Here is a 144,179-nt window from a genome sequence, read left to right as displayed (position 1 = left end):
TGCTTTAAGCCCTATTTAAACAAAACGGAATATTGTCTTTTTTATTGGTATAGAGATAATTTGATGAGTTAGATTCTATTATTAATTATTCCGCGCTCTCACTTGTACACTACTGCATTGAGCACTTTATTTTTAGCGGCTACTGCTGCACCGCCAGCAGTTACAGCCGAGTGAAACAGTCTCATCACGGCAAGGGGGGTCTTTTGAAGCAATCGGCCCATTCGTGTCTCTACATCGAGGGGTGCATAGTTGAAAGAGTGAATCAATTTCTGGTTATTATTATTATTTTACATAAGGTGCTACCTTTTATTGTTACAAAAATGATTATAAAAAAGTGGTAATATTTATGTATATCAAAATTTCCTCAATGCATATGAATAGGTCTTTATTTAAAAAGAAAGTCAGATAAAACAATACTTAAAGCGGCAATGGATATTTATAAAGGCCAATTTAAACAAAGTGGCAAAATTGTAACATTTTTAAGGATGTTTTTGTATGGAACAATAAATGACTTTGTTTTACTGATAATTTGGTAGCAACCTATATATTTCTAAAATTAGCAGTGTCCTTCTTATTACTGTGTTTATATTTGTTTAATATATTAAAATATAATTAATTGAATGTTGTTAGTTTCTGACTATTATCTGCAATGTACTTCAAATGTATCCAATTTCAGGTGTCTCTGTAGCGATAAATAAATGTCGTTTTGCATGTATTTGTTGTAGAGTTTAGGTGATTGAATTGTATAAGCTTGGCATATCCGTACGTATATTATAAACATTAAGTATAAAGTACGTTTCGTGGATGTTGTCTTTTATTAAATTAACTTAACTCTAAACAGAAGTTTTTTTATTATTTTACTTCGAATAAATGCTACTATGATGTAGCTAATGGAAATTTAATTTATTTATAAAAACTTTCACTAAATACGTCTATTAATAGGCGGTTCTTTGATTAAGAGTCACATTGGTCTGTCAATGTAGTGTAGTGTATTAATGGTAAACAGGTTCTATGGTAATATGGTAATATTCAGGTAATATATCTGCAGGTAATTTCTGTGCCTCTAGTGGGAAAGGCCACAGTTCCAGTTATAGCCTATTTCTTTTTACGGTTACTTGATTTCTTTAAAACCACAAAGTTAGCAACCACGTAAAATAACGACTCCTCAAAAGTAGGAATTTTAAATGAAGTTCTTTTTCATTAGAGGCACAGATTGTGGGGTGCGGAGCTGGGAAACCTCCACGTTGGCTTTGTCATTGCAGTATTGTAACTCGTCAATCGGGCAATGGCAGGGCTGGTGCACCCTGGGTAGCAGTTAATAAAGAACTCTCACGTGAGCAATTATTAACTGTTAGCGAATTCCCGGACACCAGCAGGACAAGTCAGCGATCTCAGGAGTAGGGATGGTTTGCTCTCTAAACCCCCGACAAAAGTCGACTTCTCTAGGTATCTGAGAGATCGCTGGCTTGCTCGGCTCGCTTGTTTTCCCCTTGTTTTTTTTTTTTTCTTCGTTTATCTTTCATTTTTTGTTCTAATGTTATCTATTCTTTTATCTTTTCTGTCTAATTGTTTCGTTCGGTGTTGTGTTTCCATTTTCGTTTCTTGATGTGAATTAGTATGAGACCTCACCCGTTAAGAAAGGAAGAAAAGCCAGAGTGGTACTTTCTGCAAAGCGGGAGGAGAATTCAAAGAGAAAAGCATTAAGAACAAAATTATAGGAGTTGGTCGTAAAAAAGTAAGTATAGGTAATAAGAAATATTAATTTCATAGTGACTAAAATTATCAATTTACGTGTCAGTTGAGTAAGTGGATATGACATTTACAATTCATTTTTCAGGGCAGCTAACATCTCACATGACCACCCACACTGGCACCGCGCACATCCGTATATTTAGGAGGAGGTATATAGGCTGATAGCAGTGTGACGCGAGATTTATTACAAACACTTCACTGAAGAAACACAAACTAATACAACCGGGAATCGAGTTATACGGCTGTGACACGTGCATACGTGCACACGTGTGACAGAGGTGAGTTCTTATCCTAACTGATTGATATCATTATTGTAACACCACTTTTCCAACAAATCCGAGGCCGATATCTGGTAAAAAGGGAATAAATATATATAAAGAATATAGTTGGTGTTGTGCGAAATTTTTGACAAGAAATCTCATGTGAATGCCAAAATTAATGGGTATTGGATGTGTTTGATCCCTTAAGGAGCCAAGACTTAGTGAAAAGATTTTCATAATAGTGATTGTGTTATATGCAACATTTTTTTTCGGATACATGGCTATTATATTATTATCAATATATACAGAGTTGCTGTCGTTTATACCACCAACGGTGCATTCATGCCAGCAGTAAACCGATAGTGGTCATCCACTCTGAGGACTGGAAGTAAATCAAGGCTGCGGAGGATGCTCATGCGCATCGAACGAACGGGTGAGGTCGCGGGCCGACGGACGCGGCGACGACGGCGGACACAAGAAACAAAGGTGAGCGGACGTCACTCCTCATATAATATAACGTGCTGTCTAGTTACACATATATTGCTATGTAGCTACAAGGTTTACTGTTACTTACATATTATGTTACGATAATAAACGAATTTCATTTCTTACCTACTATACTAAGGCAAAATAAGGTTCAATGATGCTATGTATAACTTACCAAAGTATACTGTCCGACTACCGAAGCCACAACATCTTGCTTTAAGCCCTATTTAAACAAAACGGAATATTGTCTTTTTTATTGGTATAGAGATAATTTGATGAGTTAGATTCTATTATTAATTATTCCGCGCTCTCACTTGTACACTACTGCATTGAGCACTTTATTTTTAGCGGCTACTGCTGCACCGCCAGCAGTTACAGCCGAGTGAAACAGTCTCATCACGGCAAGGGGGGTCTTTTGAAGCAATCGGCCCATTCGTGTCTCTACATCGAGGGGTGCATAGTTGAAAGAGTGAATCAATTTCTGGTTATTATTATTATTTTACATAAGGTGCTACCTTTTATTGTTACAAAAATGATTATAAAAAATGGTAATAATTATGTATATCAAAATTTCCTCAATGCATATGAATAGGTCTTTATTTAAAAAGAAAGTCAGATAAAACAATACTTAAAGCGGCAATGGATATTTATAAAGGCCAATTTAAACAAAGTGGCAAAATTGTAACATTTTTAAGGATGTTTTTGTATGGAACAATAAATGACTTTGTTTTTCTGATAATTTGGTAGCAACCTATATATTTCTAAAATTAGCAGTGTCTTTCTTATTACTGTGTTTATATTTGTTTAACATATTAAAATATAATTAATTGAATGTTGTTAGTTTCTGACTATTATCTGCAATGTACTTCAAATGTATCCAATTTCAGGTGTCTCTGTAGCGATAAATAAATGTCGTTTTGCATGTATTTGTTGTAGAGTTTAGGTTATTGAATTGTATAAGCTTGGCATATCCGTACGTATATTATAAACATTAAGTATAAAGTACGTTTCGTGGATGTTGTCTTTTATTAAATTAACTTAACTCTAAACAGAAGTTTTTTTATTATTTTACTTCGAATAAATGCTACTATGATGTAGCTAATGGAAATTTAATTTATTTATAAAAACTTTCACTAAATACGTCTATTAATAGGCGGTTCTTTGATTAAGAGTCACATTGGTCTGTCAATGTAGTGTAGTGTATTAATGGTAAACAGGTTCTATGGTAATATGGTAATATTCAGGTAATATATCTGCAGGTAATTTCTGTGCCTCTAGTGGGAAAGGCCACAGTTCCAGTTATAGCCTATTTCTTTTTACGGTTACTTGATTTCTTTAAAACCACAAAGTTGGCAACCACGTAAAATAACGACTCCTCAAAAGTAGGAATTTTAAATGAAGTTCTTTTTCATTAGAGGCACAGATTGTGGGGTGCGGAGCTGGGAAACCTCCACGTTGGCTTTGTCATTGCAGTATTGTAACTCGTCAATCGGGCAATGGCAGGGCTGGTGCACCCTGGGTAGCAGTTAATAAAGAACTCTCACGTGAGCAATTATTAACTGTTAGCGAATTCCCGGACACCAGCAGGACAAGTCAGCGATCTCAGGAGTAGGGATGGTTTACTCCCTAAACCCCCGACAAAAGTCGACTTCTCTAGGTATCTGAGAGATCGCTGGCTTGCTCGGCTCGCTTGTTTTCCCCTTGTTTTTTTTTTCTTCGTTTATCTTTCATTTTTTGTTCTAATGTTATCTATTCTGTCTAATTGTTTCGTTCGGTGTTGTGTTTCCATTTTCGTTTCTTGATGTGAATTAGTATGAGACCTCACCCGTTAAGAAAGGAAGAAAAGCCAGAGTGGTACTTTCTGCAAAGCGGGAGGAGAATTCAAAGAGAAAAGCATTAAGAACAAAATTATAGGAGTTGGTCGTAAAAAAGTAAGTATAGGTAATAAGAAATATTAATTTCATAGTGACTAAAATTATCAATTTACGTGTCAGTTGAGTAAGTGGATATGACATTTACAATTCATTTTTCAGGGCAGCTAACATCTCACATGACCACCCACACTGGCACCGCGCACATCCGTATATTTAGGAGGAGGTATATAGGCTGATAGCAGTGTGACGCGAGATTTATTACAAACACTTCACTGAAGAAACACAAACTAATACAACCGGGAATCGAGTTATACGGCTGTGACACGTGCATACGTGCACACGTGTGACAGAGGTGAGTTCTTATCCTAACTGATTGATATCATTATTGTAACACCACTTTTCCAACAAATCCGAGGCCGATATCTGGTAAAAAGGGAATAAATATATATAAAGAATATAGTTGGTGTTGTGCGAAATTTTTGACAAGAAATCTCATGTGAATGCCAAAATTAATGGGTATTGGATGTGTTTGATCCCTTAAGGAGCCAAGACTTAGTGAAAAGATTTTCATAATAGTGATTGTGTTATATGCAACATTTTTTTTCGGATACATGGCTATTATATTATTATCAATATATACAGAGTTGCTGTCGTTTATACCACCAACGGTGCATTCATGCCAGCAGTAAACCGATAGTGGTCATCCACTCTGAGGACTGGAAGTAAATCAAGGCTGCGGAGGATGCTCATGCGCATCGAACGAACGGGTGAGGTCGCGGGCCGACGGACGCGGCGACGACGGCGGACACAAGAAACAAAGGTGAGCGGACGTCACTCCTCATATAATATAACGTGCTGTCTAGTTACACATATATTGCTATGTAGCTACAAGGTTTACTGTTACTTACATATTATGTTACGATAATAAAGGAATTTCATTTCTTACCTACTATACTAAGGCAAAATAAGGTTCAATGATGCTATGTATAACTTACCAAAGTATACTGTCCGACTACCGAAGCCACAACATCTTGCTTTAAGCCCTATTTAAACAAAACGGAATATTGTCTTTTTTATTGGTATAGAGATAATTTGATGAGTTAGATTCTATTATTAATTATTCCGCGCTCTCACTTGTACACTACTGCATTGAGCACTTTATTTTTAGCGGCTACTGCTGCACCGCCAGCAGTTACAGCCGAGTGAAACAGTCTCATCACGGCAAGGGGGGTCTTTTGAAGCAATCGGCCCATTCGTGTCTCTACATCGAGGGGTGCATAGTTGAAAGAGTGAATCAATTTCTGGTTATTATTATTATTTTACATAAGGTGCTACCTTTTATTGTTACAAAAATGATTATAAAAAAGTGGTAATATTTATGTATATCAAAATTTCCTCAATGCATATGAATAGGTCTTTATTTAAAAAGAAAGTCAGATAAAACAATACTTAAAGCGGCAATGGATATTTATAAAGGCCAATTTAAACAAAGTGGCAAAATTGTAACATTTTTAAGGATGTTTTTGTATGGAACAATAAATGACTTTGTTTTACTGATAATTTGGTAGCAACCTATATATTTCTAAAATTAGCAGTGTCCTTCTTATTACTGTGTTTATATTTGTTTAACATATTAAAATATAATTAATTGAATGTTGTTAGTTTCTGACTATTATCTGCAATGTACTTCAAATGTATCCAATTTCAGGTGTCTCTGTAGCGATAAATAAATGTCGTTTTGCATGTATTTGTTGTAGAGTTTAGGTGATTGAATTGTATAAGCTTGGCATATCCGTACGTATATTATAAACATTAAGTATAAAGTACGTTTCGTGGATGTTGTCTTTTATTAAATTAACTTAACTCTAAACAGAAGTTTTTTTATTATTTTACTTCGAATAAATGCTACTATGATGTAGCTAATGGAAATTTAATTTATTTATAAAAACTTTCACTAAATACGTCTATTAATAGGCGGTTCTTTGATTAAGAGTCACATTGGTCTGTCAATGTAGTGTAGTGTATTAATGGTAAACAGGTTCTATGGTAATATGGTAATATTCAGGTAATATATCTGCAGGTAATTTCTGTGCCTCTAGTGGGAAAGGCCACAGTTCCAGTTATAGCTATTTCTTTTTACGGTTACTTGATTTCTTTAAAACCACAAAGTTGGCAACCACGTAAAATAACGACTCCTCAAAAGTAGGAATTTTAAATGAAGTTCTTTTTCATTAGAGGCACAGATTGTGGGGTGCGGAGCTGGGAAACCTCCACGTTGGCTTTGTCATTGCAGTATTGTAACTCTCGTCAATCGGGCAATGGCAGGGCTGGTGCACCCTGGGTAGCAGTTAATAAAGAACTCTCACGTGAGCAATTATTAACTGTTAGCGAATTCCCGGACACCAGCAGGACAAGTCAGCGATCTCAGGAGTAGGGATGGTTTGCTCCTAAACCCCCGACAAAAGTCGACTTCTCTAGGTATCTGAGAGATCGCTGGCTTGCTCGGCTCGCTTGTTTTCCCCTTGTTTTTTTTTTCTTCGTTTATCTTTCATTTTTTGTTCTAATGTTATCTATTCTTTTATCTTTTCTGTCTAATTGTTTCGTTCGGTGTTGTGTTTCCATTTTCGTTTCTTGATGTGAATTAGTATGAGACCTCACCCGTTAAGAAAGGAAGAAAAGCCAGAGTGGTACTTTCTGCAAAGCGGGAGGAGAATTCAAAGAGAAAAGCATTAAGAACAAAATTATAGGAGTTGGTCGTAAAAAAGTAAGTATAGGTAATAAGAAATATTAATTTCATAGTGACTAAAATTATCAATTTACGTGTCAGTTGAGTAAGTGGATATGACATTTACAATTCATTTTTCAGGGCAGCTAACATCTCACATGACCACCCACACTGGCACCGCGCACATCCGTATATTTAGGAGGAGGTATATAGGCTGATAGCAGTGTGACGCGAGATTTATTACAAACACTTCACTGAAGAAACACAAACTAATACAACCGGGAATCGAGTTATACGGCTGTGACACGTGCATACGTGCACACGTGTGACAGAGGTGAGTTCTTATCCTAACTGATTGATATCATTATTGTAACACCACTTTTCCAACAAATCCGAGGCCGATATCTGGTAAAAAGGGAATAAATATATATAAAGAATATAGTTGGTGTTGTGCGAAATTTTTGACAAGAAATCTCATGTGAATGCCAAAATTAATGGGTATTGGATGTGTTTGATCCCTTAAGGAGCCAAGACTTAGTGAAAAGATTTTCATAATAGTGATTGTGTTATATGCAACATTTTTTTTCGGATACATGGCTATTATATTATTATCAATATATACAGAGTTGCTGTCATTTATACCACCAACGGTGCATTCATGCCAGCAGTAAACCGATAGTGGTCATCCACTCTGAGGACTGGAAGTAAATCAAGGCTGCGGAGGATGCTCATGCGCATCGAACGAACGGGTGAGGTCGCGGGCCGACGGACGCGGCGACGACGGCGGACACAAGAAACAAAGGTGAGCGGACGTCACTCCTCATATAATATAACGTGCTGTCTAGTTACACATATATTGCTATGTAGCTACAAGGTTTACTGTTACTTACATATTATGTTACGATAATAAAGGAATTTCATTTCTTACCTACTATACTAAGGCAAAATAAGGTTCAATGATGCTATGTATAACTTACCAAAGTATACTGTCCGACTACCGAAGCCACAACATCTTGCTTTAAGCCCTATTTAAACAAAACGGAATATTGTCTTTTTTATTGGTATAGAGATAATTTGATGAGTTAGATTCTATTATTAATTATTCCGCGCTCTCACTTGTACACTACTGCATTGAGCACTTTATTTTTAGCGGCTACTGCTGCACCGCCAGCAGTTACAGCCGAGTGAAACAGTCTCATCACGGCAAGGGGGGTCTTTTGAAGCAATCGGCCCATTCGTGTCTCTACATCGAGGGGTGCATAGTTGAAAGAGTGAATCAATTTCTGGTTATTATTATTATTTTACATAAGGTGCTACCTTTTATTGTTACAAAAATGATTATAAAAAAGTGGTAATATTTATGTATATCAAAATTTCCTCAATGCATATGAATAGGTCTTTATTTAAAAAGAAAGTCAGATAAAACAATACTTAAAGCGGCAATGGATATTTATAAAGGCCAATTTAAACAAAGTGGCAAAATTGTAACATTTTTAAGGATGTTTTTGTATGGAACAATAAATGACTTTGTTTTACTGATAATTTGGTAGCAACCTATATATTTCTAAAATTAGCAGTGTCCTTCTTATTACTGTGTTTATATTTGTTTAACATATTAAAATATAATTAATTGAATGTTGTTAGTTTCTGACTATTATCTGCAATGTACTTCAAATGTATCCAATTTCAGGTGTCTCTGTAGCGATAAATAAATGTCGTTTTGCATGTATTTGTTGTAGAGTTTAGGTGATTGAATTGTATAAGCTTGGCATATCCGTACGTATATTATAAACATTAAGTATAAAGTACGTTTCGTGGATGTTGTCTTTTATTAAATTAACTTAACTCTAAACAGAAGTTTTTTTATTATTTTACTTCGAATAAATGCTACTATGATGTAGCTAATGGAAATTTAATTTATTTATAAAAACTTTCACTAAATACGTCTATTAATAGGCGGTTCTTTGATTAAGAGTCACATTGGTCTGTCAATGTAGTGTAGTGTATTAATGGTAAACAGGTTCTATGGTAATATGGTAATATTCAGGTAATATATCTGCAGGTAATTTCTGTGCCTCTAGTGGGAAAGGCCACAGTTCCAGTTATAGCTATTTCTTTTTACGGTTACTTGATTTCTTTAAAACCACAAAGTTGGCAACCACGTAAAATAACGACTCCTCAAAAGTAGGAATTTTAAATGAAGTTCTTTTTCATTAGAGGCACAGATTGTGGGGTGCGGAGCTGGGAAACCTCCACGTTGGCTTTGTCATTGCAGTATTGTAACTCGTCAATCGGGCAATGGCAGGGCTGGTGCACCCTGGGTAGCAGTTAATAAAGAACTCTCACGTGAGCAATTATTAACTGTTAGCGAATTCCCGGACACCAGCAGGACAAGTCAGCGATCTCAGGAGTAGGGATGGTTTGCTCCCTAAACCCCCGACAAAAGTCGACTTCTCTAGGTATCTGAGAGATCGCTGGCTTGCTCGGCTCGCTTGTTTTCCCCTTGTTTTTTTTTTCTTCGTTTATCTTTCATTTTTTGTTCTAATGTTATCTATTCTTTTATCTTTTCTGTCTAATTGTTTCGTTCGGTGTTGTGTTTCCATTTTCGTTTCTTGATGTGAATTAGTATGAGACCTCACCCGTTAAGAAAGGAAGAAAAGCCAGAGTGGTACTTTCTGCAAAGCGGGAGGAGAATTCAAAGAGAAAAGCATTAAGAACAAAATTATAGGAGTTGGTCGTAAAAAAGTAAGTATAGGTAATAAGAAATATTAATTTCATAGTGACTAAAATTATCAATTTACGTGTCAGTTGAGTAAGTGGATATGACATTTACAATTCATTTTTCAGGGCAGCTAACATCTCACATGACCACCCACACTGGCACCGCGCACATCCGTATATTTAGGAGGAGGTATATAGGCTGATAGCAGTGTGACGCGAGATTTATTACAAACACTTCACTGAAGAAACACAAACTAATACAACCGGGAATCGAGTTATACGGCTGTGACACGTGCATACGTGCACACGTGTGACAGAGGTGAGTTCTTATCCTAACTGATTGATATCATTATTGTAACACCACTTTTCCAACAAATCCGAGGCCGATATCTGGTAAAAAGGGAATAAATATATATAAAGAATATAGTTGGTGTTGTGCGAATAATAGTGATTGTGTTATATGCAACATTTTTTTTCGGATACATGGCTATTATATTATTATCAATATATACAGAGTTGCTGTCGTTTATACCACCAACGGTGCATTCATGCCAGCAGTAAACCGATAGTGGTCATCCACTCTGAGGACTGGAAGTAAATCAAGGCTGCGGAGGATGCTCATGCGCATCGAACGAACGGGTGAGGTCGCGGGCCGACGGACGCGGCGACGACGGCGGACACAAGAAACAAAGGTGAGCGGACGTCACTCCTCATATAATATAACGTGCTGTCTAGTTACACATATATTGCTATGTAGCTACAAGGTTTACTGTTACTTACATATTATGTTACGATAATAAAGGAATTTCATTTCTTACCTACTATACTAAGGCAAAATAAGGTTCAATGATGCTATGTATAACTTACCAAAGTATACTGTCCGACTACCGAAGCCACAACATCTTGCTTTAAGCCCTATTTAAACAAAACGGAATATTGTCTTTTTTATTGGTATAGAGATAATTTGATGAGTTAGATTCTATTATTAATTATTCCGCGCTCTCACTTGTACACTACTGCATTGAGCACTTTATTTTTAGCGGCTACTGCTGCACCGCCAGCAGTTACAGCCGAGTGAAACAGTCTCATCACGGCAAGGGGGGTCTTTTGAAGCAATCGGCCCATTCGTGTCTCTACATCGAGGGGTGCATAGTTGAAAGAGTGAATCAATTTCTGGTTATTATTATTATTTTACATAAGGTGCTACCTTTTATTGTTACAAAAATGATTATAAAAAAGTGGTAATATTTATGTATATCAAAATTTCCTCAATGCATATGAATAGGTCTTTATTTAAAAAGAAAGTCAGATAAAACAATACTTAAAGCGGCAATGGATATTTATAAAGGCCAATTTAAACAAAGTGGCAAAATTGTAACATTTTTAAGGATGTTTTTGTATGGAACAATAAATGACTTTGTTTTACTGATAATTTGGTAGCAACCTATATATTTCTAAAATTAGCAGTGTCCTTCTTATTACTGTGTTTATATTTGTTTAACATATTAAAATATAATTAATTGAATGTTGTTAGTTTCTGACTATTATCTGCAATGTACTTCAAATGTATCCAATTTCAGGTGTCTCTGTAGCGATAAATAAATGTCGTTTTGCATGTATTTGTTGTAGAGTTTAGGTGATTGAATTGTATAAGCTTGGCATATCCGTACGTATATTATAAACATTAAGTATAAAGTACGTTTCGTGGATGTTGTCTTTTATTAAATTAACTTAACTCTAAACAGAAGTTTTTTTATTATTTTACTTCGAATAAATGCTACTATGATGTAGCTAATGGAAATTTAATTTATTTATAAAAACTTTCACTAAATACGTCTATTAATAGGCGGTTCTTTGATTAAGAGTCACATTGGTCTGTCAATGTAGTGTAGTGTATTAATGGTAAACAGGTTCTATGGTAATATGGTAATATTCAGGTAATATATCTGCAGGTAATTTCTGTGCCTCTAGTGGGAAAGGCCACAGTTCCAGTTATAGCTATTTCTTTTTACGGTTACTTGATTTCTTTAAAACCACAAAGTTGGCAACCACGTAAAATAACGACTCCTCAAAAGTAGGAATTTTAAATGAAGTTCTTTTTCATTAGAGGCACAGATTGTGGGGTGCGGAGCTGGGAAACCTCCACGTTGGCTTTGTCATTGCAGTATTGTAACTCGTCAATCGGGCAATGGCAGGGCTGGTGCACCCTGGGTAGCAGTTAATAAAGAACTCTCACGTGAGCAATTATTAACTGTTAGCGAATTCCCGGACACCAGCAGGACAAGTCAGCGATCTCAGGAGTAGGGATGGTTTGCTCCCTAAACCCCCGACAAAAGTCGACTTCTCTAGGTATCTGAGAGATCGCTGGCTTGCTCGGCTCGCTTGTTTTCCCCTTGTTTTTTTTTTCTTCGTTTATCTTTCATTTTTTGTTCTAATGTTATCTATTCTTTTATCTTTTCTGTCTAATTGTTTCGTTCGGTGTTGTGTTTCCATTTTCGTTTCTTGATGTGAATTAGTATGAGACCTCACCCGTTAAGAAAGGAAGAAAAGCCAGAGTGGTACTTTCTGCAAAGCGGGAGGAGAATTCAAAGAGAAAAGCATTAAGAACAAAATTATAGGAGTTGGTCGTAAAAAAGTAAGTATAGGTAATAAGAAATATTAATTTCATAGTGACTAAAATTATCAATTTACGTGTCAGTTGAGTAAGTGGATATGACATTTACAATTCATTTTTCAGGGCAGCTAACATCTCACATGACCACCCACACTGGCACCGCGCACATCCGTATATTTAGGAGGAGGTATATAGGCTGATAGCAGTGTGACGCGAGATTTATTACAAACACTTCACTGAAGAAACACAAACTAATACAACCGGGAATCGAGTTATACGGCTGTGACACGTGCATACGTGCACACGTGTGACAGAGGTGAGTTCTTATCCTAACTGATTGATATCATTATTGTAACACCACTTTTCCAACAAATCCGAGGCCGATATCTGGTAAAAAGGGAATAAATATATATAAAGAATATAGTTGGTGTTGTGCGAATAATAGTGATTGTGTTATATGCAACATTTTTTTTCGGATACATGGCTATTATATTATTATCAATATATACAGAGTTGCTGTCGTTTATACCACCAACGGTGCATTCATGCCAGCAGTAAACCGATAGTGGTCATCCACTCTGAGGACTGGAAGTAAATCAAGGCTGCGGAGGATGCTCATGCGCATCGAACGAACGGGTGAGGTCGCGGGCCGACGGACGCGGCGACGACGGCGGACACAAGAAACAAAGGTGAGCGGACGTCACTCCTCATATAATATAACGTGCTGTCTAGTTACACATATATTGCTATGTAGCTACAAGGTTTACAACAGTAAACCTTGTACTTACATATTATGTTACGATAATAAACGAATTTCATTTCTTACCTACTATACTAAGGCAAAATAAGGTTCAATGATGCTATGTATAACTTACCAAAGTATACTGTCCGACTACCGAAGCCACAACATCTTGCTTTAAGCCCTATTTAAACAAAACGGAATATTGTCTTTTTTATTGGTATAGAGATAATTTGATGAGTTAGATTCTATTATTAATTATTCCGCGCTCTCACTTGTACACTACTGCATTGAGCACTTTATTTTTAGCGGCTACTGCTGCACCGCCAGCAGTTACAGCCGAGTGAAACAGTCTCATCACGGCAAGGGGGGTCTTTTGAAGCAATCGGCCCATTCGTGTCTCTACATCGAGGGGTGCATAGTTGAAAGAGTGAATCAATTTCTGGTTATTATTATTATTTTACATAAGGTGCTACCTTTTATTGTTACAAAAATGATTATAAAAAAGTGGTAATATTTATGTATATCAAAATTTCCTCAATGCATATGAATAGGTCTTTATTTAAAAAGAAAGTCAGATAAAACAATACTTAAAGCGGCAATGGATATTTATAAAGGCCAATTTAAACAAAGTGGCAAAATTGTAACATTTTTAAGGATGTTTTTGTATGGAACAATAAATGACTTTGTTTTACTGATAATTTGGTAGCAACATATATATTTCTAAAATTAGCAGTGTCCTTCTTATTACTGTGTTTATATTTGTTTAATATATTAAAATATAATTAATTGAATGTTGTTAGTTTCTGACTATTATCTGCAATGTACTTCAAATGTATCCAATTTCAGGTGTCTCTGTAGCGATAAATAAATGTCGTTTTGCATGTATTTGTTGTAGAGTTTAGGTGATTGAATTGTATAAGCTTGGCATATCCGTACGTATATTATAAACATTAAGTATAAAGTACGTTTCGTGGATGTTGTCTTTTATTAAATTAACTTAACTCTAAACAGAAGTTTTTTTATTATTTTACTTCGAATAAATGCTACTATGATGTAGCTAATGGAAATTTAATTTATTTATAAAAACTTTCACTAAATACGTCTATTAATAGGCGGTTCTTTGATTAAGAGTCACATTGGTCTGTCAATGTAGTGTAGTGTATTAATGGTAAACAGGTTCTATGGTAATATGGTAATATTCAGGTAATATATCTGCAGGTAATTTCTGTGCCTCTAGTGGGAAAGGCCACAGTTCCAGTTATAGCCTATTTCTTTTTACGGTTACTTGATTTCTTTAAAACCACAAAGTTGGCAACCACGTAAAATAACGACTCCTCAAAAGTAGGAATTTTAAATGAAGTTCTTTTTCATTAGAGGCACAGATTGTGGGGTGCGGAGCTGGGAAACCTCCACGTTGGCTTTGTCATTGCAGTATTGTAACTCGTCAATCGGGCAATGGCAGGGCTGGTGCACCCTGGGTAGCAGTTAATAAAGAACTCTCACGTGAGCAATTATTAACTGTTAGCGAATTCCCGGACACCAGCAGGACAAGTCAGCGATCTCAGGAGTAGGGATGGTTTGCTCTCTAAACCCCCGACAAAAGTCGACTTCTCTAGGTATCTGAGAGATCGCTGGCTTGCTCGGCTCGCTTGTTTTCCCCTTGTTTTTTTTTCTTCGTTTATCTTTCATTTTTTGTTCTAATGTTATCTATTCTGTCTAATTGTTTCGTTCGGTGTTGTGTTTCCATTTTCGTTTCTTGATGTGAATTAGTATGAGACCTCACCCGTTAAGAAAGGAAGAAAAGCCAGAGTGGTACTTTCTGCAAAGCGAGAGGAGAATTCAAAGAGAAAAGCATTAAGAACAAAATTATAGGAGTTGGTCGTAAAAAAGTAAGTATAGGTAATAAGAAATATTAATTTCATAGTGACTAAAATTATCAATTTACGTGTCAGTTGAGTAAGTGGATATGACATTTACAATTCATTTTTCAGGGCAGCTAACATCTCACATGACCACCCACACTGGCACCGCGCACATCCGTATATTTAGGAGGAGGTATATAGGCTGATAGCAGTGTGACGCGAGATTTATTACAAACACTTCACTGAAGAAACACAAACTAATACAACCGGGAATCGAGTTATACGGCTGTGACACGTGCATACGTGCACACGTGTGACAGAGGTGAGTTCTTATCCTAACTGATTGATATCATTATTGTAACACCACTTTTCCAACAAATCCGAGGCCGATATCTGGTAAAAATATATATAAAGAATAAATATATATAAAGAATATAGTTGGTGTTGTGCGAATAATAGTGATTGTGTTATATGCAACATTTTTTTTCGGATACATGGCTATTATATTATTATCAATATATACAGAGTTGCTGTCGTTTATACCACCAACGGTGCATTCATGCCAGCAGTAAACCGATAGTGGTCATCCACTCTGAGGACTGGAAGTAAATCAAGGCTGCGGAGGATGCTCATGCGCATCGAACGAACGGGTGAGGTCGCGGGCCGACGGACGCGGCGACGACGGCGGACACAAGAAACAAAGGTGAGCGGACGTCACTCCTCATATAATATAACGTGCTGTCTAGTTACACATATATTGCTATGTAGCTACAAGGTTTACTGTTACTTACATATTATGTTACGATAATAAACGAATTTCATTTCTTACCTACTATACTAAGGCAAAATAAGGTTCAATGATGCTATGTATAACTTACCAAAGTATACTGTCCGACTACCGAAGCCACAACATCTTGCTTTAAGCCCTATTTAAACAAAACGGAATATTGTCTTTTTTATTGGTATAGAGATAATTTGATGAGTTAGATTCTATTATTAATTATTCCGCGCTCTCACTTGTACACTACTGCATTGAGCACTTTATTTTTAGCGGCTACTGCTGCACCGCCAGCAGTTACAGCCGAGTGAAACAGTCTCATCACGGCAAGGGGGTCTTTTGAAGCAATCGGCCCATTCGTGTCTCTACATCGAGGGGTGCATAGTTGAAAGAGTGAATCAATTTCTGGTTATTATTATTATTTTACATAAGGTGCTACCTTTTATTGTTACAAAAATGATTATAAAAAAGTGGTAATATTTATGTATATCAAAATTTCCTCAATGCATATGAATAGGTCTTTATTTAAAAAGAAAGTCAGATAAAACAATACTTAAAGCGGCAATGGATATTTATAAAGGCCAATTTAAACAAAGTGGCAAAATTGTAACATTTTTAAGGATGTTTTTGTATGGAACAATAAATGACTTTGTTTTACTGATAATTTGGTAGCAACATATATATTTCTAAAATTAGCAGTGTCCTTCTTATTACTGTGTTTATATTTGTTTAATATATTAAAATATAATTAATTGAATGTTGTTAGTTTCTGACTATTATCTGCAATGTACTTCAAATGTATCCAATTTCAGGTGTCTCTGTAGCGATAAATAAATGTCGTTTTGCATGTATTTGTTGTAGAGTTTAGGTGATTGAATTGTATAAGCTTGGCATATCCGTACGTATATTATAAACATTAAGTATAAAGTACGTTTCGTGGATGTTGTCTTTTATTAAATTAACTTAACTCTAAACAGAAGTTTTTTTATTATTTTACTTCGAATAAATGCTACTATGATGTAGCTAATGGAAATTTAATTTATTTATAAAAACTTTCACTAAATACGTCTATTAATAGGCGGTTCTTTGATTAAGAGTCACATTGGTCTGTCAATGTAGTGTAGTGTATTAATGGTAAACAGGTTCTATGGTAATATGGTAATATTCAGGTAATATATCTGCAGGTAATTTCTGTGCCTCTAGTGGGAAAGGCCACAGTTCCAGTTATAGCCTATTTCTTTTTACGGTTACTTGATTTCTTTAAAACCACAAAGTTGGCAACCACGTAAAATAACGACTCCTCAAAAGTAGGAATTTTAAATGAAGTTCTTTTTCATTAGAGGCACAGATTGTGGGGTGCGGAGCTGGGAAACCTCCACGTTGGCTTTGTCATTGCAGTATTGTAACTCGTCAATCGGGCAATGGCAGGGCTGGTGCACCCTGGGTAGCAGTTAATAAAGAACTCTCACGTGAGCAATTATTAACTGTTAGCGAATTCCCGGACACCAGCAGGACAAGTCAGCGATCTCAGGAGTAGGGATGGTTTGCTCTCTAAACCCCAGACAAAAGTCGACTTCTCTAGGTATCTGAGAGATCGCTGGCTTGCTCGGCTCGCTTGTTTTCCCCTTGTTTTTTTTTTCTTCGTTTATCTTTCATTTTTTGTTCTAATGTTATCTATTCTGTCTAATTGTTTCGTTCGGTGTTGTGTTTCCATTTTCGTTTCTTGATGTGAATTAGTATGAGACCTCACCCGTTAAGAAAGGAAGAAAAACCAGAGTGGTACTTTCTGCAAAGCGGGAGGAGAATTCAAAGAGAAAAGCATTAAGAACAAAATTATAGGAGTTGGTCGTAAAAAAGTAAGTATAGGTAATAAGAAATATTAATTTCATAGTGACTAAAATTATCAATTTACGTGTCAGTTGAGTAAGTGGATATGACATTTACAATTCATTTTTCAGGGCAGCTAACATCTCACATGACCACCCACACTGGCACCGCGCACATCCGTATATTTAGGAGGAGGTATATAGGCTGATAGCAGTGTGACGCGAGATTTATTACAAACACTTCACTGAAGAAACACAAACTAATACAACCGGGAATCGAGTTATACGGCTGTGACACGTGCATACGTGCACACACGTGTGACAGAGGTGAGTTCTTATCCTAACTGATTGATATCATTATTGTAACACCACTTTTCCAACAAATCCGAGGCCGATATCTGGTAAAAAGGGAATAAATATATATAAAGAATATAGTTGGTGTTGTGCGAATAATAGTGATTGTGTTATATGCAACATTTTTTTTCGGATACATGGCTATTATATTATTATCAATATATACAGAGTTGCTGTCGTTTATACCACCAACGGTGCATTCATGCCAGCAGTAAACCGATAGTGGTCATCCACTCTGAGGACTGGAAGTAAATCAAGGCTGCGGAGGATGCTCATGCGCATCGAACGAACGGGTGAGGTCGCGGGCCGACGGACGCGGCGACGACGGCGGACACAAGAAACAAAGGTGAGCGGACGTCACTCCTCATATAATATAACGTGCTGTCTAGTTACACATATATTGCTATGTAGCTACAAGGTTTACTGTTACTTACATATTATGTTACGATAATAAACGAATTTCATTTCTTACCTACTATACTAAGGCAAAATAAGGTTCAATGATGCTATGTATAACTTACCAAAGTATACTGTCCGACTACCGAAGCCACAACATCTTGCTTTAAGCCCTATTTAAACAAAACGGAATATTGTCTTTTTTATTGGTATAGAGATAATTTGATGAGTTAGATTCTATTATTAATTATTCCGCGCTCTCACTTGTACACTACTGCATTGAGCACTTTATTTTTAGCGGCTACTGCTGCACCGCCAGCAGTTACAGCCGAGTGAAACAGTCTCATCACGGCAAGGGGGGTCTTTTGAAGCAATCGGCCCATTCGTGTCTCTACATCGAGGGGTGCATAGTTGAAAGAGTGAATCAATTTCTGGTTATTATTATTATTTTACATAAGGTGCTACCTTTTATTGTTACAAAAATGATTATAAAAAAGTGGTAATATTTATGTATATCAAAATTTCCTCAATGCATATGAATAGGTCTTTATTTAAAAAGAAAGTCAGATAAAACAATACTTAAAGCGGCAATGGATATTTATAAAGGCCAATTTAAACAAAGTGGCAAAATTGTAACATTTTTAAGGATGTTTTTGTATGGAACAATAAATGACTTTGTTTTACTGATAATTTGGTAGCAACATATATATTTCTAAAATTAGCAGTGTCCTTCTTATTACTGTGTTTATATTTGTTTAATATATTAAAATATAATTAATTGAATGTTGTTAGTTTCTGACTATTATCTGCAATGTACTTCAAATGTATCCAATTTCAGGTGTCTCTGTAGCGATAAATAAATGTCGTTTTGCATGTATTTGTTGTAGAGTTTAGGTGATTGAATTGTATAAGCTTGGCATATCCGTACGTATATTATAAACATTAAGTATAAAGTACGTTTCGTGGATGTTGTCTTTTATTAAATTAACTTAACTCTAAACAGAAGTTTTTTTATTATTTTACTTCGAATAAATGCTACTATGATGTAGCTAATGGAAATTTAATTTATTTATAAAAACTTTCACTAAATACGTCTATTAATAGGCGGTTCTTTGATTAAGAGTCACATTGGTCTGTCAATGTAGTGTAGTGTATTAATGGTAAACAGGTTCTATGGTAATATGGTAATATTCAGGTAATATATCTGCAGGTAATTTCTGTGCCTCTAGTGGGAAAGGCCACAGTTCCAGTTATAGCCTATTTCTTTTTACGGTTACTTGATTTCTTTAAAACCACAAAGTTGGCAACCACGTAAAATAACGACTCCTCAAAAGTAGGAATTTTAAATGAAGTTCTTTTTCATTAGAGGCACAGATTGTGGGGTGCGGAGCTGGAAAACCTCCACGTTGGCTTTGTCATTGCAGTATTGTAACTCGTCAATCGGGCAATGGCAGGGCTGGTGCACCCTGGGTAGCAGTTAATAAAGAACTCTCACGTGAGCAATTATTAACTGTTAGCGAATTCCCGGACACCAGCAGGACAAGTCAGCGATCTCAGGAGTAGGGATGGTTTGCTCTCTAAACCCCGACAAAAGTCGACTTCTCTAGGTATCTGAGAGATCGCTGGCTTGCTCGGCTCGCTTGTTTTCCCTTGTTTTTTTTTTCTTCGTTTATCTTTCATTTTTTGTTCTAATGTTATCTATTCTTTGATCTTTTCTGTCTAATTGTTTCGTTCGGTGTTGTGTTTCCATTTTCGTTTCTTGATGTGAATTAGTATGAGACCTCACCCGTTAAGAAAGGAAGAAAAGCCAGAGTGGTACTTTCTGCAAAGCGGGAGGAGAATTCAAAGAGAAAAGCATTAAGAACAAAATTATAGGAGTTGGTCGTAAAAAGTAAGTATAGGTAATAAGAAATATTAATTTCATAGTGACTAAAATTATCAATTTACGTGTCAGTTGAGTAAGTGGATATGACATTTACAATTCATTTTTCAGGGCAGCTAACATCTCACATGACCACCCACACTGGCACCGCGCACATCCGTATATTTAGGAGGAGGTATATAGGCTGATAGCAGTGTGACGCGAGATTTATTACAAACACTTCACTGAAGAAACACAAACTAATACAACCGGGAATCGAGTTATACGGCTGTGACACGTGCATACGTGCACACGTGTGACAGAGGTGAGTTCTTATCCTAACTGATTGATATCATTATTGTAACACCACTTTTCCAACAAATCCGAGGCCGATATCTGGTAAAAAGGGAATAAATATATATAAAGAATATAGTTGGTGTTGTGCGAATAATAGTGATTGTGTTATATGCAACATTTTTTTCGGATACATGGCTATTATATTATTATCAATATATACAGAGTTGCTGTCGTTTATACCACCAACGGTGCATTCATGCCAGCAGTAAACCGATAGTGGTCATCCACTCTGAGGACTGGAAGTAAATCAAGGCTGCGGAGGATGCTCATGCGCATCGAACGAACGGGTGAGGTCGCGGGCCGACGGACGCGGCGACGACGGCGGACACAAGAAACAAAGGTGAGCGGACGTCACTCCTCATATAATATAACGTGCTGTCTAGTTACACATATATTGCTATGTAGCTACAAGGTTTACTGTTACTTACATATTATGTTACGATAATAAACGAATTTCATTTCTTACCTACTATACTAAGGCAAAATAAGGTTCAATGATGCTATGTATAACTTACCAAAGTATACTGTCCGACTACCGAAGCCACAACATCTTGCTTTAAGCCCTATTTAAACAAAACGGAATATTGTCTTTTTTATTGGTATAGAGATAATTTGATGAGTTAGATTCTATTATTAATTATTCCGCGCTCTCACTTGTACACTACTGCATTGAGCACTTTATTTTTAGCGGCTACTGCTGCACCGCCAGCAGTTACAGCCGAGTGAAACAGTCTCATCACGGCAAGGGGGTCTTTTGAAGCAATCGGCCCATTCGTGTCTCTACATCGAGGGGTGCATAGTTGAAAGAGTGAATCAATTTCTGGTTATTATTATTATTTTACATAAGGTGCTACCTTTTATTGTTACAAAAATGATTATAAAAAAGTGGTAATATTTATGTATATCAAAATTTCCTCAATGCATATGAATAGGTCTTTATTTAAAAAGAAAGTCAGATAAAACAATACTTAAAGCGGCAATGGATATTTATAAAGGCCAATTTAAACAAAGTGGCAAAATTGTAACATTTTTAAGGATGTTTTTGTATGGAACAATAAATGACTTTGTTTTACTGATAATTTGGTAGCAACATATATATTTCTAAAATTAGCAGTGTCCTTCTTATTACTGTGTTTATATTTGTTTAATATATTAAAATATAATTAATTGAATGTTGTTAGTTTCTGACTATTATCTGCAATGTACTTCAAATGTATCCAATTTCAGGTGTCTCTGTAGCGATAAATAAATGTCGTTTTGCATGTATTTGTTGTAGAGTTTAGGTGATTGAATTGTATAAGCTTGGCATATCCGTACGTATATTATAAACATTAAGTATAAAGTACGTTTCGTGGATGTTGTCTTTTATTAAATTAACTTAACTCTAAACAGAAGTTTTTTTATTATTTTACTTCGAATAAATGCTACTATGATGTAGCTAATGGAAATTTAATTTATTTATAAAAACTTTCACTAAATACGTCTATTAATAGGCGGTTCTTTGATTAAGAGTCACATTGGTCTGTCAATGTAGTGTAGTGTATTAATGGTAAACAGGTTCTATGGTAATATGGTAATATTCAGGTAATATATCTGCAGGTAATTTCTGTGCCTCTAGTGGGAAAGGCCACAGTTCCAGTTATAGCCTATTTCTTTTTACGGTTACTTGATTTCTTTAAAACCACAAAGTTGGCAACCACGTAAAATAACGACTCCTCAAAAGTAGGAATTTTAAATGAAGTTCTTTTTCATTAGAGGCACAGATTGTGGGGTGCGGAGCTGGGAAACCTCCACGTTGGCTTTGTCATTGCAGTATTGTAACTCGTCAATCGGGCAATGGCAGGGCTGGTGCACCCTGGGTAGCAGTTAATAAAGAACTCTCACGTGAGCAATTATTAACTGTTAGCGAATTCCCGGACACCAGCAGGACAAGTCAGCGATCTCAGGAGTAGGGATGGTTTGCTCTCTAAACCCCCGACAAAAGTCGACTTCTCTAGGTATCTGAGAGATCGCTGGCTTGCTCGGCTCGCTTGTTTTCCCCTTGTTTTTTTTTTTCTTCGTTTATCTTTCATTTTTTGTTCTAATGTTATCTATTCTGTCTAATTGTTTCGTTCGGTGTTGTGTTTCCATTTTCGTTTCTTGATGTGAATTAGTATGAGACCTCACCCGTTAAGAAAGGAAGAAAAGCCAGAGTGGTACTTTCTGCAAAGCGGGAGGAGAATTCAAAGAGAAAAGCATTAAGAACAAAATTATAGGAGTTGGTCGTAAAAAAGTAAGTATAGGTAATAAGAAATATTAATTTCATAGTGACTAAAATTATCAATTTACGTGTCAGTTGAGTAAGTGGATATGACATTTACAATTCATTTTTCAGGGCAGCTAACATCTCACATGACCACCCACACTGGCACCGCGCACATCCGTATATTTAGGAGGAGGTATATAGGCTGATAGCAGTGTGACGCGAGATTTATTACAAACACTTCACTGAAGAAACACAAACTAATACAACCGGGAATCGAGTTATACGGCTGTGACACGTGCATACGTGCACACGTGTGACAGAGGTGAGTTCTTATCCTAACTGATTGATATCATTATTGTAACACCACTTTTCCAACAAATCCGAGGCCGATATCTGGTAAAAAGGGAATAAATATATATAAAGAATATAGTTGGTGTTGTGCGAAATTTTTGAATCTCAGTGATTGTGTTATATGCAAAGATTTTCATTTTTTTTATATGCGGATACATGGCTATTATATTATTATCAATATATACAGAGTTGCTGTCGTTTATACCACCAACGGTGCATTCATGCCAGCAGTAAACCGATAGTGGTCATCCACTCTGAGGACTGGAAGTAAATCAAGGCTGCGGAGGATGCTCATGCGCATCGAACGAACGGGTGAGGTCGCGGGCCGACGGACGCGGCGACGACGGCGGACACAAGAAACAAAGGTGAGCGGACGTCACTCCTCATATAATATAACGTGCTGTCTAGTTACACATATATTGCTATGTAGCTACAAGGTTTACTGTTACTTACATATTATGTTACGATAATAAACGAATTTCATTTCTTACCTACTATACTAAGGCAAAATAAGGTTCAATGATGCTATGTATAACTTACCAAAGTATACTGTCCGACTACCGAAGCCACAACATCTTGCTTTAAGCCCTATTTAAACAAAACGGAATATTGTCTTTTTTATTGGTATAGAGATAATTTGATGAGTTAGATTCTATTATTAATTATTCCGCGCTCTCACTTGTACACTACTGCATTGAGCACTTTATTTTTAGCGGCTACTGCTGCACCGCCAGCAGTTACAGCCGAGTGAAACAGTCTCATCACGGCAAGGGGGGTCTTTTGAAGCAATCGGCCCATTCGTGTCTCTACATCGAGGGGTGCATAGTTGAAAGAGTGAATCAATTTCTGGTTATTATTATTATTTTACATAAGGTGCTACCTTTTATTGTTACAAAAATGATTATAAAAAAGTGGTAATATTTATGTATATCAAAATTTCCTCAATGCATATGAATAGGTCTTTATTTAAAAAGAAAGTCAGATAAAACAATACTTAAAGCGGCAATGGATATTTATAAAGGCCAATTTAAACAAAGTGGCAAAATTGTAACATTTTTAAGGATGTTTTTGTATGGAACAATAAATGACTTTGTTTTACTGATAATTTGGTAGCAACATATATATTTCTAAAATTAGCAGTGTCCTTCTTATTACTGTGTTTATATTTGTTTAATATATTAAAATATAATTAATTGAATGTTGTTAGTTTCTGACTATTATCTGCAATGTACTTCAAATGTATCCAATTTCAGGTGTCTCTGTAGCGATAAATAAATGTCGTTTTGCATGTATTTGTTGTAGAGTTTAGGTGATTGAATTGTATAAGCTTGGCATATCCGTACGTATATTATAAACATTAAGTATAAAGTACGTTTCGTGGATGTTGTCTTTTATTAAATTAACTTAACTCTAAACAGAAGTTTTTTTATTATTTTACTTCGAATAAATGCTACTATGATGTAGCTAATGGAAATTTAATTTATTTATAAAAACTTTCACTAAATACGTCTATTAATAGGCGGTTCTTTGATTAAGAGTCACATTGGTCTGTCAATGTAGTGTAGTGTATTAATGGTAAACAGGTTCTATGGTAATATGGTAATATTCAGGTAATATATCTGCAGGTAATTTCTGTGCCTCTAGTGGGAAAGGCCACAGTTCCAGTTATAGCCTATTTCTTTTTACGGTTACTTGATTTCTTTAAAACCACAAAGTTGGCAACCACGTAAAATAACGACTCCTCAAAAGTAGGAATTTTAAATGAAGTTCTTTTTCATTAGAGGCACAGATTGTGGGGTGCGGAGCTGGGAAACCTCCACGTTGGCTTTGTCATTGCAGTATTGTAACTCGTCAATCGGGCAATGGCAGGGCTGGTGCACCCTGGGTAGCAGTTAATAAAGAACTCTCACGTGAGCAATTATTAACTGTTAGCGAATTCCCGGACACCAGCAGGACAAGTCAGCGATCTCAGGAGTAGGGATGGTTTGCTCTCTAAACCCCCGACAAAAGTCGACTTCTCTAGGTATCTGAGAGATCGCTGGCTTGCTCGGCTCGCTTGTTTTCCCCTTGTTTTTTTTTTCTTCGTTTATCTTTCATTTTTTGTTCTAATGTTATCTATTCTGTCTAATTGTTTCGTTCGGTGTTGTGTTTCCATTTTCGTTTCTTGATGTGAATTAGTATGAGACCTCACCCGTTAAGAAAGGAAGAAAAGCCAGAGTGGTACTTTCTGCAAAGCGGGAGGAGAATTCAAAGAGAAAAGCATTAAGAACAAAATTATAGGAGTTGGTCGTAAAAAAGTAAGTATAGGTAATAAGAAATATTAATTTCATAGTGACTAAAATTATCAATTTACGTGTCAGTTGAGTAAGTGGATATGACATTTACAATTCATTTTTCAGGGCAGCTAACATCTCACATGACCACCCACACTGGCACCGCGCACATCCGTATATTTAGGAGGAGGTATATAGGCTGATAGCAGTGTGACGCGAGATTTATTACAAACACTTCACTGAAGAAACACAAACTAATACAACCGGGAATCGAGTTATACGGCTGTGACACGTGCATACGTGCACACGTGTGACAGAGGTGAGTTCTTATCCTAACTGATTGATATCATTATTGTAACACCACTTTTCCAACAAATCCGAGGCCGATATCTGGTAAAAAGGGAATAAATATATATAAAGAATATAGTTGGTGTTGTGCGAACAAGAAATCTCAATAGTGATTGTGTTATATTTTCAACATTTTTATATGCGGATACATGGCTATTATATTATTATCAATATATACAGAGTTGCTGTCGTTTATACCACCAACGGTGCATTCATGCCAGCAGTAAACCGATAGTGGTCATCCACTCTGAGGACTGGAAGTAAATCAAGGCTGCGGAGGATGCTCATGCGCATCGAACGAACGGGTGAGGTCGCGGGCCGACGGACGCGGCGACGACGGCGGACACAAGAAACAAAGGTGAGCGGACGTCACTCCTCATATAATATAACGTGCTGTCTAGTTACACATATATTGCTATGTAGCTACAAGGTTTACTGTTACTTACATATTATGTTACGATAATAAACGAATTTCATTTCTTACCTACTATACTAAGGCAAAATAAGGTTCAATGATGCTATGTATAACTTACCAAAGTATACTGTCCGACTACCGAAGCCACAACATCTTGCTTTAAGCCCTATTTAAACAAAACGGAATATTGTCTTTTTTATTGGTATAGAGATAATTTGATGAGTTAGATTCTATTATTAATTATTCCGCGCTCTCACTTGTACACTACTGCATTGAGCACTTTATTTTTAGCGGCTACTGCTGCACCGCCAGCAGTTACAGCCGAGTGAAACAGTCTCATCACGGCAAGGGGGGTCTTTTGAAGCAATCGGCCCATTCGTGTCTCTACATCGAGGGGTGCATAGTTGAAAGAGTGAATCAATTTCTGGTTATTATTATTATTTTACATAAGGTGCTACCTTTTATTGTTACAAAAATGATTATAAAAAAGTGGTAATATTTATGTATATCAAAATTTCCTCAATGCATATGAATAGGTCTTTATTTAAAAAGAAAGTCAGATAAAACAATACTTAAAGCGGCAATGGATATTTATAAAGGCCAATTTAAACAAAGTGGCAAAATTGTAACATTTTTAAGGATGTTTTTGTATGGAACAATAAATGACTTTGTTTTACTGATAATTTGGTAGCAACATATATATTTCTAAAATTAGCAGTGTCCTTCTTATTACTGTGTTTATATTTGTTTAATATATTAAAATATAATTAATTGAATGTTGTTAGTTTCTGACTATTATCTGCAATGTACTTCAAATGTATCCAATTTCAGGTGTCTCTGTAGCGATAAATAAATGTCGTTTTGCATGTATTTGTTGTAGAGTTTAGGTGATTGAATTGTATAAGCTTGGCATATCCGTACGTATATTATAAACATTAAGTATAAAGTACGTTTCGTGGATGTTGTCTTTTATTAAATTAACTTAACTCTAAACAGAAGTTTTTTTATTATTTTACTTCGAATAAATGCTACTATGATGTAGCTAATGGAAATTTAATTTATTTATAAAAACTTTCACTAAATACGTCTATTAATAGGCGGTTCTTTGATTAAGAGTCACATTGGTCTGTCAATGTAGTGTAGTGTATTAATGGTAAACAGGTTCTATGGTAATATGGTAATATTCAGGTAATATATCTGCAGGTAATTTCTGTGCCTCTAGTGGGAAAGGCCACAGTTCCAGTTATAGCCTATTTCTTTTTACGGTTACTTGATTTCTTTAAAACCACAAAGTTGGCAACCACGTAAAATAACGACTCCTCAAAAGTAGGAATTTTAAATGAAGTTCTTTTTCATTAGAGGCACAGATTGTGGGGTGCGGAGCTGGGAAACCTCCACGTTGGCTTTGTCATTGCAGTATTGTAACTCGTCAATCGGGCAATGGCAGGGCTGGTGCACCCTGGGTAGCAGTTAATAAAGAACTCTCACGTGAGCAATTATTAACTGTTAGCGAATTCCCGGACACCAGCAGGACAAGTCAGCGATCTCAGGAGTAGGGATGGTTTGCTCTCTAAACCCCCGACAAAAGTCGACTTCTCTAGGTATCTGAGAGATCGCTGGCTTGCTCGGCTCGCTTGTTTTCCCCTTGTTTTTTTTTCTTCGTTTATCTTTCATTTTTTGTTCTAATGTTATCTATTGTTTTATCTATTCTGTCTAATTGTTTCGTTCGGTGTTGTGTTTCCATTTTCGTTTCTTGATGTGAATTAGTATGAGACCTCACCCGTTAAGAAAGGAAGAAAAGCCAGAGTGGTACTTTCTGCAAAGCGGGAGGAGAATTCAAAGAGAAAAGCATTAAGAACAAAATTATAGGAGTTGGTCGTAAAAAAGTAAGTATAGGTAATAAGAAATATTAATTTCATAGTGACTAAAATTATCAATTTACGTGTCAGTTGAGTAAGTGGATATGACATTTACAATTCATTTTTCAGGGCAGCTAACATCTCACATGACCACCCACACTGGCACCGCGCACATCCGTATATTTAGGAGGAGGTATATAGGCTGATAGCAGTGTGACGCGAGATTTATTACAAACACTTCACTGAAGAAACACAAACTAATACAACCGGGAATCGAGTTATACGGCTGTGACACGTGCATACGTGCACACGTGTGACAGAGGTGAGTTCTTATCCTAACTGATTGATATCATTATTGTAACACCACTTTTCCAACAAATCCGAGGCCGATATCTGGTAAAAAGGGAATAAATATATATAAAGAATATAGTTGGTGTTGTGCGAAATTTTTGACAAGAAATAATGCCAAAATTAATGGGTATTGGATGTGTTTGATCCCTTAAGGAGCCAAGACTTAGTGAAAAGATTTTCATAATAGTGATTGTGTTATATGCAACATTTTTTTTCGGATACATGGCTATTATATTATTATCAATATATACAGAGTTGCTGTCGTTTATACCACCAACGGTGCATTCATGCCAGCAGTAAACCGATAGTGGTCATCCACTCTGAGGACTGGAAGTAAATCAAGGCTGCGGAGGATGCTCATGCGCATCGAACGAACGGGTGAGGTCGCGGGCCGACGGACGCGGCGACGACGGCGGACACAAGAAACAAAGGTGAGCGGACGTCACTCCTCATATAATATAACGTGCTGTCTAGTTACACATATATTGCTATGTAGCTACAAGGTTTACTGTTACTTACATATTATGTTACGATAATAAACGAATTTCATTTCTTACCTACTATACTAAGGCAAAATAAGGTTCAATGATGCTATGTATAACTTACCAAAGTATACTGTCCGACTACCGAAGCCACAACATCTTGCTTTAAGCCCTATTTAAACAAAACGGAATATTGTCTTTTTTATTGGTATAGAGATAATTTGATGAGTTAGATTCTATTATTAATTATTCCGCGCTCTCACTTGTACACTACTGCATTGAGCACTTTATTTTTAGCGGCTACTGCTGCACCGCCAGCAGTTACAGCCGAGTGAAACAGTCTCATCACGGCAAGGGGGGTCTTTTGAAGCAATCGGCCCATTCGTGTCTCTACATCGAGGGGTGCATAGTTGAAAGAGTGAATCAATTTCTGGTTATTATTATTATTTTACATAAGGTGCTACCTTTTATTGTTACAAAAATGATTATAAAAAATGGTAATATTTATGTATATCAAAATTTCCTCAATGCATATGAATAGGTCTTTATTTAAAAAGAAAGTCAGATAAAACAATACTTAAAGCGGCAATGGATATTTATAAAGGCCAATTTAAACAAAGTGGCAAAATTGTAACATTTTTAAGGATGTTTTTGTATGGAACAATAAATGACTTTGTTTTACTGATAATTTGGTAGCAACATATATATTTCTAAAATTAGCAGTGTCCTTCTTATTACTGTGTTTATATTTGTTTAATATATTAAAATATAATTAATTGAATGTTGTTAGTTTCTGACTATTATCTGCAATGTACTTCAAATGTATCCAATTTCAGGTGTCTCTGTAGCGATAAATAAATGTCGTTTTGCATGTATTTGTTGTAGAGTTTAGGTGATTGAATTGTATAAGCTTGGCATATCCGTACGTATATTATAAACATTAAGTATAAAGTACGTTTCGTGGATGTTGTCTTTTATTAAATTAACTTAACTCTAAACAGAAGTTTTTTTATTATTTTACTTCGAATAAATGCTACTATGATGTAGCTAATGGAAATTTAATTTATTTATAAAAACTTTCACTAAATACGTCTATTAATAGGCGGTTCTTTGATTAAGAGTCACATTGGTCTGTCAATGTAGTGTAGTGTATTAATGGTAAACAGGTTCTATGGTAATATGGTAATATTCAGGTAATATATCTGCAGGTAATTTCTGTGCCTCTAGTGGGAAAGGCCACAGTTCCAGTTATAGCCTATTTCTTTTTACGGTTACTTGATTTCTTTAAAACCACAAAGTTGGCAACCACGTAAAATAACGACTCCTCAAAAGTAGGAATTTTAAATGAAGTTCTTTTTCATTAGAGGCACAGATTGTGGGGTGCGGAGCTGGGAAACCTCCACGTTGGCTTTGTCATTGCAGTATTGTAACTCGTCAATCGGGCAATGGCAGGGCTGGTGCACCCTGGGTAGCAGTTAATAAAGAACTCTCACGTGAGCAATTATTAACTGTTAGCGAATTCCCGGACACCAGCAGGACAAGTCAGCGATCTCAGGAGTAGGGATGGTTTGCTCTCTAAACCCCCGACAAAAGTCGACTTCTCTAGGTATCTGAGAGATCGCTGGCTTGCTCGGCTCGCTTGTTTTCCCCTTGTTTTTTTTTCTTCGTTTATCTTTCATTTTTTGTTCTAATGTTATCTATTCTTTTATCTTTTCTGTCTAATTGTTTCGTTCGGTGTTGTGTTTCCATTTTCGTTTCTTGATGTGAATTAGTATGAGACCTCACCCGTTAAGAAAGGAAGAAAAGCCAGAGTGGTACTTTCTGCAAAGCGGGAGGAGAATTCAAAGAGAAAAGCATTAAGAACAAAATTATAGGAGTTGGTCGTAAAAAAGTAAGTATAGGTAATAAGAAATATTAATTTCATAGTGACTAAAATTATCAATTTACGTGTCAGTTGAGTAAGTGGATATGACATTTACAATTCATTTTTCAGGGCAGCTAACATCTCACATGACCACCCACACTGGCACCGCGCACATCCGTATATTTAGGAGGAGGTATATAGGCTGATAGCAGTGTGACGCGAGATTTATTACAAACACTTCACTGAAGAAACACAAACTAATACAACCGGGAATCGAGTTATACGGCTGTGACACGTGCATACGTGCACACGTGTGACAGAGGTGAGTTCTTATCCTAACTGATTGATATCATTATTGTAACACCACTTTTCCAACAAATCCGAGGCCGATATCTGGTAAAAAGGGAATAAATATATATAAAGAATATAGTTGGTGTTGTGCGAAATTTTTGACAAGAAATCTCATGTGAATGCCAAAATTAATGGGTATTGGATGTGTTTGATCCCTTAAGGAGCCAAGACTTAGTGAAAAGATTTTCATAATAGTGATTGTGTTATATGCAACATTTTTTTTCGGATACATGGCTATTATATTATTATCAATATATACAGAGTTGCTGTCGTTTATACCACCAACGGTGCATTCATGCCAGCAGTAAACCGATAGTGGTCATCCACTCTGAGGACTGGAAGTAAATCAAGGCTGCGGAGGATGCTCATGCGCATCGAACGAACGGGTGAGGTCGCGGGCCGACGGACGCGGCGACGACGGCGGACACAAGAAACAAAGGTGAGCGGACGTCACTCCTCATATAATATAACGTGCTGTCTAGTTACACATATATTGCTATGTAGCTACAAGGTTTACTGTTACTTACATATTATGTTACGATAATAAACGAATTTCATTTCTTACCTACTATACTAAGGCAAAATAAGGTTCAATGATGCTATGTATAACTTACCAAAGTATACTGTCCGACTACCGAAGCCACAACATCTTGCTTTAAGCCCTATTTAAACAAAACGGAATATTGTCTTTTTTATTGGTATAGAGATAATTTGATGAGTTAGATTCTATTATTAATTATTCCGCGCTCTCACTTGTACACTACTGCATTGAGCACTTTATTTTTAGCGGCTACTGCTGCACCGCCAGCAGTTACAGCCGAGTGAAACAGTCTCATCACGGCAAGGGGGGTCTTTTGAAGCAATCGGCCCATTCGTGTCTCTACATCGAGGGGTGCATAGTTGAAAGAGTGAATCAATTTCTGGTTATTATTATTATTTTACATAAGGTGCTACCTTTTATTGTTACAAAAATGATTATAAAAAAGTGGTAATATTTATGTATATCAAAATTTCCTCAATGCATATGAATAGGTCTTTATTTAAAAAGAAAGTCAGATAAAACAATACTTAAAGCGGCAATGGATATTTATAAAGGCCAATTTAAACAAAGTGGCAAAATTGTAACATTTTTAAGGATGTTTTTGTATGGAACAATAAATGACTTTGTTTTGCTGATAATTTGGTAGCAACCTATATATTTCTAAAATTAGCAGTGTCCTTCTTATTACTGTGTTTATATTTGTTTAACATATTAAAATATAATTAATTGAATGTTGTTAGTTTCTGACTATTATCTGCAATGTACTTCAAATGTATCCAATTTCAGGTGTCTCTGTAGCGATAAATAAATGTCGTTTTGCATGTATTTGTTGTAGAGTTTAGGTGATTGAATTGTATAAGCTTGGCATATCCGTACGTATATTATAAACATTAAGTATAAAGTACGTTTCGTGAATGTTGTCTTTTATTAAATTAACTTAACTCTAAACAGAAGTTTTTTTATTATTTTACTTCGAATAAATGCTACTATGATGTAGCTAATGGAAATTTAATTTATTTATAAAAACTTTCACTAAATACGTCTATTAATAGGCGGTTCTTTGATTAAGAGTCACATTGGTCTGTCAATGTAGTGTAGTGTATTAATGGTAAACAGGTTCTATGGTAATATGGTAATATTCAGGTAATATATCTGCAGGTAATTTCTGTGCCTCTAGTGGGAAAGGCCACAGTTCCAGTTATAGCCTATTTCTTTTTACGGTTACTTGATTTCTTTAAAACCACAAAGTTAGCAACCACGTAAAATAACGACTCCTCAAAAGTAGGAATTTTAAATGAAGTTCTTTTTCATTAGAGGCACAGATTGTGGGGTGCGGAGCTGGGAAACCTCCACGTTGGCTTTGTCATTGCAGTATTGTAACTCGTCAATCGGGCAATGGCAGGGCTGGTGCACCCTGGGTAGCAGTTAATAAAGAACTCTCACGTGAGCAATTATTAACTGTTAGCGAATTCCCGGACACCAGCAGGACAAGTCAGCGATCTCAGGAGTAGGGATGGTTTGCTCCCTAAACCCCCGACAAAAGTCGACTTCTCTAGGTATCTGAGAGATCGCTGGCTTGCTCGGCTCGCTTGTTTTCCCCTTGTTTTTTTTTTCTTCGTTTATCTTTCATTTTTTGTTCTAATGTTATCTATTCTGTCTAATTGTTTCGTTCGGTGTTGTGTTTCCATTTTCGTTTCTTGATGTGAATTAGTATGAGACCTCACCCGTTAAGAAAGGAAGAAAAGCCAGAGTGGTACTTTCTGCAAAGCGGGAGGAGAATTCAAAGAGAAAAGTATTAAGAACAAAATTATAGGAGTTGGTCGTAAAAAAGTAAGTATAGGTAATAAGAAATATTAATTTCATAGTGACTAAAATTATCAATTTACGTGTCAGTTGAGTAAGTGGATATGACATTTACAATTCATTTTTCAGGGCAGCTAACATCTCACATGACCACCCACACTGGCACCGCGCACATCCGTATATTTAGGAGGAGGTATATAGGCTGATAGCAGTGTGACGCGAGATTTATTACAAACACTTCACTGAAGAAACACAAACTAATACAACCGGGAATCGAGTTATACGGCTGTGACACGTGCATACGTGCACACGTGTGACAGAGGTGAGTTCTTATCCTAACTGATTGATATCATTATTGTAACAACACTTTTCCAACAAATCCGAGGCCGATATCTGGTAAAAAGGGAATAAATATATATAAAGAATATAGTTGGTGTTGTGCGAAATTTTTGACAAGAAATCTCATGTGAATGCCAAAATTAATGGGTATTGGATGTGTTTGATCCCTTAAGGAGCCAAGACTTAGTGAAAAGATTTTCATAATAGTGATTGTGTTATATGCAACATTTTTTTCGGATACATGGCTATTATATTATTATCAATATATACAGAGTTGCTGTCGTTTATACCACCAACGGTGCATTCATGCCAGCAGTAAACCGATAGTGGTCATCCACTCTGAGGACTGGAAGTAAATCAAGGCTGCGGAGGATGCTCATGCGCATCGAACGAACGGGTGAGGTCGCGGGCCGACGGACGCGGCGACGACGGCGGACACAAGAAACAAAGGTGAGCGGACGTCACTCCTCATATAATATAACGTGCTGTCTAGTTACACATATATTGCTATGTAGCTACAAGGTTTACTGTTACTTACATATTATGTTACGATAATAAACGAATTTCATTTCTTACCTACTATACTAAGGCAAAATAAGGTTCAATGATGCTATGTATAACTTACCAAAGTATACTGTCCGGCTACCGAAGCCACAACATCTTGCTTTAAGCCCTATTTAAACAAAACGGAACATTGTCTTTTTTATTGGTATAGAGATAATTTGATGAGTTAGATTCTATTATTAATTATTCCGCGCTCTCACTTGTACACTACTGCATTGAGCACTTTATTTTTAGCGGCTACTGCTGCACCGCCAGCAGTTACAGCCGAGTGAAACAGTCTCATCACGGCAAGGGGGGTCTTTTGAAGCAATCGGCCCATTCGTGTCTCTACATCGAGGGGTGCATAGTTGAAAGAGTGAATCAATTTCTGGTTATTATTATTATTTTACATAAGGTGCTACCTTTTATTGTTACAAAAATGATTATAAAAAAGTGGTAATATTTATGTATATCAAAATTTCCTCAATGCATATGAATAGGTCTTTATTTAAAAAGAAAGTCAGATAAAACAATACTTAAAGCGGCAATGGATATTTATAAAGGCCAATTTAAACAAAGTGGCAAAATTGTAACATTTTTAAGGATGTTTTTGTATGGAACAATAAATGACTTTGTTTTGCTGATAATTTGGTAGCAACCTATATATTTCTAAAATTAGCAGTGTCCTTCTTCTTACTATGTTTATATTTGTTTAACATATTAAAATATAATTAATTGAATGTTGTTAGTTTCTGACTATTATCTGCAATGTACTTCAAATGTATCCAATTTCAGGTGTCTCTGTAGCGATAAATAAATGTCGTTTTGCATGTATTTGTTGTAGAGTTTAGGTGATTGAATTGTATAAGCTTGGCATATCCGTACGTATATTATAAACATTAAGTATAAAGTACGTTTCGTGAATGTTGTCTTTTATTAAATTAACTTAACTCTAAACAGAAGTTTTTTTATTATTTTACTTCGAATAAATGCTACTATGATGTAGCTAATGGAAATTTAATTTATTTATAAAAACTTTCACTAAATACGTCTATTAATAGGCGGTTCTTTGATTAAGAGTCACATTGGTCTGTCAATGTAGTGTAGTGTATTAATGGTAAACAGGTTCTATGGTAATATGGTAATATTCAGGTAATATATCTGCAGGTAATTTCTGTGCCTCTAGTGGGAAAGGCCACAGTTCCAGTTATAGCCTATTTCTTTTTACGGTTACTTGATTTCTTTAAAACCACAAAGTTAGCAACCACGTAAAATAACGACTCCTCAAAAGTAGGAATTTTAAATGAAGTTCTTTTTCATTAGAGGCACAGATTGTGGGGTGCGGAGCTGGGAAACCTCCACGTTGGCTTTGTCATTGCAGTATTGTAACTCGTCAATCGGGCAATGGCAGGGCTGGTGCACCCTGGGTAGCAGTTAATAAAGAACTCTCACGTGAGCAATTATTAACTGTTAGCGAATTCCCGGACACCAGCAGGACAAGTCAGCGATCTCAGGAGTAGGGATGGTTTGCTCCCTAAACCCCCGACAAAAGTCGACTTCTCTAGGTATCTGAGAGATCGCTGGCTTGCTCGGCTCGCTTGTTTTCCCCTTGTTTTTTTTTTCTTCGTTTATCTTTCATTTTTTGTTCTAATGTTATCTATTCTTTTATCTTTTCTGTCTAATTGTTTCGTTCGGTGTTGTGTTTCCATTTTCGTTTCTTGATGTGAATTAGTATGAGACCTCACCCGTTAAGAAAGGAAGAAAAGCCAGAGTGGTACTTTCTGCAAAGCGGGAGGAGAATTCAAAGAGAAAAGTATTAAGAACAAAATTATAGGAGTTGGTCGTAAAAAAGTAAGTATAGGTAATAAGAAATATTAATTTCATAGTGACTAAAATTATCAATTTACGTGTCAGTTGAGTAAGTGGATATGACATTTACAATTCATTTTTCAGGGCAGCTAACATCTCACATGACCACCCACACTGGCACCGCGCACATCCGTATATTTAGGAGGAGGTATATAGGCTGATAGCAGTGTGACGCGAGATTTATTACAAACACTTCACTGAAGAAACACAAACTAATACAACCGGGAATCGAGTTATACGGCTGTGACACGTGCATACGTGCACACGTGTGACAGAGGTGAGTTCTTATCCTAACTGATTGATATCATTATTGTAACAACACTTTTCCAACAAATCCGAGGCCGATATCTGGTAAAAAGGGAATAAATATATATAAAGAATATAGTTGGTGTTGTGCGAAATTTTTGACAAGAAATCTCATGTGAATGCCAAAATTAATGGGTATTGGATGTGTTTGATCCCTTAAGGAGCCAAGACTTAGTGAAAAGATTTTCATAATAGTGATTGTGTTATATGCAACATTTTTTTCGGATACATGGCTATTATATTATTATCAATATATACAGAGTTGCTGTCGTTTATACCACCAACGGTGCATTCATGCCAGCAGTAAACCGATAGTGGTCATCCACTCTGAGGACTGGAAGTAAATCAAGGCTGCGGAGGATGCTCATGCGCATCGAACGAACGGGTGAGGTCGCGGGCCGACGGACGCGGCGACGACGGCGGACACAAGAAACAAAGGTGAGCGGACGTCACTCCTCATATAATATAACGTGCTGTCTAGTTACACATATATTGCTATGTAGCTACAAGGTTTACTGTTACTTACATATTATGTTACGATAATAAACGAATTTCATTTCTTACCTACTATACTAAGGCAAAATAAGGTTCAATGATGCTATGTATAACTTACCAAAGTATACTGTCCGGCTACCGAAGCCACAACATCTTGCTTTAAGCCCTATTTAAACAAAACGGAACATTGTCTTTTTTATTGGTATAGAGATAATTTGATGAGTTAGATTCTATTATTAATTATTCCGCGCTCTCACTTGTACACTACTGCATTGAGCACTTTATTTTTAGCGGCTACTGCTGCACCGCCAGCAGTTACAGCCGAGTGAAACAGTCTCATCACGGCAAGGGGGGTCTTTTGAAGCAATCGGCCCATTCGTGTCTCTACATCGAGGGGTGCATAGTTGAAAGAGTGAATCAATTTCTGGTTATTATTATTATTTTACATAAGGTGCTACCTTTTATTGTTACAAAAATGATTATAAAAAAGTGGTAATATTTATGTATATCAAAATTTCCTCAATGCATATGAATAGGTCTTTATTTAAAAAGAAAGTCAGATAAAACAATACTTAAAGCGGCAATGGATATTTATAAAGGCCAATTTAAACAAAGTGGCAAAATTGTAACATTTTTAAGGATGTTTTTGTATGGAACAATAAATGACTTTGTTTTGCTGATAATTTGGTAGCAACCTATATATTTCTAAAATTAGCAGTGTCCTTCTTCTTACTATGTTTATATTTGTTTAACATATTAAAATATAATTAATTGAATGTTGTTAGTTTCTGACTATTATCTGCAATGTACTTCAAATGTATCCAATTTCAGGTGTCTCTGTAGCGATAAATAAATGTCGTTTTGCATGTATTTGTTGTAGAGTTTAGGTGATTGAATTGTATAAGCTTGGCATATCCGTACGTATATTATAAACATTAAGTATAAAGTACGTTTCGTGAATGTTGTCTTTTATTAAATTAACTTAACTCTAAACAGAAGTTTTTTTATTATTTTACTTCGAATAAATGCTACTATGATGTAGCTAATGGAAATTTAATTTATTTATAAAAACTTTCACTAAATACGTCTATTAATAGGCGGTTCTTTGATTAAGAGTCACATTGGTCTGTCAATGTAGTGTAGTGTATTAATGGTAAACAGGTTCTATGGTAATATGGTAATATTCAGGTAATATATCTACAGGTAATTTCTGTGCCTCTAGTGGGAAAGGCCACAGTTCCAGTTATAGCCTATTTCTTTTTACGGTTACTTGATTTCTTTAAAACCACAAAGTTAGCAACCACGTAAAATAACGACTCCTCAAAAGTAGGAATTTTAAATGAAGTTCTTTTTCATTAGAGGCACAGATTGTGGGGTGCGGAGCTGGGAAACCTCCACGTTGGCTTTGTCATTGCAGTATTGTAACTCGTCAATCGGGCAATGGCAGGGCTGGTGCACCCTGGGTAGCAGTTAATAAAGAACTCTCACGTGAGCAATTATTAACTGTTAGCGAATTCCCGGACACCAGCAGGACAAGTCAGCGATCTCAGGAGTAGGGATGGTTTGCTCCCTAAACCCCCGACAAAAGTCGACTTCTCTAGGTATCTGAGAGATCGCTGGCTTGCTCGGCTCGCTTGTTTTCCCCTTGTTTTTTTTTTTCTTCGTTTATCTTTCATTTTTTGTTCTAATGTTATCTATTCTTTTATCTTTTCTGTCTAATTGTTTCGTTCGGTGTTGTGTTTCCATTTTCGTTTCTTGATGTGAATTAGTATGAGACCTCACCCGTTAAGAAAGGAAGAAAAGCCAGAGTGGTACTTTCTGCAAAGCGGGAGGAGAATTCAAAGAGAAAAGTATTAAGAACAAAATTATAGGAGTTGGTCGTAAAAAAGTAAGTATAGGTAATAAGAAATATTAATTTCATAGTGACTAAAATTATCAATTTACGTGTCAGTTGAGTAAGTGGATATGACATTTACAATTCATTTTTCAGGGCAGCTAACATCTCACATGACCACCCACACTGGCACCGCGCACATCCGTATATTTAGGAGGAGGTATATAGGCTGATAGCAGTGTGACGCGAGATTTATTACAAACACTTCACTGAAGAAACACAAACTAATACAACCGGGAATCGAGTTATACGGCTGTGACACGTGCATACGTGCACACGTGTGACAGAGGTGAGTTCTTATCCTAACTGATTGATATCATTATTGTAACAACACTTTTCCAACAAATCCGAGGCCGATATCTGGTAAAAAGGGAATAAATATATATAAAGAATATAGTTGGTGTTGTGCGAAATTTTTGACAAGAAATCTCATGTGAATGCCAAAATTAATGGGTATTGGATGTGTTTGATCCCTTAAGGAGCCAAGACTTAGTGAAAAGATTTTCATAATAGTGATTGTGTTATATGCAACATTTTTTTTCGGATACATGGCTATTATATTATTATCAATATATACAGAGTTGCTGTCGTTTATACCACCAACGGTGCATTCATGCCAGCAGTAAACCGATAGTGGTCATCCACTCTGAGGACTGGAAGTAAATCAAGGCTGCGGAGGATGCTCATGCGCATCGAACGAACGGGTGAGGTCGCGGGCCGACGGACGCGGCGACGACGGCGGACACAAGAAACAAAGGTGAGCGGACGTCACTCCTCATATAATATAACGTGCTGTCTAGTTACACATATATTGCTATGTAGCTACAAGGTTTACTGTTACTTACATATTATGTTACGATAATAAACGAATTTCATTTCTTACCTACTATACTAAGGCAAAATAAGGTTCAATGATGCTATGTATAACTTACCAAAGTATACTGTCCGGCTACCGAAGCCACAACATCTTGCTTTAAGCCCTATTTAAACAAAACGGAACATTGTCTTTTTTATTGGTATAGAGATAATTTGGTGAGTTAGATTCTATTATTAATTATTCCGCGCTCTCACTTGTACACTACTGCATTGAGCACTTTATTTTTAGCGGCTACTGCTGCACCGCCAGCAGTTACAGCCGAGTGAAACAGTCTCATCACGGCAAGGGGGGTCTTTTGAAGCAATCGGCCCATTCGTGTCTCTACATCGAGGGGTGCATAGTTGAAAGAGTGAATCAATTTCTGGTTATTATTATTATTTTACATAAGGTGCTACCTTTTATTGTTACAAAAATGATTATAAAAAAGTGGTAATATTTATGTATATCAAAATTTCCTCAATGCATATGAATAGGTCTTTATTTAAAAAGAAAGTCAGATAAAACAATACTTAAAGCGGCAATGGATATTTATAAAGGCCAATTTAAACAAAGTGGCAAAATTGTAACATTTTTAAGGATGTTTTTGTATGGAACAATAAATGACTTTGTTTTGCTGATAATTTGGTAGCAACCTATATATTTCTAAAATTAGCAGTGTCCTTCTTCTTACTATGTTTATATTTGTTTAACATATTAAAATATAATTAATTGAATGTTGTTAGTTTCTGACTATTATCTGCAATGTACTTCAAATGTATCCAATTTCAGGTGTCTCTGTAGCGATAAATAAATGTCGTTTTGCATGTATTTGTTGTAGAGTTTAGGTGATTGAATTGTATAAGCTTGGCATATCCGTACGTATATTATAAACATTAAGTATAAAGTACGTTTCGTGAATGTTGTCTTTTATTAAATTAACTTAACTCTAAACAGAAGTTTTTTTATTATTTTACTTCGAATAAATGCTACTATGATGTAGCTAATGGAAATTTAATTTATTTATAAAAACTTTCACTAAATACGTCTATTAATAGGCGGTTCTTTGATTAAGAGTCACATTGGTCTGTCAATGTAGTGTAGTGTATTAATGGTAAACAGGTTCTATGGTAATATGGTAATATTCAGGTAATATATCTACAGGTAATTTCTGTGCCTCTAGTGGGAAAGGCCACAGTTCCAGTTATAGCCTATTTCTTTTTACGGTTACTTGATTTCTTTAAAACCACAAAGTTAGCAACCACGTAAAATAACGACTCCTCAAAAGTAGGAATTTTAAATGAAGTTCTTTTTCATTAGAGGCACAGATTGTGGGGTGCGGAGCTGGGAAACCTCCACGTTGGCTTTGTCATTGCAGTATTGTAACTCGTCAATCGGGCAATGGCAGGGCTGGTGCACCCTGGGTAGCAGTTAATAAAGAACTCTCACGTGAGCAATTATTAACTGTTAGCGAATTCCCGGACACCAGCAGGACAAGTCAGCGATCTCAGGAGTAGGGATGGTTTGCTCCCTAAACCCCCGACAAAAGTCGACTTCTCTAGGTATCTGAGAGATCGCTGGCTTGCTCGGCTCGCTTGTTTTCCCCTTGTTTTTTTTTTCTTCGTTTATCTTTCATTTTTTGTTCTAATGTTATCTATTCTTTTATCTTTTCTGTCTAATTGTTTCGTTCGGTGTTGTGTTTCCATTTTCGTTTCTTGATGTGAATTAGTATGAGACCTCACCCGTTAAGAAAGGAAGAAAAGCCAGAGTGGTACTTTCTGCAAAGCGGGAGGAGAATTCAAAGAGAAAAGCATTAAGAACAAAATTATAGGAGTTGGTCGTAAAAAAGTAAGTATAGATAATAAGAAATATTAATTTCATAGTGACTAAAATTATCAATTTACGTGTCAGTTGAGTAAGTGGATATGACATTTACAATTCATTTTTCAGGGCAGCTAACATCTCACATGACCACCCACACTGGCACCGCGCACATCCGTATATTTAGGAGGAGGTATATAGGCTGATAGCAGTGTGACGCGAGATTTATTACAAACACTTCACTGAAGAAACACAAACTAATACAACCGGGAATCGAGTTATACGGCTGTGACACGTGCATACGTGCACACGTGTGACAGAGGTGAGTTCTTATCCTAACTGATTGATATCATTATTGTAACAACACTTTTCCAACAAATCCGAGGCCGATATCTGGTAAAAAGGGAATAAATATATATAAAGAATATAGTTGGTGTTGTGCGAAATTTTTGACATGAAATCTCATGTGAATGCCAAAATTAATGGGTATTGGATGTGTTTGATCCCTTAAGGAGCCAAGACTTAGTGAAAAGATTTTCATAATAGCGATTGTGTTATATGCAACATTTTTTTTCGGATACATGGCTATTATATTATTATCAATATATACAGAGTTGCTGTCGTTTATACCACCAACGGTGCATTCATGCCAGCAGTAAACCGATAGTGGTCATCCACTCTGAGGACTGGAAGTAAATCAAGGCTGCGGAGGATGCTCATGCGCATCGAACGAACGGGTGAGGTCGCGGGCCGACGGACGCGGCGACGACGGCGGACACAAGAAACAAAGGTGAGCGGACGTCACTCCTCATATAATATAACGTGCTGTCTAGTTACACATATATTGCTATGTAGCTACAAGGTTTACTGTTACTTACATATTATGTTACGATAATAAACGAATTTCATTTCTTACCTACTATACTAAGGCAAAATAAGGTTCAATGATGCTATGTATAACTTACCAAAGTATACTGTCCGACTACCGAAGCCACAACATCTTGCTTTAAGCCCTATTTAAACAAAACGGAATATTGTCTTTTTTATTGGTATAGAGATAATTTGATGAGTTAGATTCTATTATTAATTATTCCGCGCTCTCACTTGTACACTACTGCATTGAGCACTTTATTTTTAGCGGCTACTGCTGCACCGCCAGCAGTTACAGCCGAGTGAAACAGTCTCATCACGGCAAGGGGGGTCTTTTGAAGCAATCGGCCCATTCGTGTCTCTACATCGAAGGGTGCATAGTTGAAAGAGTGAATCAATTTCTGGTTATTATTATTATTTTACATAAGGTGCTACCTTTTATTGTTACAAAAATGATTATAAAAAAGTGGTAATATTTATGTATATCAAAATTTCCTCAATGCATATGAATAGGTCTTTATTTAAAAAGAAAGTCAGATAAAACAATACTTAAAGCGGCAATGGATATTTATAAAGGCCAATTTAAACAAAGTGGCAAAATTGTAACATTTTTAAGGATGTTTTTGTATGGAACAATAAATGACTTTGTTTTGCTGATAATTTGGTAGCAACCTATATATTTCTAAAATTAGCAGTGTCCTTCTTCTTACTATGTTTATATTTGTTTAACATATTAAAATATAATTAATTGAATGTTGTTAGTTTCTGACTATTATCTGCAATGTACTTCAAATGTATCCAATTTCAGGTGTCTCTGTAGCGATAAATAAATGTCGTTTTGCATGTATTTGTTGTAGAGTTTAGGTGATTGAATTGTATAAGCTTGGCATATCCGTACGTATATTATAAACATTAAGTATAAAGTACGTTTCGTGAATGTTGTCTTTTATTAAATTAACTTAACTCTAAACAGAAGTTTTTTTATTATTTTACTTCGAATAAATGCTACTATGATGTAGCTAATGGAAATTTAATTTATTTATAAAAACTTTCACTAAATACGTCTATTAATAGGCGGTTCTTTGATTAAGAGTCACATTGGTCTGTCAATGTAGTGTAGTGTATTAATGGTAAACAGGTTCTATGGTAATATGGTAATATTCGGGTAATATATCTACAGGTAATTTCTGTGCCTCTAGTGGGAAAGGCCACAGTTCCAGTTATAGCCTATTTCTTTTTACGGTTACTTGATTTCTTTAAAACCACAAAGTTAGCAACCACGTAAAATAACGACTCCTCAAAAGTAGGAATTTTAAATGAAGTTCTTTTTCATTAGAGGCACAGATTGTGGGGTGCGGAGCTGGGAAACCTCCACGTTGGCTTTGTCATTGCAGTATTGTAACTCGTCAATCGGGCAATGGCAGGGCTGGTGCACCCTGGGTAGCAGTTAATAAAGAACTCTCACGTGAGCAATTATTAACTGTTAGCGAATTCCCGGACACCAGCAGGACAAGTCAGCGATCTCAGGAGTAGGGATGGTTTGCTCCCTAAACCCCCGACAAAAGTCGACTTCTCTAGGTATCTGAGAGATCGCTGGCTTGCTCGGCTCGCTTGTTTTCCCCTTGTTTTTTTTTTCTTCGTTTATCTTTCATTTTTTGTTCTAATGTTATCTATTCTTTTATCTTTTCTGTCTAATTGTTTCATTCGGTGTTGTGTTTCCATTTTCGTTTCTTGATGTGAATTAGTATGAGACCTCACCCGTTAAGAAAGGAAGAAAAGCCAGAGTGGTACTTTCTGCAAAGCGGGAGGACAATTCAAAGAGAAAAGTATTAAGAACAAAATTATAGGAGTTGGTCGTAAAAAAGTAAGTATAGGTAATAAGAAATATTAATTTCATAGTGACTAAAATTATCAATTTACGTGTCAGTTGAGTAAGTGGATATGACATTTACAATTCATTTTTCAGGGCAGCTAACATCTCACATGACCACCCACACTGGCACCGCGCACATCCGTATATTTAGGAGGAGGTATATAGGCTGATAGCAGTGTGACGCGAGATTTATTACAAACACTTCACTGAAGAAACACAAACTAATACAACCGGGAATCGAGTTATACGGCTGTGACACGTGCATACGTGCACACGTGTGACAGAGGTGAGTTCTTATCCTAACTGATTGATATCATTATTGTAACAACACTTTTCCAACAAATCCGAGGCCGATATCTGGTAAAAAGGGAATAAATATATATAAAGAATATAGTTGGTGTTGTGCGAAATTTTTGACAAGAAATCTCATGTGAATGTCAAAATTAATGGGTATTGGATGTGTTTGATCCCTTAAGGAGCCAAGACTTAGTGAAAAGATTTTCATAATAGCGATTGTGTTATATGCAACATTTTTTTTCGGATACATGGCTATTATATTATTATCAATATATACAGAGTTGCTGTCGTTTATACCACCAACGGTGCATTCATGCCAGCAGTAAACCGATAGTGGTCATCCACTCTGAGGACTGGAAGTAAATCAAGGCTGCGGAGGATGCTCATGCGCATCGAACGAACGGGTGAGGTCGCGGGCCGACGGACGCGGCGACGACGGCGGACACAAGAAACAAAGGTGAGCGGACGTCACTCCTCATATAATATAACGTGCTGTCTAGTTACACATATATTGCTATGTAGCTACAAGGTTTACTGTTACTTACATATTATGTTACGATAATAAACGAATTTCATTTCTTACCTACTATACTAAGGCAAAATAAGGTTCAATGATGCTATGTATAACTTACCAAAGTATACTGTCCGACTACCGAAGCCACAACATCTTGCTTTAAGCCCTATTTAAACAAAACGGAATATTGTCTTTTTTATTGGTATAGAGATAATTTGATGAGTTAGATTCTATTATTAATTATTCCGCGCTCTCACTTGTACACTACTGCATTGAGCACTTTATTTTTAGCGGCTACTGCTGCACCGCCAGCAGTTACAGCCGAGTGAAACAGTCTCATCACGGCAAGGGGGGTCTTTTGAAGCAATCGGCCCATTCGTGTCTCTACATCGAGGGGTCCATAGTTGAAAGAGTGAATCAATTTCTGGTTATTATTATTATTTTACATAAGGTGCTACCTTTTATTGTTACAAAAATGATTATAAAAAAGTGGTAATATTTATGTATATCAAAATTTCCTCAATGCATATGAATAGGTCTTTATTTAAAAAGAAAGTCAGATAAAACAATACTTAAAGCGGCAATGGATATTTATAAAGGCCAATTTAAACAAAGTGGCAAAATTGTAACATTTTTAAGGATGTTTTTGTATGGAACAATAAATGACTTTGTTTTGCTGATAATTTGGTAGCAACCTATATATTTCTAAAATTAGCAGTGTCCTTCTTCTTACTATGTTTATATTTGTTTAACATATTAAAATATAATTAATTGAATGTTGTTAGTTTCTGACTATTATCTGCAATGTACTTCAAATGTATCCAATTTCAGGTGTCTCTGTAGCGATAAATAAATGTCGTTTTGCATGTATTTGTTGTAGAGTTTAGGTGATTGAATTGTATAAGCTTGGCATATCCGTACGTATATTATAAACATTAAGTATAAAGTACGTTTCGTGAATGTTGTCTTTTATTAAATTAACTTAACTCTAAACAGAAGTTTTTTTATTATTTTACTTCGAATAAATGCTACTATGATGTAGCTAATGGAAATTTAATTTATTTATAAAAACTTTCACTAAATACGTCTATTAATAGGCGGTTCTTTGATTAAGAGTCACATTGGTCTGTCAATGTAGTGTAGTGTATTAATGGTAAACAGGTTCTATGGTAATATGGTAATATTCGGGTAATATATCTACAGGTAATTTCTGTGCCTCTAGTGGGAAAGGCCACAGTTCCAGTTATAGCCTATTTCTTTTTACGGTTACTTGATTTCTTTAAAACCACAAAGTTAGCAACCACGTAAAATAACGACTCCTCAAAAGTAGGAATTTTAAATGAAGTTCTTTTTCATTAGAGGCACAGATTGTGGGGTGCGGAGCTGGGAAACCTCCACGTTGGCTTTGTCATTGCAGTATTGTAACTCGTCAATCGGGCAATGGCAGGGCTGGTGCACCCTGGGTAGCAGTTAATAAAGAACTCTCACGTGAGCAATTATTAACTGTTAGCGAATTCCCGGACACCAGCAGGACAAGTCAGCGATCTCAGGAGTAGGGATGGTTTGCTCCCTAAACCCCCGACAAAAGTCGACTTCTCTAGGTATCTGAGAGATCGCTGGCTTGCTCGGCTCGCTTGTTTTCCCCTTGTTTTTTTTTTCTTCGTTTATCTTTCATTTTTTGTTCTAATGTTATCTATTCTTTTATCTTTTCTGTCTAATTGTTTCGTTCGGTGTTGTGTTTCCATTTTCGTTTCTTGATGTGAATTAGTATGAGACCTCACCCGTTAAGAAAGGAACAAAAGCCAGAGTGGTACTTTCTGCAAAGCGGGAGGAGAATTCAAAGAGAAAAGCATTAAGAACAAAATTATAGGAGTTGGTCGTAAAAAAGTAAGTATAGATAATAAGAAATATTAATTTCATAGTGACTAAAATTATCAATTTACGTGTCAGTTGAGTAAGTGGATATGACATTTACAATTCATTTTTCAGGGCAGCTAACATCTCACATGACCACCCACACTGGCACCGCGCACATCCGTATATTTAGGAGGAGGTATATAGGCTGATAGCAGTGTGACGCGAGATTTATTACAAACACTTCACTGAAGAAACACAAACTAATACAACCGGGAATCGAGTTATACGGCTGTGACACGTGCATACGTGCACACGTGTGACAGAGGTGAGTTCTTATCCTAACTGATTGATATCATTATTGTAACAACACTTTTCCAACAAATCCGAGGCCGATATCTGGTAAAAAGGGAATAAATATATATAAAGAATATAGTTGGTGTTGTGCGAAATTTTTGACATGAAATCTCATGTGAATGCCAAAATTAATGGGTATTGGATGTGTTTGATCCCTTAAGGAGCCAAGACTTAGTGAAAAGATTTTCATAATAGCGATTGTGTTATATGCAACATTTTTTTTCGGATACATGGCTATTATATTATTATCAATATATACAGAGTTGCTGTCGTTTATACCACCAACGGTGCATTCATGCCAGCAGTAAACCGATAGTGGTCATCCACTCTGAGGACTGGAAGTAAATCAAGGCTGCGGAGGATGCTCATGCGCATCGAACGAACGGGTGAGGTCGCGGGCCGACGGACGCGGCGACGACGGCGGACACAAGAAACAAAGGTGAGCGGACGTCACTCCTCATATAATATAACGTGCTGTCTAGTTACACATATATTGCTATGTAGCTACAAGGTTTTCTGTTACTTACATATTATGTTACGATAATAAACGAATTTCATTTCTTACCTACTATACTAAGGCAAAATAAGGTTCAATGATGCTATGTATAACTTACCAAAGTATACTGTCCGGCTACCGAAGCCACAACATCTTGCTTTAAGCCCTATTTAAACAAAACGGAACATTGTCTTTTTTATTGGTATAGAGATAATTTGGTGAGTTAGATTCTATTATTAATTATTCCGCGCTCTCACTTGTACACTACTGCATTGAGCACTTTATTTTTAGCGGCTACTGCTGCACCGCCAGCAGTTACAGCCGAGTGAAACAGTCTCATCACGGCAAGGGGGGTCTTTTGAAGCAATCGGCCCATTCGTGTCTCTACATCGAGGGGTGCATAGTTGAAAGAGTGAATCAATTTCTGGTTATTATTATTATTTTACATAAGGTGCTACCTTTTATTGTTACAAAAATGATTATAAAAAAGTGGTAATATTTATGTATATCAAAATTTCCTCAATGCATATGAATAGGTCTTTATTTAAAAAGAAAGTCAGATAAAACAATACTTAAAGCGGCAATGGATATTTATAAAGGCCAATTTAAACAAAGTGGCAAAATTGTAACATTTTTAAGGATGTTTTTGTATGGAACAATAAATGACTTTGTTTTGCTGATAATTTGGTAGCAACCTATATATTTCTAAAATTAGCAGTGTCCTTCTTCTTACTATGTTTATATTTGTTTAACATATTAAAATATAATTAATTGAATGTTGTTAGTTTCTGACTATTATCTGCAATGTACTTCAAATGTATCCAATTTCAGGTGTCTCTGTAGCGATAAATAAATGTCGTTTTGCATGTATTTGTTGTAGAGTTTAGGTGATTGAATTGTATAAGCTTGGCATATCCGTACGTATATTATAAACATTAAGTATAAAGTACGTTTCGTGAATGTTGTCTTTTATTAAATTAACTTAACTCTAAACAGAAGTTTTTTTATTATTTTACTTCGAATAAATGCTACTATGATGTAGCTAATGGAAATTTAATTTATTTATAAAAACTTTCACTAAATACGTCTATTAATAGGCGGTTCTTTGATTAAGAGTCACATTGGTCTGTCAATGTAGTGTAGTGTATTAATGGTAAACAGGTTCTATGGTAATATGGTAATATTCGGGTAATATATCTACAGGTAATTTCTGTGCCTCTAGTGGGAAAGGCCACAGTTCCAGTTATAGCCTATTTCTTTTTACGGTTACTTGATTTCTTTAAAACCACAAAGTTAGCAACCACGTAAAATAACGACTCCTCAAAAGTAGGAATTTTAAATGAAGTTCTTTTTCATTAGAGGCACAGATTGTGGGGTGCGGAGCTGGGAAACCTCCACGTTGGCTTTGTCATTGCAGTATTGTAACTCGTCAATCGGGCAATGGCAGGGCTGGTGCACCCTGGGTAGCAGTTAATAAAGAACTCTCACGTGAGCAATTATTAACTGTTAGCGAATTCCCGGACACCAGCAGGACAAGTCAGCGATCTCAGGAGTAGGGATGGTTTGCTCCCTAAACCCCCGACAAAAGTCGACTTCTCTAGGTATCTGAGAGATCGCTGGCTTGCTCGGCTCGCTTGTTTTCCCCTTGTTTTTTTTTTCTTCGTTTATCCTTCATTTTTTGTTCTAATGTTATCTATTCTGTCTAATTGTTTCGTTCGGTGTTGTGTTTCCATTTTCGTTTCTTGGTGTGAATTAGTATGAGACCTCACCCGTTAAGAAAGGAAGAAAAGCCAGAGTGGTACTTTCTGCAAAGCGGGAGGAGAATTCAAAGAGAAAAGCATTAAGAACAAAATTATAGGAGTTGGTCGTAAAAAAGTAAGTATAGGTAATAAGAAATATTAATTTCATAGTGACTAAAATTATCAATTTACGTGTCAGTTGAGTAAGTGGATATGACATTTACAATTCATTTTTCAGGGCAGCTAACATCTCACATGACCACCCACACTGGCACCGCGCACATCCGTATATTTAGGAGGAGGTATATAGGCTGATAGCAGTGTGACGCGAGATTTATTACAAACACTTCACTGAAGAAACACAAACTAATACAACCGGGAATCGAGTTATACGGCTGTGACACGTGCATACGTGCACACGTGAGACAGAGGTGAGTTCTTATCCTAACTGATTGATATCATTATTGTAACAACACTTTTCCAACAAATCCGAGGCCGATATCTGGTAAAAAGGGAATAAATATATATAAAGAATATAGTTGGTGTTGTGCGAAATTTTCGACAAGAAATCTCATGTGAATGCCAAAATTAATGGGTATTGGTTGTGTTTGATCCCTTAAGGAGCCAAGACTTAGTGAAAAGATTTTCATAATAGTGATTGTATTATATGCAACATTTTTTTTCGGATACATGGCTATTATATTATTATCAATATATACAGAGTTGCTGTCGTTTATACCACCAACGGTGCATTCATGCCAGCAGTAAACCGATAGTGGTCATCCACTCTGAGGACTGGAAGTAAATCAAGGCTGCGGAGGATGCTCATGCGCATCGAACGAACGGGTGAGGTCGCGGGCCGACGGACGCGGCGACGACGGCGGACACAAGAAACAAAGGTGAGCGGACGTCACTCCTCATATAATATAACGTGCTGTCTAGTTACACATATATTGCTATGTAGCTACAAGGTTTACTGTTACTTACATATTATGTTACGATAATAAACGAATTTCATTTCTTACCTACTATACTAAGGCAAAATAAGGTTCAATGATGCTATGTATAACTTACCAAAGTATACTATCCGACTACCGAAGCCACAACATCTTGCTTTAAGCCCTATTTAAACAAAACGGAATATTGTCTTTTTTATTGGTATAGAGATAATTTGATGAGTTAGATTCTATTATTAATTATTCCGCGCTCTCACTTGTACACTACTGCATTGAGCACTTTATTTTTAGCGGCTACTGCTGCACCGCCAGCAGTTACAGCCGAGTGAAACAGTCTCATCACGGCAAGGGGGGTCTTTTGAAGCAATCGGCCCATTCGTGTCTCTACATCGAGGGGTGCATAGTTGAAAGAGTGAATCAATTTCTGGTTATTATTATTATTTTACATAAGGTGCTACCTTTTATTGTTACAAAAATTATTATAAAAAAATGGTAATAATTATGTATATCAAAATTTCCTCAATGCATATGAATAGGTCTTTATTTAAAAAGAAAGTCAGATAAAACAATACTTAAAGCGGCAATGTATATTTATAAAGGCCAATTTAAACAAAGTGGCAAAATTGTAACATTTTTAAGGATGTTTTTGTATGGAACAATAAATGACTTTGTTTTACTGATAATTTGGTAGCAACCTATATATTTCTAAAATTAGCAGTGTCCTTCTTATTACTGTGTTTATCTTTGTTTAACATATTAAAATATAATTAATTGAATGTTGTTAGTTTCTGACTATTATCTGCAATGTACTTCAAATGTATCCAATTTCAGGTGTCTCTGTAGCGATAAATAAATGTCGTTTTGCATGTATTTGTTGTAGAGTTTAGATGATTGAATTGTATAAGCTTGGCATATCCGTACGTATATTATAAACATTAAGTATAAAGTACGTTTCGTGAATGTTGTCTTTTATTAAATTAACTTAACTCTAAACAGAAGTTTTTTTTATTATTTTACTTCGAATAAATGCTACTATGATGTAGCTAATGGAAATTTAATTTATTTATAAAAACTTTCACTAAATACGTCTATTAATAGGCGGTTCTTTGATTAAGAGTCACTTTGGTCTGTCAATGTAGTGTAGTGTATTAATGGTAAACAGGTTCTATGGTAATATGGTAATATTCAGGTAATATATCTGCAGGTAATTTCTGTGCCTCTAGTGGGAAAGGCCACAGTTCCAGTTATAGCCTATTTCTTTTTACGGTTACTTGATTTCTTTAAAACCACAAAGTTAGCAACCACGTAAAATAACGACTCCTCAAAAGTAGGAATTTTAAATGAAGTTCTTTTTCATTAGAGGCACAGATTGTGGGGTGCGGAGCTGGGAAACCTCCACGTTGGCTTTGTCATTGCAGTATTGTAACTCGTCAATCGGGCAATGGCAGGGCTGGTGCACCCTGGGTAGCAGTTAATAAAGAACTCTCACGTGAGCAATTATTAACTGTTAGCGAATTCCCGGACACCAGCAGGACAAGTCAGCGATCTCAGGAGTAGGGATGGTTTGCTCCCTAAACCCCCGACAAAAGTCGACTTCTCTAGGTATCTGAGAGATCGCTGGCTTGCTCGGCTCGCTTGTTTTCCCCTTGTTTTTTTTTCTTCGTTTATCTTTCATTTTTTGTTCTAATGTTAGCTATTCTTTTATCTTTTCTGTCTAATTGTTTCGTTCGGTCTTGTGTTTCCTTTTTCGTTTCTTGATGTGAATTAACAGCTAACATCTCACATGACCACCCACAGTGGCACCGCGCACATCCGTATATTTAGGAGGAGGTATATAGGCTGATAGCAGTGTGACGCGAGATTTATTACAAACACTTCACTGAAGAAACACAAACTAATACAACCGGGAATCGAGTTATACGGCTGTGACACGTGCATACGTGCACACGTGTGACAGAGGTGAGTTCTTATCCTAACTGATTGATATCATTATTGTAACACCACTTTTCCAACAAATCCGAGGCCAATATTTGGTAAAAAGGTAAGAAATATATATAAAGAATAGTTGGTTGTGCGTGTATAATAAGAAAGAAGATAAGGAAGAGAGTATAAGAAATGTCATGTGAATGCCAAAATTAATGGGTATTGGTTGTGTTTGATCCCTTAAGGACTTAGTGAAAAGATTTTAATAATAGTGATTGTGTTATATGCAACATTTTGTTTCGGATACATGGCTATTATATTATTAGTAATATATACAGAGTTGCTGTCGTTTATACCACCAACGGAGCATTCATGCTAGCAGTATACCGATAGTGGTCATCCACTCTGTGGACTGGAAGTAAATCAAGGCTGCAGAGGATGCTCACGCGCATCGAACGAACGGGTGAGGTTACAACAAACAAAAGCAACAAAGGTGAGATCTAGTTACATACATTGCTATGTAGCTACAGGGTTTATTGTTATTTACATATGTTACGATAATAAAGGAATTTCATTTCTTAACCACTAATGCAAAATAAGTTTCATTGATTCCTTGTATAACTTACCAAAGTATACTGTCCGACTACCGAAGCCACAACATCTTGTTTTAAGCCCAATTTCAATAAAACGGAATATTTTCTTTTGTTACATATATTTTTTTATAACTAACTTGTGACATTAGTCACAAAATTTCATTATTATCATAACATTTACGTCTAGTACCGTGTCCTTCAGAAGCGAATACAGATAATTTGGTAGCATCCTATAAGTATAGGAAATGTTAAAAATGAATACGCAATGATTTTACTGGTATGGTATATTGACTATTACTGGTTAATAGGTTCTGTGTAATATGTCCGCAGGTAATTTCTGTGCCTCTAGTGGATGGCTATAATTTAAATGAAATTCTTTTTCATTAGAGGCATAGATTGTGGGGTGCAAAGCTGGGAAACCTCCACGTTGGCTTTGTCATTGCAGGATTGTTTTTCCTCGTTGATACGTCCGCATGGAACTCGTCAGTCAGGCGATGGCAGGGCTGGTGCACCCTGGGTAACAGTTAATAAAGAACTCTTACGTGAGCAGTTATTGACTGTTAGCTAATTCCCGGACACCGGTAGGACAAGTCAGCGATCTTAGGAAGAGGGATGATTTGATCCCTAATTCTTCGACGAATGTCGACTACTTTGGGGTATTTTTAGTGAAAGATTGCTGGCTTGCTTGGCTCACTTATTTTTTGTTCGTTTCTCTTTCGATGTTAGTTATATTTTTGTTTTATTCAGTGTTGTGTTTCCTTTTCCGTTTCTTGAAATGAATGAGTACGAGACCTGAGTCTGGAAAAAGATAACAAAGGTGCCTTATAGAAGGAAAATGAGAAAAATTATAGTAGTTTATTGTATAAAAGCATAGATAATAATAACAATTTTAATAGTAATGGTTAGTAATGCCGCACCCTAGACCACGCTTAATAACTGCTCTTATAAGAGTTTTTGTTAGCTGTTGGTCAATTCCTGGACGTGAGCTCGACGAGTCCGCGATCTTAAGAGGAGGAATGGTTTTCTCCCTAAACCACTGACAAAAGTCGACTTATCTAGGTGTATGAGAGATCGCTGCCTTGATGGGCTCGCTTATTTACGTCTCTGCTTTACTTTGTATGTTGTGATGTTAGTTATTCTCTCTCTATTCTTTTATCTTTTTTAATTTTTGTATTGTTCGGTTTTGTTGTGTTTCGGGTAGGAGAAGTCCGCGATCTTTGGTGGAAGAATGGCTTGCTCGCTACAGTTTCGACAAAAGTCGACTCCTCTTGGGATGTGAATGATTTCTGATTTACCCTATGACTGATTATTCTGTTGTTTTGTTTTAGCTTGTTGTTAGCTAGTATTTCTCTGTTATTTTATCTTTCTGTCAATTTCTGTTATATTTGGTGTTGTGTGTCCTTTTTCGTGACTTCAGCCGAGTGAATACGAGACCTCACTTAAGAAAAAGTAAAACGTCAGCGAGTTATCTCCCCGCAAAGCCCAAGGACAATTCAAAGATTTATTGAAAGCAGATAGATGAAGCAACGCCTAAATCGGCAAAGGGCATTTCATTAAGCCAGTGTACACAATATACAATATTAAGATTTATTAATAATGTTTTTGTATGAAAGAATAAAGGACCTTAAGGACATGATTTCTTTCATGTAAATGAGTTTATACGACCATTAGTATGATGTCATCTGTAAAAGGATATGCAGCTGTATCGTACATATTTTTTTGTATTTATGTAACATAATAAAGTATAATTCTATAAATTGTGTTTGTTCTTGATGTATACCTATTGTTCCTTGTAATTTGTGTTATTTACACTATATGCACAACATTAAAGTATGTAAATAAATGTGATTTTGTAGGTATTTGTCATCGAGATTATGTAATTTAATTGTATAAGCTTCCTATAATATATGTATGTGATATGTTATAAAAATTAATTATGAAGAACTTTTTATTCATTTTATTCGCTGTACCATTTTAAACAGAAGTTTGTTTATTTATTTACTCTAATATCCACTCTACTCTAACAATCTAGGGTATAGCGACAGTGCTCGTAATTTACAATAACTGATAACTAAATAGGTAAATATACAAGAGTTCTAAAGTTGTCTTCAAACCTAAAATTAAAATAAACATTTAACTTAATAATTTCAGTTAGAGTAGTGTGGCGATGATTAGATTTTTCGGTAAAATAGTTTAGTATGGATTGACATATGTCAACTGGAATACATGGTCCAGCCTATCACTGGATGAAATCAAATTTAACAAATCCTTCTCCATATACATACCAAGTATTCTAGTAAGTACTGTACTTTAAATCTGATATGAGCTTCTCATGTTAAAGTTAAAGTACGAAAACTCTTCTATCCCCTAAGGTAGCGTGTTAATACATATTCCTACGCGTATACTAAAGACCTAGAAAAAATTATATATCCATATTGTTTTTCATTTGCAGGTACGGTTCTGTTCAAATATCAAAAAGGCCAAGAAAACAAAGTATTTTTTGTTCGAGAATTGAACCTACAACCCGTAAAGCGGTGGCTGCTAGATCAATCTGTCAATAAAAGGGCCCCAGTACCTGATAGCAGGCTCCAACTCGCCCAAACTGAATAATGCACATAGGACTGTAGGCATTTGGGCTGCGGAGCCGGGAAACCTCGACGTTGGCTTTGTCCCTGCTGGACTACTTTTCCTTGTGGTTACGTCCGCGTGGAACTCGTCAGTCACGTAATAGCCCAGCTGGTACACCCTGGGTAACGGCTAATAACTGCTCTTATGAGAGTTCTTATTAGCTATTGGTCATTATTCCCGGAGGCGTGCAGGACGAATCCGCAATCTTTCGGTCCCTAAACATTCGACTAAGTCATAGACTGTTCTGGGCATGCAAGGAATCGCAGACTTGCCCAACTTGCTTCTTATCCTCTTGTTTTCTTCATCTTTTTTGTTTTATTTTGTATGTTTTCTTTTATTGTTTCTGAGTTCTTTTATATTCACTATGTTTTATCTTTTCTATTTTTTCATTCGGAGTTGCATTTCCATATCTGTTTCTTAATGTGAATGAGTAAGAGACATTATCCTGGAAGAAAGTAAAGATTAAAAAAAGGTAACCCAGAGAGGTAACCATTTAGAGATGCGAAAGAAAAATATAAAGTTTATCGTAAAAAGTAAGTATAGGTAATAATAGTAATTTTTAATCTTCTGGTAGTTATTAAATATATCGATTTACGTGTTTAGTTTCCACGAATATTATCTTAAATATAATTATTGTATTCAACAGAATGGTCATCTTAATATTAAGTTTTAGTCCTGTGGTAGTCATTAAATATAACGATTTGCGTGTTAACTTTAACAAATATTATATATTTTTTTAATTTTTAAGTAAATTACTGAATTAGTTTAAATATAATTATTGTATTTCAACAGAATGGACATCATACCTCCCAAATTGTAATGGTGCTGGATCAGTTGATTAATGATTGTATACTGGTGATGTCACACGAATCACAATTAAGTAATTCCATACGAGGGTTGACGTTAAGCAGAAGCAAACTTACATCTAATTACTAGTATATGACAAACTTTTGTTGGCGCTGTACTAATGATATGACTATTTTGTTCATTACGTAAGTTTATTTGAATATGAATTTATATTACATATTTTTAGTGAAAGAATTAATTTATATTATAATTTAATTTCCAGGGCAGGTAACATCTCACATGGCTACTCACACTGGCACCACGCACATCCGCATAGATGTGAGGCGTGTATTGCCAGATTTACTACAAGTACTTCATCAAAGAAACAAACGAATACATCTGGGAATCGAGCCATACGGCTGTGTCACGTGCTAACAGAGGTGAGTTTTTGTTTCGTCCTAATTGTATTAACATTATTGTAACACCACTTTTTTAACAAGGTATATACTACCCATATATAAGCTGAACCCGCGCAGATATGTGGAGTGATAACATTCCTAAGGGTTGCGGGGAATAACTAGAAGAGAAGGGCTGAGAATCGTGCCCCGCCACTGGACATTGTCACCAATTAAATATACAATGTACGTTGTATAGAGCGAGTAGATTAAAGCAATCCGAGATGGATTATGGTATTTTCTTTGCTGTCAAATTACGAGTAACAGTGCGAGTAGCCTATTTTATACTTTAAAGCGGTCATAGCCAAACTAAGTTATCGTCAGTAAGTAATTCCTTTATTACCATTCCATTCTACCACTTATATACAACACTTTACTTTCAGCGCCTGTTGATGCAGTCAACAGTTCCAGCTCGGCGAAACAATCTTATCACAGCATGCGGTTTGTCATCGAAAGCACATCGGCCCAATCAAGTATCTACGTCGAAGGGTGCGAAGTCGAAAGAATGAATCAATTTCTGATTATTTAGGTTTATAGTAGGTATATAAGATTTTAAATTATATAAATGGTTATAACGATATTATCATAATGATAATAAAAGAATTGTTCGTCTCTATGTAATTAAATTATGTAATACAATAAAAATAAAACAAAAATTCTTCACGGTTTAGCACACCGCTTTATGGTCGTGGGTTCGATTCCTCGCACCGTACAAACATTGGTATTCATGAGTATGATAGTTTGTATCGGTCTGGGTGTTTTCTATGTATAATATGTATTTATTTACAAAAAAAATGTATCCATGTATTTATATCAGTTGTCTAGTACCCATAACACAAGCTCTGCTTAGCTTGGGACTAGACGGCGCTGTATGAATTGTCCTGAGATATTATTATTATTATTAAAAAGTATGTCTCTTTAAAGTGGGTTAGATAAGCAATAGCTATGGGACATATTTATATTCTTTTAAAGGATAATTACATAAAGTATAATTTAATTTTATTAAGGATGTTTTTTTTTAATACCATAAATTATATTAGGCACACGAATTTCTTACACTCTGCATATACTATACTACAACTATAAAAAGAATGCAGATAAGTTGGTAACATTCTATATAACAATATTATATATATGGAACTTCACAGAATTTCTGTTCATAATTCATGCTTATTTACGATTATTATCTATAATGTAGTACAAGTGTCTATTATTACACTATATATATATAATTGATGTGATTTTATCAGTAATTGTTGTAGAGATTAGATGATTGAATCGTATAGGAATATAGAAGTAATATAGGTAACTGGAAAATGTAACTATCATTATTTTTTTTTATTATTTATTTATTTACAACCTTTATACTGAAGAGTTAATAATAATTTATTTATTTGTAATCGATTTACTGTACATGTACAGTACAAGATGTTATGGAAAACAGTAAAAGTGCTATATTCGTTACCATCATTTGATTTTTACATAATTGTTATATTTAGTAAAATTAAATATATTTATAATATTTTTTTAAGAAATGTCGGGTTAGGAAACAAAACTAACTGAAGTACAAGTGAATGGATATTTATTTATTACTCTGTCACGCAAAAACTATAGTACCAATTTTATTTCCAACTAGCTATTCCCGCGACTTCGTCAGCGTGGAATTTAACTTTAATTTTCTAAAATAAAAGTTAAAATAAGGAGTAACTTAGGCTAAATTACTCCTTATTACATCAGCTAACTGCCAATAAAAGTCCCGTCAAAATCGGTTCAGCCATTTCAGAGATTGGCCGGAACAAACAGACAGTCAGACATAAATTGTAAATAATGTTATTTTGGTGTATGTACAGTATTTATATTCATATGCATGTAAAAAACGGTTATTCCAATATTACAAACAGACACTCCAATTGATATGTATAGATAATATATGTAGTTAAACGGGTCGCGCGCAGACCACGGCTAGTGCAATCTAGCCGAAATATCGTGAGAGGAAATACCTTTATTTACCATAAAATTATGTGTATATTTTATTGTTTAAATCATTATCATAATAGAATAGTATTCCCATTCACTGTAGATACTATAAAAAGTACTATTTTATCTATGTATGTAATCTTATTAATTTATTGTCAATTTTTATGTTTACTTTGTTAGTAATAGCTGAGAGCTTAGGTGCGTCATCGTCGATTGTATTAATTTACTGATAAAGGCTATAACAGAATAGCAGAGAGTGTGGACTCACTGCCCCCCTCTGAGTTATAGACCGTTTTGTCTCGTTTATTACTTTTAAATTTGATTATTATACTGGCTGTAGTCGCGACTTCGTCCGCGTGGAATTTAACTTTATTTTTCTAAAATAAAAGTAGCCTAAGTCACTCCTTATTAAATCAGCTACTTGCCAAAAAAAGTTCGTCAAAATCAGTCCATCCCTTTCAGAGATTAGCCGGAACAAACAGACCGATAAACAGACAGACAACAATTGTTAAAAATGTTAATTTGGTATATGTACCGTATTTATATTTATATATGCATGTAGTACAAAACGGTTATTTCAATATTACAAACAGGCACTATAATTTTATTTATATATATAGATTAATATCTGTAATGTAGTTCAAGTGTCTATTACTACACTACGTATATAAATTGATGTGATTTTATCAGTAATTGTGTAGATTAAATTAAATGATTTAAATTAAATTATATAGGAATATAAAAGTAATATAAGTGGAAAAAGTAACTGGCATTATTATTTTCAACCCTTACACCGAAGAGTAGTGAAGAGTCTGTACATGTACAGTACAAGATATTATTATTGTATTTAGTCAAATATATTTGAAAGCATAAATACGCTGGTATTTGCTTGCTTTGCATTTGCTAAAAAATAATGCAACAAAATTGACTTAAGTCATATGACAATGAGTAACTGTTTGTGCATATCAATAAATTATTAATAATAATTAATATACCTATATAACCTATATAGCTATATCTTTTAAAGTTATAAGTTATAACCAACATGTCATAATTATGTATAGGTATACGCTATATTACTTTAAAATATTATCAAAATCTATTACCTACTACGTACGTACTACCACAGATAACATAATATGTACTACTATGTACTAATACAAATAAACCGAGATTAAACGATGTCGGTACCTAACGGGTGTATTCCTAGTATCATATTGTCGCCGTCGCCATTCCAAAGGACTAAGATGACATGCCCCTTATTTTGTCATTTCACTGCATGGTATACTTTACTCTTTGTTAACCAAACCTACGATCGAATATACAATACAAAGCAAACAACTCGACGGTTGAAATATTATAGACGAGACTTTCTCAGACTACCTTTTACGGTTTACCTTAATTATCTGAAAGCTATAGGGCAATTATACACATATAATTACGATAAAATCACGGAATCTTATCAAGTTTTATATTTTATATTATAAATCCTATATTTATACTCATATAAAATTTGTTTTGATTATTGAGAATCAATCAAAATAAATAAGACGTAAGATCCTATGATTTTTCTTAATTGCACGTCTAAATAATGATCGCGTCTAATTTAAAACAGTATAGGTACTACATACAGTATAGGTAATTACATACACTTTAAAAAAATTAAATTCATAATCACAAGCGAAAAATTCAACACAAAAAATAGATAAAATCCTGAATGGCACGCAAGCTTTCCCGCGTTCAAAAGGGCGCGCTCTTGATCACAAGTGAAGGGCTCATGGACAGACTTCACAAGCCTTAGTTCTAAATTTGCAAAATCTATTTTTAAATGAAATATATTCGAGTTTGTTAAAAAAAATGGAATGAAGGAAAAAGAATATTTTTTTTCCATTATTTTCTGTTTTCTTTTTGCTATTTGTTTTTTCTGTAATAAGTTTTATACCGTTTCCTTTTTTTTCTAACTTTTTCATTAATCTATACATGACGCCTATCCCAAATGCGGATAAGATAAGGAAAATCAGATGATGACCCCGTATTTTGTTCCACTACCATAGGTACAAAACTTGTACAAACTTATTTTATAAAAACATTCGAAGTAAAATATTTTATAGGGACATATGGTTCCTCCTGGAAACCATGGGACTAACTGACCTTATCGTATCATCCGCTAATGATGCCTCGCCAACATAAACCCGCATGCTGGTGCACCATTATCATCCATTAAAAAACTGGTATTTGTGGAAACAAATAACGCTCATGATATTTTACTAACTAATTATAAAATCCTAGGTATATAATATATTTATATTTAATACGGATACCTACGAGTATTTATAGGTATTATTTGTTAGTTATCTCGAAATCTTTATTTATTATGTACGAAATACCATAAACAGTAAGTATAAATTCGTAAAGTAAGTGTAAATAAAATATATAAATAAGCAGCGTTCATTTGTAACAATTTCTCTAGAAAATTGAATAGTCATTTGAAGTATTTAGTTGGATATATTTATAATAATTAAATTTATATATATAAACTTTATTAATCCTCAAAAATAAATAACATATGGAGATACTAGCGTAGCCGCTAAAACCCAATTACAAAGGAAGAGAGAACTAGCCCGAATAACAAAGCTGTTTTTTGCCTATAACAAATCGTATCTAGACAACAGTATTGCTGCGCGGTGTAAGTAAATTCACCACATATTATGATGTTCCGCTCGGTTTTACTTTTGTATACACTAATTCGATAAAACTATACTCTCAGCTATGAATTCTGATTTCTCTTGGAGAAACATCGTAAATTGAGATTCACGATGTTTCTCCATCAGCGAGGTTAGTGCCTAACAATGTGGCAAAAAATAAAATTTTCTATTCGTTACCAAAAATAACCATTTTAACGCTGCTGTATACAATGGCAACCCTTGCAAAAAAACTAGTCGGCGCCATTTTATGAACATGCTGTGTTACCAACTTATTTGTAAATCGAAGAGGCGCTAATAGCAGAGTGGTGTTGTCATTATATAAATATTGATTATATATTAGGGTAATAGAATGCTACCCTGTGCTAGATACACAGTATAGATCTAGATTTATTTACATTTCTAATATTGAGAATCTTAAAAAATACAGTAGCATTATATAATGTACTGTATTTGTTGATTATAAATTGAATATAGTAATGAAATTTTATTTCAACTGTAGCATAATGGGTAAAATGTATACTATATGATGACAACATTGAGTACTTAAGCGAAACTGCAACTGACTATTAAATAACATTTCAATATGTGGGCCTTAGTTCCAATTTTTGCCACTTCATAAATAAGTTTGTGGCTTTCCAGTTATGTTAGACAATTATAAGGACGACACTTTGTATCAGGATCAGTTAGGAGTAACAAGAAACCCTTTCTGCAATTCTTTGGGCAAAAGATAGCATGTCATCTGGAGCAAGTACGTATGTTTTATGTAAATATTTCTAAAGACTTTATTTCAATCTGTTTACTTTATAATATTAATAAATACTGTTAGCATGGCGTATAAAGCTAATGCTCACTTATTTTTTTGAATTATTTGAAAGCATCTATATAGCAAAAATTTTAAAGTACCTTTAAAAACTCTAGTTAATCCAAAGACAAAAGGCGTTGCTTAAATATCTTTTCCATTTTCAAAGGATTTTAAAAGGTAATAAATAACTTTAGTGTTTCTCTCTCTGTGCTATATCTTCGTTCTATATTTTAGAAATTAACAGTGTTTAGGATATGCCTAGTATTCACAATCTAAATTATTCATATGGAACCTCATTTGGTTTTGTGTAGATTGTGATTTGAAAGTGCATTTAAATAGTAGCCTATGAGCCCATGATGGCCTTATATTTGTGTCCCCAACACAAGTAAACTTACATTATTTTATGAAAGCTGAAGTATATATATAGAACTATTAAACTGTGTTTCCTAAATTGCCAGACAGTTTGTTAGGTAAGAAAGGTGAATACAATTTAATCTCAAATTTATTATAAGTATATGAAATAAAAAAATTTCACACATTGTTCGTATCAGTATTACAAGTTATAACACTGCTACGATAAATATATAAAAAAATGGAGTTTCTTAAAATAACAAATTTGATGTGAAGATTTTCACACCTTTGTTACCTGTTACCTGCCAAAGGAACCAGGGCCTAGGTTGCATGGGGATTGTCCTTACTTTTGTTGGGGACACACATACAAGAACTTTCACACTTACTACTAAGACATATGTCTGAAGAGGGAACAGATTTATTTGTATGTAGTCTGTGTGATTTCACAAGGACCGCATTGTATTTTATAAGCTATGTTACCAAACTGGTGTTGTAATGTTGGATGCACTGTTGTATTGGGCATATGCCTGTAATGATAGTGTGTATATAAATAAATAAATGTCTGGCATTGTGGGCTCTTGCTCTATAGTATTGTGCATTGCATCATCACATGGTTATTTGTATATTTTTGTTACCATATATTAGTGCATAATTGTACAATAATTCCTTAAATGTACCATCAAAAATGTGGTACTTACATTTTTTAAAATTTATCCAAAAGAATTCTGTCTGACTTCATTGTTGGATGGTGACTCCTTTATAATCTTTTAATTATATATTTTATCTCTCCACTAATATAATACTTAAAATAAATTATTGAGTACAAATATATTTAGTCTTTATAATTATAAGGTATTTCCATTTATTAAATTATTATATATTGACGACCTCTGTGGTTGAGTGGTTTAGCACACCTCCTTACTTCCAATGATAGTGGGTTTGATTCCTCACACGGCACAAACATTTGTATTCCTGAGTATGATTGTTTGTATCGGTCTGGGTATTTTCTATGTATAATATGTATGTATTTATGAAAAAAATGTATCAATGTATTTGTATCAGTTATATAGTACCCATAACACAAGCTTTACTAACTTCGGTCTAGATGGCGCTGTGTAAATTGAGATTATTATTTATACTGTGTTTAATTTTATTCAATCAGGTTCAGAAATGTTACCTGGAGGTGCTAACTCAATCAATTTTAAGCCTTCGCCTAATTTTAAACACATGAAGAAGTATTTAAAATCTAAGTTTGAGGAAGAAGATAAGGTAGCGTCGACGTCTAGTGTACCGTCAGGGTCTGCGTCTACGTCTATGTCAAATAAAATATTGGAAAACGACAGTAAGGTAAAAATGACAGTGCAACCACCACTACCACCAAATTCTCCACCACCAGACAATCCTTTGAATTTTAAACTTAAGACGGAGGTTGTGGATGATACGTATGAAGTTAGCACAGAAAAAAAACCAAATATGGAACAGACAGGAGAATATTCTATTGAGTTTGAGTCCGCAGAAAAACCTAAAAAAACAATGTGCAAGGATTTCATTCGTGGTACATGCAAGAGAGGAGAAACCTGCATTTATGCGCATGTGTTGGATTTGGCTCAACTAAAAGGTGTATACAAGTTTTGTCGTGATTATGCTAATGGAAAATGTAAACGAGCAATGTGCTTCTTCGTACATGCTACTACTTTTGAAAAGGAAAGTTTTTTTAGAACGGGATATTTGCCACCACATACATTGAGCCATTTGAAAGAGGGAAATGTCATTCGACCACACTCACTTCCTGAAGGTAAGCCTTTGTAGGTCTTTTCTCTTCCTTTCTTATTTTCTCTGGTATTTATAAAATATATGTTGAAAGCACTTACATTTTTATATATTTATACAAAATTTTATATCTTCACAGACTCACATTGATTAAATTTCATTATTATTACAAAATGATATTGCACTTCAATTAGGAGGTTCTCCTCAATTCCTCTGAAATATTTATAATTATTTATTTATTTTAAATTTACAGTCTTCAAGTTTATTTTAAATGTACACCAATTATTCTGTTGTTTCTGTATATGATCCATTGTGGATTTAAGTATTATATAACTTCATAACTGGTATTCATTTACTAATAGATTCATTCAGTTTTCTATATTAATCTTAGTGTGGGTTTTTTTTTTACAAAAAATAAAAGTCAATCCATTACCAAATATACCATTTTTTAAAATATATCTGCAGAAAAGAATGTTAATTATTAATTTCTAGAAGAATATGACCATTTTTACATTACTAGTTAAATCCACCATTTCATGTTAATGTTTTTTCATTTGTTAATTTATCTTAATTAGAAACTAATGTTATGTTATGCTAATGATTATTATCACAAATTATATTAATCAATTTTGCTGCAGGCCCTTCACGTGAAGTAATGCATCCAGTATATCCTAGCCCACCAACGGAAATGCAAGCTGGGTAATTATGTTGATATATATACTTAATGTAATAATAAAGATTGGGAAATATATTTAATAGAGAAGGAAATACATATATGACACATATTATGAAACTAAAGATGATGTCTCTTGGTACATTTTATATCATCATAATGCTTCTCTTGTGGAGACTTTGAAGTCCAAGTGTAATATGTTTTTTCTAATAGATAGCAATGAAATTTTACCACCTAGACTATCATTATATGCTATCAGGTTATCAATGGTGGATAATAGAATCAGCAGGAAGGGGGAAAACACACTTCTTTCTTAATGTTTATTTAACCTTTATAAAATATTGACTTTTTTTGTTTTCTTACATTTAATGTAATTACTAAATCCGATGAGGATGGACATGGGTCTCTTTCATATCAGGTAATGGTAAACGGTAGGTACGGTCACAATCGCGCTTTTTTTTGAAAATGAGATTATTTTGCGCCCCCAGATGCTATTCGGGGCCACCAGGACAGGCCACAAGAAACGAAAGACGGGACAGTCCCATTCAAAACGGGACTTGTGGTCATGTTACGTATACACCATTCCGTGGTAAGCAAATTATACATTATTATAAATTATTTCAGTGGTGGCATTCCTACGGTTCCCACCATAAGCGTTCCCAAAACGAGCGTGGTAAATCCAAAGTTGCCACAAGATGTCTACCAGACCACTGCGCCGTCCATGAGATCCACACTGAAGAGGGATTGGTCAGACGGTGGTAGGTGTTCTTAAATTTAATCTCTCATCAATGTTTATAACGAAACATGTGGCATGTGTTTCTTTACAAACCTATGTTGTAATGTAGAAACCTAGGCCATATATGTCTGGGCTGTCTTGATTATGTTATTAACAATTCTCATTAATATTTTTTTTGTGTCTATCTTGCAATAAGTCAAAGACTATGAACAGATGTGGTAAGGATTATATCACGGGTAGAGTATGATTCCCGGCAGAATCGTCTTTTTTGGTGGTCCTGATTAATCATCATTTCAATAATATAATTTTCTATTTATGAATGGACCATTTAGCAGTTTTAACAATACAGTATTTGTAATTGTGAACCGGACACCTACCTCGTCAGCAACTCTCAAATGGTTCATTCAAAGTCATAAATTTTAATCCATTAGAATTGAGAATTGGTAATAACATAATTTGAAGTGCATATGGAAAGGTGACCTAATTCTGTAACTTTCCATATTCACTTCAAATTGCAAGGTTGATAGTTTTTATTTGTAGTTAATGTGCTATATTTATTTTTAGAATCACACAAGCTGATCTATGGAGTTAGCATAGACAAACTAAAAAATATATGCATACATATTTTACAGTCTCTCTATCACATAATATTAAAAATTAAACATTTTTCAATAGAATCTTATATTAAGTCTCAGGACAGAAAATCAATAAAATATATAGATCTTTAGAGAAAACAATGTTATCAAAACTCAGCGACGCCAACTGGTACCTGTAGGCAGTATATAGAACAGCAGGTAAATAGGGGTCGTATCATCAGACAAAGACGTTTTTACCCTAGGTAGGTAGTCGAAACACAAATTGGGGAACACAAATTGGGGTGTAATCCCGAAGGATCCCTTACGGCGGAAAGGACTGGGTGGCAGATGGACACGCACTACCTGCTTTATACCCGAACGCAACTTAAGATACTTTGTAGACAAATATAAATAAAGAAATGTTCCTAATCTTTTATAATGAATGGCAAAAAGTTTACATTCCTACCTGATGGTAACTGTTGCATATATACATGAACAGCACTGTGGACATTTCGCTATTATAAAATGCCCATGGTACCACTGAATGATACGATATGATGTATAGATAATCTATTTAAACAGTATATAAACATCTTGAGTATGACTTTATGGCACAGACACTGAAATGGCCGATTTTGTGATTGATGTTGTGCTTTACAAAACACCAGTGAAATATTTAATTAAGTAAAAATATTTAGAGAAGAAACAACGGGCGTAACACTACCTTCTATAGGTATAAAAAAATATTAAATAAATAAGACTTACGTGTTCCATGCGTATACGTTTTTTCCCTTCAAATGAACTTTTAATGATTCGAAATCAGCCTTTTAATGTAATTATTAGAAATATTTACTTACTGTATTTATAGTGAAATGTAATAATGTTACTACGTGGAGCAAAAACGTACCCCTTTTTAAGAAATTGCAGGGACGGAGTAGTATGAAACTTCGCATACTTATAGTTTATTTTTATTTATTTATGCATGAAAAATACCTTAAATCAATAAAATAAACATTACACACACTGCCATGTATTTGACACACATACATATGTATATATTATATACTCTTTGTTTGTTGTTAAATTCTGTGGTCAAATTGAGATTAGATTAATATTGTTTGTCTTTAATATTATTCGTCTATTACTGAAATGTTAAATTAATTATGATACATTTTCGACCACTGGGTGGTTAATACTTAAGGTCCACAATTGAAACATTTATTTAAAGTAGTAAGACTACTTTAAATAAATGTTTTCAATTGTAAAATTTATTTAAAGTAGTGACACTACGGCATTGGCATTCGCTTTGGTATTGGCTTGATTTAGTTAGAATTAACTATGTGGTTGTAAAGTTCCAGTGGTCCTGGGTTCCATTTATCGCACTTTACAAACGTTTGTATTCATGATTATGATTGTTTATATTCTGCTATGAGTTTACTATATATATTGTGTAGATAGTATGTACGTGATAGCATGTACATAATAGTATGTATTTACGAAAAACAACCTGTTTTCGAACAGTTGTTTAGCACCCATTGTACAAGCTGCATAGTTTGAGACTAGATGGCGCTGTGTGAATTGTTCTGGCTTGTTATTATTATTATAATCTACCTGATGTATGTTTAATGTGTTATTGTTAGGAATGAGAATAATTATTTATAAATTACTAGCTGACCCTGCAAACGTTGTTTTGTCATATAAATTAAAATCGCATTTAAAAAATTGGGGTCAGGCTAGAGGGGTGAAAATTTAGGGTTATATGTATTTTTCAATCCTAAATAATATATATAATAAAATGAAAATAAAATATTATGCAAAAAAAATAAAATATATATTTAAGGGGTGGATATCCCTTAACCACTTGGGGTATGAAAAATAAATAGCTGATTCTCAGACCTACTGAATAGACATACAAAATTTCATAAAAATCAATCAAGCCGTTTGGCAGGAGTATGGTAAATAACATTGACACGAGAATTTTATATATAAGATAATGTTAACTTAAAATTCTTACATATTCTTCTTAGTTAATATAGTATATTTTTAAGCGTGCATATATTTACTATTATATGTATTGTATATTTTTTACAGCGGCTGTCCCCCCACCTGTGCTTGAAAATACAGAGCAACCAGTATACAAGAAATGTCTGAATTGTGAATTGCATAAGCTCAGGTATGATTCACTTATTTTATTAATATTCCGCTTTAGTCGTAATCTCTAGTAGTATGTAACAATGTAGCTGTTCTGTCTGTCTGTTGTTGTTCAATCTTTTAGATGATTATTTGCTGAATATTTACCTGTATAATAAATACACATAGTTATGTGAGCTCCATCACTTACATTGTATAGCAGTAACTGTTACCCACGACTTCATCCCCTATTTCACCCCCTTTAAATTTATTTTAAAATAAATTGATTGTCCATGTTATTTGTAGTACCATTTATCTTCATATTAAATTTCATTACGATCCGTTCAGTCGATTAATCATGAAAAGGTAATAAGCTGAGATGCTTTCGCATTTATAATATTATAAGATGGATCTAAGTATATATTATCATGACTGATATTCGAGATGGGTTAGTTAGGCACAATAATTCAGTTTAAATATAAAAAATTAAGAAAAATTTAATCATATGAAATAAGTACATCTCTAATTAATAATAAATTAGAATGTTTATATGTTTCATAATATATTTTATGTGTTACACTTCTATTTTTTTATGACATCCCTAGAATTAAAAACAAAACAAACTAAGTAAAATACAATTACACAAAGACTTGAAAACGCATAAGTTGATTGGTTACCTTTCTTATATTTTGCAGTATATCTTTGAAGTTACATAGTACAAACTCAGACATACACATTTACTTTTTATAATAACTAATGGATGATATATATTACGATTATTGTGCCTTCTAATATTACATAACAATCAAATAATACGGGTATTTTCTTGTTATTTTTGTGTTTGATTAATGAGTTTTTTTTTTTATATTTAAAGACTCAGTGGCTCATCTTCCTTGCTTTCAGGTTGATCCAATAAAACTATATCCTAGATTCCAGTCCAGCCTAATGTCACTTATTTTCTGATGATGTTAATTCCGCCACAAACAAACAAAATTGTAATCATGATTTTAGGTTCTATTGCGTTATTAAAGTCCCCTATTAATAGTTTCTCTTTTATGTACCGATACTGATTAGTCATAATCTTATTATATGTATTTAATTTACTCCCGTTTTTTTTTTATAGGTACCAACAAAATCAAGCGAAGAAGGACACATTGATAAAATCCACTAAAACGCTGGATGAAAATATTGCAAAATTGTTGAAAAAGAAGAACTGGCTTACCACTGTGCTCAAAGTTATATTGTCCTGTCCGGACACTTATAACAATAGCGATATAAGTGCCTGAATTTTCACTACTGCATACGGTATAATATTTTTTGTAAACATACCGTTATTACGTACATGAAAATGTACTGTACTTGCTTTAATTTTATGCCTTATGCTATATGACATTGCGCTGAGCATTTGCTGTGCGATGGTTCTTTTACGATGATTATGAATTTAGTATTTTATACTTTTTTATTCTCTTTGATTTTTTAATTCTCTTTTATTTTTGTATTGTATTAGGTTTTAGTTTCAATTATTTGACAGTAAATTAATGATTGAAGGTCGCGATACAGCATAACTCTGGACGTCGTACATTGAATTATGACTTTGCACTAATTTAAATAAATTTGGGTTGTAACATGAGTTCTTTCGGTTTCTTTCGAAGAGGTATATTTAAGCAAAAAACAATAATTACAAGAATAGTTTAATCAATGACGTTTTCCCATAACTATTAAGAACTTCCTCCCACCTCTCGACTAATTTGTTGTTCTCGTTTCATCAAATTTCGCCCGGTCTGGTGTCTAAGAAGTGGTTAAGCCAATTTATGAGGTGCTCTGCGTTGTCGAAAGTAACACCCCAAATTTGATTTGAGATGTAGCGGAAAAGATTGCAGTGGGTTGGCGCAAGGTCGGAAGAGTACGGTGAGTTCTGAAAACGTCGCATTCGAGCTCTCCTGGAGCCACCCACTTTTTTCTTTGCTTTATATTGACGTACTGACACCATTTCTCATCTCCAGTGACGATTCGGTACAAAAACCGACCGGTATTTATAACCGAGTGTTGCACGATGGCGGGCTAGATGTTGAACAGCAATTTGATGGCGATTTTCTTTCTTGAACTCGTTAAGCTTGGGAGGGAGTTAAGCTCTGAGTTTTTGGATAAAGCTCATTGATTGAAGGTGGCGGGAGATCGTCATAGCACTGGTGTTTATATTCGGCCAATACACGCGTTGTTTAGCGACCGTCTTCCTTCAAATATTTCACTTTGAATTCTGCACTTCATCCGCAGCGAAGCCTGTTCTCGAGCTCAAAGTCGCTCTTTTTAAACTTTGTGAACCATTTTTGTGCTGCACGCTCACCTATGACATCTCCATACAAGTTGCATATGTCCCGAGCGATTTCAGCAGCTTTTTAACCGCGGTGATAAGCGAAGAAAAGTAGGTTGCAAATTTTTGCCTCTTGGACAGTTCATTTTGGAGACATAAACAATGAAAAATTATATTATCCCAAAAAACCAAATATATAATAGAGCAAAAAGAGCTGTATCAAATTAATATACACTCTATATAAATTTCTACAAATCGTAGTAAATGAAAAGAATAAATGAAACCGAACGCACTTATGTTACAACCTTAATATATAGAAGATATTTGAACCGGAAATTGAAGCCGTTTAAATGGTATTGGTAGATCAGTTGGGATCATCGGTATTCTTGGTATATGAGCTAGTTGCGCAGCTACAGTGGCCCGTGCCGGTGGTAATGGTCGCTACAATTAAATTGTCCTTCAATTCCTTAGAAAGCAGCTTCATCCCATTGCACAATGCACATGTTCGATAGGCTTAAATTTCTCAAAATCATGATTGGATCATATTTTCCGATTTTTTCCGACGAGTATTTTAAGGTTCTGTCAAAAGCCTCTATGACTCATGGTACATTCATCCCACATAATCAATAAGGCTTCTTTATCACATCATCATATCTCATGGAGTTCTCATTGCTGACATGCCAATGAGCGATATATTCGGCCAATTTGTTGTATATGCAGGTATTGAGGCAGTCGTTAATATCAGAATTTTACACATTCAGTTACATTTTTGGAGATTTCGTAAGGATCCCTATGATAAGAAGTATGAAAAGTCTGTCGATGATATTTGAAAATCATATTTTAGATTCCTTTTTAGTCTTTTAATTTATCTTGCAAACCTATTAAGGTTCCTTTTACTAAACATTAAAATTGACGTGTCTGGTTGCGCAGTAACATTTACTGACTCTATTTATATATAAAAAGTCATATATCTTAAATGTGACATATAATACATGACAATACAGCATACAGATCAGGATGTTGGGACACTTGATATTCAACGCTGAACTTATGGTCTTTATTATTGAAGGTAAGATAGGAAGAAATACCTAGACATAGGTGACAGATTAAAGAAAAATTTCAGAATACCAGACTAGTTATGTTTTCAATTTTTATTAGCCTTATTTTGAGCAGACTTTCCCATGACTATGTGACTTTCGCGCCATTATTCGACTATTGCAAGGGCGAATAGTAACACTTTTGCGCTGTGTCATGTAACCAGGACATCTTAGATTGAAACTGAGAGTGAGGTATGGCAGGCATGAATGAAACAAATAATGTTACCATGACATAACGTGTATGTGGAGGTCGTATTTCGCACAAATAAAATCACACCACATTCCTTGTGGGTAGAAAATATTTACAAGTAACGAAGATGCCACCTGAATACCCCAAGCTGACTTCTATACTCTCGTAATATTGCTATCTCGTGTAGTTTTGACAAGAAACACGGTGCGGGTTCTGTTGAAACTTTTGCTGAATCAGACTTTCATATTAATTTTTTGTCCTATATTTATTGTAACTAAAATATTGATTTAAATATACTAATAATATGTGATTAACATAAATAGTACGTGAATGTTAGATATAGACATCACTGTTCAGTCAAGTTGACAATGCTCAAAGTGCTACAAATATAGTATTATAAATATAGAAGAATATGTTATATTATCTGTATATATTTCGCCACTGCTTAATTGTAATTTTTGTATTTAATTTTTATTTAAGTTTTAGTCAAAGGTGCGCTTCAGCGGGCTATGATTTATATAGCTTGCTGACTAGTTCAGCTACAACGCTCGCAACTTCGGCATTCGTACCTAAAAACAGAAATTCCACCACATGTACCTGTTAATAGAGTTAAGATTAGAGATATTGGCGTCAAATATTTAAGAAATTTTATATTTCCATGTTTATCTTCCATTATATTAAGTACTGTATACATTAATTATCTAGTTTTATAGTAAGACTTTTTTATAATTTAATTTTGTCCTTACATTAACACTTACTGTAATTAAATATTAAGTGATTAACTTAACCGCTGTGCGTCTTAAAGGATATTTTAATTTAATGTGATGTGAACTACACTCATTGTGGTAATTCCCTACTTGCTATATACTTCATGCTATACAGTTGACATAATTATTAAATAAAGTTGTGTATAAAATTAATAATAGACTAGAGATTTATCGCAATGTGTTTGGCCTGCATATGTTCAAATGTATGCTCAGATGTCGATAGTACAGTGCACAGTAGTTTATCACAAACCAGTCATTTTAATAAAGCTTGACAGTTTATGGTTACGAGAGCGCCCTAGATCCAGTTGATGCGTAGCATAGAATTCTGCTAGCAACTCGGCGAACCATGAACTATAATGTAGATAAGTAAAATAAAAAATACACATTTATTTTACTTATCTGCATTATAGAAGCCGCAGCTGATATTTATGCGTCCATTACCAAAATGTCTATATCAATTCTTTTCTCTTCGACTTGTCGTCTGCATCTCAGCATACGTTTAGCATAGAAAAATCCTGCACTACGGGTATTTTATTATTCAATTTTTTGCGTTATAAGTAATGTCTGTATGTTTGTGTCACGTTAACGCCACGCCTAACATATAAAAACTACATCTACCTAGTCATCACAAATATTTTGTGTATAGTATTAATTTTAAATTAAACATCATATTAGTCACTGGTTAGGGGCCATGCATAAATTATCTTCACTAATTTGTAATTTTTGCACCGTGTCTGTTACAGTTGATCAATGTTTATAGAAAAAAAAGCGTCTTTTAATATTAATATTGAAATAACACGTCACAAAATCTGAGATTAAGAAGATAGCGGTGTAAGGGGTCCTAAAGCTTATGTCTCTCACTCTGTCGACCTAACGTGTGGAGTTATACATAGCCCCTTATCAAGTACCAAGGTTTTTATAAGTAAGGAGATTGATCTCATTAAAAATATTGTTTTCTGCTGTAGCGTGCTCTGGCGTTGTAATTAAAACCCTAACTGTGATATTATAATACGATATTATACATTAAGTGGTGTAGGGAAATCACTGCCAATCAATAGACATAAATAAAATTACCTCTGAAGAATAGTTATAAATTATTTGTAAAAAAATATAATAAGTAGTACAATATATATATTTGAAAATGTATTACTATTGATCCTATTTTTTTGGGTACAGTTAATTAATATACTTAATAAAGTTATACCTCAAATCTGTGCCTTCTAGTCATGTAAGAAGTAATCTTTAAATATAAATGAATGAAACAATATCAGTATACTTAATTAATATTAAACATTTTATACGGCACTAAATAATATGCGTATGGACTGCATTGCAGTGTTTATATGTTACGATGATAAAGGAATTTCATGTCTAGGTGGCATTGAATTTTTATAAATAATGCCATGTATATGAATGATTTATTGGTAGCATTCTATATTAGATCGTTAGATTTGTGTAAATTTTGCTATTATGTTTATTTTATAATACTTTTGTGCCATATATCATGTGTCAAGTACGTCAGTGAAAGTGACCGATAAGATTTTCTGCCATAAAATACCTTACTTTATATCTTTCTGTCCCTTTCTCTCTCAGTCTAATATGAATACCAAAAATATTAGTACCATTATTTTTTTTTTAAAATATCCAAATGTTTTAAGCGTTAATTACGTTGTTGTTGACTGTACATATGACATTTGTAATTGAAATTATTCTAAATGATGTCATTAAACATTACCTTTTAAATATATATATTGCAAAATGTTTGTACTTGTTAAGTTCTTGTGTTCGAATAGTCAGGGTTCGGGAATATGCAAAAGCAATATTTTTTAGCTAGCATTATTAAATAATATACAATTATTTAGTACAAAAAATGTAATATTTGTCTATTCTGTCTCTTTGTGCAACTTCCTGGTAACGTTTCATAGTCATTAAAATTTAACGTTTATAAGAAGGCTTATATTAGGTATATATGAAAAAGTGTTTTATATATGTTTGTTACCTCTAAATGGATTTGAATGAAACCTTGCCATACAGTATGACTACATCCTGATTTAATGTATATATATTGTTTGCAGGGATGTCCAAAACGTTTATCTGAATCTAGAGTGCTCACCTATGCGATTTTGTTAATAAAGTGTTCAAAATATATTCCATGTTATGTAACAAGAAGCAAGACTGATTGTAATAAATACTCTTTATTGCCACTGTGCGTTTTCTTTCCATTTAAATATTATGTTATTTGTTCTGTATCTGCATAATGTCATGCTATATGTAGTTCTACTAGGTGCAAACAGAAAATGCTGTGGAGCAGTGATGGCGATAACTATTTCAGCTGTGCGTTTGGCGGTAAAATCGATGGTCACCAGCGACTTAGCAAATTTTTAATTTCTACATTGTTCAGGCGAAAATATGACATATATCTTTGAAGGACAACCGAAACGGTCAAACTGTTTAATTAAACAATTTAAATTGTATTTGTACATTTGCAAGATTAATACAATTGATATTCATTATAAAACCATTCATATCCATAAACATTATATACCTAATCTTATTGCAGTTCTTAGATCCATTCAAATGTACATTAATTTATGTCACTTGAATAAACTTTATAAACATTCATGCGTCGCCTTTATATAAATGACTAGTATAACAATTCACACAGTAATATACAGAAAGAATTCAATTCAAAATTGTAGTAAAGTCGAGCCAACGACATGTCAGACCCTGAACCTGAATGGTATGAGTATGAAAAAAGTAAATGATTATTTTGTGATTCTGTACGTTTTTATGTTTGGCCGTCTCGGGTTTACTTTAGAATTAGATTATTAGTGGATAAGGACAATCATATAGGATCATATTTGTATTTTAAAGGTCATTTTGAACCCGTCATTCAAAATCACCATGTAATTTGTATGAAGGTTTGGAAATTGTTTTCAAATTTCGTCTTTGCCTATTGCTTAAATTTGTTCAGTGTCTAATAAGAAACTGTAGAACGATTTTATAGACGCTAGAAATGTATTTACGGTATCATAAATTGAGACAGATTTATATATGATTCTATATATTTGATCCTTCCACAAGATGTATCCTAACAGAAATCTATATTTATATTTTTTATACAATTACAGGCATGCTGCTTAGACACGGTCGTCATACATCCTCTTTGGGAACTGCAATAAATTTCGTCGTGAGAGACATCAGGGCCTCGTCTCTTAACTTAAATATTTTTTTTATGAAATTATACAAGAACTCTTTTTAGAATAAAGTTTTGACAATATAGGCGGTAGCATACATATACATTCAATTGATTTCGTTCACGAAATGGTAGTGAGAACCAGTGTTGCCAGATGACCGTTTCAGTTTCCCCCTAAATTTGACCCAAATTCTTTTTGCAGAAACATTCTTCCAAAAATAAAGTATGATGTACTGACATATTATAAGTAACATGACCTACACCCAACATATCGTTGATTAAATAAAAAAAAAGACATTTTTAAAATTAGAAGCTAGAATTGCCTCCTTTTATATCAGTTAATTAAATTAACCACGCCGTCTTAATCATTATCTAACTTTAAAGAAAAGATAATAATTTAAATAAAGTATAAACTTTAAATAATTTTCTTGTAAAAAAATTACATTTTGAATAGTGACATTTTTCTATTTAACCGACGAATTATTCTATTTATTTTGACCGTCACAATTCCATAGGTCATGTTATTTGGAATAGTTCAGAATTTCAGTTTTCTTTCCTAGACTAATACCATCCCCAGTTTAGGGCAAAATTCCATATTCTGGCAACCTCCTTATTTACTCGTCTATCAGGCATTACAACGGCTCTAGAAGGAAGACGCTATGTTCGAAATTCAAATTCTAAAGTCGTTGTTTTTTACCAGTGTGTAGCCAGAACTTGTCAGTTTAGCTTTATATGTAATGCATCACGTAATTTCGAAATAATCATAAAATTCCTGAGCGATACAATTTAGATTTATATGTAAATAAAACTTTTGAATAAATTCAAATTTTTTATGAAATTAATAATTTTTCACATGAAAAACTATATTTATTTACACTTTGGCTTCAAAATTATTTATATTTTATAACATTTAACATTGGACTTTACTATTATTTTATGTTTCGATGCTTAGACATAACTAACTTTTATATCTAACACTTGTTAATCTAATATAAAACTAACTTATTCAGATATAAATATTGAATTAAGTTGCCAATTTGGTACAGAATATTGTAATAATAACACTGTAATTTATATAAATTTTTTTTGCAAAAAATTGTCTGCGTACCTGTCCTACTCTTCTATTTTTGCTAAGCACTACATACTCTTCGTAACGTAGCTTGACTTGTGAGTGATTTTATATAGTACGAAACAATAATATATTAGTTTTAGGAATAACAATATAGACTATATAATAGAGGAACATATGAAGAATATCATCAGTATCCTGTGATATCCATGATACAACGTTCATGTCTACAGGCTTATTATTCTTGACTCTAGCAGTGTAGGATTAACCTTTAGCAAGTGCATAAGAGAGTAAAATGTGTCACAAAATAATTTGAATATGTTTCATAGAGTGGAAATTTAATGAAATCCTCAATAGTAATATAGCTTTTTATTCGGTACATGCTATCAGTATAACAAATATATTATTCTTATAGAGCAGAACCATCTAGTATCATGCAGTAGAACTACCGCTATGGTTATGTTACGTAGTGTATTTTGGAATAAACAAATTTTTTTTTTTTTAATTTTACTGCAATGGCCTACCAATGCTTTTAGCACTCTTTATGAAGGCGCCTGAGAATTGCAATACCTAGGGGTACGAACATGTGAAAATCCGCCCTGGAAGGCGGTTTATTGATATCTTTCATATAAAAAATATTACAAGAGTACTCTCATTATAGAGATATATATTCTGTATATATATCTCTATACAGCTTTCTATATTGTTTCAGATGCTAAAAATTCTCAACTATGGTTAGTCATTGTATCTAATTAAAATCAATATGTCAATAATAATAAAAATATAAACATTAGCGAGTTTCAGTTCCATCTTAGTTCACAATTAAAAATATAAGATGATCTATGTACCGATATTTACTAACTATATAACCTTGCATGTTTAGGAAATTTATATCAACACATAATTTAGTTGTTACTAGATCGCGTTGAACAAAATATACCTAACTCTTTAGTAAAAAGCATAAATAACTCAAGAGCTCCACCTAAATTTTGTACAAATGAGCACTAGACAAACTAAATTTCCTAAACTAGACTTTAGCATCGTCTGAATTTTGTACTAGGCATCATCTAGTGAGCAGTAAACGAACTAAGTTGTGTACTTGTTGATATAAATTTCATAAAGAAAAACTGAAATATATTTTACGTTACAGTACATAAAGACTAGGGTTCATGATTTCTCGAGCTTTTCAATTTCTCGGGTCTCGAGAATTCTCGAGGTTAATTTCTCGGGTCTTCTCGGGTTGTCGAGAAATTTACATTTATACGTTTGGTTTATTTTTTGTTCCAATAACGTCAAAAAACTCAGTGGTTTCATTTGAGACGAAAACCACTGCATTTTTTGTTAAATATTAATTATAAAATTTAACTATAAAATTAATTATAAAACTTTTATTGAGTAGGTATATTTAAAAACATTATACATACCTATTATGAATAAGCCATTTTTTTTTAAATACTGAAATATATTAGGTTCTTAAATATGAAATTAGCGTTTTGTTGTACTGGCCACTTTGATCTTAAATATCTCCTCTATGGTTAGAAATTTCTATTTCAAATTTATACGGCTATTCACTCATGCATTTGTTTTTCGAAAACCGTAATACATGTGCTTGGTTTTTTCTTTGGGTCACTCAGCTTACAAAATGGAAAAATTAAAATATCGCGTCAATATACATGAAAGAAAACCTTAATATCTTGTATTATTGTGCCGCCACGCAATACAACAAACGTCAATTTAATTTCTATATAGGTACTTGATTTCTCGAGTTCTCGACTTTTCTCGAGCTTGATTTCCCGGGAACAGAACCCAAGGATTTCCCGGTAATTCCCGGGAATGAACCCTAATAAAGACTGTATTTGTGTCCTCTTCCGCTCCTCAACCCCCCGTCGGAACCAATACTAGTTTAAAATGTCTTGTTTATAAAAATATTACACTCAAATATTTTTTGACAATAAACCACAAAATATATTTTACATAGTTTTTAGTAGTTCTAGTAGCATGATCTCAATCTATGTTGGTCGCAGTGCTACAGGTCTTAACACCTGACAATAGCCAAAACCCTTAATAATATAATACCTTTCAGTATGTCTTTAAGTAATAGTCACATTACTCGCTATAAAGAAAACATAACGTCGGTATCTGTGTATAACGCAACGTAGGTACCCACCTCCTCCAAACTGCACACTATGTTGTTATATTTTCGGAAGACAGTATTATTATATGAAATTATAATTTCGTAATGCTTTTGTACAGGAAATACGAGTACGTTTGTATATTATAATACGAAATTATTTAATTCGCCTATCTTTGTGACTCTATAGTACATTAACATCCCGAAATATCAGTAGCGCTTATGTAACGGAACATGGACTACAGGAAACGATTTTTCAACAAAAACGTAACTTATAATTTGAAATGGGATATAGATATTCTTTATTGCGTACGTATTAAATGGCATAAACCTGAGATTCCCTCTTTACACAATGACTTATATATACGTCTGGGCGATTGTTGTGCCCTAAATAATTTCTTATGATGCAAAATAATTTTCTATTTGCCTACTTCTCTGTACTGTGCATTAACACGCAAGCCATGTAAAATTTATAAATATACATACTATATAAGAACTATTATATGTTATATAGTACGTATATTTATAAATATGTATAGTTATGACGGATAACAGATAAGGTTACTTTTCCTTCTTCCGGCATCGGCGGAATAGCGATTTATCATTTACTACCGATAGTCGCGGGTTCGATTCCTCGCATGGTGCAAACATTTGTATTCTTGAGTAGGATTGTTTGTATCAGACAGGGTGTTTTCTATGGTTATCGTGGGACTAGATAGCGCTGTGTTAATAATTGTCCAGTGTTATTTATTATTCCTTATATTTTGTTTTCTCTTAAGTCTTAGACTATTATTACAAAACTAAAATGTTTTACCGCGTATTTATAAAGCGTAGGTATATGCCCTAATTTCCTTGGAGCAGCAAAATTATTCATCCGGTATAATTACAAAACAAAAAATTTTATTTCGTATCAAATATCAATCACGTTACATAATTAAGTAGGCCGCCATTTGAAGTAAAAATAATCCGCTTAAATCTATACATATAATAAAACTGTAGAGGTCGAATGTCTGTACATATAAAAACAACGCGAAAAACCGAGTCAGAGGGATGTTAGAAGTGGAATAGAACCCATTTTCTCTGTCTGTTTGTACAAGCTAAAGTAAAATATATTTCAAAGAGCCACATGCTTTTTTAGTTGTAGTTTTTTATGTCCATAAATTACATCACAGTAATTTTAATACTTTTAGGGGTAGAAAGGGTTTAAATTTCAGATTTCGTTTCACGAAGCTTCTTACTTCACTTACTGTAAAGGCGAGCGGGTCTTATTGATGAAAAAGGAATTGAGCACCCGTCTGCGCTAACGGTTGACGCTGGTGGGGCACCAGCGGAGGATGATAAGGTGATCATGAAGTCAGATCAGTTGGTCCAACGTATTAAATTCGCCAAGAATTTATCACGATGGTTTGCAGGGGAAACCGCGTGGAGGTCAACCTGATGTAGTATATTGCTAGCAATGGGGTTATTAGTCCCCATGGAGGATAACTATATGACTATAAAGTGACGCGTGCTATGAATTAAGCACGACAGTTCCCAAGAAGACCATGTGGAGATCAACCTGACGTGGTATAACTAGTAACAATTAGGTCTCTAGTCCTCATTATTAACAATCGAAAAACGTCCTATGAACGATATGAGTATGTTAAAATAAACATGTATATCAAAGCTGAAATTGAGTTCTACGTACATATTTGAATAATACTATTTTCACAACCATCGGAGCGTTCTATAAACGTTCGTATAATTACTTTTCTGACGAACGTTGGATGCAACACGTTGCCTGTATTGGCATTTTTGGTCATCCCCCTTCACCCACCTTCTTTTCGTTCCATATGTCCCCATGAATATATACACATAATTTTATTAAACGAAAATGTGTTTTCATTTTACTAATACTACAAACAACATTGAATATATATATACACAATTTTATTAATTGGAAATGTGTTTAAATTAATTTCACTAATACCACAGACAAGATATTATTAGATATTAATACTTCCGTTTTCATATATTGATTGATTTATTAACTACTACCCTCGCCCGCGGTTTTACCCGCGTTAAATTTAATACAAAATATAGCCTAAGCTATATGTATTAGATACTGTAAAGTTTTATCAAAATCGTTCAGCAGTTTTTGCGTGAAAGTGTAACAAACAAACATCTATACTTAAAACTTTTGCATTTATAATATTATTAAGATTGTGGCGTTTTGCGGTTGTGGGGTATATATACCTGTACCTCCCTAGGTACGTAAGGTCTGTACATAGTAAAGTTGATCTGTGGAATAGGAGCATTACAGCACAAATAAGATCTCTGAATGCCAAATATTATAATACAGTTTGGATTGTAATTCACAATTATTTACTATAATCTCGTACTCTGTTTTAAATGTAATAATTACTTATAACTGCTTATTTATTTATTTCTGAGTTGCAATTTTTTTTCTAATAATATTTTTGGTAATTCCTATGGTCTAATAATACAACATGTATTATTAGACTGTGTACTATACATGTATAGGAATTAGTCTTATTACTTAAATTACTTGCTGTAAACGTTAGAATTAGGTTAAATAATATAGACGTATTTAAAATGCTTCTTTAATATTATTAAATTTGTTAATCCGACGAGTACGAATTCTTAACAAAACTTTAACATACATTTAATCCAAAACGTGTAATGTGCCAATATATAATACCTAAATAAGAACCAACACTCAACAAATTTATTAATAGTGATCACCATCCGGCCATTCCCAAACAAAGTCCAATTTGCTCCTAAAGATCAAACTCTAGTTAGCGAGATATATACATATATAAGTAAATTGATAATCAAACTGGGCAGTGCATATCATTATCTACATGTGCTAACTTTCAAAAACATACTTATTGCTAAAACTCTTCTTAGAGAATATCAACTCTCTATTGAAAAATAATAATAAAAAAAATGTATAGTATAGTAAGTACCAGTAGATTATTGTTTGGACAAAAAAGCACAATCTAAAAATATAATTAGTGTTGGATTACGAATCCGTATAAGTACCGCAGAAATGAAAATAGAGAGTGGACTGTATTTATTGAAAAGAAAATAATTACTGGAAAAGGAAAAAGAAATACTATTTCGCCTAGGAAGAACGTCTTCCACACTACGAAGTAAGCAAAGTAACAGCAATCTCACTCACCTTTGCTCAAAAACGTTCCGATGTGAAGTGGCCACTTACTATAGATATTTTATTAAAAACAATAATATTAAATCAAATAATTCTTTAATTTTCTTGTTTTATAATAGTTAAGAATACGAAGCGTCTTTTTTCTTCCAGTTCTTATTTTCAATTGATTTTTTCTTCGAAATTCGAAATTTAACTGGCTACATGTTTTATTGGTGGCCTGTATTATCAAATGCCCTTTGCTCCAGTAAACAATTAATATATTAATATTCATTCTGACTACAATTTATATTTCAATCATTGACTATGTTAGTACAGCACAGATAAAATATATCTTATATATCGTCGATAGCATTTCTTGTGTATGTAAAATGAACGATCCTAATTGGGAACCATACAAATTCGACGTCTTTGAATAATTTATTTCCAAATATTATTATTAATAACTTTACTATATAACAATTTAATAAACGTATTACATCTATAATATGTTTTTATACACATAAATATGTGAATTATTATTATTTACATGCCTATTTATAAGATTTATGTTACATATTTATTTGAATCATTTCTAAAGTATAATTTTGTTATTATTAATCTTTATCTTCTATTTATTATAACTTTTATAGTCTCTATTACTACGTCTTATATGGCCTATCGACAAATATCCTTTCCTTTATCTTAAGGTTGTCTTGATGAAATTCTTTCCTGGATGCTTGAAGACATTTTCTCAACGCTTTTGTGGAGTTTATTAAACTGTACATTTACACATAGGTATTTACGGTTTATAATTATAACCGTTTTCTTTAATATTATGTCAAAAATATTACAAAAGTAATATATACCTATTATACAGTACATATATATTATATTCGTAGTTGAAGTATCCATCTATATCAATAAAGGTGTGATAATAACTGCATTATATATAATCAATACCTACATTATATCCTCGTCCAAGTAAATTGTTACCAGTTTCAGTGTATCTAATAATGGAATCTACGTTACTCAGTCATACCAACCTAAAATCTGGTAGAGTACATAATATATATATATGGAGGTACATTAATATTCTATAGACTATAGGTATGCTCTCTAGCACTGGTACCGTTTCAGAATGACATTGTTTGTAAATCAAAACATTTAAACAAGAAACAAATAAATTGATAATGTGACAAGGTGCAAATTTATTAGTCTGTGCAGCAATGTTTTTGTCTAAGTGTTCATTAATAGTAACTTTGTATTACATATTGCCTATAATCAGTAGGTAATTTGTAAGTTATAAACGATTACCTGCATAGACACTATTTTTATTAATTTTTATATGGTTTAAAAGTATACATAAAAAATTAGATTTTTGTTATTTTATTTATCAAAATATAGCAAGTCGAGATTCGTTTCTCATATATAAATTACTGTGAAGCTCTGCCAGACGAAGGAGGAATTTCTCTCCTTTGAACGATTGTTCGCGCGCTGTAGCGTAGCACAGAGCAAACAAGACAAGGCGTTTGAAAGAACCCCGTACAGTTATTGGCAGGTAAGAATCCAACAGAAAGTCTACCAAGAAATCATTTTGGCATTGCGTATAAAAATGATATAGAATTGAAGAAGATACAAGTATAACGAACTCTTTGATAAGTCGAATAGGGAAACACATATTGAAGATAGTTAAAGATTTTTAACACACATATGTAATTTAAGTTTAATTCCGTAGACAATCGACATCAAAGACTTGTGTAATGATTGAGAAAATATTTTTTATGTAATTTAATTGATCATAGATCGGCCACCCGATTGAAATGGTGGTAATGGTCACCATTTTCCATAAGGTAGGTAGGTACTTGAATTTTCGAATATATTTACATGTATTTGGTAGGCTAAAAAACAGTTCAAAACATAATAATGAAATATCATTATCACGTTTTGAATTGTTTTTTTATTACAGGAATAATTTGTTACTAATTGGTAATGCATTATTTTAAGAAGATACAACCCTCACCGAAAGTCGCAACCTTCTACCACAAACATAAAATATTACTGCTAACTGACCTCTCGGTCTTTTTTTGGCCCGTTATCGATTCCAGAGTATTCAGGTTTCAGACTGGTAAAATACTAATGGGTCTAAGACCGGAAATAAATATTTCTGTATTAGTTAACCTATCCGCGATTATAAGATAAGCTGATCTTAGACGCGTTTTACATAAATTTCTTCACAATAACAGCCGCTACAGGTCTACCTTTTCACAATGAGAAGATTTTGATCAGAGAGAAGCGGTGATCCATGAGTGATGTGCAACAGGTTGCAAATAAATATTGCAGAGAAGGGATTGCAATATTAAAGATAAAAAGACCTTAACTTAATTTATACTTATACGGGTATAAAAGGTAAGTCACTATAGTAGTTTTCAAACACACTTATAATTCATAATTATTTTTTTTACGAGGACTAATTTAAATGTCTAATTTATATAACCTAGGATATCATAAAATTTGCTAAAGCAATTCAAATAATAGCGACATTTAGTCATAAATATAACTACAAAAAATGCTTACGCATATAACGGCACTTCATTAGTTTAATTTTAGGCAGAAAGGATGATTGTGGATAGGAGAGATAAATTAGAAAAGAGTTTTTTTTATTTTTTACGTCATACATCAGAATAACGCATAGCTTATAATTTAAAAAGATATATAATTGGACGAAATATAATAATAAATGTCAAGTAAGTGTGATACAGATGAAGTTAAGCGGGTCAGTTAGTACAAAATAATGGTGTCCCCGTGTAGCCAGTAATTTATTATGCAATTTAAAAAATGCTTCAGTCCAATTAATGTATGTTCAGTATTATTTCCAGGCCAGACGTCGCACAAGAAAACTAAATTTGGTGGTTTTTTAGATGAAAAACAGATCTAAAGTATAAGATTTAAATAATAGAAGTATCCTAGTACGCCTATACTAAACTATTTTCAAAATATGTAAAATGACATGTTATTTAGAAATAGATTTAGATTAATTTAAACACAAAAGTTATTATTATTGACAAATGCAAAAAAAATTTAAACTATTAATGCTTTAAGTATTTTAAAACCCTTTTCAATTAACAAAAAGGTCCACAATACGTTATTTCAGACAAAGTATCATATAACGCAGATTAAAGTAGACCCATATAACGAAAATGCCTGAAGGGCACTTGCAGCCTATATAGCAATAAAATCTCTAGGTACAAAGGCACTGACCCTCAGTCATGGTACAGGTGAGGGTTGTATCGGTATTCGGTGTCATAGTATTGTATTTTGTGATGACGTATCGGCGTGTCTAGGTAGCGCAGCTTGCAGTTTCAGTCCGACAGACTACTAGTTTGGCTGTCGTGTGAAAAAGTTACGCATTGCGTTTTGTAGTACGAGTAGTTATCGCTCACATTCTGTGTAATATGAACCGCTGGTCCAGACGCTGTGTTGACAGTTTCGGCATTCGCTCCCGGTGTCTGACGCTAGACGCTCAGCGAGTGAGTTAAGTTTAATAATTATGTATGAATCAGTAATTAGAATTACAAAAACTCTATTGTAATAAAATGTTTGTGTATTTATATAATAACTTACTTTGGTTGTTGTTAGTTAAAAAATATAGTGAAATTCAGAAGATTCTCAGGTAAAAACTTTTATATTAATATTAATTAGTAATATTTTCATTAAATAGTAATTAAAAATCTTAAACTTTAGTTTAATAACGAAATCAAATATACAAATATTTCTATATCTCATTTCGCGGTATAAAAAATAAACTTTTTTAAGTGACTTTAGTCCTTTCATATTATTTATTATCCTTCAATTTTTCTACAATAGTTTGGTACCATAATATGTTTATAAAATGAGTCATTCGCTTCAGTATTTTTAATTGATAATTTGAATTTGAGTAGTACTCGAACAAAACACCTCAAATATATCAAATTGTTTTTTTTTTCATTGCAAATGTAGGTATGGGCTAAAATATGATTGATGTCGACTGTCACGTATATTTAATTCTACTCTAGTCCGCAACGATTTCCATCATCATTCAAATATGTCTGAATTTATAAAAAGTAATGACGTAAAATTTACTAGGGGAGAGAAATGCTTATTTACACATATTATAATAACATTCGTACTAATAATTACATTGGTGATTGTTTATTTTATCCATTTGTGCCTGGTTGATCATAGTGGTAATGAAATATTTAAAACTACACGAAGACATTTAACTGCAATAAGCCCAAGTGCGTTGAAATCAATTTATTCCACTTTTCTTTCACTTCCGGTTTACTTCCACTAGAAATATTCTTAAATCAAGCTATTACAAGTGACAAGTTTTTTTTTCAATACATGGAATAGTGCTCACGGCTCCGTTAACGAGATTTGATGGCGGGGCACCAGTGAAAGACGATAAGATTGATAAGAGAACTGATTGCTTGAATATAAACCAATCAGTTCTCTTATCAATTCAAGAGATATGAACTAGGATTCTATGATGGCGATCTGTGGAGCTGCGCATCACATCAGTGATCCATATTATGATGCTAATAATAACTTCAGTGTCTGATAATCCGTAACCTATTAGATCTCAAAGTAGAGAGAGCTCAGCTAGAGTGAGTAGACTGTACTTTTGAGCAGAGATTTTAAGAACCCTTAATTTATTCCCTTGCCCACAACAAATGGCCAAAACAGAATACCACACTACGTCACTCCGGATATATTTTTTACCTACGTGAATGTTATAACCAATATGTTATTCTGATGTATAAATTATATGACTGTAATTAGTAATTGTTTGTTTCATTCACGCAAAAAGTACTGATTTTAAAAAGAATGGATTTTAATTTAATCCATTTAGTAGGTCTTGCGTGAATGAAACAAACATCCATCCATCCATACACACTTACAAACTTACGGGTGTATTATATTATTAATATAAAGTAATAGTATTACAACACGTTACATTAAATACGTGGACATAGCCTGGAGGCAGTGTTAAAAATTTTTACTGACGTCGAACCGGTGAAAAACAACAGGTAACAATGCAAAATTATCGGGAATTCATAACGATGTTTTCAGCCACCCAGACTCCCCATTACCGCCTCGTATCTGAAAATTAAATTATATTTATTGTACCTACATGTATTGCAACTGACATCCTGGCCGAAACATCCAACCAAACAGAAATAACTGTATTTTTAAGTAAAAATAAATTCGCCTACCTACTCGCTTTACCGGTTTGATGAATGCCTCAATTTTTGATCGATCTCTTTTTGATGCCCGCGGAAATATATAAACATAAAAATGTTTCAAAAGAGAAATAACTATTTGTATTCCTCTGACGACCATTAGATTGGGTATTCAGAGCTATTATCACTTGGTTTGAAACTTGAGTAAATTCATATGAATTTGAGGGGATAAACGAATTTAAAAAAACATTAGTGAAAAGACACCGGTTAATAAATAATCTAATTATTAAAATCAATCAAATATAATCTATTACTTATAAAACAATAATTAATTCATTTTTATAAAATATTTTTTCCCATTCATATGCACAATACCTATTATACTATACTTTTGTAGTTCTAAACTTCCTATATTTTATTTAATAAATCTAGTAAATTAATCCAGCCGCCAATTAGGTAGGGTTCCAAAGTAAAGTCAAGTTCCCTTCTCAACTCAGCTTTCAATTAAAACACACTAATATTTAAATTGACTTGTTATGCTTATTACGGTTTTAGTGTATATTATATTATTGGTAAATTATTAAAAGAAAAATCTAAACTTATAAAACAAAGATTTTCTTTACGTTTAGTGTACATATTACATATAATGTACACTATTAGGTACCTTAGGTACTACATAATCTATTAGGATATAATTTATTATAATTATGAATAAATATTAAAATAAAAGAAGAACAATGTATAGTATAAGAAACAAGAAGTATAAGAACAATGTATGTAATAAGAATACGGCTTATCTGATGGTAAACGGTTACCATAGCCTATGAACGCCAAAACACCCGGGAGTCACGTGCGCGTTACCGTCCTTTATATGGTTAAAAAATAATCCCGTGTACCCTGCCATCGATATCAAAAAGTATTTTACAAATGCAAAATATCACCTAAAACTTATTTCAAATCATCATGACATAGTATAAAACAAAATCGCTATCACTGTCTATCCCTATGTATGCTTAAATCTTTAAAACTACGCATAGGATTTTGAAGCGTGTATTTTGTATGTTGAATACTATTGTTTTAAAAAAGTCACATCTCAGATTACATACCTAGTTATTTCAATATCATTCTTTTCGATGTTAAATGAATTTGTTTCTTCCTAATAAGACCTGGGACTTACTACTATTACATTTATTATTATTCTTTATACGCTATTACTTACCCGATGGCTAACAAATCTCATTTCAAACGTTAAAATTGACAGGTCTATCTATAATAAAAAAACTAAATAAATAATGTATATATATATTTAATCATTATCATATTTTCCATACTGCAAAGATTTTTGGCATAAGTGTTTTACGGCCAGCCACCTGCCTGACACCAACCCTCCTTGGGAACGCTATATATATCTAATATTAGTAGTAAATATCAATACATATAATAATAGTATATAATAGTTCACACAAAATTGTTGATTTCAAATTACAATTATTAGAAACAGTATGAAACAATTAAACAGCTGAAATCTGATAGCCTGGTCGTAAACTCTAGAGTTCATTATGTAAAGAGGTTACTAACAATTCTAATTCAAAACAAATAAAAATTCACAGTTTTGTAATTATATATGAAACGTTTACGAATTGCATCGTAAGCTGTAAGTGTTACTGAAATTATCTATAGACAAACTCAAACCTTTAGACTTTAATCTGTTCTAAATCCTACACACTCACGATCTAATCAAGAAAAAAAAGAGTGTATTATATTCCTATCCTGCCCCGACAATATTTCTGTATTTTTTAAATTCTTATTACGTAACTATCTCAACACGTGGTATCATAATTGTAATTACTGTATGTATACCTACTATATGGAATTTATTTGAAAACTTACTCTAATCAAAGGAACACTAGCTGTTGCCGGAAACTTGGTACTAGTGTTCTTACTAAAACGAAACTAAAACGTATAGACAAAAATTACAACTAATTTTTTGACACATGTAACATAAGCGTAACTTGTGATCTTATTAAAATTTAATATACAGATACAGCTCGTTTGAAGTACTACATGAAATATTTTGAAAACAATACAAGAAATTTGTGTTGGTTAAGTAATCCATTTCATGGCTTGTATATAGGTTTCAAAGAGGACTCTAAGGGAATTGGCGTCGTTTATTTGAACACAACGCCAGTCAAATTCATTTGCGTTGCGCATCTTCTTCGAGAGAGATGGTCGGTGGCGCCTGCACTCTGTGTCACTATACGTACTGAACCAAACATGGCGCACTTGCTACCAATGTGGAACGTCGGTTACATGACCAACCCCAACCAATACATGAGTAAGTGACTATAAAAATTAATTATGTAACCTAAAATGTGTAGGCAAGAACCTACACATTTTGTAGTTAATGTATCTTGGTTTCCAAGTAACTTTTAATATACGGTAATTAAATACTTTTATAAAATTCAATTGATACCTTTATAATTTGCTAATGTCGGTAATATAATGTCTGGATATCATAATTTACTTATTGCATTGATATTTTTGCTGTTAATACAGTTTTTACCACATGGATTTATGCAACCTAGTCAATTAATTCTATTCATATGTCTGGTATGTGTAAATTATTGTATTACACTAAAAATATTAAACGATATTTGAGTTTTAAAAAATCTTCACATTTCTAAAATTGTCTTGTAAAAGTTATACCTATATTAATATTTTATCTCTTGAAAGTGTCATTTGAATGTATTTTGCTGAATAAAGGTAACGCACTATGAGTTAGGTTAGGTACCTAACTAATATTTGTGGTGATATTTATTAATCTCAGATGGTAGTCAGTGGTATTGTCAAATGTATATAGCAGTAGGTTGTCGTGAACGCAATATACATTATCACATTTTTCAGTTTACAATTCAATTTAAGATGATAGTTGTCGAGCATGCCGCCATCTCATATATAATTTCGATTTGTTTTCGGTGTATCCATCACCGGCGAGGCAGTTACAAATTTACAATATTTTTCTTTGTGACGCGAAGCTCTACTTTCCTAATTTATGATGTATGATTTTTTTTGAACAGCATCTGATGTGACACGAGCGTTAGTATATCCCGGTTATAATAAGGATGATCTCAACAACAACATTGGGGTGTTTGAGCACAGACTAGCGATAATGTCAACATGGTACGATTGTAAGTAATTAAATTATTTCTTTAATTAGTAAAACATCTTATAAAAATTACTTAAAGATAGGTAACAAGATTGGCATAATTACTAATCGCTCATTGATCGAAATTCGACCATAATTCATAAACATTAAGTTTTAATTTGAACAGTATTAAGAGATGTATTATATTATACAATATAAAACATATATGCTGGTACGTGTTACATGCTTGGCAATGTAAGTAACAAGTTATGTAATGAATTTAATGTATTTTAAGTATTATTAATAATAAATATTGATTTTTTTTCATGACCTTCAATTTACGTAATTTTCGTAACTATACAGAGATTTTCATATATAGATTTAAGTATAGTTATAGTCTTGTCTGTTTTCCTTTGAAATTTAACAAAGTAACGCTGAAATCTAAGCGCTCAAATTAAGAACATCTACATAAAATATAGATTATATATGTATATGTACTATATATGTAGGTACCTATAGATTGCTATTATCGTCGTATGCTTTTTCAGTATCTAATTCTAATGGGCCAAAGACCACAATAACATATGCGATGACGCCAAAGAAAACGGAAATTGTGAGCTTGAATCGCAAAACTTTATATACGGATGGTAAGTAATATTAATAATAATAACCTATTACAATTTCATAGCGCCATCTAGCCATATACTGAGTTTGTACTGTAGGTACTAAAAAACTAATGGAGTTACCCATTTTTTTTGGTGACATATATAATTTATACGAAAACACCAAGAACAATGCTTACTTGTGAATACAAATATTGAGACGGTGTTCTAACTCTATGGACTATCGAAAACGTAAAATAGAATTTATATAAGTTTGACTTACTAGCTACAAACTTCAATATAATTTGAAACCTGTTGAGGATCAACCTAATAACCAATTAGTGTTCGCCGATGACCACGCAGCCAGGTGTGCGGTTTCATTGTACATTATTCCTCTCTTGCACCGATATATTTTGCCTTGTTACCAATTTCCCATATTCTACCTTTAAACCTCAAGTAAGGGAATTGATTACTGTGACGATACATTGTCTATGTATCACATTACCACATGCTCGCGTTATTGTTTCAATTTTAATGGAGAATTTAATGCACACTGCAATTCCTCGCACAATAGTTAAAATCATAGGTTAGACCGGCAATGTTGGGTGACACTGTATACTCTGCAACGTACATATTACACGACATTGTTTACTTTGTGTTACATACCTCTTCATTAGATGATAATTTGTCCCTTTCAATTGAAATGAATGTACAGTTCGCTTTTAATAAAAAATTATAGAATATTTCTGATTTTTTTTTCAAATTGCAAATGAGGCTAGATGTTTTTCATAACTTAACCATAGAAGATATTCCTGATTGTTCAACAATTTGAGAAATTATTTTTTCTTCTAAACAAATTGGGTCTGGGATCTTAGTCGTCTGAATTTAGGAAACAACTTTTCTCAAAATTGATGATTCCCTAGGAACTTGTTTAGGAAACCGTTAGACACATTTTACTTTAAATGTAAATTGGCTCTATTTTTTTTTATAACACTATGGTGTCAAACAAGCGTACGGCCCAACTGATGTAAATATGGATTATGGACGCCTGAAACTGGAATACTTGAAAACTTGGAAAATAGCTGTAGTGACGTGAGAAAATAGGTTGTATGTAATCTACACATACGTGTCTATAAATACGTTGTACTGTAAAATGTGATCTGCATGGGTAAGTCAGTCTCGTCTATTTAGCCGCAAAGCAACTTGCATTGTATGCTGTATTTTAATTGTTGTATGGTAAAGAAATTACAGATAAAGAGGCTACGTCTTAGTCCTCTGTAATAACAGCACATGTTCACACATGGTAACTAGATGTCTGTAGCGCTGTTTATGTACACCTATATAGCCGTTGGATACTGCTTACCAATAGGTGGCCCGTTAGATTATTTACCAATCCAACTACCTTAAAACAAAATATTCCTTTTCAGATAATTACAGGCGAACAGTTTTGGAAACTAACATAGCAAAACCTGTGCCACACGTACAGTGTAGACAAATCATGACACCTATAATTGAACCGCGGGACAACGAGTTCTGTGTGACTGTCGGCCAGGAAAGCAATTCTATTATTGGTTAGCTTCAATTCTTGTACCTAGAGTAAATAACTAGATAAGATAAATAAATCTGGATTCATTTAATCATCTAGTTCTGAACTAGTGTAACTTGAATGGGCTAATAGGAATTATAAGGTACCTACATAGTTATTTTAAATAATTCATTATCGTAATAAGAGAATTTCATTCAAATGAATAGTTGTTATTAAGCGAATTGCTATAGCAATTCGCTTATAACATATATCTTATTAAGGTAAACGCATTTTCATTAATTACTGTATTCATGGAATATATTAAATAAAGACGTAATAATTTAGATAGGAAACATTCCCATATATTTAAACCTTTGAAACAAATATTTATATTAAACACGTATTTCTCAGTATATTAAATCGGTACAGTCCACCAATCAGGTTGTTAATTACTAGAGTTACTGGATGCGCAAATATATCTCTACAATTTAATTGCAATTTTCAGCAGGATGTTTTCATGTGTCCAAACGGTTTCTGTCTCACCTGATGCATTTTCGATTGCAATATGTACACGTACAGTAAAAACATCCGTAGGGCAGATCAATCAAACGCCTAGTTATTTGAATGTAATGGACATCTGACTGTAGATTATTGTTTGTTGGTCCTTTGTTTTTGATTCATACGACAAAAGGTAATTAGAGTGATTGTGGTGCTATATAATGGGTCTGTCAAAGCGTTAACTATTCTATTTGATTTTATTGTTACCTATTGGAGTACTAACTCTAAACGATCTCAATGAATTCTTATATCTCAACTAAAGCAGACGAAGTCGTAGGTGATAGCTAATATTACACTATGGAGACTGCTAATTATGCCTATATTATAATCCGATTTTGATTTGTCCAATCTTATTAGACAAGATTTGGAAAAGAATACATTTTTATGTGCTTTGCATGGGAGACCATTATGGGGGTTAATATTTTTAATATTCCTAAATAGCTTTGGTGAAGTTATTAAATAAATAAGTTTCATTTGTATAGTACAAAACTGATACATGGAATTAATCTAATAAAATTTTATTTCTCTAGCTCCAGGAGCGGTTGTGCTTATAAATTCTAAAATATCTGGATTTTTCTCATGGGGACATAACCAGGCTAGCGACGAGCCGATTGTGATATTAAATATTTCATATTACACTGCTTGGCTGGAATTTATAATTTCACAATAAAATATTTGTTATTACTGCGTATCTATATACCTACTCATTAGACATATATATACTTACAAAATTTTATACTTATATATGAATCTATAGACATTTATATATAGCTATTTTCAATAATAAGAACAACATTTTTTTACAATTGTTTGCGAGGCTTTACATTTTCTCCAAGAAATATCCTGTTTATTTAGAAGATATTTCAGGATTTGTAGGTACCAATTATTATTCTTCTACATATATAATCAATAAAGCTAATTACACAAGTTTATATTATGTATATTAAACGGAATGTTTATTATGAAGATATATTTATTTATGTCACGTTTAAATAATATTTATAAACGTATGTATTCTTTATATCCTATACCTAGATATAAGGATTAAGAAATATTTTGTTACCTTTAAACGATACTCAACAGATCCTAAGGAAATTTGGAATAAAGATAAATAGATTGCATCCCACGGATAGATTTAGGTTACCTTCTATCTCCATAAACAGTACGAAGTCGCGGCAAAAAGCTTGTTTATAAATTCTTGAAAAAGCAAAAACCTAACGCGAAGCTGGCGTTGGATATTTGAGAACTTTTGTTATATTTTTTTATTAACAATCTTATCTGGGACTTGACGTTATTTGTACCTAATTATCTATTCAGTATTCAGTATCTGTCGACAGTGATCAAAAAGTCAGATGGACACGAAAAAGTGCGACAAATATGCACTCAATTCCATAATATTAGGAAGAGGGAGAGGGGATTGAAACTAACCCGCTGTGGCCGTTAGCTGTAGTGTATTGATAGCACTGCTTTATACCTGTCTTGACACGTTCAAGTAACTTCAGTTTTGACAATAATACTATTTTGTATGTGTTTATAACTGGCTGTTACCCATGACATGGTGAGCTTTTTTTTTTATTTAAGAGGTAGACGTCTCATTTTTTCATGTCCATCAATAGTTTGGCTACTAATCGTAACGATATATATAAATAGGTAATTATATATATAAATATGTATAAAATATAAAATTAAAAAAATGATAGCTTTATATCTTCAGGTCAAATTTTATTAAAATAATAGTCGCAAGTGCTTAGTAAACTAACACAATTTATTATATATTTTGTTCACCCTTATCGATCTTAAAGTAGACAAACTGAAGGGACAACGACTTTATAAGCGCAGTGTGTGTGTGTTTCATTATTTGTATTGTTACAATAAGTTCATGTCTAGTATTTAGACGTCCCGTCATTGCTGTTTGATGTGCCGATTCTTATCAGAGAAACTTTGTGTACGTTTAAGTTTTATAAAGAGATAAATATTTTCCCTTAAATATTAATGAATGCTATCTCCAATAAATGATATTAAAGGAAGATACTAATAGATTATGTTTAGATACTTATTTTTTATTAATGATTATGAAATGATTCTATGTATGTTGTTGAGACGCGGTATCGGACTAAGCAAGTTGTCTCAAGAAATTCGTGGTTTAGTTTCGATTCTTATGTTTGATTTAAAACGAATCACATTTACAATTTTCTAATTGTCTTGTTCGGATTACACTTTGTTAAAACTAAAAAAATATTTAATTATTAATAAATCTTTTTTGTTATTCTTTCTTTTTGTTACTAGGCATTAGCATTATCCGGATTACCGGCACTGGGTATACGTAGGCGAGTCGCCGTGGTGTATGAAAGTATGAAGAGGAAATCAGATAATTTAGTACTTTGTAATGAATTCTCGAAAATATACCGCGTTGCTTTCAAAGTGGGACGGAGTGGAATTGACTTGAGAGGATAATTGGCTATCCTTCGGCTACCAGTCGCCAAGCTCAGTGACATATTCATTGTTGAATACTTTAGTTCCTTTCTTCGCTGCATCCTTTTTAAACAGACATCAAAAAAGGATTAGGTTCTATATACGAACGCTTTAAATGTTTTATTTTATTAATATTCATTGATATGAACGTCAAATGGATACAGATTTATAAAATTATTTTTTTGTTCGAAAAGTAAACTACAGAAATGGCCTTATTGGCTCAACGTCACCAACTAATAATGCGAACCTAGAATAATTAATAGAACTCTAATATTAGGTAGATGCCTTTAATGCCAGACATTAACGAATAAAAAAGTATACCTACACAAGAATAAGAAACAATACACAAAAATGTGCCGGTTTTCAGGAGACGACGTTTATAGATGGCTGCCTATAAATGCCTATATTTCTGGTTTAGTTGTTCAGGCATTTACATCTGGGAATTGTTATTTAACAATATTAACTATTGAAGTAGATTTTTTCATGCCCTGAACGTTCCGTGTGATGGAGCAAATAAAGGTTATCTGTCCATATAACCAAGTCTAATAAATAATGTACATAGGAATACTAATTAATACGTATAAATCTAGAATATTCCCCTTAAAAATAAGCTATAAAAAGAAAGGTGGACTGTACAATTTTTCTGTGATATCAATATTAATTTACATTAAATATTTAATAAATAAATAAAATTTTAATATTTAATGATTAAAAAAAAAACTCTAAATATCATATTTAATTTATAAATGTAATATGAGAAATGGATGCCTCATTGACTATTAAATATATTTTTTACAACGGTCAATAGTTATATTTATTTAAATACAAACTTCATCAATGCTCCACTTTTGTTTGCTATTGGTCTGGTTACAGGAAGTTAATCCAGCGCTCAGCAATATTGCAGCCATCGTGTTGTAATGTAAATAAAGAGGCCAGTAATATTGCAGTTTATTGACAAAACGCAATTTAATTACTTGTTCAAGTTAATATTTTGAGGTAAACGTAAAGAAAATAAAAAATCTACAAACTACTAAAAATCTACTTAGTTTCATTAGGATTAGAATAAAATTAGAATTAGAAGGATTAATTTAGGGCTTTATATAAAATATACATGTTTATTTACCAAGCCAAAAACCAATTAACATGATCTTGTAAATGAACCTTATTTCCCAAATAACAAAGCATAAATCTGAAAATAAAAACTGACCACGTGACCATGAGTTAGTGCAAAAGTTTTGAAAGTTGAACATTCTCTTTGTAATTTTACTAAATTAGTTTCTAATTGCGCAGTCTTTATCTTAACATGTATACATATAAATAAAATTGGAGTGTCTGTTTGTAATATTGAAATAACCGTTTTTTACTACATGGATATGAATATAAATACGGTACACATACCAAAATAACATTTTTTATTTTTTTATGTCTATCTGTCTGCCTATCTGTTTGTTCCGGCTAATCTCTAAAATGGTTGGACCGATTTTGACGGGACTTTTTTGGCAGGTAGCTAATGTAATAAGGAGTAACTTAGGTTACTTTTATATTAGAAAACAAAAAATATTTTAGAAAAATAAAGTTAAATTTCACGCGGACGAAGACGCGGGTAAACTGATAACATATAAAATATTCTTTACCAACAAATTTAATTATAAAGATAATCTGTTAGTGATGTTTAACGTCTCTATAGATCAATAGCAATGTAATAAAGAAATCCTTCTCTCTGCTTAGTAAATTAACAATTTATCGGGCTTTTCAAATTTGGAAATCTCTTCGAGTCTGACCTACGACAATTTGAAAATCTTCTCTGTAACTAACGGCTTCTTCTACTGAACTATCAAAAAGTAAAATATAATTGAAGGCAATAGAACAAGGTAGGTACTTAGGCCGAGATTTGAACATCGTTCTTTATTCGTAATCGTAATTGTGCGTATGTATCAGAAAGTCACCCCTACTTGGATTGGTGCGAATGCTACAATAGGTATATTTTATGGTGTTTTCTATTTTGACTTTATATCCTATATTAATTCTGATAGCTATTTTTTATAGTTCATTGCATTACGTTTTCTCTTAGTGCCAGTGTTCTTTAACCAGTTTACCAGTTCATAGGGTCCTTCTTAACAATTGCTATAATTGCGACGGAAGGGGCTTTGTTAGTATATATAAAAGAAAAATTAATTATGACCTTAATAATTAATTTTATTATCAACTTATAATATCATTACACAACTTATCTTTACATAGTAGTAGATATAAAACAAAGTCATCTCAGAAGTCTGTTCGCTTATATCTTTGAAAATATGCAAAGGAGTGTAATGCAGTTTTCAGCAAAATATAGTGTGATTCAAGACGAAGGTTTATATGTATAATATATGCGTGTTATATGTATAGTACCTATAAAACAAGCCGAGAAACTCAAATATTTGTAACGCATACGAAGCTGGGAAGGGTCACTAGTGTCATATGAAAGTTTAATATTCACTGTAAATTAAGCAAAAGTTTATCTTAAAATGGTATAGGTACTTTTTATACGAAAGGTACATAAGATTGGAAGCGGTTTTATGCGGAATTAATAACGAATAAAAAAAATTAAAAAGTAATTCGTATTATAAAAATTTATATATTTTTAAAATACGAAATACTTTATTATTTTTTTAATTAGTTTTAGTTAATAACAGAATATTACACCTCTAGCTATTCCATATTAAATCGTGTCTGCTGTTTATACCCTATTCATAATATCTACTGCATAGCTATAAAATGCCAATTTACTATTAGTACGTCGTCAAGAATCCTCGAAATCGAAATAATTGTTACTTAGCAGAATATTCATCATATTCTACTAAGTAACTATTATTTTTAAGATGCCAACACTGTTCCGAAGTGACAGATTGGCGGAAAGGGAGTTTCCAGGGCCGTAAAACTACAAGAAAAAGAAGTGACAGCTGCTGACAATGACATTTTCGTATAAACTCGATAATTGATGACATTTTGCAAGTGAATGTTGCCATTTTCCTTTTTCTTAATTCATTCACATGTTCAATTGAATTCATTTACCTATATTATCTAGGAAAATACGCTTTGTATTCCTCTTATTAATCGCGGTATAAGTTATGAAAATAAAATATAAGAATTCTCTTTTAATAGATAGTACTAGTTAAATTTCGTTCAAATTATTTAACACTAAATTTCGAAGTTAAAATCATACTGACCAAGTTTTTTATTATATTACTTTTGCAATATTTAGAGCAATGAATTTCAGCTATTTTATATTAACTCTACTTCTATTTAATAAATAGTAAAACCTCTTTTTACCGGCCGCAACTACAAAAACACCAGTCACATTTTTATTGTCGCTTTATATTTAGTTAAAAAAAAGCACAAAATTTTAGAAATTTTAATATATATTTATATCTGGGTTGTTGCAATATATAATTCATGACTGTTAATAAATATTTGAAACTCGTCGAATTTTACATTTTGTATGGCCTGATCAAAATGATAAAGTTGACATTCAATATGGCGGTATGTCGTCAGTGCTATGCTGTGTCGTGGTGAGAATTAATAATTTCGTCGTTTTGTACTCATTTGCTTCAAAATATACATGATTTATTTCGGTCAAAATTAGTAACCAGTGTATAGTATCGTATGTGATATGATATTTGCCTTATTTGAAGTATCTTTTGAACAGACCCCCATCGCTCGGCGTTATAATTTCACAGATCGCACGGTTGGGGCGGCCGATGTCTACCTAGATAGCAATAATAAAATGTAGAACAATAATTCGACGCGATGCTTTGTTGAAATCCGCAGTGATTGTAACTATTTTGTATTGATTTGAAATCGTCTTAACGCTATTAGTCTTGTAATAATCGAAATCTCTATTGCAGCTTATGAATATCGGCATTATCTGGTAGAATAGATAGTAACAAAATAATTCATTTACCTACCTCCACCACCGACCGGTCTAATGTTCTCCAGAGCTACGACTCAGCAAGCATTGAAGACATCTGAGGATCTAGTGTAACATTTATGTAGTTTTATTTTCAACAATCTTAGTTTTGGTGTTAAATTGTGATCTTTACGTTATAGACTCAACCGTGTTCTCGAGAACACAAAGACTAACAAAAAATGTGATTTGATTTATAAAATATTAATTTGATACTTTTAATAGAAACATTGACACCACACATTTTTCTGTGATATATATTTATTACTGCAATATTTGACCTATATAAAAGGAAGAAGAAATCAAGGGATAATGTCCAGTAGTTCTCAGTGGAAAATGTTCCAGCCGCCAGATTCACACTCATCACCTTTGCAAGATATAATTGACCTTCAGCACCCCAACATGCAGGCCAAACAATCATACCGCAACGGTAACTATACCTGACTATTACTTAGTAGCATAGACACATGTGTTTGTAATTATCACTAATTTGGTATGCTTTGTTAAAAGGTACTTACAGCAGTGAGTACCCCAGTTCTCCGAGGGATAATTTCAATAATGTTAATAAGTCGGGTGGAGGTAATCGCTTTTCAATGAACAATTACAATATGGATGGGTGCCCTATGGGAGATTCTGCCGGTGTATACTCCTCTTCAGGTTCTACAAATAACACCTCATCCCAGTACGATTCTATGAACCATCCACCTATTAGAGAGACAGGGATTATTGAAAAATTATTGGTATGTTTTTATATATCTACTGTTACTAATTTATAACTGAGTAATGATGATTTTTTTTAAATACTAAGTATATGACATAAATAATAAATTTAATGCAGACTGTGGATATTATTATTTAAAATTAGTACCACATGTAATTGCATAATGAATATTTCAAGCAATTCTCCGGGTTATTTATTAAATTATTTATTAAATATAACCTAAAAATTTAATACATATTAATAATATTAATATAAGAACTTGATTTAAAATGCTGATAGTATCATTAGTATAAATGTAAATAATAACTATCTAATTTTATGGAATACAACAATATAATGTCTTGTAATTAAGAAGGTAACATGTGAACATGACTCAGTAATTTTTAAAACATACTATATTATTTTTTATAATGTTTACATATATTTATTATCTTTAAAAATGAAACTAATTTTAAATAACTGCAGTCTTTGTCTCTGATATAAAGAAAGTGATTGCAGAGCAGTTTTTCTGTAAAACAGGTTTTGACATACATAAATAAGTGCAAGGTTTGACTGAAGGTGATTGATCATTTGCATCATAAACATATAATACTATTTATTATATGTTTATGATTCAGATGCAGATATGAGGGATGGATTATGCATATCTCATAAACAACTATATATTACTAATTTTTTGGAACATTCTAGCACTCTTATGGATTTATACAGTGTTGTGAGAGACAGGCTCGGCTTTTCTTTCACTTTAGTCAGTTCACTGGTAACATTGAACATCTTAAAATTGGAGATCCTGTTGAATTTGAAATGACATATGATCGCCGTACTGGGAAACCCATTGCATCCAATGTTACTAAGATAGCACCTGAAGTGGTATGTTATTGCATTATTTTGAACAAAATACAAATATTATGAATAAAAAATCCTTCTTTCAATGATTTTAAATGAAAATCTTCCACAAATTACATAAACATATTTTAATTAGTAGTTTTTATTGTTACTTTCTTCCAGATAAATAATTTGTCACAAATTAGAGACTATAATAAAAGATTTTTATTATTGTTATTATTTATAAATAGTATTTGTAAAAAAATATGGTTGTACCTACTAATATTTTAATAATTAAAAAACTTGAAAATAAAAAATATAGTGAATCTACTATTCACTATATTTTTTAATTTTATGATTTAAGCAAAAGTAACTTTAAAAATATTTTTGATTATAACTATGTAATTTTTTTTAAATATAAGAGTTAGTCATATATTTCTATACATTAAAACAAATTTGTATAAAGGTACTGAGTGAGGCTCGTGTTACGGGTACTGTCACTACGGAGGTTAAAGGAGAGGGTTCTGGTGACAACACTGGCAGGATTTCATATGAGAATCGTGGGGAGTGTTTCTTCTTGCCTTACACAAAGGATGATGTCGAGGGTAATGTCACACTGCATACAGGGGATGCTGTTAGTTTTCAGATTGCTACTAATCAAAGGTAATTAAGTTTCTAATAAGGATTGATTGTAATTGACTTAGAACTTTATTACTTATTATATAATGACACTATTTCAGGGGCACGTTGGGGGCTTGCCATGTACGCTTCGAAAATCCTGTACACCCCGTTAAATACCACGGTGTTGTATGCTCCATGAAAGAGAACTTTGGGTTTATTGAAAGAGCTGATGTCGTGAAAGAGATATTCTTTCATTATTCTGAAACTAAAATTAAAGAGGAATTGGTGTTGGGTGATGATGTTGAATTCATTATACAAACAAGAAATGTGAGTAGTAGATGCCTATATTTGTATCTAACCATATTGTTTTAGTTTGTCCCAAATAATTCTACTATTTGTTATTTTATAACTTTTATTGGATCAACATGTTTTTTCGAACCTTATACTTAATATTATTTAGTGTATAATACAACATTAGGTGACATTGAATAATATTATTATACATATTGTGAAAATTTCCTACTAATTTTAAACTTAACACACAAACAGACAATTTTACTTATTCATTTTATGTTTTAATTATATGTGATATTAGTTAAAGTACTTCATTCTTGTTCTGAATTTAACTTAAAAATAATGAAATCACTGTTTTGTAACAGGGCAAGGAGGTTGCATGCCATATTACCAAAATGCCGAGTGGTTCAGTGGTGTTTGAAGATGTAAGCCCTGAGATCATGCGTGGACAAGTATTAAAGCCGTTAGAAAGAGGTAGTATGGTTCGTGTACCACAAAATGATCCACTACCGGGGAGGATTAGATACCGCGCCGCGGACCATTCTGAAGTAGAGGTATGAATAATATTTACAAAAACACAAAAAAAAAAAGGTTAATGCTTATTCGGTAAGTATTCAAGAAGTGAGTGTAAGCAAGAAATATGCCTGTTCCCGGTTTAGTTAAATGCTGCATTTGTAATAGATCAGTCCCTATAATCAGCCCTCGTTCACGGGTCTGACGAACAAACCAACCATTATTACTCGCAATCATTTTGTAGTGACCAATTTAATCTGCAGGTAGATGCAAAACTAATGGGTATATAACACGTATGAGTTACTGTATTGTTATTAAATATGTTTCGCTGCCGATGTGTCTCATGCGCGCTTCCGTTACGTGGGGTTACGCTACACAATTTTATAGGGAAGTACTCGAGTCCAGATATGATTTGATTATCATGTCACATAGGTCCATCAGACGACCGCGCGTGGCCGTTGTAACAAGTAATAAAATCAACTTTGTAAACAAGGTTATACACTATGCAATTGTGTGGCGGCGCCGAACAGTCTACCCTACATGATAGAATGATTGGGTGTAATGCGTCATGCCTCGAACGCTTCAATATCATTAACATAACGTTTGTACACATTAACTTCATACTAGGGACCTACATCGTAGAAAGATAGCAAGTTGATTCTGTTTATGCTAATAAATACTGAGATATCTAATTAATAAACATTATGTATGAAACCATGTCGAAAGTATTCGTTTATGACCAATTATTAGATTTGAATAAATGTTTATTACAATATTTTAGATGGATAGTGCAATGTGAGTTGGTATTTCACTGAAAACAACCACCAGATCGGGACTTGTATTAAGTCTGGGGTACATCAGCCACACCTATTGAAGCTGCCAAACGGCTTACTTTGTCAAGTATGCTTCAGTGGAAGGTTGGAGTTGTAAAATTACAGGGTATAGAGGCATAACATGTTACTCTTTCGTAATGGCAATACATGTTATAATGCGATATTTTTTTTCAAACTACTCTGTGCTGGTGGCCTTTACAGCTTCACTGCACGATAGGGGGCGAGTGCAGATGACATTCCAAACGGATGAAGACCAACTTCCACCTGTAGGATACGACTTTAGTTTGAGGGCATCACTAGCGATTCGAATATGAATTCGGCTCAGGCTGTCAAAATTCGTTCCCTGTTTGAATTGGACGGTGGTCGATCAGAGGGGAGTTAGTTTATGATGATGTGATGGTACATGGTATTGTTTATATATAGGAGATGGTTGCTTACCGTCAGGTTGTCCGCCTGCTTGTTTGTCATCTATAAAATACATATAAAAAGAGGAAATATATTATAATAATAATAATATTGTTCACAAAGGTACCGTTTGGCGATAAAGACCAGTGCGGCGAGTTCACTCTGCGTCACGGTGATTGGGTGCAATTCCAAGTAGCTACAGATAGACGGGACCAGTTGAAGCGAGCTACAAATATTTCATTGCTCGATGAATCTTTTAATGTTTCCGGAGAACGGTAAGTTTATAACTACCATGCATGGTACCGCTACAAATCTAATCTGTTGTTTTTTTACGTTTGTTAATATAATTGTGCATTGGTCTGCGATAATAGCATACGATGAACATTGCTATCAATAAGGCCATTTATACCGTTCCGACTGTTAGCCCAGACGCGGTTGGCAGTTGTCGATTTAACGCGCCAGTCGACACACTCACATTTCGCACACTTTATTTGCCGCCTCGAGAGTAAATTTTTAGTTTGTTATCGGAGTTTCCTTCACACCATAGAGTCAGTCAGAAATATGAATTCACTCACAAAGTTTTTTTGTGTCGTCCTGATTTGAACTGTAGTCCTCTTGGGCTAATTTAGAGCAGTAAACTAGGCCACGGGTTATCAACGGAGCCTGTAGTTTCCATTGTTAACAATACCTCACGCCTTCATAATCTGTGTGATTAAATTTCCAAAAATATGTATTACAAAAAGTTTTCATCCGCTATTTCACTCCTAGATTAATTATTATTTAAAGATATCCGTCCTCGTCGTATCATCGTAACATTACGTTAATTATTCAGCCGGTTAGACCGTCAAAGCAAATAATTTCTTTCTTAAAACCATTCAAGTAATGAAAGGTTTTAAATTTCTTCACCACATTTACACAAGTGTACCTGTTTAAATCATTCCTGTTTCTTATTATTAAACTTTCCCGTTTGGTGCACATTATTAATATAGTGAAACAGGTTTTAGCACAAATAATTGTATGGTAAATAAACAAATAGTAAATACCCTTCTTTACCATAGAATCATTGGTGTTAAAACCAGTTTGACTGTATTGTTAATGCATTTCTGTATCATTTTGATTCGACTGCATTCAGTCGGTGCGGGCCTGCAATGATGGTACTACGGAAGTCGCCGTCCGTACCATTGATAACGTACACTGAACATTATTTGTGTGTCACTTTACGAGTGTCACATCTTTTATATTCTTTTGTATTCAACACTGTACCGTACATGTATAATAAATCATTGTTATATGTACATCTGTCTATACGAATACTATAAAGTGATTAAGTTGTTTGTGAGGTTGGATTTTCGGGGTGAATTCCGGTACTATCAATAATATTTTGAACCTATATAGTATTGGATTTATCGAGGAAAGGTGTAGGGTATGTAATATCATGCTCCAACCAATAGCGGCAGAGTTGCTATAAAAATATTATTCAACAATGTTGATAAAAAAACTGTTCAACGGGAGAAATGTAACGCAGTTCATTTATAATTTTATTAATAAAAACTACATTTATTGATACTGCCACTGACTAATAGGAATCGTAACTGATATTATAAATGAGAAAGTGAGTTTGTTAGTTACGGCTTACACGCCTAAAACCCCTTAATAGTTGTCATAAAATTAGTTTAGGTGGTTTTGTGACCACTCATTCAATCTTTATATTTTTATTGAAAGGGTAGGCTAATCATTGTCCTAAACTTTTTATTACCTCGTCTGATTTGAATTACAGAAAAATTCTCTGAAATATGAAATCGATAAATTCAACAATAACACATAAATTCGGAATATCTTGAATCAACTTTAATATCATCAAAGATCAAAGATTGTATGGATACGAACTGTGAAATTCAATTGATTTATTCCTACCAACTGTGCTATTGAGCACTGCGCCTGAATGATTTGTCAGTGACACACTTTGAATGCCAATTGATGGTCTCGTTGACAATTCGCGAGTAAATCAAATCATTGTGAGGTTGAACATAAGTAACTAATCATATTTACTGATTCTTATTAAATCTAAAGCGACATGGCCTCGTTTACCACCCGGCTTCTCTAACTCAATGGTATTCTGTTCGAATCTTTTGTATATACTACTCTGATGTGACCAAGAGTATATTATATTTACTGCTGTGTGTCCACTGAATATCTTCATCAAAGCACCTATCCTGCTACGTTGTCAAATGTACTAATAGATGATAGGGAAAAAATATTTGTGCAAAGAATAAAAACAAAATATGAATATGGATATGTTATGCATTTATGCGATAGAGAAAAAAAATCTCTCACATAAATACATAAATGATTAAAATATCTTACTTGTAATGGCAAGCTGGAAAATAGAAACAGAAAATTGACAATTAATGGAAAATTTATAATAATCGTAACATAATGATAGGAAATTTTGTCAGTAAAAATAAATGAAATAAACAATTTAAATCAATAGGAGACCATCAGTCTGAATATGAATAAAGGCTTTTTTAATTTCTATTTCATATACTTATCTAAATGTGGGAATGTTAAGCGTTTGTATTGACAGTTGTTGCTACTGATATGGAATCGTAGATAAATGACCCATTAAACCAATTTCTTTATTGACTACAATTATGCTACAATAAGAAACTATGAGTGTAATTCTTAATAATGAGTGTAATGTGTGAGTGTACTATGGAAATCTTTGTATGACATTACAGAAGGGAGCAAGGCATTGTGTGTTCACTAAGAGATGGTTTCGGGTTCATTCGTTGTGTTGACAGGGAACAGAATATGTTCTTTCATTTTGCTGAAGTTCTGCGCATGGGACACAAACTTAGCGTTGGTGATGAGGTAAGGTATTATATTTTCTATCAACGCGGGAGTTCTATGAATATCGTTATTACGACAGTACCTATATCACCATATATATAATAAAGATAAAAAAATATACTTCTATCTCGATAAAATTATTTATAGAATGAAATACAATAATTATATAAACAATCAATAATTTAATACTTAAAGATAATTCAACTTTAAGATTTGGACGCTTGATTTAAATATATTTTATACGGGATATGTTTTAATAACATCATATATGTATTGAATTTAAAATTATTATTATAGTTACGACATACAAAAACCAATTTAATAAACGTACCTATGTTTTCGTTAACATAGTACATAGTATATCGTACATAGTTATAAAATATATATGGTGTTTTACACATATTAAAGATATTTACCACGATAATATTATATTACATTGACAGGCGGTCGAACTATCAGCAGCGTCAAAATATAAGGAGCTCATACATAATATTATCATAATGTATAAGTTAAGTTAAGTTTGATATAGTATTTACAGTGTTGGAAATTAATTATAGGTGGAATTTACCGTGGATCCAGTGGCTACGTTCTCCAATATGAGTAATACTCGTCAGTCCGGAATACGTATCAAGCATCTACCGGCTGGTACAGTTCAGTTCGAGACGCTGGTTGAGCGCAATGTCCGCGGTGTGGTCACCAAAGAGGCACAGGTCTTCAACTCTATGTCTAGCCCCTCAAGGGGCTCACCATCTGTAAGTTAATTGTCTAATGCTAACATTAGAATATGTATTTATTTTATCTAAATGTAACTATTCAGTTGATTGTTTGTCAGAATGGCATCAAGTGTATGGTACCAAGATTTTTGTTTATAAACATTATTGTATAGCAGAAAAAAATGCATATATATTTTCTTTATAAATTTATTAATATACTGCGTATGCCATAGAAAAATATACTTAGTAGTAACAGTTAAATACAGGTTATGATAACGCGATGTCAGTGATCCTGTTCGTGTATGTAGGCGACATTTATCACTTATGATATTAGTGGTACGTCAGCTTGTTTCCAGTTACATAAACGAAAAAACATGTAATTATTTTAATGCAAGCACGTAAATAGTAATTTCTTTATAAACCTGTCGTCACACCTGTCGTATTGTAGACTTTAGATTTAACTGAGAAGAAATAGATAACAATTTACTGTGGCTCTTTTATAACAAACATACATATTTTGCAACTTTAAAATTACAAACAGCGTAATACCAAGATGAAGCCATGTAAATAAATTATGACTAAGTCATAATTTATTAGTAATTCACTCGCTACTAATTTCTAAAATTATACCCGGCTACAATAATTTTAAATTCACTTTGCCGTGCAATGTGAACAATGACATATGTGGCACAGACAGAGACACTATGTAGTATATAAAATCAATACGTAATTTTCATTTTTAATTATTATCTTTGAATGTTAGGCGATTTCAATAAGTTATTTTATTTTTTGTTTATTATATAACTACCACAACACCGAAAACATCTGCATCAGGCATTTTGTGGTACCCCTCTTTGTTGTTCTTCCTAAAGACTTCTGTGTCATGCCTCAGAACTCTAATTACAGTAAATGTAAGATATGATAATTTCACATTTTACATTTCAACTTAAAAATATTACTTATACTGAAATACTTTTTTGCTGCCTTTTACTAATTGATAGTACTCATGTTATGCTCTGTTGAATATTTACATAGAAAATTGTATTAATGTTTTTTATGTTATACAGGATTATAATGGTACTATCTCATGCCAAATTAATGGATCGAAGAAATCGGCATCTTTCATGGCTAAAAAATGTGAAGGTAAAGTCGTGCCGCGTGTTGGTGATAAAGTGCTTTGTGACGTTTATCAGGTATGTTATGAAACATTAGTCCATATTAATACTATAAATGAAAAAGTGTGCCTGTTGGTTACCTTCTCATTAGAATCATAAGTAAACGGCTGAACGCATCTTAAGTAAATTTGACATGAAAATCGATTGTATTATGAGGAAGAACAACTTTTATATTGAAAAATAATACGAGTGGGTGGAACAGGAAATTTAAACAGAGAGACGAATTTTAATATAATGTCTTGTACATGTAGAACTAACTCATATATAAACTAACTCTTTCATTTATTACAGTTTGTTATTTTTCAATTACCTGTCTTTGTTAAGAATGATGTAACACTATGTTTATATACAGCATATAAATATATAAATTATTTTATATCAATGACAGGTCAAGAGAACAAAAGCGTTTACAGCTATGTCAATCGTAGTTCAGCTTTACTCAAGCAATGGGAACTCCGGTAATAATGTGGGGACATCGCGCCCGCTCTTGCAAGGCTTCATTGCCGCTCTGAAGGACGGATTCGGCTTCATCGAAACAGCAGATCACACCAAGGAAGTCTTCTTTCACTTTAGGTGGGTATCAATACTTAAAACTCCTTTGTATGTACCTAAAATATATAAATGTAATATTTTTTTGTTTAATAATGCATTACAGGGATTTGTATATCGTACTTAAATCATATGTAAATTGTGTTGGTGTGTACTGAAATATGAAACTATATTTATATATTAATATGGCAAATAAAGACTATCCCTTTTTACGAAAATTGCGATGACGGAGGAGTATAAAATCTCGCACACTTACAGTTTCTTTATATAGAGGAATGCAGACTACTAATATTTTTTTAATTATCCATGAAAAATACATTATCTATAAAAAACATCACACACCCTACCATTTATTTGACACACACATAAAAGTATTATATTCGCGATGTTTTATATATGGCTTCATTATATAACTGCTATTTTTTACTTGAATAGAGTTATAAATTTTATGCTATCAAGATTGCTGTTCATTTGCTGTTAATTTATATTAATATATATGTTATGATAAAAAAAATAGCCACCAATTATTGTTCCCTATCAATACCCCGTACCCCGTACCCCGTACTGCTATCAATGTGTTTCATTATAATTATTACATATAATCATTAATGCCAAATGCCAAATAGTATACTATATTGTGCTTTGTAAAGTTATAAATAGCATTAAGCTGATTATTGGGTTACCTGAATATATATTATATTTTCTTTTACCTATATTTGTCCGCTAATAGCAATTTGACAAATATAGGTAGAAAAAATAATTGAATATAGGCGGATTTTAAACAACTAAAGTATGTTTTAATTTACTGTAAATTAAATGTTTCTTTAAATAAAATTATATTCCCATATCAAGTTTGATTGTGGATTTTCATAAATACGTTAAATATATCAGTTGTCATAATTTCAGGTTCTAATCCCTAGTTTAGGCTGTGCGTTTATTAATTATGTAGTAAGGACAAACTATTATAAATGTATATATAAAATATTTTGCCCTTACTGATTATGATAATTACTATTTTATAACATTTTTTAGTAATTAAACCGCTTTGCGTCGATAAATAATACTTTTTAGAATCGTTTTTTATCCTTTAACCAAGATGAAGAAATAATTTTAGACCTTCTACCGACATTATTGTCTACATTTATATTTTCTCAGTATTATGTAGTAGTATAGTATAAATTAACGTTTTGCAGTGTATTTTTATGTGCTTTTTGTGATTTAATGTTGATTTTTTATATATATATTTATTTTATATCTGCGATTTTGTACCCTTATATATTTTTTTGTAAATCAATCAAAATAACGTAACGAATTTTAAGTGTAGCTTGCTACAGTACGTTAAAACCGCACACAAATTATTTAATCATGCACAGATGAACGGACGAATATTGAAAACTTATTCTTTTGGGTTGAAAGATATTAATAAAGTTACCCAATAAAAAATATTAAAAATAAATACCCAATAATAGTTAACTTACATCTTTCTACAGTACAGACAGCGATCAGTTATATATATGTATATCACTGTGTAGTATAATACTGCATTTTGTCGACATCACATGCAACATTGCATTTCTATTTTTGTAAGCTTAGTTTTGTTCTATTTTTTAGTATTAGTATTGTTATTTTGCGTCTGTTGTTAATTTTTTATCTATTTATATAACTCTACTTGCTTTTGTTCTGTATATTTCACTAGTCCCAGTTATAGCGTAGATCTTTGTTTCTACTAGAGTGTAGCGAAGTTAATGTTAACATGTAGTATGGTAAGGCAAACTTGGGCAAAACTATACATTAACTTATTATTTTACAAGCTGTGCCTACGGTTTCGCCTGCGTTAAATTTCAATATACAAATTTAAACAAAAAATATAGCCTGTATGTTATTCTGATGCATAAGCTATATTACTGAAGTATCAATGAAATCCGTTCAGTTGATTTTGCTTGAAAGAGTAACAAAGATCCATACTTACAAACTTTAGTGTATATTATATTATGAAGGTAATAGTTAGTATTAAATTTTACTAAATGCGAAAGATGAATATTTGTCTAATTTCTAATTTCAAAGTATAAAATAAATGAATGCTTATGAATATGCTAATAAATTTAATAAAGTATGCATAATCATATGCTATAATATTCCTATCGCTAAACGCACAGTTTTTTAAATTATTACATATTTGCAGAGGCTGCGAGTTTGTACCCGTGATAATCAGAATAATAATAGTTTAACTTTTTGTTCGTAAAGCGATTGGTTTAAAATAGACTTTAAAACTTAAGTGATGATTAGCAAGAAAACCGCACCTAAAACAGTTAAGCCGTTTCTAAGTTTAGCGCGTTCTTACACGCAGACGAAAGTCTAAAATTTTGTTGGCTTCTATTATGTTTATAAAACCCAATAATAGTTTTTCTCATATGTTATTTGTATAGCTATCAGTTGATATTTATCTGTATATTTGATGTCTTAGCTTTTACCACCAGTACTATGTTATATTTTTATTTTTATGTTATAAGTATTTTGGCTGTTGAATTATTTGTAGAAGATATATATTTTACCATATCTTACTTCATTCCCATGTCCCTTACATCTTTAAGATTTGAATGGTATGGGTCTGAGTTATAAATTTAATAGATTGGTGAACTGCGAGTTCTAAATTCCTTGTTATGCACCACAAAATTATTGTGAATTCTCAAAACAGCTAATTGGACATAGCCTCAGCATAAAGAATAAACGTGCCATCATTCTATAAGAAAAAAAATCAGATCTGAATCTTCAATCTTGGTCTATATTTGCAATGGTTTTTCTTTCTTTATCATTATTGTATGTTTTCAAGTATGATTACATTAGGTAGTTGTAATAAATGATAATAATTATAAATATAGTTTCTGTAGTTACCCGAGAACGGGCAATATTTGTTCGAAATTTTCATTTAATATTAGACATAGACTTATATAATTAAAAGGATAAAAAACTCACTTTAAAAAAAATCTGTTGAGTTTCTTGCTATGTAAATTGCTAAATTGAATCTATATACTAAACTGGACTCTTTTATATGAATAAAATATTAATTCATTTACATTAATAAATTATTTTGAAATTAACGAATTAAATTCTCTATCAATTATTATAAATATTTATAATAATTGATTTCAGTATTATAAATCTTACACCTAATTGATAATTCTGATGACCTATAGTTCGAAAATGACGAAACAAGCTAAGATTTTTTTTATTATATTCCATTCCAGCAATCTAAATGGCAATCCTGATGATCTCGATCTCGGCGGCGAAGTGGAGTACTACGTAGGACGTGCTGGTTCGGGGAGCGGGTGCGCAAGTGCCGAAATGGTTCGCGTGTTGCCCAAGGGCACCGTACATCTCGCCCAACCCCTAGAGCCGATTCTCAACGGCACTGTGACCAGAACCCTTCGAGCTCTTAATCCTGACCAAGCGCATTATTCCGGTGAGTTCTTTTAACATGTGTACATTAATTTTGCTAGGGTAATGTTTGAATATAGTTATCTGCATATGTATTTCTATCCTCCAGTTATTTGTGCCAATCAATTTTTGCTTTGTAACTTTAGGATAAATAGATAATAAAGCTTTATTTTGCCAAATTTAGAATATTTACATTCACTGTCCTGCACTGTACTGAAGTGAATAACATACATTCGCTACATATTATTATGTCAAATAGACAAAACACGGTATGCCTATGACGTGACAAATTCACCAGGAATTTATCACGATGGTGATTAGGGGGGATCTGCACTCAGGTCAACCTGACATGGTACACGCCCCCTCCTCCCTCCCCGATCTAGTATACTCAAATAAAACAAAGGTATTTGGTTTCACAGGTATAATTCAACAGGATCTACAGGGACAGGATAGAGAACGGGTGTCGTACGAATTCGGTATTATGGGTCTAGCATGCAAGCGCGAGATACTGCAAGTAGGCGATCCGGTCACTTTCCAAGCAGACTTGCAGGGAAGGGCCACCAATATTGTGCCAATAAGGAAGAAGCGCCGCGCAACTGTGGACGCCATTAAAGGTGATTTATTTATAACTTTTAAATAATTAAAACACATTAAAAACAGTTGTTTACATTTTATTTTACATTGTGTCACTAACTACTTACTAAAATTCTAAACGATCTATCAGGTATGGATTGTGACCTTCAGCTGCTTCATAAGTCCTCCGCATGTTTGAAGCGATCTCTACACTCTCCCCATTGTTTATTCAGTAACGCTTCAAAGAAAAACGTTGACGTTATTGTGTGGAAATTAGCAACAAAAAATGGGAGCTCACTAGATGGACCATCATCTGCTTCTTCCTTATACCATTTATTTGGGGACGGCGTAATATGGTTTTCCTTCCATTCATCCCTATTCGCAGTTATCTCGTTATTTTCTCCCATGGACAAATATATTAAAAAATGATATTGAATTATTGTGTCAAACTAATTTGGTTATACTTTAACTTTTTTTTAAATATAGACCTACCTACAAGTAAGCCCACCTAATTTTATTTCTCGCCAACGCTAGGATAACTCGAGCCTGGTGTCAACAATGTAATTAAGTAATTAATAAATATTTTATACGGTATATTGTGGCGAAATTATTTAGGTAGTCAATTAGAGCAACCAACTTAAAAGCTTTAATGTAGTGTACATGCCGTGCCCTGTTTGTTTATTTTGAATAATTACCGATTCACAGGCTTATTCGGATTCCTGAACGTCGAGTCGGAGGAAAATCGTCGTCTGTTCTTCCATATGTCGGAGGTTCGCGGAAACTCGGGTGAACTCCAGCCCGGTGACACAGTCGAGTTCGTCATGCTCACCAACCCCAGGAACGGAAAGTCGTCAGCTTGCAATGTGGTGAAAATTAGGTTAGTAAAAACGAATGTCCCTTTAACGGTTGAAGGGACTTTACACACTATTGAAGTAAAAGCAGTTATATGCTTGGGAACCGATTTTTTTTACTGATTTTATAACGATACAAATGAGCTCAAGGTAAGCTATTGCCGCCCATGAGCACCTGCAAAACCAGGGAAATTCCAAGTGCGTTGCCGGCCTATTAAGAAGGAATAAGCTTTTGAAGGTTTCAATATTATATTGGTTTGGAAATGCCATTGCTGGACTTACAACTAAAGAAGAAATTTATATTTTCTTAACAGATTCTTTTCGTTATTAACGACGTTGTAACATCTTATGTTACAACGTCGTTAATAACGAAATTATGTAACATGTTTTCACTATTCTAAGATTCTCGAATTTTTACGCGTACTTTATTTAAAATGTTTTTACTTTGTTTATACAAATGAAATTCCCCTGCCGTTCATGGGCGACAGTAATCATTTACCGTAAGGTGAACCTCAAAATCGTTTGTCCCCTGTGCTATAATAAAAAATATACATTGTCAGCAGCAAGGTTCCACGTGAAAGACCTGAGCGACTGTTGGCCCGGCTGCGGACCGCGTCGCAGGAGGAATCTGCTGGTCCGCGCGTCGTAGTCATCCGAACGCCTCGCGGACCCGACGGCAGTCGCGGATTTCGTCCTCGTCGGCCCATTGCTGGTACGAAAATTTTATTCCTTTCAAATTAAATAAAAAATCATTTATACTTGTAGGACATTCAATTTTTTTATATTCTCCCTAGATATCAACATTGCCTACTAAATACCTGAAATAAATTAAAATAGAAAATCTTAGCATCCGACAGCTTGTTTCGGATTAATAATAAATAATTCAGATTTCAAAATCAAAATCAAAAATTATTTATTCATGTACTTAGGACATTTTAGCCCCTTATGAACATAATTTTATATATTAATATTTTCCCTACCGTCCAGTCAGTATAAAGATTCAATTGAGAAGAAATGGCAAGAAATTTAATTTCTTTTTTTTTTCAAAGAAACTTTATTTACATATGAATAGCAGCCTTTACTTGTACCCTCTTTCACGCGCAAATAGACTAACGCGCTGTGTGATAACGCAGAAAAAATGTGCATGTAAATGTAGACAACGAGAACGAGAAAGATCGCGATACGCCGATCAGCGCATGCCCGCATCGATCAATCGGGCGTGCTTTACCGCCCTTTTATAATAATTAATCAATATTGTAAAATGGCGTACATTTGTCTATGGACCAAAGACTATAATATAATTCTTTGTGTTAATAATATTATAAACGCGAAAGTTTGTAAGTATAGATGTTTGTTACTCTTTCACGCAAAAACTACTGAACGGATTTTGATGAAACTTTACACCAATATAGGATATTATTTATTTAGTACTAAAGTCTAGGTGTTTTGTCCTTTACCTACTTTATAATGAAAATTGCTTTTTATTAAGCTTATATACACTTATCATGATCTTTAATGTAAAAAGTACCAGAATACAAGAGAATCAGTTGATATAATATAATTTAACGTTATATTCCAGATCTGTTAGCCGAGTGAGACCAGTTACGCTAATAATACCAAGGCCTCAACACTCTACAGCTATGTAGGTAACATCATAATGGTTTGATTTTCAAATTATTTCATTGTATTCATGTGAGACTGATTATCAATTTCTCTAGCCAGCATTTAAAATCGATTTGTTTTAATTACACAAGGGCAGATAACTGGTAATAAGTTGTTATCTGTCCATTCATAAAATAATTGTATGTCACCGAGTTTAGGCTTTTATTGAAACTTATAACATATCAAGGTAATCAAACCGATTTATGTTGCGTATGCAAGTATAGTGCATTAATGAAATTGTTCTAAATAAGAGGTTCTTTTTCGCGTATACACATTGTTCAAAATTCCGTTTGTACCATTCCTGAGTATTTTATTATGGTTTGCCAAGTTCAATTGCATTGTACGGATGACGACACATAACATATGAAGTGTTGTATCTTCGGTGAACAACATTAACACTTCGCTTCACCCGAACTCGTGTAAATATTTGTATAACTTAGTTGTAATCGTTTGAATTGTGGTTGCATGTGATGCGGTGGGCTTGTTCAGTGGTCGCCAGTGCTGTAACTACAGACCATTGCATGTATACAGATAGTAAACTTGAGCGCTAGCTCTATCTAGAAAGAGGTATTAGTGAAATGGAAACAGGAACTCTATGAAAAATATTGTGAACATCACTATAAGTATAGACAGGGTGATGTAAAATGTGTTGTTTATATTTGTGTTCCTACGTAATGGGTAACTGACAACGGTTGGTTAAAAGATTTACTCTGTATACATATAATACTCTGTATATTGCATTGCCTGTGCGACTGTGCTCCGTGTAATACGTATCTACAAAACATTTGTTGCTATTTTTTGTTACGTTTAGTCGATCTCTTTATGCGGAACATTCTGTGATTTATGAAAATTATACGTGTGCAATAAAAATGTATAACAATGATATAAATATAGTCCGCACTGGACAACGGCTAGTCTTATAGTATTATTTTATTCAAGTCACTCCCTAACGGGCACTTCATCTGGTATGTGTCGCCAGTATTAATAATTCTGTCAATAGCTAATTTTGTAATTACATTAACGAATAAAATTATGCCTTAGCTATTGTATAATAATCGGATACGAAGCATTTATACGATAACAAATGCGATGCACTGGATGGAACCAAAGACTGAAAAAAATATTTATTACAATAATGATATTGGGATTAGATTATTATAATTTACTGTATGTTGTGAACACTCATGTACCCACAGGAGTATTATGAATTTGGATTGGTTGTAGCACCGTCTTTATTCACTTCAATGATTACCTCTTGTCCTCAGGGACGGTACAGCTATTTGTACAAACATTTACATCGAATAAGTTTGATGACATACGTATTTGAGTTAATCGGACGCATTACAAATGTCATTAGTATTATAAAGTTTTATTTATGTAAATATTTTGTTTTATTAAGTTTGAAATCAACTTTAAGATCAATTTGATAACATAAAAATAACAATGCAGATGATCTTTAATGATAGTATTAACATGTTTGTTCACGGCAAGTTATGTATTTATACATTTAGTTTGTTGCTTTTGTGTAAAATTGGTGGCGAGTGTGATCTCTATGTGTCGTTGTTGACGAGTAATTTGACACCTAAAATAAACAAAATGCAATCAATCAATTAAAATTGTGCAAATCATACCCTCGAAATGGATTGAACCGGGAACGTTGGTTTGGTTTGAGGTAAAGTATGTAATGTAACTAGGTTCGTGGAAATTGTTTAGCCTCTGCAGCCATGACGTTCATTCCTTTTCGTCAGGAAGGAGATTCGTATGTTTTAACACTTCAGTACTGATTCAAATGGATTATACTTTTTTATTGTAAGACTAACAACAAATGACAGGTACAAATAAAAGTATTGTATACTCTGACAAATTGATTAAATCAGTATTTGTTTATCGATTCAAAGATCAACGTATCATGCGTAAGTGCTAATTTTTTCCGTTAATTGAACATTTGTGATTAATTTTTGTTATGTATTTTATTTATAGAACCCAGTTCCGGAGACATGTTCGTAGAGCCGTCAAGTGTTACATGTTGTAGTTCATTGTACATATTCTCTATGAGTTCGACATGTGTGACAGTTCCCATTTTGAGTTACGTTCAGTTTAGTTCATTTGTAACATTGTACATGAACACCCTCAGGCCGAATAAATAACAAGCGCTAAAAATATTCTATAAAATAAAATCATTCTTTAATCTTCGTTTTAATTATCCATTGATTGAACACAATTACCAATTTGCAGGTGTAGGTAGTGTAGTGTATTTTAAATAAATTGACTCGCGCTTTCGTTCAATGTTCGGATTTGATAGGGTAATATGTGGTCTGTCGTATAAAACATATGTGAATTTGTTTTGCTAGACGAATTTAATTGTATAATTGTAATAAATGACATGTCTCTGGAACTATTATGATCAGTCATTTTCTTTCTTCACCTATTCGGTCATCATCGGTGGTCACATTATGAGTAAAGAACTACATTGCTGTCTAAATGAGTGTGCTTGTTTCCATTATAATTTTTTTACTTATATTAAGCTTTTAACATTTCGGCGTGTGGCACTATTGGCGTTACACGTTACTATTTTGGTGTTAAATTGTCGTTCAATACTTTGGTTTGTTTGAAATATGTAACGTGTAATTTTATTATGCTTATTGTAAAAATAGAACCCAAAGAAACGACGAGAATTTTGAACAAATGTTTTATGCTTGTACGCTTTTAAAACGACAATGTTTTATTTGCGTAATTTTTATAATATCTATGTTTATGTAACCAGACATAGTAATAGAGATAATAATCATTTAATTGATGTTGTAGTGTATGAAGTCCCGGATCTTCGGGTATAGGTATTATTATATTACTAGTCTTTAACATTTATCCCCGGTGGCTGTCAGATTGTATCTGTACTGAAATCTTGGCATGCTAAATTCACATGGATCTGACACTAAACCTTTATAAAATATCCATCAGAAGTCACCATGCCTCCGAGTTTTGTATTAGTTACGAATTTGGCGAACCAGTAACAGAATGTAATAAACAAATTTTAGTGCCTAAAAGAACCTCTGGTTAAATACCAAAATGTATAAACAAAAATGTTAAAATATTTAAGCCTTTCTTATTATTACACATTTTGGGATAATCATAAGTGTTTATTTTGCTTAGTACATCTGAATGTAACGTTTAGAAATGTAACAATGCCAAATGTTTAGAACTCCTGTACAGTTCACTCAGACTTGTGATAAAAGATTATTATGCGATTTCTGTACACCGATATCCTTGAATCAGTATGGCACGGTACCGGCTGTGTGGCGTACCTTCGTATCAATTGTATTGGGCATACGCCCAAGTCTTTAATAGGATTTTTTGTCGATTGCGGTGTCCATTTTACTAGTTACTCGCGGTTGGCGGCTGCGGCGAGCCTTATTAGTATACAGTCTGTACTTTTATATTGACACTGCGATATTGTTTACTCATTACAACTGCACTGTTAGCACTACAAATTGTCACTTGAATTTGGACCTTACAATGCACAATTATAGGGACATTCATGCTAGTCTCCAATAATTTCTTTTCGTAATGAAATGTATTATAAACACACAGGGCCTTATCTATACATGTAAAGCAAAAACTTTGTACACTTTTTTATGAAAATTGCGCGTACGGAGGAGTATGAAATATCCCACACTTATGGTTTATGTAGAAAAGGAATGCAGAATGTGGAAAATCGACATTTAAGTTATGCATATCAATAAAAAATTAAATACACTACCATGTACTTGACAATGGAACTTTAATATAATATTCAAACTTATAATTTTAATTATGGTAGAATTTCGACCACTGGGCATACACTAGTTACAAAAAATCTGTCCATACCTGATATTAAGGGTCGAGGATTAAATTATTCATAAAGTTAAAACTTGTAAAATTTTTAGTATATTTCATAAATGATATAATATATAACAATAATCTATTGGTTTTGGTAATTCCGATGTTTATTATATATGTATTTATAAAAAAAATATCTATGTATATTTATCCCATAACACAAGCTTTTGTGACTTATCCTGGGATATTATTATTAGCAATTCTAAATCAAAATACACTTAAATCTCCGCTTCGCTAATAAAAATTAGACTTTAGTATGGTTGCTGTATTATTATTATACTATTTAATTAAGCAAAAATGTGACTGAATTATTTTTGTCACATTTTTTAATAACCAGTGTGTAAAATTCTAATTACTGGTTTTTCTAGTGGTTTCAATAATATACTTTTAAAAACAATATGGCACGCCCAAAAATTGTCCTAAAAGAAAATAATTTTTAAACTTTTTTATTAAAGACAATATTGTAGTTGTACACGGTTTAGTAAGTAGATACATTTACATTTTAATCTTAAAAGTAATAAATAAATCCTATTAGCAATAATTTTTCATCTTAGTACAAATTAATTCAACTGAATTAAGTAAACTAAATGAAAAGACTGACGTTTCATAGATAGACCACTATTAAACTATGACCATCGCAGATCTATCTTTACTTTAGGACTTTGTTTATTGCTGGTGTTGAAGTCAAGTCTATCTTTTTGTAATTAGACGGAAAAAGTCCAAATTCAAAAGATAAGGTACTATTTGTGTCGGTATAGTTGTTATGAGTGAATATTTAAGAGGTTCTCCTTGTTTTTAAATGTAACTACGCTATCTATAAAATGATTTTGTGTTTCATTATTGTATTTCTTGTAAGGGATATATGACACTACCGGTTAGAGATGGATATATTGCCTACATTGTATCTTACTGTAACATTATATAGTATGTCCAGGGTTAATATTATTATTAGGTACAATTTTACAATGCCTTTACATAGCTTGGATATAACTTTTTACACGTTAGCACTAAGAAATAACAATGTTTTCGGCAGTTGTACTAGAATTGTAACGTTTTATAGTCGGTATATGACCACTGTATTAAGTTTTCGTACGCAGTGTGTATACAGTTCTAGAATAACTATCGACCACATTTCAGCAATAATGGTCTAGGTGTAATAATGAAATACAAGAAATTTAATAGATCACGTCGTAACTGTATTGAAAGGAGAACTTTTTAGGGCGATATTCACTAGAATTTTCTCAGAATGAACGTTAAGATGTAACATGACACCATTCGAGAGAGTATGCTCGTGTTATGTACTTTATAATAATAATAATAATAATATATAATGCTATTTTTGTTACATAACATAAGCATTTTCGCGGTTAATGCATAGGGTGATTTGATAAACAGAACAAATTATAGAACATAGTTAAATGAACAAGGCAAGAACATATACATAATATAAATAGTTTGTCGGTCATTTGGACTATTTAAATTAAAAAAAATCGTTAAAGATACCGTTTGTTTGTTGTTTAACATTTCATAAGGTATATTAACATTACAAGCAACTTCTAATACCAGAAAAACTCAGTTCTGGACATTCAATATCCTCAAGACGCTTACGTTTGATAGAAGTTTTATATACGTTTATAAATCGGGGATTGAGTCGTTACTGGTACGAAGTTGAATCGTATATACCTATTTTACTACTTTTATACACACACATACACATTATTCCTTATATTTTTGTATTAATACACCTGCTTTGCTTACCATTATAATAATACTTTGTAATATTAAAGTAGTGGTGCTTTGTCCTTTCACCTTACGCATTAAACATTGTTAATAAATAACTAGGTAAGTTTAATTCCGCACAGTAACGAGCATTACATCTTAACTAATTCAATGTGATAATAACGAGGTATAACATAGAACATGTTTGTGTAACATTTGTTATGTTACATTAATATGTTTTATTGTAACACTCATCCTTGTAATTAATAGGTATATCAATAATCCGCTGTGGTGCTGATTGTACTAGCTACAGCCGCCGTCTTATCCCGCGAGTTTGGCTTATACACACGTGCCTATGTTTAATCTGTCGTATATATTTACTGGGTGCAAAGGACGCCAAGTGTTGCCATGCCAAGCTGGAACTCCTTAGCTTATGAACATTCATGCAATAAGATACATTTATTAATAAACGATGTGATTATACCACTGAATGCTTTCTATTATTTATTCACCATTCTAAATAGTATTCATTAATCGAATTATTAGAGCGACTAAAACACTAACGCCCTTACTCATGAAATAGTACCTAACCTTTTCTTATAACATTTTATTTTAATTTGAATGACATTGAAATAATACTGCAATATTTGATAGCGCGCTTGTAAGTTGTTTGTTTTATTGAATAAGAAGGTTAATTTGGTGTTTTGTGATAACTTCAGTACATAATTGTACGTTTCAGAGCTTAAATTTACTATACAAATGCCTTATTAAAATGTAGCTTCTACGTATATAACTGTTTCTGCAGAATTTTTAGTAAACAGTATTAGCATGACTTCTCAGAAGTATTTTATAATAACATGGGACAATATTATTAATATCTATATAATAAATTAAATACTTTTGATTTATTTGTCTCTCAGTGGCCTAGTGATTTTAGACGGCACTGTATAAATTATCCTAAGTAACTATTTATTTATATTATATGTAATGTAAAGTTATATCCAAATGCGTATTGTTTAATTTTTCGCCACAACACAATCGTAAAAAAAGTATTTCATACTTACTTTAGGTGTTATTGAAATTGTAACCTTAATTTTTGTTCAATACTAACTACATATATGAGAGAATATTGATTACTGATTCAATGCTATTTCCTTGAGAATGGTAAACGTTACAATTCCAACAGGGCATATTTGATTCAAAGGACCAGAAATTCAATTTCATGTGTATTCACATGTACATTGTTTTATCCTGTAATTATCTACTTATGATTAAAAGTAATATCTTAGGCATGTATATGATAAATTTTATCAGTAATCAATCAAGATTCAGTTTCTTTTTATTGAAAAGCAAAATAGGCTTAGAAACCGATATTATTATAAACCTTTTACCTTATTATTATAAAGTCTCTATTTATAAACTCCAATCCTTCATTTATGTAAAAGTGTTAGCAACAATTTTTAATTGCAACACATTAATGATTTTGGGGTTAGAAAACTCGTAATTATAACTGTAGAATCGTTCGTAATTAAAAAATTACGAACGATTCTACAGTATAGTAGAGAATATAGTATATAAAAGTATAGTATAAAAATATTTTAATCTGCTTCAAATAATAAATATTAGGTGTAAAATTATACCTAAACAACTTGTATAAGTGTAAAATTATAACATAGCGAATTTAACTAAGCTTCACTCGCTTAACTCTTCTATTAACCTAACATATATAGTTTTTTTAAATGACTTAGCACAAAGTGCATCCGCCAAAAATAAGTAATTAACAATTACTCTATAGTCTGATTTTTTATCTCTAACACAAAATTGACATTACTCATGTTGTGTTTTTGCAATTCTTAAGTAGTGTTGTGCCACTATCAGAAATTGATATTAATTACTGATTGTTATTGGTTTTACGGAAACAATGTGTGGATATTTATTTAAAACGTAGTGTACATAAATTTCAGTAAACCACGAACGAAACCATAATGTTCTTATTATCATTATTATTCATCAATATTCTTGTGTTGTTTTATACAAAAACTACAATTGAGATACTAGTGTATGCAGATGTTTTAATAATATGTTGTGATAACTTAAAAAAAAATTTAAATAAAGGTTCTACATATCAGTTTCATCGGTACAGCACTAAAACACTACAGTTATTATGATTTTTTTGTTTACCCTTTAACGGAAAGGCAAAGAAACTGCGCTCTTTCAGCCATGTCTCCATGTTTTGATATTCTTGATTATTTGAAAATTAAATATTTACACCTGTCAGTTTAGTCTATGAGATAAACAGTATACCTACCCATGTCTACATACCATCATTTTCTTTATCAAACGCTTACTGAAATGTAAAAAAGTGTAATTAAAAATTACTTTTTTTTTTTGTTTTTATTATGTCTATAATATGTTACATCTCAAATATACATACAATTTATATTCACAGAATATTAAAAATAAGTAACAACACATCATGTGTTCAAAATTAAAATAAAATACATGAATAACCGTTTTTAGCTTGCTCTTAATAATTATTTACTTAAAAAAGAAATTACATCTCATCTCTTCAAAAATAAGATTATTTGGTGACCGCTTCTAGTATACTTTTTCTAACTTTCTACTTATTATTACTTTAAAAAAAGTTATAGAAAAATTCGTCTAAAAATATAAGTACAGATAATATAACAAATACATAATATAAGAAATGTTAGTTCTGTTTAAAACTATTACTATCCAACACTCAAACGACGGTTGTAGTAAAAAAACTTAACTATATTATTTAAGTTTATGTACACACATAAAACTCTAACGTATAAAAAAAAACACAGTCCATTGCGAGTTTCAGTTATAAAGTAGGTTCAATTCATTCAACATTTTCGTAATAAACAATAAATGAAGTAAGTTTAGATAAAAACTTACTGTATCCAAATGATAGAAATTTATATGGCTGTGAAACGGCAGCCAACCTTTACATATCTGAAATATCTGCATGGACTCATAATTTGGACTGCTAATACTTTCACCCTTCATGCGTTGTTGTTATTAAAAAGGATATAATGCCTCTGTAAGCCAGTAAGTACACTGAATCATACCATCCTTCAAGCATGACGTATGGCTACATTACATTGCATTAATTGATACAATTAACTATAATAATAGCGTTAAAAAATTAACTTTATTCGCCCCTCATCGCCCAAATTGCTTCGCAAGTTTTATTCTTATATTCACTGCCGTTATTAAAATGTCTCCATTGTTGCATAGCTTTGTATAAATTGGCACCGGGACTCTCTGTGCTCTGTAAGTCCTTTGCTGCCAAAACTACATAGTCAGGGTCGAGTAGACCCTGTTCCACAGACGTTTCTAGGAACATTAAAGTTCTGTTGATCTGTAACTGCGTTACTTTGGTATGCTGGACACCTCCTTTTTCACGGTAGTCACCTGAAAATTACGACTTTGTTGTAGGTAGGTACTAAGTTCAATGGAAATTTAGTAACATGAATAATTCATTAAGTGAATCAAATTTAGAGAAGTATGGAATCTCGATTTTTTTGTGAATAGAAAAGATTGTAAAAGTACTAAATAATCCACCTGATGGTAAATGACATATAGGTATGAAGTGGTATTAAATAGAACGTAGTAGGTACCTACTTCTTTTTTAGAGTCTACCTAATTGTAATAAGCCGGTTAGTCTCACATATTAAAAATTAATGAAAATTAAAGACATGCTTGTAGAGACGTTTATTATAGCAGAGCGCAGTGACAGAAGTACCTACTAATAAAACAATTGCATAAAAAGAACTCTCATATTTTAAATATGGATAAACGAATATAAAAACTGCCAATGTAGGTCTAACACACCTCAATGTTTGTGTACGTTAGGATGAGACTAAGAGAGTAAAATTATGATGTTATTTGCCATATATTATAATTTCAGTTTACCATTAATACGGAATCAACCAAGAAGAATAAGCAGGAAAGACAGCCTCCTGCTCTTTAATGCATTTGATTAGTTTAAATGTTTTGCGAATAGCAATTACTAAATAACACGAATTCATATGAGAAATATTAATACACAGTTAGTCTCTTTGCCCTGCAGTCCCTGCGAGCATCTCCTATTAATCGATGAGTAGGTATACGAATGACCTAGTCATCATATTGTTCAATCATATTTTAGTAAGCCGAAATAGCCAGCGTATCTCGCCCTCACCTGTTTGGATATTTTAGGGATCATGACTTACATTCATATATAACATACGTTCCTGATGTATCTTATATGAGTATGTGGTTGTCATACTTTTCTAGTAATACATAAAAGCGATCCCTAAATTCAGTAAAAAAAAAATAATTACCAAATTTATCCATTGTAATCTTTTAAAATTTAATCTGGTCAAATTCTACTTATTTTTAGTATTTGTTTTACGATTATCAGTGTAGATAACATTATTTTATCTACTATTTATACGCCGTAACTCATCTGTCTACAATTTGTGTTTAGTATTATGTATCTAAGTACTGTGTCATGCTCGTGTATAGATAGTTGATTTTGATAGGAATATAAAACAAGACATTTTGAAGTTGAATAGTCAAAGGCAATATTAACTTTGAATTTTAGTATAGCATTTCGAAATATTACATATATTGTTAGAGCGAAAGGGTCCGTAGAAAGATTAAAATAGCTAAATTAAATAACAAAGAATCATTAGAAGTACAATGCTACCTACATTTACGTTATAAATACCATAGTTTTTGGTTGACTACCACTGCTAATTTGTTGTAGGTCGTTTGATTTGTGCTAGAAATTACATAAGTTATTTTTTGCATCGAAAGTTAATGTAATATTCAAAATGACATTAATGATGGTCACTATAGTAAACAGTTTAATTGCACACTACATATATACACTATTGAGGAAAACATTCTATATCGGTGGAAGAATTATCAGATTCGGTTCAGTAGCTTCAGGTTCTTTATATGTACATATCTGTATATATTAGACAAACACTGTACCGTTTTAGAATATTAATACAGATATAAACATTTAGGAATCTGTTATCTTTGTCGAGTTTGACTCATAAATAAACATGTAAGTACTTAATATATTTTGTAATAACTATTAAACTATGATAATGAATACATGATCCATATCGTTTCTAGATAAATGAACATCATATCTACGATACATGATAACTAATATACATGTACATGTACTTATAATCAATTAGAAATTCACCTATAAAGCCGAGGCCCAAGGAACACCGGTTGTAAAACCTAGTGTGTGCACCTACTATGCCCCAACCTCTTCCTTCATATATGCGGCCATCGTTACCAACAAGGAAGTTATACCTGAAAATAATATGTTTATCTTATATTAAAAAAAAATCTCGTGTCACAATGTTAGTTACTTCTCCCAAACGGCTTGATCGATTTTTAGGACATTTTATATGCATATTCAGTTGGTCAGAGAATCGGCTACTAGCTAATTTTCATACCCCTAAGTGATAATAGTTTATCATCCCTATAATTTTTTTATTATTTATAATGTATGAGAGATATTAAACCCTAAATTTTCACCCTTCTACCATCAACTCCTATTTTTTAATAGCGATTTTAATTTATATGGCAAACCTAAATTTGTGGATTTGTACCTAGTTATGTTATCTATATTATCATTATATCGGCACGGAATAAGAAGGACCAAATGCTACGATTATATGGACGGCTAGATTTTCGCATAATACAAACATTTCTATAAATTGTATGATTGTATTAGTCTGGGTGTTCTCTAATTACGAGTATGTAGCGAACTTTAGTAGAGTATTTTAAGTATTTCTATTTCTATTTCGTTTAATGTACGTAGTACATGGATAGCTTTTTTTGAGATATCACCACTTTTTACATCAGATGATGTTCTCCAGTTATGGAACGGACAAGAAAACTAAGGATACATATACTCGCTGGTATTCGCTATTACGACTACTTTTTTTTTCAGATAAAAAAAGACCTATGTTCGTCGTCGTATATAACTTATTATAATTCTTCATCCGATCGTTCAGACCTTGTTTTTACATACCATCACTTGGACAGTGCGACAAAAAAGTGATTCATTTGCATACACTTATTGGATGCTTAATAAAATTGAACGCCTACTAAAGTTCTAGTTTTGTACTATATGCCTGAAATTTTAAAGTCTATTTTCCATGTGATGTAATTTTGAGTTAATATCATTTATTTTGAAGCCTGCGTAATGTATAACCAACTGAAAAGGAATATGTGGTTTTCCTGTTTGGTAACGAATGTCTAGACTTATGCAACAGGTAAATATTTATCAATCCTGTAAATGTTTATGTGAACAATAATTAGTACTGATAACTTAGGACATTTTATATAAAATGCGTGTAAAAATCTCATGTTACAATGTATGTTAACAAACTCCTCTGAACGATTGTTTTTGGTGTATATTTGGTAGGTCTAACACGTAGTCTGAAGCTATTTTTTATATCCCTACGTATTATTATCCAGAAATAATTTATATGGCTCGAAAATTAGTAAGTTAATATTATACATTTAAAAGTATGCCTCTGTATCTGCTTGTCCCATTTCCTGGGTATACGGGTGAACAGTAACTACAAATAAAATTTTACGTGAATTTAGATTGCAAGACGAGGTCGAACACAAGCTATATTTAATACTAGCTATACTTGCGACTTCGTCCTCGTGGAATAGTGACCTTACCCAAACAAAGAAAAATTATCTAATAATCTAATCCAAATATACAAATTGAAAAATATTTCAGAGTTCTAGTATTTAATATTAAAAAACATACCATGTAGCGGAATGTTAATATTTTAAAAAATACTCACGGTATATCATATTCGTGATCTCTCAGGTACCAACCCTGAATGTTTCTTAACTCGGCTGCACAACGGACGAATTTATGACACTCCGGACTGACTGTGTGCTGGATGATGACCAGTCGTATGGGTTCAAACTGCTGTGTTGTTTCCGTGTAGTTATATGCTTGTCCAAGCCACATTTCTTTGGTAATGTTCCATTCATGCGGTGCTGGGAAGTATTTTTATTGGCATTGTATTAATTGCATTTTTCTAATACTGAAATAAGTAGTATATATATGGTGCTACAAAATTATCTGCATCCTCTTCTACATATTTATATTGAGTAAATAATAATAGCAGCAATGAAAATGATACAAAAGAGTATATATCAGATATACACATATCTAATACATGGTAGTGTTTATAATATTTCTTTTTTTATTATTTTAATGTAGGTAGATATATTTATGCATAATTAAAAAAAATATTGCACTCTATATAAGTGTATATTAAGGTTTTTAAGGCTCGGTAATGCGCACGTCACACCCCTGTTGTTTCAGGCATCCATAGGCTACGGTAACCATTTACCATCAGATGGGCCGTATGCTTCTTTGCCACCATAGTAGTATAAAGAAAAAATGTGTACGAAATTTCATACTTCTCCATCCGCGCAATTGTAGAAAAAGGGGTAAAAAGTTTTCGATTTCCATTAATATAATAGTATTAATAACAAATGCTGTTCTTTAGTAGGGAATGCAGATAATTTGGTAGTACCTTATATACTAACCTACATCAACAGTATCTGCTTCAATATTTTTGCCGCTACTTGAGTAATAGGCGATAAGACCGATGCATATGACTAGAGCCACTAATGATGCCACACAAGACAACCTTTCAGCTCGGGTGGTGCTTTTTAGAAAATTGCATAAGTACGTCGAGAGAGGTAAATCTGTAATATAAAGATAAGAATAAACTACTATGTCTTTTTTATATACGTAAAATAATAAGTAATAATACTCTATAGTATATATTTAAAAAAAACATAGTATATAGTCTATACTATGTTTTTTTTTATATATATAATGAGTAAGGAGACACTATACTATCTGTTTTTACACAGATAATAAGTGAATGGTGCACTCGCCTGTGCTAACGGTCTACGCTGGCAGGGCACTAGTGGACGATGATAGAAGGCGAATTTTCCAGAAATTGACGACTATCCTCATTATTAACAGTTTCTAACCCCTCACTATAACATGTTATGTTTTTAATAGAACTATGCACCCGACTGCGCTAACGATATACGCATGCCGGCGGAGCCGCTGATGATAAGATAAACATGAGGTCAAATCAGTTACGAATTCATCAGTAATTAATCAAATTGTATTCAGAGAGAATAAAGTAGATATCGATATGACATTGCTTGCAATGGGGTCACTAGTTGCCACTACTAGTCCTCTTATCTTTTACACTTTTATGCATTTGCATGGAATGGTGCACCCTACTGAGATAACGATATATGCTGGCGGGGCACCAGTGGAAGATGATACGATGTGTATGAAACCAGATCAGTTAAGCAACCGTTGCTACTTAACTAGGAATGAACTACGATGATTTTCAGGTGGGGACCGTGTGGAGGTCGACTTGACCTGACTTCTTACAATTCAAGGTACTTGTAGGCCTATCTATCCCTATGTATACCAAAGTATCACCGACTACTTTGATTTTTTTGCAACTCATGAGTGTACATATACTTATGTGCTTATTGAGATGATCCATCAAAAATAACCTAAAATAAATTATTCTACTATGGAATACACATATATAATAGTACCTATGTAAGATTTATTGATATACAATATACCAGCTACTAGTTTTAAACTGACGAAACTGACGACCTCGGTGGTCTAGCGGTAGCACACCGCTTTACGACCAATGGTCGCGGTTTCGATTCCTCGCACGGCACAAGCATTTGTATTGATGAGTATAATTGTTTGTATCGGTCTGGGTGTTTTCTATGTATAATATCTATGTATTTAAAAATAAAAAATACCTGTGTATTTGTATCAATTATCTAGTACCCATTACACAAGCTTTAGCTAGTTTACCTTGGGTCTAGATGGCGCAGTGTGAATTATACTGAGTTTATTATTATTATTAAACTAGACGATACATCCATACAACCCTAATTCCCCCTTTTCAACTCCTTAAAGCCCTTTTTTATTCATGTATATATTTAATCAACAACCTAAAATACGGTTTCAAGCTTCTAGCTTTAAAAATGACAATACTTCCATACTACTTTTTGCCTCCCCTTTCGGTTACCTAATTTGCCTAATATCATTAAATCGGTCAGTAGTTTTGGCGTAAAATCGCGACAGACAGAGTCACTTTCGCATTTATAATATAATATTAGAAGGTAAGAATGCGAGGAAGATTATTTCAGATTACTAGTAATTTGGTGTCATTGACCTGGTTAGAAACAATGAAATAGATAGCGTAACATGGTTTAAAAAATTGACACACTGTCTTTTCCTATCGAAAGTATTAAAAGATAAGTACATAGTACGTAATTGATGATTTAGTAATTACAGAATTGTAATCTATACATTTTTTTGTGGATGATAATGAAGTTATGCAGTCGCCTACACCAGTGGTTCTCAATTAGTTTTTGTACGCAGCAAAACACACTTCAAAAAAGACCTCAAACCTTGCGTACCCCTTAATGTAACAATCACACTAATATTATAAATGTGAAATTTGTGAGAGTGTGTGTATGTTTGTTTTACTGATAACCGCACGTACCCTTTGATGCAACTTCACGTAGGTACCCCTGGAGGTACGCGTACCACTAATTGGGAAACACCGGCCTACACTAATGGTTTACGCTGACGGGGCACCAGTGGAGGATGATAATAAGAAAATGAGATCAGGTAAGTTAACCCATAGTGACAAAATCCACCGAGAATTTATCATGATGGTAACCAGGGGGACAGGTTAACCTGACATGGTATATAGCAATGTATCATGTCGAATTATGGGAACAGTCCAAATAAGTAACAATCTCTTTCCCACCAAATCTATATGTATTAGACAATAAGAGACCGTGTGAGGAAAGGAATTGTTAGTAATGTCGACTTATGATCCTATAGCTAACAATATACCATGTTAGGTTCATCTCCACGTAGTTTCCCTGGAAACCTTTGTGACAGATTCACCAGAAATATATCGCTAACTGATCTGGGTCTCCATTGGTGCCCAGCGTAAACCGTTAGTTGGTTCTGGCGGGCACCATTCCATTATCATCAAAAATATGCTGATCTTGTTTTAATTTGTAAATCATAATTATTATTATATAACCAAACATCCATAGTTAAATTTTTCGCATTTATAACATTAATAAGATATAGTGTATACTCTATAATAATTTACCTTTCAAACAGTGAAAGAATTTCTGAGATCGATGGAGCGGTTCCGATGTTTATTTTACAAATTATAAAATATTAATTTCTCTTTATCCTATTATAATAATATTAGCATTTTTAAGTTTCGTGTCAGTATTTTTTATGTTGCCGAAATACATGCTTATCGTTATTCAATTCTACTAATCAAATTAGAAATATGTAAAATAAATGAAATTTGTAGAAAAGATAATGGCGATAATGTTTGTTGTGGACGGAATATGAATCGACACTAAAATAAATTAGTTTTATGGCCTCGTCATAAGATTGAGGTTAAGCTGTAATCTACCTACATGGACACGCTCAAAGTATTATAGGGTGCTACCAATTTATCAGCAATCCCTTCTATATGGCACAGTTCACATATACATTACGATAATTACTTTTTTCGTTTGTTTATAAATTGACCTTCTAAAACTGCTATCGATGCTGCTATCACAGTATACTTTGGTAATTCTATAGGTGATCCAGGAATCAACTTAGCACCTAAATAAATACCTCTATACTGACTGCGAAGAAATTGGATATAATCATTTTAATCTCTTAAATACATAAGATCTTTGTAAAAGGTCTCATTTAGATTGTTTTTGATAGAGTTTGAATGAGAGAAATGTGTTTCATACTTAAATTTTGTCAGTTTCAGAATTTACATAACTAAAGACAATAAAGCTGACGCTAACGCTATTCTTGTGGATTAAAAACGTTGTTCTTATCTAATACATGAGCAAATACATAAACATAATTACATTTCTTTTTTTTTAAACACTCTCATCAAGGACATTGCGATTTCATTAACATATAAAATACATATCTAAAATTAGTATTTGTGATTCCTAAAGCGTATTTTTTTAAATTATCGTAATCGAACTAGCGACAATCGGAAGTAGGAAGGCGATGTGCTAAACCGCTGGATCAAACAGGATTATATAGTAATATATTGTATTTATACTTATTAGTGTATTACCACCGAATAAAAAAGTGTCATTCAGACGGTATTACTTATTTATAAAATAAGGGGCAAACGAATTTGAGAAGTTGCGTTATATCTATTGGTAAGTGATTACCATGAGCACCCGCAACGGCGGCGTTTTAAAGAGAAATAAGCTATTTTCCTGAAGGTTTTAATATTATATCAGTTTGGATATATTATTATACTATATGACTGTGGTAAAAAGTTTCTGAAAAAAAAATAACGGAAGATCGGATATTTTAACTTATGTCAGGTAAAATCGTTTTTTGTTAGAATGTTATATGTATATGTATTTATCAGGGTGGTAGAGAATTATTACATAGCTATGGGGAAGATTGCCCCTTTGCTATTAATATAACCCTCTCAGATCGCCCTTCACGGGGTTATCCTGGAAACCAACGCGGGCTATATCACCTGACATCATCATCATTTTATTATCAAACTGATGCCCCATTAGCGTCGGAGGGTGCAACAACTATTGATTAAAAAATATCGATCAAAATTATTTACATGAATGCATAAAACTAGCATGTCGGTAACAACTTCATTTATGGATCATTAGTAAACACGAGTGTTCGAGATCACAAACAATTCGTAAGTATTGATAATAATAATAATTGATAATGTATATTTTATGTAAACCTTTCAAAACATATTCATCTTTATAAAACTCGATACACATATTTCCATTCTATGAATGGAATAACCATTCATAGAATGGAAATATGTGTATCGAGTTTTATAAAGATGAATATGCGTTTGTCTTCAAAACCACGTATATTCATACCTACAGATTTGTTTAGTAGTAAGCAGATATATTCTTTAATTGCTTTATTATAAGGTAATAAGAAGAATAAGAGTTTATTCATTTCCAGTATTTCCGTTTATTTGCATAGTTAAATGCTAAGAGTTAAAAAGGTTACTCCTAAGATAGACTATAAAAACTACCATCAGATCCAATGAAAAGGTCCAAAGTATGTAAAAAATGTTTAAATGGCAATTTAGCAAATAGTACAGTGGTGCAATTAAGCATTTACTTAGACAGTCTAGTAAACACGTACAGTGAAGTATTGATTATTATACTACTACGTAGGCTGCGACTTCCTCAGTAACACTAGGAATATCAAAAATACTTCTACTACAACTACACAATACTCTACTACAATCTTCACAACTGAACATTAAGTAGTATGTTTGTTGGGTTATCTCGTTGTGACAGGCTCGGTATGTGTTACACACATCCTACTTTACTTTACTATGCACTGTTTATTTGACAAGGTCCTGAGGCATTTTGCGTTTTAGACTGCGACTAGACTGGCTCACTTTCATCAGTGTCTTTGCCAGGCGGTTGGGATGATTTTTCATTCTTTCATTGTATGATTTGGTTTGTTTTAAAATCTCTTGTTTGACAGTGTCTATCTCCATATCAAAATAAATGAGACAAATTTTGAGTGAAGCTTAACGCGCCTTAGTAAAAACTGGCTTACTAGTATTAGACAAACAGACAAATATTCTAACAATCGTTAATTCTAATAAAGATTTAATAGGTAAAAATAGCAAGTTAATTATAATACAACTATTGAAGAATCACAGCCCATTAACTGTAACTCAGAACAAGAAAATATTGTCATCTGAAATTCTTATTTGTGATATTATAATAATGATGCATCAATGTACAAGTACAATTTAAACCGCTGATCATTTGTTGAAATATAGGAAAACCTATGCGTAATATTGTTGAATGAGACAAATGTAGAGTCTAATAACTCATTGTACTAAACTTATGTACCTCTTAACGTATGCACTACGTGTATACGTATTATACTTTAAGCATTAAAACATACATCCATCCAATTCAACAATATGAATGTTTCGTGAGTTTCATTAAAATGAAGAATACTGGAAGAGAATTACAAAACAGTTAAATTGCTTTAATACGTTTATTAGAGTCCGCGACTTCATACCCATAGTATTCGTAACAATAGTTTAAAATATATAGCTTCTTTCTTTGTAAATAAAATGTATTTTTATTTTATTTGCCGTATAAAATAGAATTATTAGAAATATGTGTGAAACAAATGTAATTTATCCAGTTATACAATTTATTTTGAATGAGATTCTTCATAACGCAACATTAATTAAGGAGAAGGCTTACTTCTCATTGAAAACCGCTGAAAATTTTTCTTTCGAATAAATTTTCTTGATCATTGATATTAATTTAATAAACCCATTCTTCGATCTTTATAAGGACAACATCGTCCACAAGTAGCGATGGATTGAGAACGTATATGTATATCCGACACAGCCTGGTCAATACATGTTCATGTTATACGATTCTTTCATCAAAAATTCGCAAGACCACTCGATAATAGACATACAATTTCGTACCTCATCCGGGCAAACATAAGTTAGAATTTGAAGAGTTCCAATGCTTTAAATAATGCAAGTTCTTCATCACGTTTGGCCCAGGACTTATAGTCTGAGCGGAGATTTGGCAGTTTCCATAGATGATGTAATCCGGCCGCAGCACATTTTTCTCTGTAAGAACCTCAAGTAGAACCTTCAGATGGGTGAACTGCGCTTCAGAAATGGGATCCTTCCTGTAATCTCCCATAAACATGACGCTAATCATTTTGATATTCCACGATTTCACCATTGCGCCAACTAAATTTGCTCCTCTTCCTTCAAAGAGCAATCCATTGCCACTCAAAAGAAAATTAGGCCCGATGTCGCCAAAGTCTCTTCTAAGATGGTCTTGTTGGATGTCAAGCATTTTTTGTATGCACGAGTACTTTTCAGTACAGTAATTGGCAGCCGTATGACCAATAAGTACATACTGGACCGGCAATTGAAGAAAATCTTCTTCATACGCAGGCATTGCCTGCCAATCGTCACGTCGTAGATACCAAGGCTCCTTTAGACCTAGCCAAAAGAACGGAACATGTTATGCCTTTATTATGAAATGTGTAGTTGTACTATTTATTAGAAGGTTTTATAAAAGGTTCAATATGTCATAAACCATTTGCTTTGTAGATGAAGACTGGGTAGTTAGCTCATTTTTACCAATTGTGGATACCATGCGAGGTACCACTAGCAGATTTTTGGGCAGCTCAGCGTGAATGTTAGTTTTAGCGAACTATTCTAATATTGTAGGACGTAACTGGTTTTTACAGCTTCATGAGAAAAAGGGGGCTGAGTGCAGAGGGCACTCCAAATCTGAGGAAGGACTTATTAGGAACGTCTAAAGGCGAACTCCTGCTTGACCGATACGACTTCAGTAAGAAAGCACTGCTGCGGGTTTGAATCTCGGTAGGGTTGAAATAAGTATATCACCTTTTTTGAATTCAAATGTGTCCGTAACAAATTGTAAATAAAAACTATCCAAATACTATTTAAATTATATGTTTAAATCTTAGTGATTATTTGATAAAAATGTGAATAATAAAGATTATTGAGTCATTTTACCTATGTCAAGACGAGTTTGGTGTTTGTATAATGCAAAATAGAAGATGCAGAAGGCAAGAGCAGAGGCGACTAGTGCGGCCCAGCACACGAACACCGCAACGCTACATCGAAGGCGGGGGGCGGAGTTGGGTGACACCAGCTCCAGGCCTAGAATACGGCCTGAAACATTACGGAAAAATCTCATGAAACATGCAGTAGAAAGGATCTAACAGAGGTCCAAATACTAATATATATAAGCATTGAAACAAAAATTGAATTGATAATGAAAATAATACAATTAATTTAAAAATATGTGGTTTCACACTAGCTAGGGGCTATTTCCATGTGACTAACTGTGCGGTCCAATATCATGAAATTCAAGGATGGGTCCAAAAATTAATTACAAAAGACAACTATTAAGTAGTGCGCAAAAAAGCTACGCTGCTGTTTTGCTTGCTGCATAAAAAATCTCTGAAAGAGATTCAGATAGAAGAATGTTATCAAAAAATTAAGTAATAATTTGTTATGATTTGATTAATCTGATTAATGAACTTGAAAGATATATGAGACAAACTATTATTGGGAGATTTTATCGATGTAATCATTTTGTCTGATTCTCTGTGCGCTTTAAGAGATTATTCGGCTTGGTTGCAGTTTTCACTAATGCATTGTTGAAAGCTTTCCTTAAATATTAGTTTTATTCCAACTAACAAAAAGTTAATAGAATTTGGTTCTTGGTATTCCACCGTCTTTTGGTTTTTGCATGGTCTAGTTCTTAATAGATATACGCTCTCTTTGTTTTGGTAAGTAGGTTCATTTTTTTAGGATTCATAGTTGAAGCTTGTATACATATTTTAAGTATATCCTTGAAAATAAAAGAAATCCAGTGTTGTCTCGATTGTAGTGTCACAAGAATTTGTATAAATTAACATACTAGGAGTACGTGATGGCCAAACATACGAGTCGGTGAAGGACCTTAGTGGAAATCTTCTTTATCTTAAAAATCTGTTAAGTATGTTTATTTTATCTGTACGCTATGTTGACTACGTTTTTATTTATGAATTATTTAAAATAAGATCTCATATAGGACAAACAATATTCACATTATTTGATTTACTTTGTGATAAATATTCCATAATTTATTTGTATTCATTTTGTTTACGAGTAAGGAGTCTGTAAGCCTCTACCATTATATAACAAACACACTACTTAGTAGCTTTAATAAAGTAGGTATCTAATTACTTATAACAACTAAGTAACAAACAAATATAAGAGTTAATAATATTTTTAATTACCAATTGTTATAGGAGAATTCAAAATTTCTTTACTAAATAAATTTTCAATATAATAATTACGTCTTTACCTTATGAATTACTGTTTAGGATACGCTTCTTTAATTTGAAATCGGATAAACACGGTGCTGTATATGTTGTTATTAGTAACACAGTTCTGTTTATATGTTGTTATTAGTGTTATTGAAAATATTTTTACACATTTTGTATATAAATTACTTAACTGTTGGTCAGTTCCCCGTGCGCATAAATCAATATTATTGCAGCTCATGAATAATCGCGTGTAGGTAACACGCGATTACTCGTTATCTATACTTCATTTCTCATGAATTTGTTCATATATTGTAAGTACAATCAGAGCTGTGTGTGCAGTTACAATTAATTTTTAGGAATTGTAACCTCCTTCATATCTAAACTTCTAAATCCGGAATTACATTATAGAATAGACTAATTCAGCCTAAACATATGTTGTTTTATTTTCTATGTATAGATTAAAATAATAGGTGTTAAAATTTTAATTGAAGGCTTCAATATGAATTCTACACTTAGTATTCATAGTAAATATTTTTTATGGAATAATAAATATATATATGTAGATAAATAAGCGACATTACATTTTATTATAATTGGTTATTACTGAGAATTGTTTCTAGACTATTAACAGGGTTTTCCACTTAGTGTTTACTTGTTATTCCCTGTTGCTTCATTCAGGCGGCGCTGTCTGGCTGAAGGTTTGTATCCTTGCTCAGGACATAATTAAATCGCGATTACAGAGATGGCGCTGCAGTAAAATAAAACGCGATATAGTTTCGTCCTGACCGTCCCTTATATAGGGGCTGAACAACTTTCGAGGTAAGACTGATTAGGCTAAGACTTTACTTAGTATCACAGTGAAATGACTTTTTAAAATTGCTAACAATCGTTAGCAAAATTTTTGTAGAGACGGCTTCATGCCGCCTTAATAATTCTAAAAATGTACGTAAATGTTCAGGTCGAGATCCAAGAGATCCGAAAAGGAAACCATCATGATTAATCTATTGGTGAATTCGTCACGATAGCATAATTGAGCTGACTTCATCCTTATTCTATCATCTTCCACTGGTGTCCTGCCAGCAGAACCGTTTGCAATCATAAAGAAGTCATTTAATAATCGTTAATAGTTCTGCCCTATTTAGTATAATATATAAAAATTTTTGATTTTTAGTTTTTAACAATTTACACAGCGCCAACTAGTCCCAAGCCAAGTAGAGTTTGTGTTATAGATACTAGATATCTGATAAAACATACAGATATTCTTGATTATAATTAAAAACATAACAAACACCAACTCAAATAATCACACAAATGAATACAAATGCTTGTACCGTGCGAAGAATCGAACCTGCGATCATCTGATGTAAAGCGTACTAACCGCTAGGTCACCGAAACCGTTTAAATAAAAAAAAAATCATAATAAATCGAATTTAGTAAAAGGAAAAGAGTAATCAAATATGCATTTGATTAAAATGTAGTTAAGGTAATGCTTACATAGGTAATTGGTTAGACTTAAAAAGTCTGTGTTGTAGCAATTTAAACTGAAGTGGTATGCTAATGCATGGTAGCGTTATAAGTTAATTCGAATAGTTGTACTTACATATTTCAGAATTGTACGACAATGAGTTCGCATCTGCCTAAATTGTTAATATAAGTAGGTATTATAATATTTCCATTGTGTCAGCAATATTAGCAAATGACTGAGATTAAAAGGTAAATAAGCGAGTGTTACCTTAACATAGTCTGAAAGGTAATGAGTTTAAATCTAACTGACACCAAATAACTTTGTATGAATTTGTATTAATGATTAACTCTCCAGTGATGGATAACAATGAAAACATGAATCCGACAGACAGAAGTAGAGTCGTCTCGTGTCACACAATCAAAGGTGTTTGTTACGTTATCACTTCTTAACGGTTAAACTTATTTTAACGAAATTTAACATGAAGATTTAATATTTTACTAATATTATAAACGCCAAAGTTTAATAGTTTGTGACTCTTCCACGCAAAAACTACGAACGGATTTTGATGAAACTTTACAAAGCATCAGAATAACATATAAGCAAAATTACATGCGGGTGAAAACGTAGGTTGAGGTAGTATCTCATAAAATGATCTGGCAGTGGATGATGTTTTCTGCAGACGAAGATAGCCAATAGACATACATATTTAGGGAAATAATATTTTTGAACATTATGAAACTAAGCGCCGAAAATTATTAGATAATTATGTAAATATAACATATATGGTGTTGTCTAAAGGTCAGTCTGTACGTAGTTAATATAAACCAATAATAAATAATGTAATACATATACATTTTATATGTAACTGGACTTTCCAGAACTATACCTACCAACGAATTCAGTTCTAAATAGATAATTTATATTAATGATCACAGAACCCGTTTTACATGTTATTTGTTTGTTATTAGGTTTTTATCATATTCATACAACATTCTGATTATTTGTAAAAAGTGTTCATAAAAACTATACCTTGATACAACTTACAAAGCAGCTGACTTTGTAAACTATGTTTTTATTAAAGCAATTAAATTACAGGATAAGGGGCTTGACATCTTAGTCCTATGAACACTACATCACATTATCATATGACTCGCTATATTCATATTATAATGTGATGTAGTGTTGTCATGTACACATAAGGTCGCCGTATGCTTGTTTTTCATTCCAATTACATGAAAAAATTGTAAAGTGTCATCATCTAATGAATGTATGAATAATTCTGACAATAATGTTTCATTGATAGAAATAGAAATAATCTTTATTCAAATAAACTTAATACATATAAGCTATATACTATTGAATAATCAATTTTTTTTATTCTACCACTTATTCGGAACTTATCACAAGAAGAATGAGCAAGAAACTTGTGTGTTGCTGATAGAGTTTATTGTTAAAGTTGATTATGAAGGCAATGATTATTTAAAAGAGGACGTATGTGGCTAGAAAGTGAATTATATTAGGATTTATATTAACAGATGAGATACATCGGTCCTAATTTCTTTCTGACTACATCCTCTTTTACATAGTCGGTTGGATAGTGTAGATCTCCCATTGTTCTTATGATCAACTTTAACACTAAACTCTATCATTGAATCGTCATTTTATGAATATTCATATATGCATATAGATAACTCTGCTATGTTTTCGTGTATTATTATTGGGGAATGGGAAATAAGCTGACGGTCCACATTATAGTAAGTAGTAAAGACTTATACATAATATATACATATATATCGCGTTGAAATTCCTATAGGTGTGTCTGTAGATCTGCTTGTTTGTTAATTATTCACGAAGAAACGACTGAACATATTTGAATGAAGTTTGACATAAGGATCGATTGTATTACGATTATACAACGCATATGTAAAACTTCTATTAATTTTTTTTAACTCTACGCGTCTTTTTATTATGATAAGGGCATAGGTATTTTTTTAATGATCGCTTAATATGTAGTGTTCACACGGACGAAGTCGCGAACAAAAGGTTAGCGTTAGTTATATATCTAGGTAATGTTTCCGAAGACGATATGAACGCATGTGAATTCCATGGAAGACAAACACACAATAGTTTAAGTCCTTCGCTGAGCTTTTCAAACAAAGCCAGTATTTGCACTCGATCATTTACGTTTAAAGTAATTCGCATACAGCAGAATATAGTCAAACAGTACGTTATAATGAAAATGTAATGACATTGGATGTTTGAAAGAATTCGTTAAGAAATATTGCCAATGGTACTGTTTAGAATCCAATATTTGACTGTAAAACTGAATAAAAATATATACCTACTTATTATAAACTTATCTCGAATCGTCAGAACAAACATAAAATTTTAAGCTTCATACCACAATATATGTACATTACACACAATAATTAGTGAAATTCGCACAAAAATCTGTTAAGCCGTTTCTGAGTTTAACGCATAGTCTTAAAACAAACAGACATTTAGGTATGTAATGTAAACAATATAGTTAACATTTGTTTCCGTTATAATTATTACGTTAATAAAGTACTATAATGACAGTTATTCTCATATATCTTTTATCAGAAATCAGTTACACTTTTCTTAATCCGTTAGTCTGTGTCTCAGCAGCTTTACCAATTTATGTGTGTTTTTCACTAATGTGTTGTTTTAAGTTTCATTTAAAGTTTTGTATTCGTTCTATACTAATTGGAAAACAAACAAAAAATGTATACCTACATAGTTTTAGAATATTTACTTTGTTAGACTATGTAAAAAGGTTATATACATACATATTCGTCACGTCATACTATATGATATTAATATTAGTAATAATTAGTATATTTCACACATATGCAATATTACGATAAGTGGAGTTGTTTACAATAAATATGAATACCATATTGATACTTCATTCACTGATCTTTTCAGATGCATTTTTAAAAAGTCAATACATCGAGAATAATGGTAAATTACATTTCAAAGATCGTGCGACCTTGGATGTCTGGACAGGATAAATTAATTTATAGACTAAGCATTTATTAAGTTGGAGAGGTCATTTTTGATAGCACAAAGATCATCTGCTTATCACAGACGTATACAAAGTCGTCCTTATGCAGCGACAAGAGGAAAAATTAGCTTGGAATTACCCACCTTTGACTACTTCACTGGTGTGAACTGTTTGAGTCACATTCACTATTTTGGGCCCGAAATGAACACGAGACGATCTTGTCACACTTAAGTTAGCAATGTTCGGCATGTCAGGTGTTCCATTCACCATGGGTTGCTCATCCAACACGGCCAGTTCAGAGCCAGCGTTGGACCTTTCGGCCCTGCCGGTTTCTGTATCGTGCCACATAACTGACGTCAATATCTAATTAGATTTTATTTGTATGTAACTGACGCGACTGCTCAGTTCGTACACTGGTTTGCGACTGACTTCATAGTTTGTTAAACAAGAGTCTCTGATAAATATTTGCAGTATTAGTTGAGCTGTTGTTTACTCCCCTCCATTACTTACCTCTGTTGTCATTGAAATGTTCATATGTTTTAAGATATATTGAGGGCTGTCGACAGGAATATATTTATATACTTTTTTAATTCGACAATTGCTATGCTTACCCACGCAACGCAAATATCTTACAAATTAACAATTATTTAAAATACATATGCAATGAAATTTTAAAATATACATACTTTTATAATATAAACGGAAAAATATGTTTTTATATTTATCCTATTTTTATATTATTTTATTTTTGATAGAGTTATTACGCTCCATTAATTATTATATAGCATTGTCTATAATTTTATCGATCATCCCAAAGGTTAACTAGTAGAGAATGCTTCTAGAAACATGTTCGTCTCTTGTATGTTATTCCATATTTGTTTTTTTTAATAAAGTTATTTAAATTTTATTAAAATTACTGGACTTTGCTCTCCTATGGTCATTTAAATAACATTAATTATTACATTCGATACAAGGATATATACCCACAGTATTAGTATTTTATTAAAATCCATTCTAAATATCATTAATACGCAACTGTGACTATGTCTGTCTGTTTATATTTTCACGACTAAAACGCTAAAAGTATAATGTTACTTAATAAAATTTCGGCAAATGATCATGAGGACAAAGACTATGTATTGTATCTAAAAAAAACAGGTATGAGGTACTATTTATATCAATCAATGGCGTATTCACGGTAACAGGGAAGTACCAGAGTTGTCAGTTTATATTTGTTATATTTAAATTATATATATAATATATAGAGTCAAATTATAGTGAATGTTACGATATAATGATGGAGTGACTCAGTCTATATTCTGTCTACGTCAGTAAGTAGCAACCAATGAAAATAGCTTGATAAAGTTTATCTATTATCTACATTACATATAATGGTCAATCCTATTTTTTTATGTAAATATAAAACTGGTAGTTTAGCACTAATTTATTGGGGTCAAAATATTAATTACACAATAAGATTAAATCAGTCAATGCCAGCCAATGTTGGCATTATTTCCCTCTTCCCTCCCCTAAGCACAAGAATTATAGCATGAGAATTATCTGACCTAACTTGTGCCTTATTATGCGGTAAGAGGCAACTGTTAACTATACACATGAACAGAATCGTCGGGCAGCGGGCATCACGTTATCATGTTATACCCGTGATACCGCTCATGAGGGCCATTCCAGAAGACCAAGATATCATGCATCTTAAACTGTAATTACACTGTTTAATGGCAACATACAACTGAAACACAGCAAAGCAAGCTGATTAGTGTTTGTAGTAAATAATTGACACTGTACCCACGCGAACGACTTTTGACAGTCTGCCCGTTATAATACATCTTATATAGTTACCATACTCCTCCGAAATGGCTAGACCGATTTTTATGAAATTGAATATGCATATTCAGTAGGTCTGAGAATTGGCTACTATCTATTTTTTGTACCCTAAGTGACAAGGGTTGTCTATCACCAACCCCTAT

The 144,179-nt window shown here is 33.2% G+C and overlaps 4 protein-coding genes and 1 long non-coding RNA gene across 13 annotated transcripts; 4 read left to right on the top strand and 1 right to left on the bottom strand.

Moving 5' to 3' along the window:
* The first annotated feature begins 51,946 nt into the window (after positions 1–51,946).
* On the top strand, positions 51,947–58,760 carry LOC131849176 (uncharacterized). Its single transcript, XR_009357780.1, has 6 exons — positions 51,947–52,526; positions 52,829–52,983; positions 55,536–56,244; positions 56,504–56,703; positions 56,781–56,937; positions 57,336–58,760. It is a non-coding gene; the product is annotated as an uncharacterized LOC131849176 (long non-coding RNA).
* Positions 58,761–62,185: 3,425 nt separating this feature from the next.
* LOC131849223 (muscleblind-like protein 3) lies at positions 62,186–76,619 on the top strand. 2 transcript variants are annotated; one of them, XM_059199244.1, is made up of 7 exons: positions 62,186–62,382; positions 63,950–64,582; positions 65,196–65,256; positions 65,855–65,988; positions 68,633–68,714; positions 69,795–69,976; positions 76,168–76,619. In XM_059199244.1, exons 1-6 carry the CDS (start codon positions 62,367–62,369, stop codon positions 69,955–69,957), a joined length of 1,089 nt encoding a protein of 362 aa, XP_059055227.1. In that variant the 5' UTR covers positions 62,186–62,366; the 3' UTR covers positions 69,958–69,976; positions 76,168–76,619. The 2 variants fall into 2 exon arrangements, with proteins under 2 accessions (XP_059055227.1, XP_059055228.1); XM_059199245.1 differs by lacking the exon at positions 65,855–65,988 and adding an exon at positions 65,719–65,819.
* A 10,021-nt stretch (positions 76,620–86,640) lies between these two features.
* Positions 86,641–94,315, top strand: LOC131849331 (uncharacterized). Its single transcript, XM_059199371.1, has 6 exons — positions 86,641–86,857; positions 89,937–90,137; positions 90,880–90,990; positions 91,496–91,594; positions 92,977–93,120; positions 94,163–94,315. Exons 1-6 carry the CDS (start codon positions 86,665–86,667, stop codon positions 94,300–94,302), a joined length of 888 nt encoding a protein of 295 aa, XP_059055354.1. The 5' UTR covers positions 86,641–86,664; the 3' UTR covers positions 94,303–94,315.
* A 5,258-nt stretch (positions 94,316–99,573) lies between these two features.
* LOC131849338 (cold shock domain-containing protein E1) lies at positions 99,574–118,911 on the top strand. Of its 6 annotated transcripts, none has more exons than XM_059199385.1 (18): positions 99,574–99,655; positions 99,992–100,124; positions 100,343–100,480; positions 100,561–100,790; positions 101,462–101,641; positions 102,063–102,259; positions 102,337–102,544; positions 102,877–103,065; positions 104,386–104,537; positions 107,001–107,133; positions 107,670–107,864; positions 108,893–109,018; positions 109,389–109,573; positions 112,795–113,009; positions 113,404–113,598; positions 114,263–114,434; positions 114,969–115,120; positions 115,988–118,911. In XM_059199385.1, the coding sequence occupies exons 3-18, from the start codon at positions 100,363–100,365 to the stop codon at positions 116,002–116,004; spliced, it is 2,664 nt and encodes an 887-aa protein (XP_059055368.1). In that variant the 5' UTR covers positions 99,574–99,655; positions 99,992–100,124; positions 100,343–100,362; the 3' UTR covers positions 116,005–118,911. The 6 variants fall into 6 exon arrangements, with proteins under 6 accessions (XP_059055368.1, XP_059055367.1, XP_059055369.1 ...); XM_059199384.1 differs by having other exon boundaries at positions 99,992–100,135; XM_059199386.1 differs by having other exon boundaries at positions 99,992–100,480; positions 114,972–115,120.
* A 4,377-nt stretch (positions 118,912–123,288) lies between these two features.
* Positions 123,289–142,605, bottom strand: LOC131849339 (peptidoglycan recognition protein-like). Of its 3 annotated transcripts, XM_059199389.1 has the most exons (6): positions 142,338–142,605; positions 136,398–136,556; positions 129,289–129,450; positions 128,529–128,730; positions 126,899–127,011; positions 123,289–125,106 (listed from the first exon to the last, which is right to left on the bottom strand). In XM_059199389.1, exons 1-6 carry the CDS (start codon positions 142,540–142,542, stop codon positions 124,844–124,846), a joined length of 1,104 nt encoding a protein of 367 aa, XP_059055372.1. In that variant the 5' UTR covers positions 142,543–142,605; the 3' UTR covers positions 123,289–124,843. The 3 variants fall into 3 exon arrangements, with proteins under 3 accessions (XP_059055372.1, XP_059055370.1, XP_059055371.1); XM_059199387.1 differs by lacking the exon at positions 136,398–136,556 and having other exon boundaries at positions 123,291–125,106; XM_059199388.1 differs by lacking the exons at positions 123,289–125,106; positions 126,899–127,011; positions 128,529–128,730; positions 129,289–129,450 and adding an exon at positions 134,965–135,854.
* Positions 142,606–144,179: the final 1,574 nt, after the last annotated feature.

The sequence above is a fragment of the Achroia grisella genome, unplaced genomic scaffold (assembly GCF_030625045.1).
Source record: "Achroia grisella isolate CSIRO2021 unplaced genomic scaffold, CSIRO_AGI_Agris_v1 utg640, whole genome shotgun sequence".
NCBI classification, from domain to species: Eukaryota; Metazoa; Arthropoda; class Insecta; order Lepidoptera; family Pyralidae; genus Achroia; species Achroia grisella.
The sequence above is the reverse complement of the archived record's forward strand: the minus strand, read 5'-3'. Positions and strand labels throughout refer to the sequence as shown.

Excerpts from the sequence above, each read along its gene's own strand:
- LOC131849338 (XM_059199385.1), top strand. The coding sequence starts at position 100,363 with ATGTCCAGTAGTTCTCAGTGGAAAATGTTCCAGCCGCCAGATTCACAC. Across the intron at positions 109,019-109,388 it reads TGCTTTGTGACGTTTATCAG|GTCAAGAGAACAAAAGCGTT; the intron begins GTATGTTATGAA and ends TATCAATGACAG. Across the intron at positions 114,435-114,968 it reads TGCAATGTGGTGAAAATTAG|CAGCAAGGTTCCACGTGAAA; the intron begins GTTAGTAAAAAC and ends ATACATTGTCAG.
- LOC131849223 (XM_059199244.1), top strand. Across the intron at positions 65,989-68,632 it reads GAGGGATTGGTCAGACGGTG|CGGCTGTCCCCCCACCTGTG; the intron begins GTAGGTGTTCTT and ends TATTTTTTACAG. Across the intron at positions 68,715-69,794 it reads TGTGAATTGCATAAGCTCAG|GTACCAACAAAATCAAGCGA; the intron begins GTATGATTCACT and ends TTTTTTTTATAG.
- LOC131849339 (XM_059199389.1), bottom strand. The coding sequence starts at position 142,542 with ATGTGGCACGATACAGAAACCGGCAGGGCCGAAAGGTCCAACGCTGGC. Across the intron at positions 128,731-129,288 it reads AGCAGATACTGTTGATGTAG|CACCGCATGAATGGAACATT; the intron begins GTTAGTATATAA and ends AATACTTCCCAG. Across the intron at positions 127,012-128,528 it reads GATCACGAATATGATATACC|GTATAACTTCCTTGTTGGTA; the intron begins GTGAGTATTTTT and ends TATTATTTTCAG.
- LOC131849331 (XM_059199371.1), top strand. The coding sequence starts at position 86,665 with ATGTCTGAATTTATAAAAAGTAATGACGTAAAATTTACTAGGGGAGAG. Across the intron at positions 90,991-91,495 it reads AATGTCAACATGGTACGATT|TATCTAATTCTAATGGGCCA; the intron begins GTAAGTAATTAA and ends ATGCTTTTTCAG. Across the intron at positions 91,595-92,976 it reads CAAAACTTTATATACGGATG|ATAATTACAGGCGAACAGTT; the intron begins GTAAGTAATATT and ends ATTCCTTTTCAG.